General features: G+C 44.8%; 1 long non-coding RNA gene across 1 annotated transcript; it reads right to left on the reverse strand.

Moving 5' to 3' along the window:
- Nucleotides 1-3,062: 3,062 nt before the first annotated feature.
- On the reverse strand, nucleotides 3,063-119,348 carry LOC144785159 (uncharacterized). The gene is made up of 5 exons (XR_013601789.1): nucleotides 119,197-119,348; nucleotides 96,574-96,652; nucleotides 96,431-96,484; nucleotides 96,277-96,328; nucleotides 3,063-3,181 (listed from the first exon to the last, which is right to left on the reverse strand). It is a non-coding gene; the product is annotated as an uncharacterized LOC144785159 (long non-coding RNA).
- Nucleotides 119,349-144,179: the final 24,831 nt, after the last annotated feature.

Genomic DNA, 144,179 nt, shown 5'->3' on the forward strand with positions numbered 1-144,179 from the left:
AATATTAATTTGAGGGTGAATTGCAACCTGATTGTGGCAAGCTGACTATCCCTCGCTTCAAAAAGTATAAAACGGCTTGAAGCACATCATAAGGCACTGCTCTGCGACCAGCCTCTCAGTGCATCAGACCAGGAGTCTTTTTATCTTCTGCTCAAGCTCATTGTGAAGCCCGATAGCTCCAAACAGTTCTGTTGTATTCCTTGACTTGGGTTTAGGCTCAGAGTCGCTCAAAGCGATTGGTCAACAAAAAAATGTGTCGAAAAAAATATTAATACCCGAATTCAGAAATGTAAATGTGTTTCTTCTGCCATTTCTGTTTAGTTGGGAAAAACACACAAAACCAATCGTTTTCTTGATTATTTGAACTTGTACAAGGAGACAATACCGGATTTCTTAACATTTTTACTATCATATATAAAAGGGGAAACGTGCACCAGCAAAGAAACAAACAAAACGATCAGCTGCTTAAAATAGTGCAGAAACTTGCTAGCGCTTAGAATTTGAGGAAATTGGTCAAGTGCCTAAAATAACCATGCTTGTCTTAAAACACAACTATCTGCCAAGAAGAAAAAAATAAGTAAATGTCAACATCTTTACCAATTGCTTCACACAGTTTGTGCCACCGAGTCAATGTATATCATTTCTAAAAGTAAGGGGGGAATGCGTTTTGCAGAGTGCATAGCCAAGCACTTTTGTTTTGCATTTGAGATTTCTTAAGTACATACATATCACTCAGAATTTCCCTGAGTTAATGCATGATATGTAGACACCCGAAATTACAAAAAGTGTGCAACGATTGGCTTTCGCTTTTTCCCACTTCAGCTCCCCATAGTTCATGCACTAACTTGGAGACATTTTGAGTTATATGATAAACTTAGGGGCCTGATGCATTGAGCAACAATTTACAAGAATTGACTTCAAATTATGCATAAACGTTTTGTGACCTTTATCTGATGTTGTGATCTGACCAATGTATGTGCTGTGCGGAAGAATCTTCATTCACAGGGAGTCACAGAATGACCCACTTAGTGATTATTGTGATAGGCTACAAACACAGAGATGGTGACCTGCTGGCAGTAGCAGACCACAAACCCTGTGTCTGAATTACCAAAATGGGAACCTCTGTTTTTTTTTTTAAAGTAGCTCATGTTCCTTAAAGGAACAGGTGCAGGTTAAAAAACAAAGCTTTATTTTGCCGCATGGCAGTGCCTCAAGCCTTCCTGCTGTGCTTCCATGGGTCAAAAAAAGAGCAGGAATGCACTGCATCTACAAGATACAGCACATTCATGTCCTTCTCCACTGTGCCAGTTCACAAACAATAGTTGTGCGCCAACGCACACACCCCTACACCATGTTGCAAGGGTGCCTGCATTGCCGGGATGATTGTTGTAGTGCAAGAAGGGTCACCTTGCTGCACATAAACAATCATTATTGTTTTTTTGCTCCTATGTGTGCTACAGAATGCAGTACACATAGAAAGAGCAAAAAACAAGGAGAAATACAAGTATTCCTTCTCGTGGTGCCAGTCCTACTCCTCCCCTGGAGAGGAAAAGGATTCTGATGCATTCCCAGGTTTACAACACTGTAAATCTGGGCATGTGTCAGGTTCCATGGATGTTGTGTGGGAACACCCACAGCAACACCCATGGAATGCCCCTTTCACTCAGAGTAATGCGTGAAAGGGGCCCATATTTACAGGGCCATGAAAGTTATGCATGGAGACTTTACGTAGCCTTGCAAATATGGGCAGGCACATTGCGCTGCGTCTCAAAAAGTGACAAACCGACAGCGCAATGGGCTTGCAAATGAGGCCCAAAATGATTCTCATTTTAGAATCCAGTAAGAGGAACAGGAAGTAGTCCCTATTATTACAGCCTGCTTCCCTGTGGTCGATTGAAAGGATTCACAAAGGAGAAGGATTCTCTATGGATCAATAGTCTGTCACAGGAGTTGCAGTCATAAACTATTGATACATACCATTGCCACTGCAGTTAGAATAGGAAACACTCTCATGCTCCCTCATAACTGACAATCAGAACGGATTGGAAAAACCATTTTGCTAGTCAGAAAGGTTTTTATGACTCACAAAATTGCTTTAATACTGAGAAAAATGCCATTATGCTGTTGCAAACCATATGATTTTGGAAGTTGCAAAATGGATTTGTAGATAAGGCCCTTACACACCTCAAATGCAAAAACACAGGCAGTCAGCTTTGTGCTGAGGGCACATGGTCATGATATAGCCCCAGTGAGTAAATCCACTTATGCATGCAACACTAACGTTTGAATTAGAAAATGTGTTTTGCAGCTATAACTGATGCATTTCGTGCATATAGTTTTGAGCTAACATTAAGTAGTGTAACTGATGGGAGGTGTGCCAGCTGCACACAAGCCCCAGGCAGCAGCGGCCTGTGCTGGTAAGAACGGTGGGACGTTGGGGGCCGAATTGGAGGGATTTATTTAATTTAACCTCATGGTCATCTGTCGAATCCCCCCCACAAGGTGGCCCCACCTCTCTTACCTGCATGGGCTGGTCCTGGCCCCAGGTAAAGTGCACAAGGTCTGTGTTGCAAGAAGTAGCTCAATGGCTTAAAAAGCAGCTTACTTCCTTGACATTTTTGTTGAACTGTAGCCAGAAATGCTTCCAAATTACATAGAAGTTAAAAAGCACAGCATCATGGAAGCAACTTTCAGTTTCATGCTGCCACTCCAGGGCCGGACTCATAATGTTTTGATTCTGCCATTTCCCCTGTGGGCTGCAAGCTAAGGGACTACTTTCAGAATCCCATGGGCAGCGGAAATCCAGTCATGCCCAAATGACATAACTCTAATCGAAGTTCACAGCAGTGTGAGGCTGGTTTGAGCATTTTTCCCTGGGCTGATTTTGGTTTCCAGTCTGACACAGCTGTTCTCTTTTTTGAACTTGCAGCCATATTCCCTGTGTGTGCTGGCAAAGCATGACATCTGAAGAAAATACTGAATCGAAACTTTGGAATGTGATTTTGTTGAAATGATCTATATAGCAATCTTCCCCTTGATGTGTCCAGGCATCTGAACCTGAACTTCATTACACCAACTGACCTGGTCTTGATAAGTGCCTGGTTTTAGTGTCTTTCTGGCTCTGTCAGGGGATGTTCAATTGGGGTTATGACCCATGGCTGCAGACCATATCCTTGGTCAGCTAAAGGTAGAGAAAAAACCAACTGTTAAAGTAAATATACCAACACATTCATGTCCATGTGTACTGACTGACTCATGCACATTTATTACAGTATTTGAGAATATGTGTGATATATCTATAGTTGATCATTGGTTTAGACAAGTTTCTTCCAATTATCTGTGTCAGAGCAAATGTTGACCATGCCTTGCTACTTTGGACACTTCTACATGCAAACGTTCATGTTTAGGCAGTAGATTACTGTGGTGTTGGGTTCAAATCAGGCCTACATACTCTGCTAAACTCTCGAACACCTTAGTATAGAAGTTGGCACGGACACTGGAAAAGGCAAAAGACAAGTTTATTAAGACCCCATGGGGTGGTGATACATTCCTACAGCACCCTTCGACAATGTAAGAAGTAGCACACCGAACATCGGTGCGCGACCTCTTTTATACAGTTTAATAGCAATAAAAAGATAGGCGGTTACAAGTTACACATTTTCGGTACATATAAGGTCATTTTTGGAACACAGCCAGCATGTGGGAGGGGTTCAATAGCACTGGTCAGTTAGTGCTAACATTCTTAAAGAGTGACCAGTTGATGCATAGTGCGCATGTGCGTTTGACCAGTACTAAAAATAGCCTGTTACCGAGCAGAATAGGTGACCATGGGTATCGAGGAAGGACGAAAGGGCACACTGACCACGAGGCAGTGTGTTCATAGAAAATGGAAGCCAGAAGGATTCAAAATGGCCCCCGTTCGTTTTGGTCAAGTTAACGAGAAGACCGTGTAGCTGTGCTAAACGCTAACTTAGGAGCTGCCAAAACACGACAGACGGCCCTTTTAGCGTTTAGCAAAAGCTACCTCATAGTGAACGTAATCAGAATGTTCATCATCAATGTTAATAGCCATTATTTTCAATACTTCATCATTGATTAGTTTCTCTTGCTTGACAATAGCTCGTTTAGACGGAATACAGGCTGTGATACATACAGAACATAATGTAGGGCCACATTGAATACATAGACAAAGGAAAAATAGTACTCCAATAAAAACACAGAGAATTGTTAATAATTTCCAACCCCAAGTACTAAGCAGGGTCCAGAACCAACCAGAAAAGGTCCATGTTCCATTTTCTGGGTGGATCTCAGCAGCTATCTTATGTAATTTCGTAATCGAATCATACACGGAAGGTGAGTTATCTGGTACGTATACGCAACAACTACTTCCGATGACGTGGCATGCTCCGCCCCTATCAGCTAGTATCACATCTAGAACCATTCGATTCTGGAGCGCTACAATTCTGGTAATTTGTAATTCCTCAGTAATATTCCCTAAAGCAGAGGCAGTTTCATTAGCGACAGCTTCCACTACACGTGTAAGCCGCCTTATCTTTCTGCTATTCAGTGCAGCTCCTACAAATGAAAATAACCCCAAGTTGAAATCTACATATTGTTGTAAAGTGGTATCAGTCTGGTCAATTTCATCAAGATCTAATGTTCGTTTAACTCTGTTCAGTATGAAATCATGGTACAGAACGTAATCATTGTGGTACATGGGAGGAGCAATAAATACAGGTGGTAATACAAAAGCTATGTAACATGTTCCTAACCATCCCAATGGTAGACGATGGTATCCCTTATTTCCACAAATGAAATATGTGTTACGTGAAGCTACGAATGCAATTCCAGTTGGTGTATCAAAGGTAAGTGTAATATTACATTCACTGCGGCCTACAGGGATTGTACCTTTATTTCTAATACACAACTCTGCTTTTGTATCAATGACTGTTACCATATACAAGCTCGTCACATTTATAAGTCTTTGATTCGTATATACACGAGGTGTAGAGACATTGTCCGGACGATACTCTTCCCATTCAAATTTAGTTCCTTCAGCGTGTGGATAACCATCTTTGTCGTTATAGCATATTTTATTCAATCGAAAAAGTAGTCCACCTTTCGTTGGCCATCGCAGGGTGAAAAGAAGAGTGTACCAAGCATGACAAGAACCATTATGAGAAAACGGGAGAGGAATGAGTGGAGTTCCTCCCCTCTTCTGATGTCCGGGCAACATTCCACATACCCAACAATTGGACGTGTTGGTCATGTTATGAGTATGATGCAAAATCTGAATAAAGCTGTTATTCAAATAAGTCTGCCTATGTCTTTCCTCGTGAAAAGGCAAAGTAAAATGAAAATGTTCAGATGGACTCGGAGTGGTGGGCAGCAAATGTTCTCGTACAGGAAACAATAGTTCTATAGTCCAAGCTAATACTGCGATCACCACTACGGTCAAGACAAACAAAACAGCACCAAGAATTCTCCCTTTTCGTGTTGAAGGAGATGCCATAGTTCACAAAACAATACTCTTCAAAAGCAACACTAAGCGAAAAAAATAAATAAACGATGGTTCTGGACCGAGGCTGCCGTTGATTTGTTCTCCGGGATTCAAGACGGGTGTCGCTACACTGGGCAGAACTGATCCCCCCCCTTGATATTCCCGGCTTCCGTTTCACAAACCTCAGAGCGGTTACCAACCAGTTCAAAAATACAAAAAGGAATCTTATTTCCTGGGACGTAGATTGTACTTCACTTTATCAGAAACAACGTGGTCCGGGAAGGCTCCCTCCAATTCATCAGGCGTGACAGCTGGGCTCTTTTCTGTATCCAAAATCTTTCTGTAGTCGGATAGCACCACAGGGCTCACCAGTTCCGGAGAGACACGTCGGCAGTGCGTTGAATGTATCCACCGCTTCTTGTTGGTGACTCTCACAGCAGTCCGCGTCGCTAGCAGCACTTGCTCAGGGCCATGCCACCTCGGTTCCAAGCTGCTGGAGCGCTCAAACACCCGGATCATAAAATAGTCACCAGGACGAAGATCGTGAGCCTCACCAGTGGAGTTATCAGGGAGCGCCTCTCGAACCTGTTGATGAATAGAAAGTAAATCATTTGTTAATCGTGCCAAATAATCGTTCATCATTATACAAGGCACATCATGTATTAAACGAGGTTTTGGAACTCCCCAAATATTCATCGGCCTTCCAAATACCACTACATAGGGTGTGAGGCCAGATCGAGAATGTGGCACCGATCGAATGGACAGCAATGCCAGAGGCAAAGCATCCGGCCATTTCAGAGATGTGGATGCCACTATCTTTGCTAGCTTTAGCTTCAGAGTTGCATTGTATCTTTCTACCAAACCTGCTGATTGCGGATGAAAAACAGCGTGGAATCGTTGCTTGATTCCCAATCCTTTCAGGACGTACTCCACTACTTTCCCAATGAAATGAGGACCATTATCACTCCACATAATTTTACAAACACCATAGCGCGGGAAGTACTCTTTCAGTAACACCTTAGCTGTTGTCAATGCTGTATTGTCTTTCGTAGGGTAAGCCTCAATCCATTTACTGAAGGCACACACCACCACTAGGACATACTTGAGATTATTACAGCGCTCCAGCTGGATGTAATCCATTTGTAGTACTTCAGACGGTGTAGTAGGTGGAACAAACCCTCCTTTAGGAGTATGAGTCCCTTGTCCAGGATTGTGCTGTAAACATATCAGACAGGTCTGCACTACTCTCTTAGCCGTGCTAGCAATGTCAGCATTTTCCCAAACTCGTGTAAGCAATTTAGTAATTGCGAAAGCTCCAATGTGTGCCAGCCCGTGTGTCATTTGCACCATTGTTTGTAAATAGGCCATGGGTAGTTTCCATCTCTCCATATCTTTACTACGCCAGCAACCCTCATCATCCAATACTCCTTCAGTGGCCCATTTCGTAAGTTCTGCCTCTGATGCTGACTTCTGTATATCTAGTATTTCTTCTCTAGCATCATGCCACCGCTCGGCTTGTGATTTCACCACGTACATGGGGGAATTATTTTGTAGCATAGCGGTCTCTCTCGCAATGCGATCTGCGAAAGCATTGCCTTGTCCTATTTTGTCCGTCACCTTTTTGTGTGCACTTCATTTCACTATTGCTACTTTCTTTGGACATAATAGTGCATTCAGGAGATCGCGTACCAATTCTCCATGCATGATGTGTACTCCGTGTGAAGTCAAGAATCCTCGTTCCTTCCAGAGTAGGCCAAAATCATGCACTACTCCAAAAGCGTAACGACTATCCGTGTAAATGTTCACACATAATCCAGCACTTAACTCACATGCTTTCGTTAAGGCTATCAATTCAGCTGCTTGAGCCGATTTCTGGGGTATTCGTGCTGCTTCTACCACTGTCTTAAGTGTCGTGATCGCGTAGGCTGCGGAAGTCGTACCATCTGGTAACCTCACTCACGATCCATCAACCCACAGTTCCCCATCTACATCTGGAAATGGTGTATCCTGTAAATCGATACGACCCTTTGTCTGTTCCTCAGTCAGAAAAACACAATCATGTTGTTCTTCCTTCTGGGTCTCAGCAACAGGATCCGGCAGTAAAGTAGCAGGATTCAGTGTCGCACATCGTTTTAGTGTGATGTGCGGCGCCAACAACGTTAGCTCATATCCTGTCAGACGGGCACTGGTTAGATGCTGTGTTTTCGTTTGATTCAATAACGCATCTACCGCATGGGGAACTAACACCAACAATTTGTGTGACAAAACTAGTCCCTCACTTTGTCGTATCGCTACTGCTGTTGCTGCGACTGCTCGAAAACATCCAGGTAATCCTCGAGCCACAGGGTTGAGTACCGCCGAGAAGTATGCACAAGGCCTCTGTTTGTCTCCGTGTGTCTGCACTAACACTGACAATGCGCACCCATCCTTCTCGTGTACATACAATGTGAAAATCTTCGTGTAATCAGGTGTACCTAACACTGGTGCAGAACAAAGAGCTTGTCTCAATTGTTCAAAAGCATTCTGACATTCATCCGTCCATTCAATGGGGATCGGTGTATCTTTAGACAACAATGCCAACAATGGTTTAACAATGTGTGAAAAACCCAATATCCATTGCCTACAAAAAGACGTCAACCCTATAAAGGCACGAACATCCTTCTGAGTGCGAGGAACTGGTGTGTCTAAAACTGCTTGAATTCGATCCGGTGTCAATGCACGGCCCTCCTTAGACAAAAGATGACCGAGGTAGGTCACCTTGGGTCTACAATATTGCAGCTTTTTCTTCGAAACCTTATGATTATGTTTGGCTAGGAAGGAAAGCAAGGAAAAGGTACTCTTCTCACATTGTTCTGGTGTGTCTGCAGCAAGTAAGATATCATCTACATATTGAATAAGAGCCACTCCATCTTGTAATTCAAAGGAATCAAGCTGTCTTTTTAATGCCTGACTATAAATGCTAGGACTTTCGGTATAGCCTTGAGGAACTCGACAAAATCTGCACGATTTATTATTTAATGTAAAGCTGAATAGATATCGACTGTCAGGATGTACAGGGATCGAAAAGAAGGCATTCTTCAAATCGATGACTGTAAAAGTAGTGGCCGTCGATGGGACCAACGTAAGCAACGTGGTGATGTCAGACACCACCGGGTACTGAGGCACTACTATCTTGTTTATTTCCCTCAAATCAATAATGAAACGGTAGACCTTAGCATCTGTATCTCTTTTAAGGATCGGTAAAATTGGGCTATTGCAAACATTGTAGGGGACTTCCTCAACAACTCCTGCCAAAATCAAATCGTTCACAATGTGTATCAAAGCAAGTTCACCTTCTCTCGAAATCTTATATTGTGGGACACGTGGTAGAGATACTCCCTCCTTTACAGTGATACGTACTGGAGGAATTATCATCTGCCCTACATCCGTGTCTGAAGTGGCCCACAACGTTTTTGGTAAGGAGGCCAACACTTCAGATTCATGAAGAAAACACACTCGCTCAAATTCTGGGTAATTCTCATTCAACACAACTCGCACTCCTTCTGGGGCACAGCGAATAGTAGCTCGAAAGTGTTTTAACATATCGAGTCCCATAATATTATCTGGTGTATTTGGAGACAACAAAAAGGGACAAGGGGCAGCAAATTTATCAACATGAAATGCAACTGGTTGAGATAGTGGGCTAGAAGTAGGTGTTCCATCGAACCCTATAGCTGTAATTACCTCGCCAGACAGGGGAGCCCTTGGAACCAAGTATTTGGACAAAGCGCTACGAGTAGCTCCTGTATCGACCAGAAATTGATCAGTAGAACCCAAAACATGTGCTTCTATATATGGACCCCTTTGATCAACTGGTACCTCAACCGATTCCACACCCCATCCTACGCAATCCTATGCATAGTGCTCATCCCGTGGCTCAGCAGAACCACCCTCATTTATCTGATATTGATTGCGATTATCAAACGTATTATAATCTGTCTGACCACGACCCCTTGCTCCATATCCTCCACGATCATTCGTGCCATAACCTCCTCGATCATGCGTTCCCCATCCTCTTGGCCCTCCATAATTATTCCTAGACCTTCCACTTCCTCGTCCCCTCAAATTACACTGCTCTCGAAACACCGGACAGTCTGCAATCCAATGCCCAAACTGTTTGCAGTATGCACATTGATTCACAGAAATGTCAGAACGAGGGGGAGGAGCATTATTGTACGATCCTCGCCCTCCTCTGTTGCTTCCTCTCGTAGCCTGAACCTGAGCTAACATTACCTTCGTCTTCAAATCCTTCGCTTTCTTTTCACTACTTTCTTTTGCCTCCAATTCCTGTCGTTCATAATATTGAGCCATAGTCAATAAAGAAGCAGGGGTTGCTGTGGTCCATGAACTTTCACTCGCTTTTAATCGTTTCGCAATCTCCGGTAGGAGATTAGCCACATACTTATCAACGAATAAATGCCTGCCTGTATCTTCTGTCAATGATTGACCACTGTAATCATGGAACGCTTCCTCAAAGCGAGAGAAAAAATCGGAAACCGATTCATCCGTCTTCTGCTTACAAGAGGCTAATATAGTCCAATCAATCTTTTTAGCGGGAGCAAGAGTCTTTAATTTTGTTAGTATGGCCCCTGGAAGGTCTAATATTAATTGACACGGCTTACATGCTGGTTCCCTATCCAAATCAGCTTGGACAAGATCTTTCCAAGTGGCCCCGAGAGTCGTGTGGTCATCAAACTTACGAATCGCTCTCCACATATCAGGGGGCAATATCAACCCGAAAAACCGATCAATATCAACTAACGTCATAATACACGAAGAAATTGCACTTTCAACACTTTCATAAAAAGCCGCAGGATTTTTACGGGGATCAGGCAAAGCATTTTTAAGCGCCATAACATCTGCTCTATTCCAAGGCGTATAAACCCAGTTATATACAAAATACCCTTTCGCGTCTTTAGATCTTTTATCATCATCTGTGCCATCTCCTTTATGAGGGACATATAAAGGCGCAGCTTCTCGCATAGGTCTAACATTAATCGCAGCGATCTTATCTGTTCCAAAGATAGGGCATTCTTTGGATATCCCCGTCGCTCCAGACGCAGGCGGATTCTTCGACTTTTCCAACTCCCGTAGTCGTGTCGCCTCATTCCGTAGATGAATCAAACGTTTGAAGAATTCAACCGCATCTGAAAGAACAAAAAGACCTTTACGAAAATTCTCACGACCCTTGCATATATCCTTGGGTTCTAACTCTAGAGAATATTTTCTGAACCGGTCAACGACCTCGTCTCCAAAATGATCTAAGAAATACAGTCGCTCCTGATCAGACCACTGTTCCATTTGTGCAGTAATTTCAGAAACAGTAACAGTATTAATATTTAGCTTTCGTGCAAATGAACGTAATTCCGCAGTTCGTTCCGCATGTAACCTTGTACGCTGTGTACGATCACTATCCTCATCTGATTCCTCGTTCGGAGCCGTAGGTGCGACGTACGGAGGCGGACAGCGATCTAGTAATGAAAAATCATCTGTTTCATTAGTAAGGACCGGATAAAGAGGACGCCTGATAGGGAATTGACCATTAACCTGTAAATTATTTTCTCGCGTCTCTCTCTCTTTCTTTTCCTGTAATTCCTTCTCCTGTAGCTGTAAAGCTTTATCATGTGCAGCCTTCCGCTGCACCTTCTCCGCCAAGGCTTCCTCACGCTTCACTCGTTCACGCACCTCTTTCTCCCACATACGCACGCAATCAAACATATCTTGTCTAGACCTTCGCTGAAACAAACACTGCTCTACATATTGAACCTTTCGAAGGTCAAACGACCCATATAGTGGCCACTGTAATTCACGATCAGTTTTAGTTTACTTATGCCATAACGTGCTGTACATTATTGGTGGAATACCGAATTTGACATACATCTCACGATTTGGAGTCCCCTCTGGGGGAGCCGGCTGTGATTCATTTAATCGATAATTGGTACCATTTTCAAAACAGCACATCCTTCGGAGTGTGCTAAAAACAGGCATGTTCAAAAAGTACCACGAAAACGCGATACTACACAAAATGGCACCTAACACGGTGTATCGTTCAAATGAAATAAATCAGAGAAATATCCCTACATGCCTGCCTATGTGAGGTGCACTTCACATATTCAAATTCAAATTCAAAGATTCAAACGTTAGCTAACTTCAAACAAATTCAAATTCAAATTCAAAAAGCCACAGTAAGTGTCAGTAGACTACCTCACCAATCAAAAGCTTACCAACTATTTTCAAACGTCCAAGGTCCAACTGCCAAGTTCTGTGGTCGAATCAGCCAAAACGGCACATCACGACAATCCAAGATCAGAATCTCAGTCGAAGACCGGCGCCACCTGGAAGGTCAGATCGGAAGGAAGGAAAAACACACCGTGGGTGCCAAGACTCGGGTCACTCAGTGGCAGCGTACGCGTCCATGGCGAGTTTCCTGACCTTCGTCACGACCTCTCCTTCGGGCATCCGAGTCGCCGATGAGTCCCTTCGTGGTCGCCAATTGTGGTGTTGGGTTCAAATCAGGCCTACATACTCTGCTAAACTCTCGAACACCTTAGTATAGAAGTTGGCACGGACACTGGAAAAGGCAAAAGACAAGTTTATTAAGACCCCATGGGGTGGTGATACATTCCTACAGCACCCTTCGGCAATGTAAGAAGTAGCACACCGAACATCGGTGCGCGACCTCTTTTATACAGTTTAATAGCAATAAAAAGATAGGCGGTTACAAGTTACACATTTTCGGTACATATAAGGTCATTTTTGGAACACAGCCAGCATGTGGGAGGAGTTCAATAGCACTGGTCAGTTAGTGCTAACATTCTTAAAGAGTGACCAGTTGATGCATAGTGCGCATGTGCGCTTGACCAGTACTAAAAATAGCCTGTTACCGAGCAGAATAGGTGACCATGGGTATCGAGGAAGGACGAAAGGGCACACTGACCACGAGGCAGTGTGTTCATAGAAAATGGAAGCCAGAAGGATTCAAAATGGCCCCCGTTCATTTTGGTCAAGTTAACGAGAAGACCGTGTAGCTGTGCTAAACGCTAACTTAGGAGCTGCCAAAACACGACATTACTGTGATGAGTATTTTTAGATGTTCTTGAGCTGTCTATATGTTCTTGAGCTCTCTATATTATGTGCACTCACTACTTGTGCAAAGTGACAAATTAGTGATCTGATTTTCTGCCATATGTTCATCCCTATGTAGGTTGTGACAGTGCCAACATGTTTGACACTCACACATACATATGTCCTTGTGAAACCACTGATGTTGTTGCTTGCATACATGACATTGACACAGCCTTTGCATTGTTCACTTAATTTATCATGGCAATTTTCCCCGTAAATGTGGTGCATTTCCATCATGTAACTTGGATACGTATAACATTTTTATCACTCTTCAGCTTACGCTTTTTGGCAGACATGTAGTCATGGTGCACTTGGATTGACACATAGGTCTTGCTATGTGGGTCATCTTTATGTACGACATACTGATATTGCTTCAAGTAGGTTTCTACTACAGACCTGGATACAATACTTTAGGTGTTCACATGTATGTGTATGATTGTAACTTGTAGGGGATTCTGTACTTCTATACCTTGATTCTGTAAGCACTGATGTGGCAAGTGAGTATGAGATTGATATCCTGACTACACTTTGATACCTTGTCCTGGTTGCTTTTTTTTCGAATGTAATTACTGATGTATGCCATGTTTGACATTGCGAGTTAACGTTGATGGATTCATATGTAGGAAATGTGGCACTCTTACACCATAAAACTGGTGATCTATCACATTGGTTACCTAAGTCAATGTGGCTTGATACCTATATGTATGTGTGCACCTAGACTGTCAGTATGCCTGAGTCATATGTGTTTTTTGGACAGTTAGTATCACATTATTACCCAATATGAACATATGCACGTGAATGAGGCCTCCACTTACATTGCATACCACAATGGGACGTGCAACTACTTCTTCTAGTGTTGCTCCAGAAACTTTGGACAAAATACAAGTATTCTGCCATGTGTAACACAGGATCTGATCACACACCATTGATTTTGTGCAACTTCAACTGATCCCAAGACTAGGTACGCCATTGACTTATCTATTCTGTACCCTTTGTACTCATATTGACTCGTCTGGAGAGAGGATGTGGTGCAACAGCCAGCGATGCCGACTCAGGAACTGGGGAACTGGGTTATAGTCTTGGCACAACATTCTGCGATTCTGGGCAAATCATGCAATCTCCTGCCAAGTTTTGCTTCAGGGGATGAAGGTCCATTTATTTTAGGTGGAGGTTTCATAATGTAGTAGTTTTTGATAAGCCACACTATTCAAGTCTACAAACTTTAACATTAACTTTGTGAAGCACATGATTTGTGTCTTGATTTGTTAACCGGTGCAGATGATGTGGTTCCATCCATTCACACAGTGGGTGATGACACGGTACTGCACACAGATATTCTGTTGCTACTGCCATTGCAGGATTAGTGAGGTGCAGTACATTGTTCCCACTATGTGCACATAACACAAGGGGCCAGATATTTTGCTTAGTGGCACAGTGCAGTACAGCAAGTCACCTTGCTGTCAATCCATCAATCAGAGGAATTTATAAAGCACGCTACTCACCCGTAAGGGTCTCAAGGCGCTGAGGGGGGGGTCACTACTGCTCGAACAGCCAGGTCTTGAGTTGCTTCCTGAAGGAGAGATGGTCCAGGGTCAGCCGTAGGTGAGTGGGGAGGGAGTTCCATGTCTTGGCTGCCAGGTAGGAGAAGGACCTTCCTCCGATGGTGGATTTCCGAAAACGTGGGACGGAGGCGAGGGCGAGGCTGGCAGATCGGAGCTGGCGGGTGGGTGTGTAAAATGTGAGGCGGCTGTTGAGGTACTTCGGGCCCATGTCGTGGAGAGCCTTGTGTGTGTGGGTGAGGAGTCTGAACGTGATCCTCTTGTTGACGGGGAGCCAGTGCAGGTCTTTCGGGTGGGGTGAGATGTGGCTGCGGCGAGGGATGTCCAGGATGAGTCTTGCTGAGGCGTTCTGGATGCGCTGGAGCCTTTTCTGGAGTTTGGCTGTGGTTCCAGCGTAGAGGGTGTTCCCGTAGTCCAGACGGCTGGTGACGAGGGCCTGGGTGACCGTCTTCCTGGTTTCGGTGGGGATCCAGCGGAAGATCTTACGGAGCATGCGCAGGGTGTTGAAGCAGGAAGATAAGACGGCGTTCACTTGCTTGGTCATCGCAGGGGAGGAGTCCAGGATGAAGCCCAGGTTGCGTGCGTGGTCCGTTGGTTTGAGTGCGATGCCCAGGGCAGGGGCCACCAGGAGTTGTCCCAATGTGGAAAAGTAAATTTTGCCATGTTATATGTGCCTACGTGTTCCCCATCCTATGTTATATGTGCATGATTAATATGCATATGTATTCCCTTATGATCGATTAAAGACGCAATTATAGTTGTGTCCATCTCTAGTATGTCAGTTTCCAGTTCTCGTGAAAGCTACGAGTATTAGGCCTATGTAAACTTATGTTGCCACGTTTCACAGTGTGCACGTTAATTCAGAATAAAGTCCCCGTTTCTAGGCCTCAAAATGGCCCGGACACCAGATTCAGCTCCTGTCTCCTGAACCCTCGCTGAGGAGCGATACAGCCCCCACCTGCATCCCTGACCCTTCACTTACTTCCTGCCTCACAGTGCCCGGCTCGGCCTGGCTCTGCCTGCCAGTCTGCCAAGAGTATGTTATGATTCTAGTTATCAGTCCAGCTCTCCTTCTCTGCATTCCTAAGCTACTGAATCGCATCAATAGTTTCAGTCATAGTCTAGCCTTTATGTCTTCATGTAAGAGAAATACTGTATTAATGTTCATAGAATATTCCTCAACACGCACTACATGTAGAATAATGCATGCACCAGTCTTAGAGTCTGTTAGCCTTTACCCTGATAACTTTTGGATTCTATCAACATGTTCTCTAAACATCAGATACCAGATAGGTTTAGGTACATGTCGCTCTGACACTCCAGACTTTCGTCTCCTCTTTTAGTGCAGAAGTCATAGCCCCCAGTTCTCCCTAGTAACACGTCATTGCCAGCTTGCGCGCACCACTAGGTTAGAGGTCCCGGCTCCTTAGGTAGCCCCCTCCATGTTTCCGCCCCGTTCATGACATATTCTGTTACGTTTACATCACATGTCTATGTACACGCCTCTTGTTACACCCACTTTATGCCTTATCTTTCGCGACTGCTACAAACCCCGCCCACTGCTACGCCTACTGTATTGACTGTAATGCAATTGTTTTAGTATATATATGTTATGCACTGTTATTAAAGTTAGCGCGCTCATCCCAGATCCTGCCCCGGCAGCTGCCGGGCCCTGCCATCCCATTCCCATGCAGGCTGTCCTGTTCCTGCCCTTTATGCCTGATTAAAACCTGCAAACTCCAGCTACCTCGAATCTTGACTCTTATTTATTGAGCTATCTGTTATTTGTATATCTAGTCAAAAATAGAACAGGTATTTAATTATTTATTTACCACATAATGGCGCCCGAATAGGAACTTGCCCTTTCCCCACGCGCCGGAGAAGCCACGCAAGCCCCCTGACCCTCTGCAGCCGTGACGGAACCATACCGTGCACGTGCAGATATTTCTGCTTCAAGTATCCCTCAGGCCCACGGAGGAGACGGAGGTTGCGGTCCAGCATCCAGACGAGGCGGTGGAGGAACGCGGCGAGTCCCGACCAGAGCCCAAGCCGAGAGTCCAAGGTCCGAGGTATCCGGAGGCCCACCCGTAACTGAAGTCCGAAGTTCGTAGTCCGTCGTCGTAGCAGTCCAGTCCAGTCCGAGGCCTTCCGTTCTTGCTGCCCGGTGAGTACCGTTGCTGGGGTAGTATCTAGACAGGGTCAATTAATTTGTCTCTGGTCCGTGGGTTTGGGTACGCAAATCCAACACGAAGTGTCCACCTAGGTGGATGCGGGTCCTGACGTGTCTCTTTATGGGACCGGTATGTTTCGTACTGTTTCAGCAGTGCATCTAGTAACTCTAGTAAGTTCCGTTCTCGAGAAATTCATGTGTTCTGTTCTCAAGTATTCCAGGTAATGTTTCTGTCCGAACTGTTATTTTAATGTATTTCAATGTGTTTTCAATGTCGTGGTATGAATGATTTGTTTTCTCGTGTATTGTATTGTGTTCAGTATTCCAGTCTAAATCATGCCTCTGTTCTCCAAGTTACGTCAGTTAAAAACTAGGAAAGGTCTGCTCGAGGAAGCAGTTCCTGTCCCGCCTAGGGACAGTCCAGGTCATTTCATGTATCATAAGCATGGCATAAGTGCCATATTATATCTAGACTTATGGGTCGAGTATACTAAAGATCTAGAAGAGAAATATAGATGGCCTGTATCAGGTACATGGGATGCCGAGTGCATCATGCGAGTAGAAGAAGCATTATGGAAAAAGAAATCCAGACAGTCCCAGAAAGATGCCATCGAGTTATGGCGCAAAGAATCTCATAAAAGAACCGAAAAAGAATTCAGAAAAGCAGAATTAAGTAGAGAATCCTCAGAAAGAGCCCAAGAAAGGGAATTAATCGAAATAGGTGAACGAGTTAAAGCCGAACAGTCAGACAGACAGAGGAATGCCCTTATTAAGGGTATGTACCCTCTTCTTGCCGAGGGCTTGCCAAAAGCAACCCCGGAGGCATCCAGTAATTTTCCGCCGCCACTAGTTCCGACTAAGCTACGTCATAAACCGACCGCAGCTGACATTTTTCTCTCGTCCTACTTGGACGACACAGTCCCCGAATATGCAAATCCTGCTCCGCCAGCTCCTGTAAATAATGTAATTCCTGTTCCTCCAGCCACCGGGGCACCCGTTACAGCACCTGTTACGGTACCCCCGGTCCAGCCTACAGTATAAGTACCCGCTACATCGGTCACTCTGCCAGCACGAAGAGTATCAGTCGACGATTCCAGTTTAGGGGCCGCGGGGGGAGGTCCTCCTGGTACCCCGCCGCCACACAAACGTGTAACGTCAGTCGAGTTACATGAACGTGCGTTACAGCGTACGCCCAAACATCAGTCCGTTGCAGATATCAGGCGAGCTCTCACCGAATGCCGTTATGATTCAGTTCCAGGTGATGATAATATGGTTATATATTCATTGCGTGTAAGACGGGTGACCGAGTATTTGGACACCCTACCGAACATGAAAGAAGATCTAGACAGAATATATCGTTTCATCCGTACAGGAGAGGACCCAGAAAGTATTGGCGAAGCCATGTCTCAAAGGAAAGCTGAGACCCAGCTCATGCTTTTGAAGTTTCTAATTAATTGTTTAATAAGGGAACAAGATTATCCAGATAAAGATCCGACCGAAATGAGAGTTCTGACAAAATGGAGTGATTATATAGCCGAGGGAAGACACAGGACACTCAGTTGTATAGAGAGTATGTACAAGAAAATTCGTAAGGAAATAATAAGGTTACACGAGAAACGCAAAGCAGCACAAGTAAGCGGGAAAGAAGACGACTCTCCTACCGAAGAGGTAGACGACGAGAATCCTTCCAGAATAGCGTATGTAGGTAGAACTAGACTTTCCGACCGACATTCACGTCTAGAACACAAGAAAGTTATCTCTCTTCCAGCACCAGAACAGTGTTCTCTAGAACAAGTATTTCAAGCTACCGATCACATTCTGAAATCACGAATCGGTTATAGCGAACTTAGTACCATGCATGAACAAGAACTAGCCCGATCAGCAGTCCGATGGGCTACTGATTCTACCACTTTTCCAGATGAAATAGTGGCACAAATGTTTCTGAAACTGCCCCCAGCCGAGCAGCGACTGGTGGGTATGTATATGATCCAGCACCTCATTACACTGTATGAGGGTCAGCATTCCGATCCAGGTCCGTTACATGATGTTCTAAACGAGCTACTCCAGTATAGATGGAAAGGTCTAGGTACCGATTTAATTAGTATCATTCTAGAACAGCGCCACAAATATAGAACGTTCCTGAATCCGCATTTTGTTCATGTCTCACCCCCAGAAAGTAAACCGTTTTACATAGATAGACAACATCCGTTACGAGAAGTACATCCAGTTAGGACAGAGGGTGGTGAAATGCAACGAGTATTTGTTTACACCCCGATTACAAAGATGGAACTCTTAGAGATGAAAAAGTTAATTCCCTGTCACGATAAAGATCCAGCAGGGTTCCACCGAGAATTAAAAGACATGCTCCGTATGGGAGAATACACATATCCAGATATAATTAAAATGTTAAAGGTCCTGTTGCCCGCAGGGGTATATGAAAAACTCAAGGAAAAAGAATGGGAGGTGGGGAGAAAAAGATTGATTGGACAGCTCTAGAAGCTGAAGATAAAACACGTGTACCAGGTACCGGTCTAGGAGAGAAATGTAAAGAATTACCTGAACTATTAATACAAGTTTTGCCAAGATTACTAGCCACGAAAAAGGAAGACTGGGATGCAATCTCAGCCTGTAAACAGAAACCAGACGAAGACACTAGTGATTTTTATTCTAGATTTGAAAAATGTTTTATTATCAACAGTGGTTTGAAGACAGGTAGCGAGTCATACCCTCATCTTTTTGTTACTAAACTAGTCGAAAATTCAAGTCCACAAGTTAAAAACCGAGTTCTGAAAGTCAAAAGTACCTGGCAAGCTAATACCCCGTCCCAAATGCTCCAGATGCTCCAGTACCACCAGAATAGAATCAGAGAAGAGCAAGAACACGAAAGGAAACGTATTAAAGACACGAAAATGAAAGTATTAGTTGCACAAACTGTTCCACAAGACAGTCAGAAGAGGGGTCCGAACCAAGCCAGTCATCCTGAAGTTCCTGTTAAAGGGACCTGCAATTATTGTAAACAGCCAGGTCATTTTATAAATGAGTGTGCAGTTCTGAAACACAACATAGCTACCGGTAAGACTAAAGAAAGACCACGTCCGCCTAGACAAGAACAAGTTTCACAGACTTCTCAGACACCACAGAATGCACCACAGACAGTTACAGCCCCGCAGCCTATAGCTGCAACACAGCATGTTACACAGCAGATGTATCAGTATGCACAGTCCGAGTATCCAGAGTACCAGCAGTATTCATGAAACAGCCTAGAGAGGGAGGTAGGCTTGCCTCTCATCGAGATACCTGTAGATCAAGAGGGTCCCTATGTTCACAGTCAAGTATTAGGGAAAGACAGAAAGTTTCTGATTGATACAGGGGCAAGTAGGACTACTATCAGTCATAACGAGGTTCAAGGGGCTCCGCTCTCAGGCTCAAGAAATGTTTCCCTTGGATTTTCAGGAAAACCCATTGTTAACGAGATTTCAAAACCAGTTAGTCTAGAAGTAGGTCCATTGTCCCGAACTACTGATTTGTTACTCACGAAGTCATGTCCAGAAAATTTGTTAGGCATTAAGACATTAAAGGAATTAGGTGCAGTTATTTGCTGCTCCCCAGAAGGAATACGTTTGTTTTTAAGAGACTTTAAAGGTCACTATGTATTACGAGATTTTGATCCAAGATTACTGAATGTCCCGCAGCATCTATGGGCACAAGGTCCAACTGATGTTGGTTGTATGCAAATCACACCCCATCGTGTGACTCTCAAGCAAGGTATAGTTTTACCACGAATCAGACAGTACAGATTGCCACCTGAGGCTGTAGCAGCCTTATCCAAAATTATTGATGAGCTTATTGTTCAAGGAGTGGTTGTAGAAACCGACTCCAATGTATGTAATTCTCCTATCATTCCAGTCATGAAACGTACTGATCCAAATGCACCTCCAGTATATCGATTAGTGATTGACCTTCGAGAACTTAATAAATGTATCATTCCCCAGTACCCAGTTGTTCCAGATATTTCTTCCCTATTGACAGCCATTGATTCCGAAGCCACGTTTTTCACTGTCATAGACCTCAAAAATGCATTTTTCAGTGTCCCGATTCATCCAGACAGCCAGTTCCTTTTCGGATTCTGTTTAAATGGAAGGAGCTATAAATTTACACGAGCTCCTCAAGGTTTCACAGAAAGTCCTAGTATTTACAGTCAAGCACTTAAGAGACAACTAGACGATATTCACATGCCAACTGACACTGCCCTGCTCCAGTATGTCGATGATCTACTGATCACAGCCCGTTCTGAACGTGACTGCGAGCGGGCGTCACTTACAGTTCTGTATTTCCTAGCCGAAATGGGGCACAAGGTGTCCCCTTCGAAGCTCCAATTCTGTGTCCAGCAAGTGGTATACTTAGGACACTTACTGTCCAAGAGGGGTAGGCAGTTGACACCTGACCGTATCCAGTTAATAGCGAGTCTTCCTCAGCCCAAGACCCAGAAAGAGGTACGAGCTTTTATCGGCCTCACTTCTTATTGCAGACAATGGATTCCTCAGTATGCATTTCTAGCCAAGCCACTGATACAGTTAACGACACAGGAGGCAGCCGTATCGACTGTCCTCCCTTGGACATCTGAACATACACTTGCTTTTAATGAATTAAGGAAAGCCTTATGCCAAGCACCTGTTCTAGCTACACCGAACTACAGTAAGCCTTTTACACTTTTTGTCACAGAACGTGATGGTACAGCATTATCTGTTCTCACACAAGATCAAGCCGGACAATACAAGCCTTGTGCTTATTTTTCAAGCACATTAGATCCAGTAGCCCAGGCTCTGCCTGCGTGCCTCAAGTCAGTTGCAGCCACAGCACTAGCTATCAGACAAAGTGATTCCATAGTGTTAGGACATTCCCTGACAGTACAAGTTCCACACTCCGTGGAAGTTCTTTTAAACCGAACCCAGACTCAGCACTTGACAATCGCACGTTTAACAGGTTATGAACTGACACTGTTCCAGCCACACATAGAAATCAGACGCTGCAACGTTCTAAATCCTGCTACACTGTTACCGTCAGTTACTTTAAATCCTGCCACACATGACTGTGTGGAAGTTGTTAACACTATGACAAAGCCAAGACAAGACTTGACAGACATTCCATTACCAGATCCCGACCTGACACTTTATGTGGATGGTTCATGTATGAGAACAAGTACAGGAGAACTAGTAGCCGCGTATGCAGTGACTACTGACACTGAAGTTATAGAGACACACCGTATTGACACCCTGTCCGCTCAAGCAGCAGAGCTAGTCGCTCTGACCCAAGCCTGCATACGTGCCAAGAACCTGAAAGTTAATGTATACACAGATTCACGTTATGCATTCGGAGTCGTACATGACTTTGGAGTGCTCTGGCAAGAAAGAGGTTTTATGACTTCTCATGGAACCAAGATTCAGCATGGTCTCCTCATTCAAGCTCTGTTAGATGCAATACATTTACCGACAGCTATCGCTATCATGAAGTGCAAAGCACATACGAAAGTCACTGACATCATCTCCCAGGGTAATGATCTAGCAGATCGAACAGCCAAGCTTACAGCTCAGACTCCAGACATTCCAGTTAACACGACACTGACACACACTCCAGATCCGACTACATGTATGACAGTTAAGGACCCTACACAAGATGTCATAGATATACAGTTACATGCTACTCCCGATGAAATGAAGAAATGGTCCGAACAAGGAGGGGTCCAGACAGATCAGGGATGGTTGACGAAGGGAAAAGCCACATGGTTTCTCCCCGACTCTATGGTTCAAGTCATTATCAATACCGCACATAGTCCTGCACATTTAGGAGAAAAAGCTATGTTAGACAGTATTCAGAACATTTGGTTCAACAAGCATTTACGAGCTGCAGCCAAGCAGAAAGTCCGTACCTGTATGATATGTTGCCAGTTCAATCCAGGTAAAAGTGTCCCGGTGGAACAAGGGGGATTCCAACCTCCTGACCACCCTTTTGAGGTCCTCCAGATGGATTATATTCAGATGGAGCGATGTCGAGGTTTCAAGTATGTCCTTGTAGTTGTATGCGCTTTGTCCAGATGGACAGAGGCATATCCAGTCCCAGATTACACAGCCGCGACCACTGCCAAGCAGTTGGTTCGTGAATTCTTTCCCCGCTATGGACTCCCTAGGGTCGTGTATTCAGACAACGGCCAGCCATTCTCATCTGAACTAATGAAGCATGTGTCCCTTCTGTTAGGGTACCAGTGGAAGTTTCATTGTGTACGCCATCCTGAAGCAGCAGGTCTCGTAGAGAGACATAACCAGACTCTGAAAATCCGCATTGCCAAAGTCTGTAAAGAGAAAGGTGTAGATTGGCTGGTAGCTCTGCCAGTCGCTTTATTTTATATGCGCATGGTTGCACATTCCAGATCAGGTCTGTCCCCTTATGAGGTCGTATTCGGCCGCCCCCCAAATATGTGGGGTACACCTAGACCCCACAGTATTACAGATGTTTCCAGTAATATGTTGACAGATTACCTAGCTTCCTTGATGTCTGCCCTACACTCTTGTCGTTCACAGGTTGCCGCCGCATTTCCAGACAATACTGAAGTAAAACCGCACGAGGTCATTCCAGGAGATCTAGTACTCGTCAGGAACTTTGATCGTTCAAGTCCGCTGGAGCCTCGTTGGAAGGAACCGAGACTAGTCCTCCTGACCACCCGTACGGCCGTGAAGTTGGAAGGCCGCAAGGGTTGGGTCCACCTGTCGCATATCAAGAAATTTCATGGAATCCGGGAAAAGACTTTTAATGACAATTCCAAAGACTGTTCCATTTCTAAAGACTGCCTAAAACAAGACATTAATCTAAATCCAGATTTGAAAGTTCCTCTGTTAGAGAAAACTCCACAGCAGGAGTATAAGTTAAAACTCCGGTCTAGTAAAATAAGTCAGCCAGTTTAATTGTCTAAGTCCCCCTCGGGTGAAACGGTTAGACAGGTTTCTGACATGTATGAGATAGACCCCCATAGTGAGAGAGTTAGTCAAAACTCTATCAGATGTATCGTTTTTCTAAGTTTTATATTGTTTCTAAGTCTCATGGTTACCTGCACAAGTTATGCATTACATTTATGTTTTCCAATTTCTCATGTAAATAAGTTTTCTAATGCTACAGTAGAGCACACATTTAGTGATCTGCCTCCTCACGAGCTATCCTATCGTCTTGCTATGAGAAATAATACATTCATCAGAATGTTACACTATTCACACCAGACCAGCAATGCTACTAATTGTTGGGTGTGTGGTCGACTCCCCCCTTTCCAGACACCAAAGGGAGTTCTGCCACTCTTTCCTTATCCGTTTTCACATAATGGTTCGTGTGGAGCATGGTCCACGTTAACGTCATCCACAACTGATATGTCCCTTCTGAATAGTACATGTTATCCAGACAAGCAAGGTCTCACCCATAGAACAGGGTTAGATCTAGAAAATGAAGTATATGATTTAGGTAATTATTCTTCGAATTTTATGGTCCTGAATGTTCAGTCCGATACTACTCCAGATTTACCTGCTATTTCAGTACTACCAGTCAAGGGCGAATTATGTGTCCGAAAGAATGGTTCCGCACATGTAGGACATAGTGATTGTACTACTATTGTCAAGTATAGTGACAGTGGGAAATCTATTTTCAAAGCCTCACGTCATTCTTATTTTGTTTGTGGTCAGACCGCATATGTTCGTCTGCCCCTCGATTGGGATGGAACATGTTACATTGCCTTCCTACTGCCACCAGTTTTTCTAGCCCCATCTGATTATCACAGAAACACACATCTAGTACACGTCAGACATAGAAGGGAGATCGAGGCCCCGATTGTCGATCAAACTGAAACTGCTCTAGAACAGTATACAGACTTCAATAAAGGCTTCTTCTTCTTTATAGGACCTATCCAGAATAGTAAGTTAATACGTAGGTTAACCAGAACCCTTGAAGCAGTAGTGAATGAGACTACTTCTGCTCTAGGTAACTTAACCGAAGAGCAATCTGCTATGAGATTTGTCGTGCTCCAAAATTGTCTCGTTCTTGACGTCATACTGGCCGATAGAGGAGGAGCATGTAGAGTCATCGGATCTAGTTGCTGCATTTTCATTCCTAATAACGCGCCGTCTGTTTATTCAGCTATAACCAGACTTCATAAAATTGCCCATCAGTTACACCAGAATCCAGGCACCTGGACATGGTCCGGTTGGCTCTGGAGTATAATTTCTGCCTGGGGATGGAAAGTATTGTCATTCCTAGGTATAGCAGTAAAGATCATTTTCAGTTGCTTCCTCTGTTTACAATGTGGCCCTGCGATTTGCGGCATTTGTGCTACCTCTTGTATTCCTAGTCCTAAGTCCCGTTCCAAGCCAATTCGAGACGAGCAAATGATGCTATATGAAATGATAGATGGTATCATGAATATTGATGTTTCCTGATGGAAACGTAGGGCACAAGGAGGGAATGTGGAAAAGTAAATTTTGCCATGTTATATGTGCCTACGTGTTCCCCATCCTATGTTATATGTGCATGATTAATATGCATATGTATTCCCTTATGATCGATTAAAGACGCAATTATAGTTGTGTCCATCTCTAGTATGTCAGTTTCCAGTTCTCGTGAAAGCTACGAGTATTAGGCCTATGTAAACTTATGTTGCCACGTTTCACAGTGTGCACGTTAATTCAGAATAAAGTCCCCGTTTCTAGGCCTCAAAAGGGCCCGGACACCAGATTCAGCTCCTGTCTCCTGAACCCTCGCTGAGGAGCGATACAGCCCCCACCTGCATCCCTGACCCTTCACTTACTTCCTGCCTCACAGTGCCCGGCTCGGCCTGGCTCTGCCTGCCAGTCTGCCAAGAGTATGTTATGATTCTAGTTATCAGTCCAGCTCTCCTTCTCTGCATTCCTAAGCTACTGAATCGCATCAATAGTTTCAGTCATAGTCTAGCCTTTATGTCTTCATGTAAGAGAAATACTGTATTAATGTTCATAGAATATTCCTCAACACGCACTACATGTAGAATAATGCATGCACCAGTCTTAGAGTCTGTTAGCCTTTACCCTGATAACTTTTGGATTCTATCAACATGTTCTCTAAACATCAGATACCAGATAGGTTTAGGTACATGTCGCTCTGACACTCCAGACTTTCGTCTCCTCTTTTAGTGCAGAAGTCATAGCCCCCAGTTCTCCCTAGTAACACGTCATTGCCAGCTTGCGCGCACCACTAGGTTAGAGGTCCCGGCTCCTTAGGTAGCCCCCTCCATGTTTCCGCCCCGTTCATGACATATTCTGTTACGTTTACATCACATGTCTATGTACACGCCTCTTGTTACACCCACTTTATGCCTTATCTTTCGCGACTGCTACAAACCCCGCCCACTGCTACGCCTACTGTATTGACTGTAATGCAATTGTTTTAGTATATATATGTTATGCACTGTTATTAAAGTTAGCGCGCTCATCCCAGATCCTGCCCCGGCAGCTGCCGGGCCCTGCCATCCCATTCCCATGCAGGCTGTCCTGTTCCTGCCCTTTATGCCTGATTAAAACCTGCAAACTCCAGCTACCTCGAATCTTGACTCTTATTTATTGAGCTATCTGTTATTTGTATATCTAGTCAAAAATAGAGCAGGTATTTAATTATTTATTTACCACACCAGGCAGAGGGAGATGGTCCGAGGATGAGGACTTCCGTCTTGTCTGAGTTCAGTTTCAGGCGGCTGATCTTCATCCATTCTGCGACGTCTCTCATTCCTTCCTGGAGGTTGGCTTTGGCGGTGGCGGGGTCGTTGGTGAGGGAGAGGATCAGCTGGGTGTCGTCGGCGTAGGAGATGATGTTGAGGTTGTGTTGGCGGGCGATGGCTGCGAGGGGGCTCATGTAGACGTTGAAGAGGGTGGGGCTGAGAGAGGATCCTTGCGGGACGCTGCAAATGACTTCTGTGGCCGCGGAGCGGAACGGGGGGAGGCGGACTCTCTGGGTTTCTTCCGTCGAGCAACAAGATGATCCACTTCAGGGCCGCTCCTTGGATTCCGGTGTTGCTGAGGCATTGTATCAGGGTGCGGTGGCATACGGTGTCGAAGGCTGCTGAGAGGTCTAGGAGGTTGAGGGCAGCTGTTTCCCCGTTGTCGAGCAGGGACCTGATGTCGTCGGTGGCTGCGATGAGGGCGGTCTCGGTGCTGTGGTTTGCCCGGAAGCCGGACTGTGAGGGGTCGAGGGAACCGTTGGTCTCGAGGAAGGCGGAGAGTTGTCTGTTGACGGTCTTCTCGATGACTTTGGCTGGAAACGGGAGGAGCGAGATGGGGCGGAAGTTCTAGAGGTCCGTGGGGTCCGCGGTGGGCTTCTTCAGGAGGGCGCTCATCTCGGCATGTTTCCAGCTCTCCGGGAAGGTGGCGCATGCAAAGGAGCTGTTGATGACGTTCCGGAGTTGGGGTGCGATGATGGCGTCGGCCTTGTTGAAGATGTGGTGTGGGCAGTGGTCAGTGGGGGAGCCGGAGTGGATGGTGTTCATCAGGCGGGTGGTGTCTTCGGTGCTGACCGGGGTCCAGGTGCGGAGGGTGGTGGTGGGGGGCGCTGGTTCGGTGTTTGGGTGCGTGGTTTGTGCGCCGAAGCTGTTGTGTATGTCGGCGATCTTGAGGTAGAAGAACGAGGCGAGAGAGTCGCAGAGGTGTTGCGAGGGAGTGATGTCAGTGTTGCAGGCGCTGGGGTTGGAGAGCTCTTTAACGATGCTGAAGAGCTCCTTGCTGTTGTGGGTGTTGCTGTCCAGTCGTTCTTTGAATGCTGTCAAAGTTCAAAGTTCAAAGTTCAAAAGATACTTTATTCGGTTTAAATCACAAAAACCATAAAAGTGTACAAGCATTAAAAAATCCACAAGCCACCAGGCTGGATGGTAAGTAATAAAATATAACATAGATACAAAACAGGGGGTAACCCCTGAAATATACAGTACATGGTGGCTAGAATTTAAAAGCAACAACATGAACAAAAATAACCTAATTGGGGGATACATACAGTAGTTGATATTTATAAAAAGTCCTCTAAGACCAAGCGATCTTTTTGCCAAGTCTCACTGCTATAGTTAAAAATGTTGCCACATTATAAATGACCCATATTTCTGTCAACAGTTGGAGGTACAACAAAGCTGGCTTCACTTGCCTAAAGCCTTTTCCTTTTAACAATGGTATAATAAATTTTAGTCTAATACCCTTGAAATGATCACAAAAGAACAGAAAGTGAGCCGTGTCCATAATTGAGCAGCCATCACATTTGCATAGAACTAAGTCCATGCTCCTGGTCCAAACAGGGCGGCCAGAAATTAAAAGATGAATTTTGTTCAGTCGGAACCTCGTTAGCAAATACCTATGGTTGGCATTATTCACAACTTTAAGATACAGTTCCGGTTCGGGGTCAGGTGAAACGATCAGCTGATGGGTCCTAACAGAGGGTTTAAGCAGCTCCCTGCCCTCTCTGTCCATTCCTCTGTTCAGCAAGAAAGTGTTTTTGACCCATTTCAAATCCCCTTTCACCAAGTTTAAGGGTTTATCGAACAATTCGGGCCGTCCCAGTTTTTCACACATTTGTTGCACGTACTTCAACCAGGGGAACTTTTCCCAGTGGTCCAGCAGTAAACAATCCTTTAAAATTTCATGGTTTACCTCAAGCTCTGGATTTAACCAGACTGCCAACCATTTTAGTAAGGGGGCCATGGCAATTTTATCCTCCAGGTAACCCATGCCACACTCCTGATGAACTATATAGTTTGCGGTGGATTTTGGGAGGGAAAGAAGCGTTTTAAAAAAATTGTCCTCTGTGACCTGAAGCGATGAGGCCTGCTTAAAGCCCCACAGGTCGGCCCCATACATGGCAATGGCAGTACATTTGGAAACGTATACTTTTAGAACTGTCTCAATGGGCTTCACCCCTAATTTGCGGGAGAAACTTAGCACTGCCGAAATTGAACGTGCCAAGGATGTTTTTTTCTCCACCAGTTGGGGATGCCACGTGGAGCCTTCATCGAAGACCACCCCCAGATAGGGAAATCTAGAAACTCGTGACAACTTGTGTTTGTTACAAAATAATGACATCACTTTGGACTTTGCTTTGTGACCTACTACCATAACATGGGACTTGCCAAAGTTAACGCTTAGATCAAGATTATCCATAAAAACATAAAAGGAGTTCAGCAGGCATTGGAGTCCTACTGCAGTTCTAGCTAGGAGGGCAGCGTCATCCGCGTACAGTAGGGCAGGCAGTAAATATTTCCCAGCCCTCGGGATATCCTTGCAAACTACACCCAAAGCTTTACCTAGGTCATTAATATATAGTGTGAAGAGTAGGGGAGCAAGGATGCACCCCTGTCTCACACCATTAATAATGCTAATTTCTTCCGTGCAGTTCCCCTTTCTATCGTAACGGACCGTTGCAGTGAGGTCCCTATGGAGGTCTGCTAGGAAATATACTATGTTAGGGTCTATTCCGATGTTAAGGAGCTGACCCCACAGTTTGGATCTGTTTACCCGGTCGAATGCCAAGGACAGATCCATAAAAGCAATAAACAGTGACCCTTGCTTAGCTAAGGTGTATTTCTCGATGAGCAACTGTAAATTTAAGCTTTGGTCGATAGTACTGCGTCCCTTTCGGAATCCATACTGTAGAGGGGAAAGTGTATTAGTTTCCTCTAACCAAGTAGTCAGTTTGCCTAAGACCACCCTCCCTAAAACCTTGACTGCAGAATCAATAAGGGATATAGGTCGGTAATTGCCAGGGTCCCCCCGATCCCCTTTTTTATAAATGGGAACAATTACCGACTGTGTCCACGACTCAGGAATGCCTGTCTTAGAAACTCTGTTAAAAACATTAGCTAAAACTTTGGACCAAAATAAAATATCAACTTTAAAAAGATCAGAGGGGACGCCGTCTGGCCCAGGAGCTTTATTGCTGGTCATCATACCGATGGCCACTGCCACCTCCTCCTCGTTCACAGTTAAAATATAAGGTGATTGGGGGAAGGCGGTCATACCTTCTACCACCAGGGTCTCTTCTTCGTAAACAGAACTAAAGTGCGTGTGCCATCGCTCTTCTTGGATTCCACAGTCCAGTTCACTATTACTGGAATCCGAGAAGTAAGGTTGGTTTACCACCGCCCAGAACTTGGCACTACTTTTTAACACATCTGTGGAAGTCAGATCAGCCCAAGCGTCCTCTCTAATTTCACGCCGCCTTTTTCAATTGCAGTCTTGTATTCTCTCCTGAGGATAGCTACAAGCCGTCTGTCAACTGGGTCGGAATTAAGGGCAGCCTTGAGTTTGCGGTTAGCCGCTGAACAATTTTTGTCGAACCAGCCTTCCTTCCCTTGTGTTCTGCCTTTACCATGACCAGTCAGGTTGGAGAAAATATCAAGGCAAACCTTTTTATACGCCTCCATTACTTCACCATCCCCAGCCCGATCATCCATGCACAACATCAACTCATCCCTGCTACTATGACACAGGTTACAGAAGAACTCTTCTGGGATTACCCTGCACCAATTGATTCTGCGTGCTTGGTCTGTCAACCGCATGTCATGCTTATCTACCATGTTTTTACAACTATCCTTAATAACAAATATATTCTTGGCTTTTAAAACCACAGGGTTGTGATCACTAAAATGGGACCTTAAAACTGAATAGCTGCTAATTTGGACTCCATTTGTACTGCTGAGGAATATATAGTCAATCACGGAGCCACTGCCGTGGCCTATGAAGGTAGGGATGTCCCCATCACACCCCTTTGGCAAGATAAACCCATGTTCAGCCAACATTATTTCCAAGAAAACACCCTGCTCCGAATGTTCGAAGTGGGTGTTTTCTTCATCCGGGGTACCAAATAACACATTGGGGGGGCATTTATCCTGACATCCGTGAATGTTAAAATCTCCCATCAACAAAATGGTGCAGTCATGCTCTGCAGACTCTTTAAAATTAGCCAGAAAAGCACTTAACATCATCAAATTACTAACTGGACTGTCCCTGTCAAATGAGTTATAAAAATTTATAACCAAGACATTGTGATAACTCCTATAGGAAATTAAAACAGCAACACAATAAGGGCAGCCAGTAGCTACCTACGTATATGTCCCGGGGATTTTAGCGGAGATCAGGGTTACCAAACCCCCTCTGGCGCGCCCCCTCGTTGATCCAACTGCTGGTATAGAAAATGTAGTAAACCCGTCCATGGTCAATAAGTTTTCAGTGTCCCAGGTCTCCTGCATAGCTATTAGGTCCATAGATCCTATTAAATCCCGCCAGATCGGATCATCCACTTTATTTTTGAGTCCCGCAATGTTCCAAGTTGCCATAGTAATGTCCTTACCCCTCCGAAACCCATCTGTTTTTGATTTCAGTAACACCCCACCTTCCGCACCCTTACCATGAATAGGAATTGGGTTTAACATCTGCCCGTCCAAAATACTCTTATCCATTTGCAAAGAGATGGTGGGGTTGTTTTTGGGCCTTTGTGTACCTGGAGAGACCTGTATTTGTCAGTCGACCCCATCCAAGGTTGACAGACAATCATAACGATTAGCAGTGGGGAAATTAAAAGGGTTATCATATCCATGAACAGGCTGTTGATAATAAGATGGGTGACTGTTATAGGGCCCTGCCGCAAATCCCCCATAAAGCGGTCTTCCTCTTCTTCTCTTAACCTGGTTCCAACCCTCATGACCACCTTCCTCCCAGCCTATGGGGTATACCTCCCATGGGGGGGTTTTGCCTCTGGGTTACTTTTGGCTCATGTGGTCCCCTTAACCAGCTCCATCTGTTATCTGTTTGGTTCCCAGGTAGGTAGAAATAAGAGAGGGGCCTGGCGGTAACAGTGCTAGCTTGATAACTGGGGGACCCTCTACATATAAAATCTACCACCTGTGTATTCTCAAAGGTGACCACCACACAGTCCCCTTGTAGGTTTTTTCTGTTCCCTCCCACCCATGGGGTTCTTTCCACCATTAAGATGTTACTTGGCATGTTAGGCGGTAAGGGATAATTTTTAGAAAGCCAATGGCACACTTTATTTTTTAAGGCCTGATGGGATTCAGTTTCAGAAGATGAAATTTCACTGACCCCAGTCAGGATCACTACGTAGGGACAGGCATCTGGGGGAAGGTGAATGTTTCTTCGGGCCGCTGCTTTAGCTCTGGGTATCAGGTCAGGGTTTGGGGTCGGTGGGGTAGGATCCTTTGATTTGACCTGGGGAGGTGGCTTGGATTTGGTTGGGTTCTCAGATTGTTTAGACTCAATGGCGTTAGCTTTAGTACCTCCCAAGTTGGGAGTATTACTAATGTTGTTAGAGACATTTTTATTGACCACAGTAACACTTTTACCAGCCGATGATGACTTAGTGGCTGTGTTGGTGGGGTGGGATGTTTTAGGATTCATAATAAGGCTAGGGGCACTGATATCCTTATGGATGTTCTTCAGGATAGTTTCTAAACAGCGCAGTCTAACCTCTATGGGTTCAAGTAAAGATTGTAATGTGTTCAAAATGTTGTTATTATTAGACGTACTTGACCCACACCCATCCTCACTGTGTTTAACTGAGTTAGTGACTTCTCCACTTAATTCCATGATTTCCTCCAGACTTTTATCTATGATGGTATCATCAGGAAGACTTAAGGGCGGGCCGGTATTTGTCAGGTGTACCCCCCCCCGGTATCAATTACACAAGCTGCCACGTTGTTATTTGCAATTTGTGGGTCTAGGGTGGAATTATGACGGTTATGGGCAGTTTGTGCTCTCTTCCCTTTAGCGGAGGTAGATTTTTTTACCTTTTGTTTGGGAATTGCCCCTTCTTTTAAACCCTTTTGATGTATATCACTAGCCCGGGAAGGATTAACTGACTCAGTCCTGTCTGGGTCACTTTCTATAGTAATGTTCAGGTTCGGAGTGGCTTCCAGATCCTGTTGTGAATTTGGGACATCAGATTCACCAGTGTCCCCCGGGTTATGTACCAGTGCAAGGGTATTAGAACGAGTCTCGGGGTTGGGCGTACGGGCCTGAGCAATTAGGCCTAAAGAAGATCTCTTGGCCATAGCCAGATCTTGCGACACCCTCCTGTCCATTAATATTATCCCCTCATCAATCAGTGCGTGGGTGTGAACAATAAAATCATCTAGAGTCCCAGTTAATTTTTTTGCACCTGCAACTGCCATGCTTCTGGTTTCACGACAATTCATGGCACTCCCCCACACTAATTTCTAGATGACCTCAATACTCAGAACAGTAAAAAAAAAGCCCATGCATGAAATGCTTAACAATTAATTTCAGCTAACAACTCAGTGTCTTGTAAATGGATATTTAGACGACTTACAGTTTATGTGTCCATTGATCTATTGGGCAAGGAAAAAACGGGCAGGAGTGGTGGCACAGGCCAGGCTCCTCAGGCCTCTGAGGGCCACAGAGGGCCCGCCCTTTGCCCAGGCTTAGCCCCGGGCGTCCCGCGTAGCGGGGGTCAGCCGTTCCTAATAAGGTGATGAGGTGGTTGGGGGCGGGGAAAGCAGGGAGAGCGTCCAGGTGCAGGTGATGGCAACACAGGGACTCCTGGGAAATGGAGTCCCTGTCCCTCACCTGGCGCTCGCAGCCCTGAAGGAGTGTTCGTCTCCCGCCCTCTGGTACAGCAAATATCTCCAGCGATGATCCTTTTCCTCTGTTGGACACCCAGCAAGACGGACGATGCGGTACCCGCGCAGCGGGTACCGCGAGGTGCAGCGTTGACAAAGGTGATTTCTACAGCAAGCACGTTGCAGGGATTACACGGTGAGCTCCCTGGTCAGCAGTTCACAGATTAGGCGTCTCCCAAATGTCCTGGGCTGGCAGCACCTTTAGGTCGGCGGTCGGGGGCGGGGCAAGCAGGGAGAGCGTCCAGGTGCAGGTGATGGCAACACAGGGACTCCTGGGAAATGGAGTCCCTGTCCCTCACCTGGCGCTCGCAGCCCTGAAGGAGTGTTCCTCTCCCGCCCTCTGGTACAGCAAATATCTCCAGCGATGATCCTTTTCCTCTGTTGGACACCCAGCAAGACGGGCGATGCGGGACCCGCGCAGCGGGTACCGCGAGGTGCAGCGTTGACAAAGGTGATTTCTACAGCAAGCACGTTGCAGGGATTACACGGTGAGCTCCCTGGTCAGCAGTTCACAGATTAGGCGTCTCCCAAATGTCCTGGGCTGGCAGCACCTTTAGCTCGGCGGTCGGGGGCGGGGCAAGCAGGGAGAGCGTCCAGGTGCAGGTGATGGCAACACAGGGACTCCTGGGAAATGGAGTCCCTGTCCCTCACCTGGCGCTCGCAGCCCTGAAGGAGTGTTCCTCTGGTACAGCGATGATCCTTTTCCTCTGTTGGACGCCCAGCAAGACGGGCGATGCGGGACCCGCGCAGCGTTGACAAAGGTGATTTCTACAGCAAGCACGTTGCAGGGATTACACGGTGAGCTCCCTGGTCAGCAGTTCACAGATTAGGCTGTCTTCTTGGTGGTGCGGATCAGCTGGTGGTGTTTGCGGGTGGCGTTCTTGAGGACGGTCATGTGTTCTGCGGTCAGGTCGTGGCGCCAGGCTTTCTCGAGGGTGCGGCAGGTTTTCTTGGAGTTTTTGAGGTCGTTGGTAAACCAAGAGGCTTTCCTGCTGCCGGGTCTGTTGGGAGGGTTCTTCAGTGGTGCGAGTTCGTCGGAGCAGTCGGTGAGCCACTGTGTGAGGTTGCGGGCTGCTTCGTCGGGGTCCGTCGTGTTGGTGGGCGGGTTTCGGCTGAGGGAGGAGGCGAGCTGGTCGGGGGTGATCTTGCTCCAGCTTCTGTGCTGCACTGAGTCAATGGGAAAGGGCAGGAGTGCACAGTATTTACACCTTACAGCACATTCCTGTCTTTTCACCCTGCGCTGGCACACAATGAGGTGCCTAGCACAAACACAGGCACACTTGTACCATGGTGCAAGTGAGTCTGCGTTGCATGTATGATTGTTTTAGTGCAGGGAGGAGCACCTTCCTGCACATATGCAATCCTTAGAGGCAAATATCTCTATCTCTGTGTGCAACGGAATGCAGCATACTTGGAACACTTAAATTTTCTATCCATGTTACATGACACCTGGGCAGGCATTTTTAATTTGAATCATTCCCAGGTTTAGCTGGTTTGGTATACTTGACATGCATCATAAACCATTGGAGTTGTGTGTATATACCCACACAATGTCCATGGAACACCTCCCTTGCACACAATAATACAACACATCAATTTGTGCTGTGCTGCATTACTCCTGATTTTAAACACCATTCATATCCACGCAAAGTAGCTCTGCTAGTCTTCATATAGCTGACTTAGGGGTTTCCATCACGTATGTACCACGAAGCATGGTGCAAGTATGAGCCACACCTCTCATACATATGCCCCTAGCTCCCTTGTCAGGCAGAGAGATGGCTACTATGTCATGCATTAAAAACTTTTAGTTGGTATTTTGTATACTTCAGATTGCTTTACCAACAAGTATACCATTCCCATATCGCCCATTCTGGAAGTGCTCATTGATTATACTGTGCTGGAAGATTTAAGCATCATGTGCACTTCCAAAGTATTTGGCCAGCATATTGTTGAACATCCCCAGAAGGTTCACGATGGTCTGGACATTGATGGATTAGGTTTGCTTCCGGTTGCGGTACCTGTGTGATGTTTCTGCAGGGAGAACCAATTGTACATGTGTGCAATCAGTGGTACCTAAGACATGGGGAAATTCCGCAATGACATTGGTGTCCATCTGTTGTTGTTGGGTCTTGAGGAAGAGGAGGTGCTGGGGTGTGAGCCTGATGATCGCATCCACGACATAGGATAGTTAGGCAGAAAATGATGGCTGCGATATTCCTGCTATTTTGGCATTTGTGACCTGGGAGAAACCAGAAGCCAGCATGTGGAGCACTGCCCTCAGTTTGAACTGTGGAGGGATGTTATTGTCCCTAGCAGCTGATGGCTGGAGACTTGGTCCAATCTTGTGGAGTAGCTGAATGATAATCAAAAACAAGCGAGGGTCCCTGGAATAAACAATACTAGGAGAAGGAGGCAGGGAATGACTATCAAAAAACACAGAAAAACCTCTCCTAGAACATTATAAATCTGAAGGTAATGTATCCATTAATTTATATGTATCATCATTGTCCCACACAAGCAAAATTATTTAGAAAAACATATAATTTTATTATTTGAAATCCATCAATGATAACTGTTTCATTAAAAAAAATATATATATATGCAATGCAGTTCAGTCAAATAAACACATCATTTAGCCCCCAATCATTCTCACACATCCAGACATCCTCTCAAGCAACCACAACGCCATACACAATAACACAAAAACAATACAAATATAACAAAACAAAATTACAAGGAAAAGGAACAAGATAATACAAGCAAAAAAGCGCCGACGTGGGTTTTGGAAAGGACAAATATCCACAGTTCCTTCGTCAGGGCGCAAGGAAAAACATATTATATGTACAATTTCTTCAAAAGCGTGGATTTCTTCAACTTTCAATTAATCTGTCCTTAATAGGAAATACCAAAATCACAAGGGCTATTTCTTGAGGCTGGTGATAGCGAGTATTTTAACTCTCCAGAGGTCTAGATCAAACCCACCTCTTATCAGTGTAGCCGATTGCTACCTGAAATCCAGGGGAAAGTGCCCTCAAAAAAACTCTCTCAAAAGGACACAGGGGATGCCAATTTCGATAAGGTGCTAGTCAATTAGGACTGGAAGGGGAGCTAGAAGAGACCGTGGTGCTGTTAGAAAAGATCACAGGTGGCCAGAAGGAATGCGTAAGCCCTCCGATGTACCCAGCAGGTCCCAAGCGATCAAGAAAAGGAGAGCTCCCTCCAGAAAAACGGGGGCTCTAATCAATGTGCAGAGTCCCGAAGCGGCAACACGTCTGTCCGCAATTCGCCGTCGCTGAATGATAGCCTACCTCCTGAGTCTTTAGAATTTGATGACCTCATCTTCCCTGAGTCAATGAGGGATATGCACTATTGGAACACACGCTCCCTTCTCCTTTGCTGCCTACGTGGTGTTCTCCTTCTGACTCCCAACTACAGAATGACCCCCTCCATGGTGTAGTGTTGTGTTGTTTGTCTTTTTCTACCACACCACTGCGTCATTTCCTATGCCTGAATTGCCAATGCGCAGGAATATTGATTTATTCCAGACTTTGAGTGCTGCTTGCTGAATGTTAGACGTGGCATCATTGGCATGGGTTTTCCCTGTATTTTAGCCTTTGCTTCCTGTTATTTTCCTGTGTGTTGGAGTTTGTTTTGCTGGTCTAGATGATTTGGGCACTTTGCCACTGCTGTTCAGCGCCAAAGTGCAAGTGCTCCCTTTGTAAATGATGGTTATGGATTCGTGATTCCATTATTGGCATATTTGATCTACTAGTCAGTCCCTTGTACAGTGCACTGTGTGCGCCCAGGGCCTGTAAATCAAATTATGCTAGTGGGCCTGCAGCACTGATTGTGCCACCCACATAAGCAGCCTGTAAATGTAACTCAGGCCTGCCACTGCAGAGCTTGTGCGCAGTCTAGTACTGCCATGTCGACCAAACCTTCCTTTTTCGTACATGTTAGTCACCCCTAAAGTAGGGCCAAGGAAGATCTGTGGGCAGGGTGCAGTGTATGTGAAAAGTAGGACATGCCTTGATTTGTGTGGCATGTCCTGATAGTGAAATACTGCCAATTTCGTTTTTCACTATTGTAAGGCTATCTGTTCCCATAAGATAGAATGGGGAGCTTGCTTATAACATCTTATAAACATAACTACCCCTGGGAACAAGGTAATACAGTAAAGGTTACTATGCCTGATCTCAGAATGTTAAAATGCATCTTTTAGTGAGGGTGATTTTTACACTCTGTGTTTGAAAACAACACTTTTGGAAAGTAGCTATTTTCTTGCTTAGCCATCCAGTGTGCCGCTGCTAGGATGTTTATTGACTGGCTGGCTTTGGAGTGAAAAGGGCTGGGGATTTGCCGTGGCTCCAGAAAGGCTGGGCTGAATAGACCTGGGCTGCATTTAGAGGTGGGGGAGGAGATTTCCTTGCAAAAGAATGGGCCTGGTCTGCCTTCCACAATGCTGTCTCCGCCTCCTGCCAGGAAGCTGCACCAGAGAGGACAGAACTGGCTTTGACTGAGTACAGGTTTTCTCTGCCACCAGCGAACAAAGGATTTTTGCTGTATAAATATTGCCTGGCTGATGAAGGGTGATGCCCTGAAACTGGTCGCAGGATGTTTATTTATGGTCAAGGGAGAACCTGGCTTGGCTGGTGTGGTGAGCAAAAGAATGATGGCTTAAACCCGGACCCTTGTGACTGGGGGGTGAATACTTGCATAGTCCAGCATTCCATCCATCAATTTTTTCTTTTGCATATGTTGCCCTGGGTGGGAAGGGAATGCCCAGATGTGGGTCCCGTGCTCACTACACCACTGGATTTAAGCTAGCTTGGCTGATGAATGGTGCTGCTCTGAAACAGGTCCCAGGATGCTTATTTCCAGTCCAGGGAGGACCTGGCTTGGCAGTTGGGCTGACTGATTTGCATATAGATGGGTCCAAACTGGGGTGGTGTGGTGAGCAAAAGAATGATGGATTAAACCCAGGTCCTTGTGAATGGGGGTGAATGCTTGTATTATCCAGCAACCCGTCCATCAATTGTTTATTTTGCATATGTTGCCCTAAGTGGGAAGGGTATGCTCAGATGCGGGTTCCGTGCTCACTACACCACTGGATGCAAGCTAGCCTGGCTGATGAAGGGTGATGCCCTGAAACCGGTCCCAGGATGCTTGTTTCCGGTCCGGTGAGGACCTTGCTTGGCAGTTCGGGCTGGAATTTTCACATAAGGAGCAGGGCCAAGACTGATTTTCATATGGCTGGGTCCAAACTGAGGTGGTGTGGTGAGCAAAAGAATGATGGATTAAACCCAGATACTTGTGACTGGGGGTAAATGTTTGCATTGTCCAGCATTCTGTCCATAAATTGTTTCTTTTGCATATGTCGCCCTAAATGGGAAGGGTAAGCCTAGACATGGTTCCTGTGCTCATTACACCACTGGATTCAAGCTTGCCTGGCTGACGAAGGGTGATGCCCTGAAACAGGTCCCAGGATGCTTGTTTCCGTTCCAGGGAGGACCTGGCTTGGCAGTTCGGGCTGGACTGTTCCCATAAGAAACAGGGTCCAGATTGATTTGTATATGGCTGGCTCCAAACTGGGGTGGTGAGATGAGCAAAAGAAAGATGGATTAAATCCAAATCCATGTGACTGGGGAAATTAGGTTCCATTGTATCAGGGCATGTGGAGTTTACAGATCTACGTATGTGGGGAAAGGGATAAGTGCACAGCTGTAAATTCTACAATTGTATTTATCCGTTTTGGGTGCTCCGTGGGTGGCGGCCAATGTCCCTGGGCGCCTTATTAGATCCACATTTTGTGTCTTTAATGGAACATTAAAGACATCCCTTTGGGCACACCTAGTTCTCCTCCATAGAAACAAGAGGATTCCACACTCTTTGTATCTTTGTTTCTGTGTATGTTTATTCTTATTTTTTATTGTGATTTTGTTGGTATTCTACGTATTCTTTGTAAACATTCTGATCATATTCAATCTTACGTCATGTTCACATCAGCGACAAAATTACATTTCTATCCAATGCATTTCGGGCGTGTCCATATCGCCCTTCATCAGGGAATCAACACTATAAACAAAAAAAATGATTACAATCATGAGTCGAAGTGTGTTGAATTGGTATCATGTGCAACTGTGCATCATGTTCGCTACACCAATGTGTATCTAGTTTACTTCACCTCATTCACCTTATTTGCCCGTGCTACCTAGTTCAATCCTGACTTAAGTAAAGCCACTTATGTGTCGCTGTAATCAACCTTGAAATGAATCACTGTAACCAAAAATCCAAGTAACAAAAAATCAGTAAGGTCTCTAAGGGGACCAGCTTGGATTAGCGCTGTGTTCAACCGAAAAACTATCATAACATTCTGGTTTTGAAACTGACCTGATCCGTGCTATCTCGGCGTTCTAACTCATTCTTCATCCCGTACAACACTCCTCCATTTCGACCGGATGTTATGGTTATGAACAATCCGCTCTCCTATAGGCTACAATTCCGGTCATGTGATCACGGAACTAGCCGATATACTTCGTTTAAACCAATATGTCAGGCAACATGTTAATCGTCTCTCACGGTTCATATCAACCTCTATAAATAGACAAAAACGTATTTGAGCCCTAAAAAATAGTCAATGTAACTAAATAAAACCACAGCTTTACACTACCAATATTTGAAAAAAATGCCTATGCCGTGTGGGCCGATAACAAACGAACCTAACCCCCTTTCTTCTCGGAACTACCAATGACTTCGGTTGACTCGGTGTGCTATAGTGTTAGTGAAGTGATACAAGTGAACAATAGTTACATAGCGAATGGTTGATAAACTCATGATTAAACATAATAATAAACAATAGTGTACATTTAAATTCGCAGGTTTCCCTTTCAGAACAAGGAAACAACAGCCCCCACTTTCAGTCTATTTATAAATAACATGATAGTTCACTTCGTTCATTGAGCCCGTTCGGGCTCTGTGTGCCCAGTTTGTGTATCCAAAAGTTCTCTCGCTGCAGCATGAATTTGGTATTGTCTCTTCCTTCTTTTATTTCAACAGTCTCCAATACCATATACTTTAATTGTGAGATGTTGAGCTGCACCTCCGTGAAATGGGTAGCTACTGAAGATTTAATGTTTTTCATCCGTATGTTGGACTTATGCTCTGTAAGTCTTATCTTTATACTTCTTTCTGTCTTCCCAATGTATAATTTACCGCATGGACATTTTAATGCGTATATTACATTTTTGGAGTTACAAGTCGCATTTACTCTCACTTTGATCTCTTTTCCTTTCATTGGGTGGTTTATTACATTACCTCTGATAATGCTGTTGCAGTTTCCACAACTTAGACATGGTTTTGTATCCTTATACTCTTTGGTAAGAGGTTGGTGATGTTTTAGTATTTCTCCCAAATTACGTGCTCTAGTGTGAGCAAAGATAGGAACTTGATCAAAACATTTTTGAAAATCCGGTTCCAGTTTGAGCATTTTCCAATGTTTGGTAATTATTCTCTTGAAATTATGACTTTGTGTTGAATACTTGGATACCGCTACTATTCGAGCTTCCTCATGTTTCTCTACAGGTTTCAAAAGTTCTTTCCTGTCTGTGGCGTCCACTCTCTTTTTGGCGTTTTCTATAATTTCTTTGGGCTAACCTCTATTCATAAATGTCATTGACATTTCTTCCAATGTGGTGGCTACTTTAGTGCTGTCCGATGTGATTCTTTTAGCCCTTGTCATCTGTGAGTTGGGTAAATGTTTCTTTAAACTTGGTTGGTGAAAACTAACAAAATGCAACATATTGTTTCTGTCTGTTTCTTTTCTATACATGCTTGTTTCAAATCCTTCATTTGTAATGGTTATCCTCACATCCAGAAAGGTTACTGTAGATTCAGAGATATCCCAAGTAAGTTGTATATGACTGTCTGTATTGTTGAACTCACTTAGAGCATGTTCCAATAGTTCCTTAGAGGATTTCCAAATGATAGAAATATCATCTATGCAGCGTACAATGAATTTTAGGTTTTCTTTCCAAATTGGTTTCGAGAACAAATTGGTTTCTTCATAGTCCTGCATAAAGATATTGGCGTATACCGGCGCCGCCGAATTTCCCATAGCTGTTCCTGTGAGTTGTTGATACCATAGGTCCCCGTATCTGAAGTAACTCTGATACAGAGTGAATGTAATGAGTTCCATTAAGAATACCTGCAGTTCAAGTTTCAAATTAGTGTTCAATAAGGCTTTCTCTATTGCTTCCATTCCTAGGTGATGTGGTATTGACGTGTACAGAGAACGTACGTCTGCTGTACACATGATGATTGGTTCATCCAGGTTTATGATGATTTTATCCAGTTTCAACAAGAAATCCGTGGTGTCTTTGACATATGTTCTCATGTTTTTCACTGTGGGTTGGAGATGTTTATCAATGAATTGCCCAATGGGTTCATGTAGACTTCCTCGGGTCGAAACAATCGGCCGAAGCGGTGGATCCGTCAGGTTCTTGTGAATCTTCGGTATCATATAGAATACCGGACTTTTTGGATTGGGTTTAGTTAGAAAGTTCTTGGTTTTCGTGTTGATGGTGCCCATTTCATGTGCTGTGTTGATAATGTTTCCTAGCATTCTTGAGAATTCTGCTGTGGGATTGCCATATAGTTGCAAATAGGTGTTTTCATCAGAGATGTGTTCTAAGACCTTCTTTTCATACTTAGAATTATTCATAATTACTAGGGCACCTCCCTTGTCTGCTTTGGTGAACCTTAAGTTTGTGTTGGTAGCCAATTTTCTCAAACAATCCAGATCCTTTTGGGTCATATTTCTTTTTATGCGTTTATCACACTTCAATTGAGATAGGTCTTGTTTTACCATTTTTTTCAAAAAGATCCAGAGTTTTGTGGCTCACTGGTGCTTGAAAGGTACTGGTTGTTCGTAATCCACACAGTTGGTCATCCGGCTCTTTATCTTGTTGAGGAAGAATATTATCAAAAAAATGACGAAGTCTTAGTTTCCGCATGAGCTTAAAAAAACTCACTTCTAATTCCAATGTGTCTGTGTTGGTTGTCGGTACAAATGATGTCCCTCTCTGTAATAGGTTGAGTTCATGTTTGCTCGGTTGGTAGTCACTAATGTTAATAACCAGTTGGTTTACGTTTGTGTCTTTTTCTTGTCCTTGTCTTTCTTCGGTATCGTTGTACTTCTCGTGTTCGGGTGTTCCTTCTCTTTGTCTTTTTCTTTTGTTTATTCCTCTCCGGGGTCGCCTTTTAGGGCTTGGCCTTGTTCTAAAAAAGGATTGACTACTGTTGGAATTCTAGTCGTTGGTTGTTCACTTTGTGTGTCATCTTGTGTCCTTCCTTCTGAATAAGATCTTGGCCCCGTCTTGGCTTGTTCTTGTTGTTTCGAACTTGGCTGTGGTCTTTGAGTTCTCTGTGAAGTGTCGCTTCCTGAAGATGATGTGTCTGTATTAGGTGAATATGGACGGTTTCTTCTTTTCTGGGCGTAAATGTCGGCCCATGTGTATACTTCCCCTATCTTATAGTCAAGGGTATCCCTTTTAAATTTTCTAATCTTTCTTTCATTAATGTCCTTTGTATGTTTTTCCATTTGATCTTTTATGTCTCTTAATGTTTGCGATAGTTCTTCCTCAGTTAGCATATTAGATAATTCCATTGAAACCTCAGCGATTTATTTTGTTAGATCCTCTAATATTCCTGATAGTTCCTCTATTATTAGTAAAATGAGGTCCAGAGAACATTTATTGAGAATTGCAAACCACTTGTCCTGGAATTGTTTAGAGTTTTTACAAAGCAACGGTTTTAGGGAGATTCTTAGGCCTCTCAGTATGCGCTGGGCTCGGTGATATTTGATAAGAGTGCTTGCATGAAGCTTTTGATTAATTTGTCTCTTGGTTAAATAGATTAGTTGTCTAACATTTTGTTCCTTGTTCCGGGTAGAGGATTCCTGCGATAGTTCTTCCCTTATTAAGGCGTATATACGATCTGCTTCTGTTTCTTTGAAGGCAAAAGTCTCCGCCCTAGCTTCAGTACTTTTTGTTATTTCTTCGTAGTTGCTCATTGTTCATTTGCGTGCTACTATTTCCCGGGGACTGAATCAGGATTACGTATGTGGGGAAAGGGATAAGTGCACAGCTGTAAATTCTACAATTGTATTTATCCGTTTTGGGTGCTCCGTGGGTGGCGGCCAACGTCCCTGGGCGCCTGATTAGATCCACATTTTGTGTCTTTTTTTTATTTCAAAATTTTTTATTGAATTGAATAAGTTTCACATGTACATTGCATACAGTTGTCTTTCTTGGGCTGCTTTTACATGTATACTCGGCCCAGTGGTACCAAAGAGAGAGAGAGGAAGAAGGAAGAAAAGAAAGGGGAAGAGAGGGGGGGGGGGGTTATTGCGTCAGATACTCGTCTAGGGCTGCCCACATGTCCTCTTTGGCTGTGTGGTTCGCCGCCTTGTGTTTGGCGGTGATGTTGTCTGCCCCTCGAAGGAATGTTACCCAGTTGAACCAGTGCTTGAAGGTAGCTTTGCTGGAGTTCTTCCAGTACCCTAGAATGGTTTTTACAGCCGCCGCCAGGAGCATGTCGACTAAATCACGTATTTCTTTGGATTGGAGTTGTGGCTCTAGGAATCCGGTGACTATCCCTGCTAGCCCTCGTTGTATCTGGCATCCCGTGATTGAGTCTATTATGTTGAATACTTTACTCCAGAACGCTTTGACTTTGGGGCAATCGTATATCATGTGGGCTAGGTCCCCCCTTGCTTTGTGGCAGTTCCAGCACACGCTGCTGTTGCTTGCCCCAACTCTTTCTAGTTTCGCCGGTGTCCAGTGTAGTCTGTGTAGTATCCAGTATTTTGTTTGTGCTAACTGTGGTGTGATCTTGTTTTTGGACGCTGATGTCCATAGTCTGGCCTTCTCTTCTTCATTTAGCGGTCTCTGGATGGTCTCTTCCCAGAAGGCTATTGTTTTGTCATTAAGAGTGGTGGTGCGTGGTGTGATTATTTTGTAGATCTGCGCTGTTTGATGACCTGTCGTGTTTAGGTTCTGTGCATACTGTATGATGGTTGGTTTGTGTTTGGAGAGGTTTGCTTTGGTGATGGCTGCTTTGATTCTTAGGAACTCGTAGAATTCCTTGTCTGGTAGGCTGGTTGTCTTTTGGAGCGTCTTGTAGGAGAGTGGGTTGTTCCCTGCCTCTAGTTGAGCCGGCGTTGTTATGCCCCTGCTGAGCCATTCTTTGCTGTCTATCGTTTTGCCTTTGTATGTGAATTTGGTGTTGTACCATAATGATTCCCATTTGGTGCCTCTGTTGCTTACTTCTAGCTCTTTATCTAATCTCAGTAGTGCTATTTTTGTGTTTCATAGTATTGAGTTTTTGGCCTCTGGGTGTCTATTTGCCGTGAGGGCCATGATCGGGTCTGCTCCTACTAGAATGCCCCTTTCTAGCTCCAGCCATACTGGCATGTATTCTGGTGTTGGTGCTACCCAGTGTAGCCCCTGCTTGACTAGGCATGCCGTTTGGAAGGCCTTATAGTTTGTGAGGTTCAGTCCCCCTTGCTCTTTTTTTAGCCTGAGCTTTGCTAGACTTATTCTAGGTTTTTTACCTCCCCATAGGAACAAGTTAATGGCTTTGTCAATTTGTTTATGGAAGTCTATCGTTAGTGATAGTGGCAGCATGGACAGCAAGTAATTTAGCATTGGGGTGATCATCATCTTGACCGTCTCTACTCTGTCCCACCAGCTGACGAATTTGGGTCCCCATGTGTCTAGCTTCGTCTTGATCTTTTTCAGCATTGCTTCCTCATTGTGCTCTAGTGTTGATCTGAGGTCCTTCCCAAAGAGGAGTCCCAGATATTTTAGGGGTTTTGTTTGCCACGCCAGGCCTGACTTGCCTAGTACTGCTCTGGTAGTGTGGCAGTTCATTGGTTTGCATTCTGATTTATCCCTGTTCAGTTTATACCCTGAGACGTTTGCATATTCCTCTATTGTTTGTACCAGTGCCTCTATTGACTCCCGTGGGTTGCTTGTGGTGATCAGGATATCGTCCGCATAGGCCGCGAGTTTGAAGGCTTGACCTTCTACTTGCACACCTGTGATCTGCGTGTTTGTTCTGATCATGTGGAGAAGGGTCTCTATCGCCAGCAGGAATAACCCTGGTGACAGGGGGCAGCCTTGTCTCGTCCCCCTACTTAGGGTGAGTGTTTCTGATGTTGCTGAGTTAACCACCACTCGAGCTCGGGGGTTCTTGTATAGGGACATTATCATTCCTCTGTATCTATCTCCAAATCCGAATTTGTGCATACATTCGTTTAGGAAAGGCCACGAGACTCTGTCAAAGGCTTTTTCTGCGTCTAGTGCGATCATTACAGCCATCTCTGTGCTGTTTGCCGTGCGACTTATTAGGTGGCAGAGCAGTCTCGTGTTATCCTGTGAGAGCCTGTTTTTCAGGTATCCCACTTGTGTTTTGTGTATGAGGGCGTATAGGTATGTGTTTATTCTTGCTACCATTACTTTAGCGTAGATTTTGCAGTCTACGTTTATTAAGGAGATTGGCCTGTAGTTTTGTGGGAATTGGGGGTCCTTCCCTTCTTTGGGGATGACAATAATGTTTGCCTCTGCCATTGAGTCTGTCATGCTTCCTTTCTCTGCACATGTCTGGAATACTCTCACTAGTATGTCTTTAAGCAGCGTTTGGAACTTTGTGTAAAAAGTCACTGTGGATCCGTCCGGCCCTGGGGCTTTGTTGGGTTTTAGTGCGTCTATGGCCATCCCTACCTCTGCTTTTGTTATGTTTTGGTCTAGCGCCTCACTTTGCTCGTTGCTTAGCTTGGGTAGGTCAAGTTTCTCGAGAAGGTTCGCCCCTCCGTCCGCCTTTAGTGCTTTGTCTGCGGTGTATAGGTCTTTGTAAAACCTCCTGAAGGTCTAGAGGATTTGTTTGTTCCCTGTGTGCGTTATGTTGTCTGTGTCGGTGATCGCTGCAACTGAGTGCTGTCTCTGTTTGGCTTTTAGGTACCCTGCGAGTGCCCTGCCTGCTTTGTTGGCTGAGCATAAGTTTATGGATTTGTATTTGTTTATCCATGTCGTGGCCCTCTCGCTTAATAATCTGTTGAGTTCGTACTTTTTCTTTGTTAGCGCTGTAAGTGTATTCCTATCTAGTATGTTTGCGATGTGGTTGTTCTCTAGTTCCTTTATCTGTTCTTCCAGTTCTCTAATATTTTTGTTCCTCTTTTTGTTCATTCTTGCCTTAATGCTTATGAGTTTCCCCCTTATTGTGGCTTTGAGTGCTTCCCACAGTGTCCCTTCCTCTGTGTCTTTTGTGTCATTAAATAGGAGATATTCTTTGATTGCCTCCTCTATCTCCACGGCGTTGGCGGGGTCTTCTAGTATGTCGCTATTGAGACGCCATCCCCTGCTCAGGTAGCTCATTGTGTTTCCCGCTTATGGAGAGGGAGATGTGGGCATGGTCCGAGACTGTTATCGGCCCTATCTCCGTTCTGTCCGTCAAGTGTGTGTGTGTGAGCTTGACATGAGGATATAGTCTATTCTACTGTACGAGTTGTGTGGTGCTGAATAGAATGAGTACTCCCTGGCACTGGGGTGTTGTAGTCTCCATGGGTCTGCTAGTGCAAGCTTGGTGCAAAGGTTTTTGAGTGTGTTCTGTTCTTGTGTGGCGTGGCTTGGCCTGTGCGGGTGCCTATCTATGGCATTATCCATCGCCTGGTTCATGTCCCCTGCCGTTATCAGTAGTTCTCCCAGTGGGATCTTGCTGAGCTCGCTTTCTACCTCCTCCCAGAACTTTTTTTTTGTGGCATTCGGCCCATAGATGTTTGCTATGTGCATTATTTCCTCTCCTCTTTTGATGCTAGTGACTAGTCTCCTGCCTTCCGTATCTGGTACACTTCCCAGAATCTTGAATTTCCCTTTCTTGCTTATAATGGTGATCACCCCTCCTTTTTTGTTGACTGCTGGTGAGCATGCTATCTCGCTTATCCAGTTTGCCTTAAGTTTGTTAGCATCCTCTGTGTTCACTCTAGTTTCTTGGAGTACGTATACATCGGCTTTGAGCCTATTCAGGTAGTCTAATGTTTTCCGTCGCTTGACGGGGTGGTTGAGGCCTTTGACGTTAAGTGACATGATCTTGATGTCAGATGTTATCTGTGCTAGGCCTTGAGTGTTATGAGTGGTCATGGTGTCCCTAATGGATAGCTGTTCTCTGGGTTGTGACCTCTGTTTGATCTCTGCAGTCGGTGTGGACCCGCCTCTCGCCACCCGTCTTTGGGCCCCCCCGGGGTCTGGTTTGGGATAGGGAAGTGTGTGTAAGTAGGAGATGAAGAAGTAAGAAAGAAAAAAAAGAGTTGGTAGCCCCACCAAGCTAAGATTGTCCGCGCTACATGGCCTCCCCCCTGCCCTCTCCCCCCTCCCCCTCCCCCCTGTCAAAGTACTGTAAACATGCGACAGCAGCGGTTCTCCGCCCTCCGCCCCCCAGGTACATTAGATCTTCCCCCGCACCCTTCCGTGCTATGCGTTGATAAAAGGATATCTTGCCGATCCCTGTTTCCAGGTCCGGCTCAAAGTTCTGAGGGTTCTTGTGTTCTTGGCTGGATCTCTTGCATCTCCCGTGTCCTATTCCCTGAGGTATCTATCTTTTTGTCATAGCTCTTTAGTTCTCATATCCCTTTATCATGAGGTAGGTGTGTCCTTCCAATTGAGGTAGCAATGTTCAATTTAGGTAAGTGTCTGATCGTCCCCGTCTCTTGACAGTGTCTTTCAGCCGTGACCTGCTGTGCCCTTTTCGCCTGTCTCCGAGCCATCTGATGAGGCTCTTCTTTTTGCCGTTCCTGGGCTTCTTTGTTCCATCTCTTCTTGGTCTGGCTCCTGAAGGTATCTGCGTAGCTCTGCTGGATCGTCGAACATTTGAGTGCCTTTCCTGTCTGTTATCTTCATTCTTGCTGGACCAACAAAGCTGCATGTTATCCTAGCCCTCTTCATTGCTTCTCTTAGTGCCAGGAACGCCTTCCTTGTCTCTACTGTGCTTTTAGAGAAGTCTTGGGTGATGATAATCTTCTTGCCCTTCCAGTTGAGGGGTTGACCTTTACGTGCAAAGGCAAAGATGGCGTCAGTGTGGTTAGCTCTCAGCGGTTTGCAGATGATTGTTCTCGGGCCTTTCATGTGCAGCTGTCTTGTTGCAGGCACTCTGTACGCTTTGTCAATTTCGAATGTTCTTTCGAAGTTTCGCCCAGTCAGCTTGGGTATCAAAGTTTCGAGTAGCGCTGCGCATGAGCCTGCTGCTTCCTCCTCTTCTTCCGGTACACCTAGGATTCTGATGTTCCCTTTCCTGTTTTTGTCTTCTTGTTCTGCTAGCGTTCTTTGCAAGTCGCTGGAAATCTTGGATATGTAGCGAACATCTTTTTCCATGGTGCCTGATTTGTCTTCTATTTCGCTGATTCTTCTCTCCGTTTCGCCTACTCTGCTCACTATTTTACTCTGGTCGGCACGTATGGCTGTGAGCTCTAGTTGGACATTGTCCATGGAGATCTTTGTGGCTTTTGCTAGGTCGTTGGCTTCGGTTATTTTTTTTAGGAGCAGGTCCATCGCTGTCTCCGTGTTCTGTAATGTCTTCAGTTTGATTGGTGAGTCTAGATCTTTTCTAATCTTTTTGATGTTGTTGGTCGTCATCCCGCCAAAACCTCTTATTTCTTGATGCGCGGACAGCCTTCCCTTCTTTTGCTGGCCTGCTTGTTGCGCGCCTTGTGTTGGGCTGGATTTAGCGTAGGTCGTGACTTTCTCTGTCTTTGCTGTGCTCCCAAACGTGAACCTGTTGGGCCACCTTATTGTCCTTGTTCTAGTTCGCCCTGACGCCAGGGCTACTGTCACGTTGTTGCTGCCGCCCTTTCTGCTACACTCCGGCTTCCCGCCGGCGTTTCTGCCTCACCCTGTTTCTTGTTCTTTCTTGTGGTGCTGGTGAACTCAGGTGTGTGTTGTTGGGCCTAGCTGCCCTTCCCAGGGCTTCCCTGTTGCTTGCCTTGTTCTTGCCGTTTGCACCTTCCGCCCACCACACTCTTGCTGTGCCTGACTGAAGCCGGGTTTCCTTTCCCTTTTTTTTCCCCCGTTGGTTATTGGTGGGGTCGTTGTCTGTCTCGGGTGGTGTGATTCTTCTGCGATCGCCTCCCGCTCTCCCACTTCAAGATGGCCGCCGTTGGTCTCCTATCGCGTGTGCCGCCCCCTAGCGTCGTGTCTCCCTGTGTGGCAGTCCGTTCTAGGGTGCCGGCTTCCGATGATTGCTGGCCTCTGCCGCACCACGCTCCAATCGATGCTTTTGTGGTTGTGTGTGGCTCGCCCCCTCCCAAGATGGCCGCCGTTGATTTATTGTCGTCTCCGCCGTGTTGCCTCGCTTAATTATCGCTAAGCTCGGCGACTTGTGATTTCTGTGCTGGGTGCTTGTTCTCCCTGGCTCCTCTTGGCTTGGTTCCTAGCACTCCGTTCTCGTGCGTTCTAGCGCGCGCGTTAGGAGCCCGCTCTAGCTTGGCTGCTGCCCCTCCTAAGATGGCCGCCGTTGTTTTCGGTAAGCTGTTTACGCTAAGGGCTGCGGATTTGTAAACGCGAGCGGCTTACTTGCTGAATCTACAGAATCTACAGTAACCTTTCTGGATGTGAGGATAACCATTACAAATGAAGGATTTGAAACAAGCATGTATAGAAAAGAAACAGACAGAAACAATATGTTGCATTTTGTTAGTTTTCACCAACCAAGTTTAAAGAAACATTTACCCTACTCACAGATGACAAGGGCTAAAAGAATCACATCGGACAGCACTAAAGTAGCCACCACATTGGAAGAAATGTCAATGAGATTTATGAATAGAGGTTATCCCAAAGAAATTATAGAAAACGCCAAAAAGAGAGTGGACGCCACAGACAGGAAAGAACTTTTGAAACCTGTAGAGAAACATGAGGAAGCTCGAATAGTAGCGGTATCCAAGTATTCAACACAAAGTCATAATTTCAAGAGAATAATTACCAAACATTGGAAAATGCTCAAACTGGAACCGGATTTTCAAAAATGTTTTGATCAAGTTCCTATCTTTGCTCACACTAGAGCACGTAATTTGGGAGAAATACTAAAACATCACCAACCTCTTACCAAAGAGTATAAGGGTACAAAACCATGTCTAAGTTGTGGAAACTGCAACAGCATTATCAGAGGTAATGTAATAAACCACCCAATGAAAGGAAAAGAGATCAAAGTGAGAGTAAATGCGACTTGTAACTCCAAAAATGTAATATACGCATTAAAATGTCCATGCGGTAAATTATACATTGGGAAGACAGAAAGAAGTATAAAGATAAGACTTACAGAGCATAAGTCCAACATACGGATGAAAAACATTAAGTCTTCAGTAGCTACCCATTTCTAGGAGGCGCAGCACAACATCTCACAATTAAAGTATATGGTATTGGAGACTGTTGAAATAAAAGAAGGAAGAGACAATACCAAATTCATGCTGCAGCGAGAGAACTTTTGGATACACAAACTGGGCACACAGAGCACGAACTGGCTCAATGAATGAAGTGAACTATCATGTTATTTATAAATAGACTGAAAGTGGGGGCTGTTGTTTCCTTGTTCTGAAAGGGAAACCTGCGAATTTAAATGTACACTATTGTTTATTATTATGTTTAATCATGAGTTTATCAACCATTCGCTATGTAACTATTGTTCACTTGTATCACTTCACTAACACTATAGCACACCGAGTCAACCGAAGTCATTGGTAGTTCAGAGAAGAAAGGGGTCAGTTCGTTTGTTATCGGCCCACACGGCATAGGCATTTTTTTCAAATATTGGTAGTGTAAAGCTGTGGTTTTATTTAGTTACATTGACTATTTTTTAGGGCTCGAATACGTTTTTGGCTATTTATAGAGGTTGGTATGAACCGTGAGAGACGATTAACATGTTGCCTGACATATTGGTTTAAACGAAGTATATCGGCGAGTTCCGTGATCACATGACCGGAATTGTAGCCTATAGGAGAGCGGATTGTTCATAACCATAACAACCGGTCGAAATGGAGGAGTGTTGTACGGGATGAAGAACGAGTTAGAACGCCGAGATAGCACGGATCAGGTCAGTTTCAAAACCAGAATGTTATGATAGTTTTTTTGGTTGAACACAGCGCTAATCCAAGCTGGTCCCCTTAGAGACCTTACTGATTTTTTGTTACTTGGATTTTTGGTTACAGTATTTCATTTCAAGGTTGATTACAGCGACACGTAAGTGGCTTTACTTAAGTCAGGATTGAACTAGGTAGCACGGGCAAATAAGGTGAATGAGGTGAAGTAAACTAGATACACATTGGTGTAGCGAACATGATGCACAGTTGCACATGATACCAATTCAACACACTTCGACTCATGATTGTAATCATTTTTTTTGTTTATAGTGTTGATTCCCTGATGAAGGGCGATATGGACACGCCCGAAATGCATTGGATAGAAATTTAATTTTGTCGCTGATGTGAACATGACGAAAGATTGAATATGATCAGAATATTTACAAAGAATATGTAGAATACCAACGAAATCACAATAAAAAATAAGAATAAACATACACAGAAACAAAGATACAAAGAGTGTGGAATCCTCTTTTTTCTTTGGAGGAGAACTAGGTGTGCCCAAAGGGATGTCTTTAATGTTCCATTAAAGACACAAAATGTGGATCTAATCAGGCGCCCAGGGACGTTGGCCGCCACCCATGGAGCACCCAAAACGGATAAATACAATTGTAGAATTTACAGCTGTGCACTTATCCCTTTCCCCACATACGTAATCCTGATTCAGTCCCCGGGAAATAGTAGCACGCAAATGAACAATGAGCAACTACGAAGAAATAACAAAAAGTACTGAAGCTAGGGCGGAGACTTTTGCCTTCAAAGAAACAGAAGCAGATCGTATATACGTCTTAATAAGGGAAGAACTATCGCAGGAATCCTCTACCCGGAACAAGGAACAAAATGTTAGACAACTAATCTATTTAACCAAGAGACAAATTAATCAAAAGCTTCATGCAAGCACTCTTAGCAAATATCACCGAGCCCAGCGCATACCGAGAGGCCTAAGAATCTCCCTAAAACCTTCGCTTTGTAAAAACTCTAAACAATTCCAGGACAAGTGGTTTGCAATTCTCAATAAATGTTCTCTGGACCTTATTTTACTAATAATAGAGGAACTATCAGGAATATTAGAGGATCTAACAAAAGAAATCGCTGAGGTTTCAATGGAATTATCTAATATGCTAACTGAGGAAGAACTATCGCAAACATTAAGAGACATAAAAGATCAAATGGAAAAACATACAAAGGACATTAATGAAAGAAAGATTAGAAAATTTAAAAGGGATACCCTTGACTATAAGTTAGGGGAAGTATGCACATGGGCCGACATTTACGCCCAGAAAAGAAGAAACCGTCCATATTCACCTAATACAGACACATCATCTTCAGGAAGCGACACTTCACAGAGAACTCAAAGACCACAGCCAAGTTCGAAACAACAAGAACAAGCCCAGACGGGGCCAAGATCTTATTCAGAAGGAAGGACACAAGATGACACACAAAGTGTACAACCAACGACTAGAATTCCAACAGTAGTCAATCCTTTTTTAGAACAAGGCCAAGCCCAAAAAGGCGACCCCGGAAAGGACAAAACAAAAGAAAAAGACAAAGAGAAGGAACACCCGAACACGAGAAGTACAACGATACCGAAGAAAGACAAGGACAAGAAAAAGACACAAACGTAAACCAACTGGTTATTAACATTAGTGACTACCAACCGAGCAAACATGAACTCAACCTATTACAGAGAGGGACATCATTTGTAGCGACAACCAACACAGACACATTGGAATTAGAAGTGAGTTTTTTTAAGCTCATGCGGAAACTAAGACTTCGTCATTTTTTTGATAATATTCTTCCTCAACAAGATAAAGAGCCGGATGACCAACTGTATGGATGACGAACAACCAGTACCTTTCAAGCACCAGTGAGCCACAAAACTCTGGATCTTTTTGAAAAAATGGTGAAACAAGACCTATCTCAATTGAAGCGTGATAAACGCATAAAAAGAAATATGACCCAAAAGGATCTGGATTGTTTGAGAAAATTGGCTACCAACACAAACTTAAGGTTCACCAAAGCAGACAAGGGAGGTGCCCTAGTAATTATGAATAATTCTATGTATGAAAAGAAGGTCTTAGAACACATCTCTGATGAAAACACATATTTGCAACTAAATGGCAATCCCACAGCAGAATTCTCAAGAATTCTAGGAAACATTATCAACACAGCACATGAAATGGGCACCATCAACACGAAAACCAAGAACTTTCTAACTAAACCCAATCCAAAAAGTCCGGTATTCTATATGATACCGAAGATTCACAAGAACCTGACGGATCCACCGCTTCGGCCGATTGTTTGGACCCGAGGAAGTCTACATGAACCCATTGGGCAACTCATTGATAAACATCTCCAACCCACAGTGAAAAACATGAGAACATATGTCAAAGACACCACGGATTTCTTGTTGAAACTGGATAAAATCATCATAAACCTGGATGAACCAATCATCATGTATACAGCAGACGTACGTTCTCTGTACACGTCAATACCACATCACCTAGGAATGGAAGCAATAGAGAAAGCCTTATTGAACACTAATTTGAAACTTGAACTACAGGTATTCTTAATGGAACTCATGACATTCACTCTGTATCAGAGTTACTTCAGATACGGGGACCTATGGTATCAACAACTCACAGGAACAGCTATGGGAAATTCGGCGGCGCCGGTATACGCCAATATCTTTATGCAGGACTATGAAGAAACCAATTTGTTCTCGAAACCAATTTGGAAAGAAAACCTAAAATTCATTGTACGCTACATAGATGATATTTTTATCATTTGGAAATCCTCTAAGGAACTATTGGAACATGCTCTAAGTAAGTTCAACAATACAGACAGTTGTATGCAACTTACTTGGGATATCTCAGAATCTACAGTAACCTTTCTGGATGTGAGGATAACCATTACAAATGAAGGATTTGAAACAAGCATGTATAGAAAAGAAACAGACAGAAACAATATGCTGCATTTTGTTAGTTTTCACCAACCAAGTTTAAAGAAACATTCACCCTACTCACAGATGACAAGGGCTAAAAGAATCACATCGGACAGCACTAAAGTAGCCACCACATTGGAAGAAATGTCAATGAGATTTATGAATAGAGGTTATCCCAAAGAAATTATAGAAAACGCCAAAAAGAGAGTGGACGCCACAGACCGGAAAGAACTTTTGAAACCTGTAGAGAAACATGAGGAAGCTCGAATAGTAGCGGTATCCAAGTATTCAACACAAAGTCATAATTTCAAGAGAATAATTACCAAACATTGGAAAATGCTCAAACTGGAACCGGATTTTCAAAAATGTTTTGATCAAGTTCCTATCTTTGCTCACACTAGAGCACGTAATTTGGGAGAAATACTAAAACATCACCAACCTCTTACCAAAGAGTATAAGGGTACAAAACCATGTCTAAGTTGTGGAAACTGCAACAGCATTATCAGAGGTAATGTAATAAACCACCCAATGAAAAGAAAAGAGATCAAAGTGAGAGTAAATGCGACTTGTAACTCCAAAAATTTAATATACGCATTAATATGTCCATGCAGTAAATTATACATTGGGAAGACAGAAAGAAGTATAAAGATAAGACTTACAGAGCATAAGTCCAACATACGGATGAAAACCATTAAATCTTCAGTAGCTACCCATTTCACGGAGGCGCAGCACAACATCTCACAATTAAAGTATATGGTATTGGAAACTGTTGAAATAAAAGAAGGAAGAGACAATACCAAATTCATGCTGCAGCGAGAGAACTTTTGGATACACACCTGGGCACACAGAGCCCGAACGGGCTCAATGAACGAAGTGAACTATCATGTTATTTATAAATAGACTGAAAGTGGGGGCTGTTGTTTCCTTGTTCTGAAAGGGAAACCTGCGAATTTAAATGTACACTATTGTTTATTATTATGTTTAATCATGAGTTTATCAACCATTCGCTATGTAACTATTGTTCACTTGTATCACTTCACTAACACTATAGCACACCGAGTCAACCGAAGTCATTGGTAGTTCAGAGAAGAAAGGGGTTCGGTTCGTTTGTTATCGGCCCACACGGCATAGGCATTTTTTTCAAATATTGGTAGTGTAAAGCTGTGGTTTTATTTAGTTACATTGACTATTTTTTAGGGCTCGAATACGTTTTTGGCTATTTATAGAGGTTGGTATGAACCGTGAGAGACGATTAACATGTTGCCTGACATATTGGTTTAAACGAAGTATATCGGCTAGTTCCGTGATCACATGACCGGAATTGTAGCCTATAGGAGAGCGGATTGTTCATAACCATAACAACCGGTCGAAATGGAGGAGTGTTGTACGGGATGGAGAATGAGTTAGAACGCCGAGATAGCACGGATCAGGTCAGTTTCAAAACCAGAATGTTATGATAGTTTTTTCGGTTGAACACAGCGCTAATCCAAGCTGGTCCCCTTAGAGACCTTACTGATTTTTTGTTACTTGGATTTTTGGTTACAGTGATTCATTTCAAGGTTGATTACAGCGACACGTAAGTGGCTTTACTTAAGTCAGGATTGAACTAGGTAGCACGGGCAAATAAGGTGAATGAGGTGAAGTAAACTAGATACACATTGGTGTAGCGAACATGATGCACAGTTGCACATGATACCAATTCAACACACTTCGACTCATGATTGTAATCATTTTTTTTGTTTATAGTGTTGATTCCCTGATGAAGGGCGATATGGACACGCCCGAAATGCATTGGATAGAAATGTAATTTTGTCGCTGATGTGAACATGACGAAAGATTGAATATGATCAGAATGTTTACAAAGAATACGTAGAATACCAACGAAATCACAATAAAAAATAAGAATAAACATACACAGAAACAAAGATACAAAGAGTGTGGAATCCTCTTTTTTCTATGGAGGAGAACTAGGTGTGCCCAAAGGGATGTCTTTAATGTTCCATTAAAGACACAAAATGTGGAGTTTACAGATCTCCCAGACTGGGCTCATATGGCCGGGATGCCCGCCACCCCCTCCCAACACACATCCCCAAGGATGGGAAGTCGGACAATCGTTGAACTTTTGGAAGACGGGAGGGAGTCACCCTCCCGGCCGTATTTATTAAAATATGAAACAAAATTTAAAACATTAAATTAAAAGTTTCATCATTATGCATTATGTACAATTTGACATTTATTACATTTCGATGCAGTCATGTACTTTTGGCTAACATCCTGAAAATGCATACACTCTAATTCAAATTGTACATCCTAGCATTAAGGGCCAACGGCAAGGTCTTAACCGGTGTCAGATCCCTACTACAAACTCCCGCCCTCACCGTGTGAGCGGCGCATGCGCAGAGGGCTCTACCCTCATTGCCAACTGTAACTTCCCTTGTCGTGGTGGGGGCCCCCTTTATACTCGACGCCATCTTAAGGGTCGTCCGAGTTCCCGTATGAGGTCTCTGTAGGAAGGACAGCGTGGACTCTCCCCCCCACCCCATACTCTCTATCCGCCGTCGCGGATATCCGGCCCCCGGGAAATTAGTCAGGAGGGGCATTTAACCGCCTCCCCCCCTGGGAGGGGCCCATGGCCATCTCCCCCTAGGCGCCCCATCCTTAGTGGGTGCCGCCTCCCCGTGGAAGGGGCCAATGGCCGTCTTCCCCCGGGCGCTCCCATCCATTGTGGGTGGCACCCCACTCTAGGGACCTTTAAATTCCTGCTCACCGATCATGACCTTACCGCCCGACAAATAAATACGACAGTTGTTTACCTACTAAAAAGAAAAAATTCCACATCATCTTACTGCTATTACTGATCATTCCTGCAAGAAGAAATTTCTCCAATGCAAACCATATTTACATTCTCAACATTCCTTTATTCACTCTACCAAGGAAAAGGAAAGGCCTATACTTTCATCACTCAGAAAACTTTATTTTCTCCAAACATTTGCTATCAGGGGCTGGTGGGTGGGTCAAAATTGCTGCTTGTTCCGTCGAGGGCTCATGAGCAACGAGTGGGTGCAGCCTACCGATCCGAGGAACAAGAGGACGATCTTCTGGGTTCCCGCTCCTTTATCCTTCTGCGGGACGGCGTGTACCCGTCCCTGATACGCCTACTGGGCGTGGTCTTCCTTCGAGGTGTCTAGGACAACCCCTCTCGGGCGGGGGAAGGCGCGCTCCGGCTACGCCGCTTTGGGCATACCAGCCGGGCCACGCCCACCCCGCCCAAAATGGCTTCCCGGGAGGTTCGGGCCCCCATCCATACGTTCGGGGGGACCGAGCGGTCGCCCCTTTCCATATGGCCGGGATGCCCGCCACCCCCTCCCAACACACATCCCCAAGGATGGGAAGTCGGACAATCGTTGAACTTTTGGAAGACGGGAGGGAGTCACCCTCCCGGCCGTATTTATTAAAATATGAAACAAAATTTAAAACATTAAATTAAAAGTTTCATCATTATGCATTATGTACAATTTGACATTTATTACATTTCGATGCAGTCATGTACTTTTGGCTAACATCCTGAAAATGCATACACTCTAATTCAAATTGTACATCCTAGCATTAAGGGCCAACGGCAAGGTCTTAACCGGTGTCAGATCCCTACTACAAACTCCCGCCCTCACCGTGTGAGCGGCGCATGCGCAGAGGGCTCTACCCTCATTGCCAACTGTAACTTCCCTTGTCGTGGTGGGGGCCCCCTTTCTACTCGACGCCATCTTAAGGGTCGTCCGAGTTCCCGTATGAGGTCTCTGTAGGAAGGACAGCGTGGACTCTCCCCCCCACCCCATACTCTCTATCCGCCGTCGCGGATATCCGGCCCCCGGGAAATTAGTCAGGAGGGGCATTTAACCGCCTCCCCCCCTGGGAGGGGCCTTTGGCCATCTCCCCCTAGGCGCCCCATCCTTAGTGGGTGCCGCCTCCCCGTGGAAGGGGACAATGGCCGTCTTCCCCCGGGCGCTCCCATCCATTGTGGGTGGCGCCCCACTCTAGGGACCTTTAAATTCCTGCTCACCGATCATGACCTTACCGCCACAGACCGGATAGTTGACCGACTATCCGGTCCCCCCAACTCCAACTCCTCCTATAGGTCATACTTCCTCAAACCTCTCAGCCATGCAACCAAATCTCCTATTAGTAGATCATTCGCCTCCCTGGACAGGTGAACCCCATCGTACAGATACATGTGGTCACCCCGGATACACCCATGAGGAATGACATGCAACTGTGCAGAACGGAACAGTCTATTAATCTTATTATTGACCCGTTTAACTGAATGGTTCAGAGCTGACACCGAAAGGCCCCCTTGCCACCTCCTTCTAGGAATCATGTGGGACCAGGCAATCGTGCACCCCGGGACTCTTTTAGCCAACCAGCTAACAACCGACAAGATTCGTTCAAGTAACACTCGTCTACCCAGTGTCACCAAATCGTTGCCACCCAGGTGTACTATGACTATAGATGGCGGTGACCTATGCCGCCCTAAAAGTCCCTCGAAAAATGACTCAAATTTGTCAAAAACGAGCCCACCTTTCCCATGGAAAGCCACTCTGAACCCGTATTCCCCAGGTGCGTGAATCGCGTCACCTTCCTTGAATACGTCACCGGCGCGCCTCACGTATGAGTGGCCCACGACCCATACCATCCTCTCCCCAGTCGGTGATCTCTGACCGCTGGTCTCTTGATGTAGGGTCGACCTCCAATTCCGCCCTGCATGGCAGGCCCGCGAAACTGCAAAGTAAACAAAAGACAGAAAACGTGAGTGCATGTCAATTGATCACTTACAACATGTGCAATCGCACATACCTCTTAAAGCAATTCGAGGACCAACGGCCCAATTGTTTCACTTCCTCGGCACTCTGACCCCTGGCTGTAGCCTCAGTAGCAGCCCCTATCCTAAAGGAGTGGGTCCCAAAATCGCACGGGTCCATGCCCGCGTCAGCGATTGCCAGTGCTAGCACCCTCTGAAACTGAAATCTCGTCAGTGGGGTGCCATCCTTGTGTCGGAGCAAGCTCCCCCCCCAAGCGGCCGCTCTCAGCGCCAAATAGTCTTCCACACACTTCAACGGGCAGACGGGGGACGACCACACTATCTCCCATAGCCCCCTGGTCGGTCTTGGACCTGGCTATCATGATTACCATCGAATCACCCCTTATCTGGATGTGATCCCTGCACAAACCTCCCTCCATATCTCTCTTGTTCCTTGCGACAAGCTCGCTCACCCTCATGGCCCCATGGAATGCCAATGTGAATGCTGCCCGGAACAGAACTGCTTCGTAATGGGAGGAACACGTCTCGTCCAGCTTTGCTAAAAGCAGAGACAGTCTGTCTAAGCCAATCGGGTGCCTCGTATCTCTCTTGCAACCCTCAAGGCGCTGCCAGCCGCGAAGGGCTTTCCTCACCAAAAAAGAACCTGTAGGGTCTTTTATGCCGTGTACCTGGGCCATGAATGAAATGGCCGCCCTATGCCTACCGGCCGTTGCCACTGATCGGCCCTCCCTGTGTAGTGCAACCAGGTACCCCAGGAAGGATTCCTCCTGCCCCAATGCAGACTCCCCACAGGACCCAAATATGTGCAATAAGAACGAAACGCTCCTTCGTATGCTTTCCTTGTCCTGGGGGCTAGACTCGCTGCCAGGAGGTCTTGTAATCCGAGGCACCGATTAGCCACATTGCTTCTGGTAATGGTGCTGCCTCTAAGTCTGCTGTGGGCAGATAACCCCTGAATGCCTGCATACGTGAACGAGAGAGTGCATCAGCCGCATGATTCAGTACACCTGGCACATGTTTCGCCCTGAACAGTACATTCAATCTCATGCGCAGCAGCACAATCTCTTTCAACAATCTCAACATCATTTTGCAGCGTGCTGCCTGTCGGTTAATGCAATCTACGACAGTCATATTGTCGGACCAAAACACCACTGAGCGGCCCCTGCAGTCATCGGCCCATGTCATCAGAGCAACCCAGATGGGGAATAACTCCAGGAACCCAATGTTACCTGTGAGGCCGTCGGAGTGCCACCATGTTGGCCATGTTTGTGCCGACCATCGATCACCCAAGATGGCGCCAAAACCCACGCTCCCTGCCGAGTCGGTCCATAGACCCAATTCCTCCGAAGACTCTGGCGGGGAGCTCCAGACGACTCGACCGTTGAAGTCCGCCAGAAATGCCAACCAAATACGCATATCCTGGCGAACCTCTCCAGACAGTCTCGTACGGTGGTGAGCCTCTTTGAGATCACCCATAGCCTGCGCGATAGAGCGCGAAAACGGGCGGGCCATAGGAATCACCCTTAAGGCAAAATTAAGCTGACCCACTGTTCGTTGTAACTGGTGCAGGGTCACTTTCTCCCCACCCAGGCATTGCCTCAAGGAAGCCCGGAACTTGGTCACTTTGTCTACTGGTAGTCGGAAACACCCCTCCACAGAATCGAGCTCAATACCCAGAAACTCCAGTGAAGTAGATGGTCCAACCGTCTTACCTGGTGCCAATGGGACACCGAATTCATTCATGAGGATGCAGAAATCATACAGCGCCTGTGCGCAATTCATATCATCGGCTGCCCCCAAAACAGAAAATCATCCAGATAATGCATAACATGTCTATGCCCTGTGGCCTCTGTAAATGCCCATTCCAAAAAACAGCTAAACATCTCAAAATATGCACATGAAATGGAACAACCCATGGGCATGCATTTGTCCATGTAATAATTTCCCTGAAATGCAAAACCTAGCAGGCGCTGATCCTGCGGGTGCACCGGAAGCAACCGGAATGCTGATTCGATATCATATTTCGCCATCAGCGCCCCAGGGCCTAGGTGGTTCAACATGGCCACGGCATCGTCGAACGATGCGTATCGTACCGAACAAACTTCTGGGTCTATGGCATCATTCACCGAGGATCCCCTGGGAGCAGAAAGGTTATGTATGAGTCTAAACTCCCCCGGATCTTTCTTCGGGGCAACCCCTAAAGGGGAACATATGAAATCGGCCAACGGCGGGCAGGAAAAGGGGCCAGCCACTCGTCCGAAACTGACTTCTTTTGCTATTTTCTTTTCTGCCACGCTTGGGTTGTGCTGTACCGATAACTGGTTTCTACAAAAGGAATTCCCCCGAACTTCCCCCACCGGGATGTGGAAGCCATGTAAGAATCCCTTCCTCAACACCCCAGCGGACCCATGATCAGGGTATTTGTTTAACCACGGAATCATAACCATTAGATCAACTGGTGTAGGCAATCGGTTACAAAGGTCCACCTCACTCCTGCTTAGGTCCTCCTTTTCCACCCGTCCCGCCATTCTTTGATCTACATGCACTTTCCGGGTGTGAGGAATTCCCACAGCCGGCACACACATGCTTAAACTTGCATGTCCCCTGTGGTCTGTTACAATTGCCTCGATTGAAGCCCCAACAGACCCCTCCTTGTCCGCCCTTCCCGCCAACTCTAGGCTGATAGCCCCCACCTGTGCCTGCTCGAAAGGGCACCCCGGGATTTTGGTGGACAACTCCGGACCCGCTCCCGCCTGGCGAGGACGTACCTGTCGCCCCTGGCAGGAGTTGCTTGTGCCATGACACCGAGTCCAAACAATCCCAAGACAGAGAAGCATCATATTCCTTTGCTTTACGGAACTTCATGTCATAGCCTTTCCATTCTTCCCCCTCATACATTGAATAAAAATCCATAATGCGATTCTGATAGCAAACCAACTCAGTCATAACATCAGGTTTACGTTCCCCCATAACTGCGGTAAATATAGAGAAGGCCTTAACCCAGTTCGTCACTGTCTCTTCCACCCTGAACTCGGCCATCTTGGCGCGCCATACACTAGGGTGCCACAAATCTTTCTGCGTTTTAGCATACTCCATCTCACGATGGTCCGTTAACAATGAAAACATGTTGACATACTTGTCTCCCCATATTAACTCTTTCGTGGCCAAGGGAACGTGCTGTGCAACCTTTTCCCGCCTAGAGGGTATTGAGCCCTCCCCCACCATTGGCAATGCGAGCTTACCCGGATCGGCTATTGTTGCCGCCACCTTCTCTTGACCAGCTGCTGGTACTCCTGGCGCCACCTGTGGGGGAACAAGAGGAACACTCGCTTTCGCGACATCTCTCGATTGCCGCAACTGCTTCATTAACACTCTGGCCTCTTCGGCCGGATCTCCCGGGGTCGCTGTGCCCCGCACCTTTGTTTTAAGCCATGCGGTCAACTGAGCGGCCAATTCTGGGGGCATTTCATCATCCTCGGTCGAGGTGATCACCACTGGGATAGGCTGGCCTAAAACTGGTTCCTGAACCGGGTTACCAGCCGGTACTAGGGGAGCGATGGGCGGCACCACTGGTGCCGGGACCCCCCCCCCCGAGACTGCCCTTTCTTTGACCCGCTTCCCTCTTAACCCGGGAACCACTCCCGGCAAGGCCGGGCCTATTACCTTTTTTGGCTGACCTGGGTCGTTCATTGTAGCCAATTGCTTCTTTACCTCCGCCAAACCTCTACCGAGCGATTGGACTTGACCGAGCTTTCGGTCCATACACGCCATCCGGTTCGACAACAGGCGTAACATCTTCTCCATCTCGGAACCCTTTCCTGCTTGCTTGCTAGGCATGGTTTCGAGTCCTCCGCCTTTGGTCGATCCACGAGGTCCTGAAATCTGTGTCGAAACTGAAAGATAAAAAACAGGATTACCACGTTCAAAATTGCTGCTTGTTCCGTCGAGGGCTCACGAGCAACGAGTGGGTGCAGCCTTCCGATCCGAGGAACAAGAGGACGATCTTCTGGGTTCCCGCTCCTTTATCCTTCTGCGGGAGGGCGTGTACCCGTCCCTGATACGCCTACTGGGCGTGGTCTTCCTTCGAGGTGTCTAGGACAACCCCTCTCGGGCGGGGGAAGGCGCGCTCCGGCTACGCCGCTTTGGACATACCAGCCGGGCCACGCCCACCCCGCCCAAAATGGCTTCCCGGGAGGTTCGGGCCCCCATCCATACGTTCGGGGGGACCGAGCGGTCGCCCCTTTCCAAATGCTTGACTAACAAAAAATGACTACTTATATTACTACTTATGTTGGTTGGATCTTTTCCACACCTCTGACTTTCTAATCTATATCGGAGTCTTCAAAGAAATGGCACAGTTCTGCTTTCCCTTTGCACTGGTGCACTATGTGCTCACTAGCCTCAATGCAGGTACCCTTGCTCCATAGTGAAAGGGTGCCCTTAAAATAGTAAAAATAGTTTTTTGTGCAGGAAGGGGTAACCTTTCTGCAGAATGCAGCACACACGCAAAGAGAAAATAACGATGAGAAATAAAAGAATATATCTCTTTTTTATGCCAGCCTAAGTTAGATGCACCTTTTTGACACAAACCGATGCCTACAAGACTTTGTAAATATGGGATTGGGTCCAAATCCATGGATTGATACATGGAATGACCATGCACCACAGAGTAGGGTGACCAACCGTCCGTAAATTTCACGGATAGTCCGTAATTTGGGCCTCACGTCCGTTGTCCGTGAGGAAACCTTTTACGGACGCCTTTTGTCCGTAATTTGGGCCATCACAGGGAGCAGCACTGCTCCCCTGTGAGAGGCCTCACCTTCCTGATGGGGCGCCTCGCGCTCCTCCTTGAGCAAAAGAGCAGCCCCTCCCCGCCCATTGTCATTCTGTATGGGGCTGATGATTGCCACATACAGAATGCCACATACAGAATGTCAATGGGGCAGTCTGGGCTGGTAAATCATGTGGCGGCCTCCTCCTGCCTCAGTGTACAGCAGGGTATTCTGTAAAATAAAAGGCAAAACGCTAATGCTGCAACTAGGCATGGGCGTAAAATCCGCTCCGCTCGCGGATTTTTCGGATTTTCGGCAAATCCGCAATCCGCGAACGCTCGCGAATTTGTCGAAAATCCGTGAATCCGCTCGCGGCGGATTTTTTGCTTGGTTGCGGCGCGCGGCGTGGTGCACGGCGTTCACTTTCCGTCATTTTAGCGTTTGCCGAGTTGTTTTTCTTTGCGAGTGACGCGCCATTTTAGATCTTGCTGCGTGTTCCCGCGGGAGTTTGTCGCCCGCGAATACGTACTCGCGGCTTGCCACCTTGCACAGCACACCTCGCGAGAGTTCGCAATTGCGAACACGTAGTTGCGGCGGAAAGGAACAATCTCGCACTTGCGAAATAGAGATTTTGCAATTTCGCACAAGAAAATCACCAGCAAACAGGATAAACCTTCAGAAAATTATGATTTTTATCAGAATCACTCCTCAGGTTGACATTTGCATGGCCTTTTTTTTTTGCAAGGAGTCCATTTTGGGGGGGGGGGAGGAAGGAAGTGCCCCACAGTCTCCAACTTCCTGTTCCTGTCCAGCAGGCTCCTCCCAGTGCTTTGTCCATCTCCTGGTCACTTTCATTTGGATCTGGAGCTGGAAGGATTACTTTTTGTGGGTGCTGCTGGATATTTGGATTTGAGGCCTTTTTGACTGTCTTTGGATCACTTTTGGATTAGAAATCAACTTTCACAAGTAAGTTTGTTTGGGGCATTACAGTTGCTGCAAGTAAAATTTTGGAACTTTTTCAGAACATTAAATAAATTATATTGTGGGTAGCCACAGTATCCAGTAGGACCAGGGTTGGTTAGGGGTGCATGATACAACTGTTTTGTTGAATTTAAACACCATTTAGGCCATGGATGGGCTGGGATTGTGCTGATTTTTGTCTTTTTTTTGGGACTGCTGGTGGGGCCCTTTGCCCAGGGGTGGTGAGTGTTGCATGGGCCTAGTCTTTCTGTGGGGTGTCTTCTTAAATTTAAACATAATTGAGGCCATGGATGGGCTGGGATTGTGCTTATTTTATTGTTTTTTGTCGTTTTTGGGGGGCTGCTGGTGTGGCCTTTTGCCCAGGGGTGGTGGGTGGTGCATGGACTGAGTGTGCCTGTGGTGTGGTCTCACTCTCTTTAATGTAAACATCATGGATGGCATTGGATTGTGGTGATTTCTGGCTGTTTTTCTGTTTTTTGGGGGTGTACTGTTGATGTGGACTGGCCATGTGGGTGGTGGTGGTGGCCATCTTGAGTGCTGGCTGCTACAGGCAACATGTGCTTGGGGTGTAAGGGGCCATTTTGAGGAGAGGCAGTGTCTGAGGCCTGCACTTATTTTGCCTACTTTTCATCCATTATGCCCAGGGGTAGTGAGTGTTGCATGGGCCTAGTGTGTTTTTGAGGGGTGTCTTCTTGAATTTAAACACCATTGAGGCCATGGATGGGCTGGGATTGTGCTGATTTTATTGTTTTTTGTCGTTTTTTTGGGCCTGCTGGTGGGGCCCTTTGCCCAGGGGTGGTGAGTGTTGCATGGGCCTAGTCTTTCTGTGGGGTGTCTTCTTGAATTTAAACATAATAGAGGCCATGGATGGGCTGGGATTGTGCTTATTTTATTGTTTTTTGTCGTTTTTGGGGGGCTGCTGGTGTGGCCTTTTGCCCAGGGGTGGTGGTGCATGGACTGAGTGTGCCTGTGGTGTGGTCTCACTCTCTTTAATGTAAACATCATGGATGGCATTGGATTGTGGTGATTTCTGGCTGTTTTTCTGTTTTTTGGGGGTGTACTGTTGATGTGGACTGGTCATGTGGGTGGTGGTGGTGGCCATCTTGAGTGCTGGCTGGTACAGGCAACATGTGCCTGGGGTGTAAGGGGCCATTTTGAGGAGAGGCAGTGTCTGAGGCCTGCACTTATTTTGCCTACTTTTCATCCATTATGCCCAGGGGTAGTGAGTGTTGCATGGGCCTAGTGTTTCTGAGGGGTGTCTTCTTGAATTTAAACACCATTGAGGCCATGGATGGGCTGGGATTGTGCTGATTTTATTGTTTTTGGTCGTTTTTTTGGGCCTGCTGGTGGGGCCCTTTGCCCAGGGGTGGTGAGTGTTGCATGGGCCTAGTCTTTCTGTGGGGTGTCTTCTTGAATTTAAACATAATTGAGGCCATGGATGGGCTGGGATTGGGCTTATTTTATTGTTTTTTGTCGTTTTTGGGGGGCTGCTGGTGGGGCCCTTTGCCCAGGGGTGGTGAGTGGTGCATGGACTGAGTGTGCCTGTTGTGTGGTCTCACTCTCTTTAATGTAAACATCATGGATGGCGTTGGATTGTGGTGATTTCTGGCTGTTTTTCTGTTTTTTGGGGGTGTACTGTTGATGTGGACTGGCCATGTGGGTGGTGGTGGTGGCCATCTTGAGTGCTGGCTGGTACAGGCAACATGTGCCTGGGGTGTAAGGGGCCATTTTGAGGAGAGGCAGTGTCTGAGGCCTGCACTTATTTTGCCTACTTTTCATCCATTATGCCCAGGGGTAGTGAGTGTTGCATACTTGCATGTCCGTAGTCTTTCTGTGGGGTGTCTTCAATGTAAACATCAAGGATGGCATGGGATTGTGCTCATTTTTCTGTGTTTTGTCGAATTTTTGGGGTGTATAACTGAACTGATGTTCCTCTGTCTTCCATTGCTTTTAGGTGCACAAGAAGACTCAAGAGAACCACCAGTGCCAGGAAGAAGTCCTGCAGCGGTGTGTGCAGCATAACGTCACGCGACGTCACGTCTGGACACAGAACCCTCTGCAACTCGTGCAACTGCTGCCTGCTGACCTGCTCTGAAGAGGATGGCCCCAAAAAAAGTAACCCGTAGCTCCTCTAGCAAGAAAGGTGCCAGTAAGGAGCAGAAGAAGCAAGTTACCAAGGAGACTGGTGTGCCGCCCGCCTCTTTTTTTGGGAGTAAAAAAAAAAGTATGCCTGCAGCAGCAGCAGCGGGATCTGCTGGGGACCAAGCTGGCAGCACCCCCCCCGCTCCATTGGGCTCAGTGCCACCACCACCACCACGCCAACTTAAGTCCAAGCCCTTGAGTGCTGCAGAGGCAGCCAGTATAGTTCTTCAATCACCATCGACCAGTGATGTTGGCTCATCGCAAGAAAGCAGCAGCAATGTCCCTCAATCAACACAGGTTGTTGTAGCTCATCTGACGAGTGTTGAACAACCACAGCCGCAACAACAATCACATGTGCAAGTACAAGCCCAAGTACATGTGGAAGGAGAGGCAGCGCAAGGAGATGCGCAAGCAGAGGTGCATGGAGGGTCACAAGTGCCCACAATAGTTGTTCCTCCCGAAGTAGGGGCACATCAGGAAATCGACAATCAAGGCGAGGTATCATTTGAGGAAGCCACTCCTCCTGCTGATCCTTCATTGTCTTCCACAACCCTAGCAAGGAAGAGATCAAGGGTGGTGTCTACATCCTCTTCAAGCACACCTCCTTCTGATGATACGGATCAAACTTGGGAACCAGCACCACAGCAGTCTGAGAGTGAGGCACACCATGATCCAACAAAGGTACTTAAGCGTAAAAGGAAGCTCGTCCAAAGTCTCAGACTTATGGAGTGTGATGAGGCTCAACAAGAAGTGGCGGATACTGCTGCTGATGAAGACTCTGCCAACGACGACCCAGTCATCATAAAGGTCACTGCAGCCCCAGCAGGCATGCAGCAAACAGACATTTTGACCCTAGCCCGAAGAGCTGCTGCGCGTGATGATGATGATGATGATGTTGTCGATGAGGAGGCAGTGGAAACACCACAATCATTGGAGTTAAGTAGTACACCAACTCGTCCCGCTTCCATATTTCTTTCTGGCAAGAAGAGACCTGCGTCAACCTCGACCTTAATTAGTGGCGGTGAAAGTGGAAAACGTACAAAAGTTGGGCAATCCAGATCCTCCACTTCATCTGGCATTAGCTTCATGACCACCACCACCAGTATCGCCGCCTCCTCCAGGTCCCACAGACACTTCAAGTCCCCAGTTTGGGACTTCTTTACTGTTTGTCCCAAAAATCCAAAGTTTGCCATTTGTACCCTTTGTAAGCTTGCAGTTAGTCGTGGTAAGTCAGGTACCAACTATGGTACCGGCGGCCAGAGTGGTCATCTTGAGAGAAAGCACGCTGTCAAATGGTTTGCGCACCTAGCTGCGATCAAGAAAGGCCAAAATCAAGGAAACGTTGATGTTTCATCTGATGTTGACGAGCAGGAAGAAGACGTGTCAAACACTTCCCTTACACCCAGTACCCCTGTCAGCAGCACACCCAATGTGAGGCACACTAAGAGTGTTGGAGCGAGTGAGACACCAACGCACAAAAGTTCACCAGCGAGCAAAATTGGGTCAACGTAGTCATTATCAGCCCGTAAATGCTTGGTCCAGGCCAACATTAGAACAATGCTTACTTCAGACGTGCCATATGAACGCAACCACCCACTGACGCGTCTGTATAACACTAAGCTGGCTAAAATGCTAGCTGTGGACCTTCTACCTTTTTCTTTTGTAGAAGCGGTAGGTTTTCTTGAATTAGTTGCAACGCTCTGCCCTAAATGGAAGGTTCCGAGACGGTTCTATTTTGCCAGAGTTGCGGTTCCAGCACTACATGAAGATGTGCTGCAGGCGATTGGGGCAGCTTTGCAGAAGAGTGCTGTTCACACAATACATCTGACAACAGACATGTGGACCAGTGGCCCAGGCGATGATTACATGTGCATCACTGCACACTGGGTCTCTTTTTCAGGTGTTATAGCAAAGCTAAACGCAGGTGTTGACCCGGACCAAGTTTTCAAAGCTGCTCGGAAACATGCAACACTAGCCATGTTTGGCTTGGAGAAAAGTCACACAGCAGAAAACCTTTTGGAAGAGTTTGACAAAAAGGTCTTGACAATGCTATCCCCCCTAAAACGCAAGATTGGTTATGTTTCCATGGATAATGGCGCCAATGTAGTTAAGGCCATGTTCCTTGGTGACCATGTTAGAGTGCCGTGTTTGGCGCACTGTATCAACCTGGTAGTTCAAAAATTCTTGAGTGATAAAGAGAGTCCAGCGTTCGAGGTAATGGCCACCTGCCGCAAAATGTGCAACCATTTCAGCCATTCTTTTAAGGCCCGGAAGCATCTGCGGAGACTGCTACTTCAACGTGGAATGCCAGTGAAAGCACTCATCCAGGAGGTGGCAACACGTTGGAACTCAACCTTCTACATGCTTGAGCGTCTGTATGAGCAGTATACGGTACTCGATCACTATTTCTTGACAGAGGCTACATCTCAGAAGGAGGACCTGCGGATGAGTAAGGCGCAATGGGACATAGTTAAAAGCCTGACAGACATGCTTCGTCCTTTTGAGTTCTTCACGCGTGCAGTCAGCCAGGAGGACTGTAATTTGGGAAAAGCTATCCCATTGTTGTGCATACTGGAGCACCAACTGATGGCGGTTTCTTCTGAGTTTGAAAAAGATGAAAAAAAAAAAAAACATTTCATTTTGTCTGAGAAATTATTACATCGCCTACGTGGTGATGAACGTCTTCAAAACATCAACTCAGATCAGCATTACATTTGTGCTACTATTCTGGATCCACGCTACAAAAAGGCGCTGGCAGACAACGCATTCTTTCCTTTCGCTGATGCAGATGTTCAAAAGTACAAACATTGGTTAGCCTGGTCAGCCAAGAGGTTTGAAAAAGAACGGCAGGTTATTGAAGGAGAAGCCAGTACATCAGCATCAGCATCAGCAGGCCATCCGCAGTCACAAGAATCCACTTCTGCACCTGTGGCTGGGGCACAAGTGACCTCTCAGCCGTTAAAGACACCGGCAACTGGATCATCTGCACCACACACAATGACAACACTAACAGTGGCTGGGGAGGAGGATTGGCTAAGTTTGATGGGGTATGGTTCTCGAAAAAATGTCACAGGCACAGCAAAAAGTAAGCAAAGTGGAGGAACAGTTGATGACCTTGAGTCGATGGTGCAGGACTATCTGAATGACTCAACAGAGGTCTTCCTTAATGATGAGCCATTGCAGTATTGGCATGGCAAAAAACAATTGTGGCCACAGCTCTTCAACCTGGCTATAAACTATTTGTCTTGCCCACTCGCAAGTGTGTCTTCTGAACGTGTTTTCAGTGCTGCTGGTGGCATTGTAACTCCCAAACGGAGCCGCCTCTCGCCCAAAAATGTGGAGCGGCTGACAATGATCAAGATGAATCAGCACCTCATACCACCAGATTACAAAGTACGAGAAAGCACGCCGCATGAAGACGAGGAGGACAGCAACGTAGATGAGGGGATTTTTTCTCTGTTCGGTGCCACTGACCTCATCCAGCCTGAATTCGCAGAGTATGATGACAAAATCTTGTTCTTATTCCCTGACACCGAGCCCTGAAAATGAGACAATCAATCAAGAACTTTCTTTTTCGTCCTTATTCACTTTTATTCCTGTGTGCTTTGTGTCTCTCTTTCTTTGTTTTGCACAGTTAATTTAATTCAAACTTTAATCACCTAATCCCAAAAACAAGACCATCATCAGAACTGTCTTCACTTGTTTGCTTATTGATTTGAAGGTGCCGCAGTCTACATTCCTCAGGTTCACAAGTTCTGAAGAACATGCTCCTCTATCCTCCTCCTCCAGACTGCGATTTCCCTCCAAGCAGAGTGCTGGATTACGCACAATGAAGAAAGACTCAGCACTTGTGGGGGTGTTGTACTTCTTTGCGGGTGAGTTGACGGTTTTGGGCCCATTGCTGTGAAGCTCTAATAATGGACAAAAGTGTTTTGGACCAAATATGAGGTGGAAATTTCTTGCCGTTTTTGCTGACTTGCTTGCCTTTGAGGTGCTCTTTGGCGGGGTTCTGGGGGTTTGTGTGTAATTTTTGGTGTCTGTCGAAGCACTGCTGCGACAGTCTAATCTTGATTGCATTTGCTTTTCAGGAAATCCGTGGTGGAAAACAGGAGTTATGATGATTGATGATGATGACCTAGCTGAACAGCGCCGCATTTGGAACGAAGGCCGAGAGATATTGTAAGTATGAGATTTAGCTTTTTCGCTGTTTGGGGGTGTTGTCGGGTGTTTTTTTGCGGGTGGGTTGGCGCCGGCGGGTCTTGCCTGGGGCATTCCTGGGAAGGTCTAATACCGGATAGAAGTGTTTTGGACAAAATCCATAAGGAACAGCCTTTTTTTTGCCATTTCTTCAGACATCTTGCTCAATGTAGCGTTTTGGGGGGCTTCCTGCTGTTCGTGGGTGGGTTGCGGCCGGGGTCTCTGTCGAAGCACTGCTGCGACAGTCTAATCTTGATTGCATTTGCTTTTCAGGAAATCCGTGGTGGAAAACAGGAGTTATGATGATTGATGATGATGACGACCTAGCTGCACAGCGCCGCGTTTGGACCGAAGGCCGAGAGACATTGTAAGTATGAGATTTAGCTTTTTCGCTGTTTGGGGGTGTTGTGTCGGGTGTTTTTTTGCGGGTGGGTTGGCGGGTCTTGCCTGGGGCATTCCTGGGAAGGTCTAATACCGGATACAAGTGTTTTGGACAAAATCCATAAGGAACAGCCTTTTTTTTGCCATTTCTTCAGACATCTTGCTCAATGTAGCGTTTTGGGGGGCTTCCTGCTGTTCGTGGGTGGGTTGCGGCCGGGGTCTCTGTCGAAGCACTTCTGCGACAGTCTAATCTTGATTGCATTTGCTTTTCAGGAAATCCGTGGTGGAAAACAGGAGTTATGATGATTGATGATGACCTAGCTGCACAGCGCGTTACTTTGGACCGAAGGCCGAGAGATATTGTAAGTATGAGATTTAGCTTTTTCGCTGTTTGGGGGTGTTGTCGCGTGTTTTTTTGCGGGTGGGTTGGCGGGTCTTGGCTGGGGCATTCCTGGGAAGGTCTAATGCCGGATAGAAGTGTTTTGGACAAAATCCTTAAGGAAAAGCCTTTTTTTTGCCATTTCTTCAGACATCTTGCTCAATGTAGCGTTTTGGGGGGCTTCCTGCTGTTCGTGGGTGGGTTGCGGCCGGGGTCTCTGTCGAAGCACTGCTGCGACAGTCTAATCTTGATTGCATTTGCTTTTCAGGAAATCCGTGGTGGAAAACAGGAGTTATGATGATTGATGATGATGACGACCTAGCTGCACAGCGCCGCGTTTGGACCGAAGGCCGAGAGACATTGTAAGTATGAGATTTAGCTTTTTCGCTGTTTGGTGGTGTTGTGTCGGGTGTTTTTTTGCGGGTGGGTTGGCGGGTCTTGCCTGGGGCATTCCTGGGAAGGTCTAATACCGGCTAGAAGTTTGTTGGACAAAATCCATAAGGAAACACCAGTTTTGGCACTTTTTGTAAGTTAGGGTTCGTTAGGGTTAGCCCTAGCAGCAGGATTGCATGTGTTTAGGGGGGTTCTATTGCAACGCGGTTCTGTTGTTGTAGAGCACTGTTGGAGCGATGCTGGCTATGGATACTTTTGCTTGCAGGCAAGTGGTTTGAATACAATCCACGGTCTGTATTTGGGCCTACTGTTACTTTCAAAGTACGTTTTGTAACCATTTTTCTGCTAGGCATCGTTTTTGGAGATATGATTGGGTTCTTCTACATTTTTGCGACTGGCTTTAGTAAGGGTCTTGGTGGGAGCATTGCTGGGAAGGTCAAATTTTGTTCTAAAACACAGTAGTACACCCACCTTGAGGGGAAAGATCCGCTATAATATTTTGGCCATACTTATTGATCCTTAAAAAGGTGACTCAGACAGAGCACGCAATTTCAAAAATATTGTACTGTCTATTAGGGAAATCAAAGTGTCACTTTTTGAACCACACAGCGTACATACCTTTTATTTATTTATCAGTGGTATTGTAATAGCACTTCCTGTTTTCCGTTCAATAATTACAGGCCGGGTTTCAGTCAACATCCGCCAGGCAGGCAGTGGACAGGGTGTCTCTTCTGTCAGTGGTCACCACCACATTGATGGACGAAGCGTCAGCTGGAATGGAGGAGTGCCGCCAATAAGAGGAATTGTTTGCTGCATGTAACTTACTTACCAATTTCAACAGGACAACTCCAACAACATACGCAATACAGATACAGTATCCATTGTTGTCTTTTATTCTATGAGTGTGACTGCATGTGCTTACCTTTAGTTTGTAACCAAAGATTGTCTGTAAACTCTGTATCTTCAATTATTGTTTGTCCATGCTCTGCTTTTTTTTTCTTCTCTCAACAAAACCTACCCAAAAAGAAACCCCCATTCCCATCCATTTTACAAACCCTAACCCTCTTCCCCCGGGCTGTGTTGTTTTGCTTGATGTCTGACTAAAATGACATCAATAATTCCACACACTTGCTGGGGAGGATAAGGTGATAGCAGCAACAGGCTGGTGAAGGAATACGAGGATATCTTCTAGACTTACTCAGCTTCAGTACTATATCTTCTAGTAGTAGTAGCCAATGTCAAATAAATTCAACGCAAGTACTAGTTATACTTGCAAGCAAATACTTTACCATTTGTTAGGCTACATTATGGCACTGTTCTAGTGTACTGTCACCTGCTATTTTCTCGATCGTACCGTAACCGTTGTAATGCTACAGTAAGGAGGACAAACAAGGTTTCGTTTTCTTTTTTTCCATAGGCATGCAACTGCCACTGTGTCACACCACTAGTACCACCGCAATGAGGAAATGTCACCCGCCCAGGATTGACAACGTTAATCCCCATTTCACCTGGAGCCAGCCCTGGGCCTAGCCCTAATTTCTAACACAAATTACAGGTAAGATAAGCGTTTGGTGGGAGGTAGTATAATGGAGTATTATTTCGGAGTAGACAAGAGATTGACGGTTGTACTACTAAAGTCCTACGACTGTTCAGGAAAACAAAGTTACTGTTACACCCCCGCCCCCCACCCACCAGACTGAAAAGCAGTAAAAAACAGGTATGGTCAGATAAAGTTGAAAAATATATTTATTTAGCCCTAACAAAATAATCTCCCTCACCCACCCAAACCCCAACGATTGTCTCTGAAACGTCCCAAAACGATCCCAACTCCCAAATCCCACCCCCCAAAAGTCTATAAAAAAAGGGCAAGGGACACTCCACTACTGGAGGGTGCTGGTGCTGGTGCATGATGCGGCATGGGCATCATACTCCTTGCGGAGGGTGGCAAGCTCGGAGCGGAGGCCCTTAACCAAGTTCTTATACCTCAGGACCTCCTGCTCCAGGTTGGACATGCGGACTCGTAGGCGGCGTTGGCGTTCCTTGCAGCTCCTGTGGGGGGCAGCTGGTATTTCGGTTGCTTGGCGGTGGCGGTCGGCTTTCTTAGCCCGGCTCGGTCCCGCTGGCTTAGTCACGGAGGAGGATGCAGTGGTCACAGTCGAAGATGTTGCCCCGCTCGACTGCGTGTCCTCCTCCTCCTCCAGGGCCACCAGCCGCCGATACTCGGCGACTGTGGCCTCCAGCCTCCGTTGCCGGGCCAATCTAGCCTGCTCCCTCCTTGTTGTTGATTTGGAAGGAGCAACTATATGAAGAAAGAAAGACATAGTCTGTAACCAATGCTCCTTATTAATAACACAAAGTGATTGAGCCGAAAGTTGGGTCACAGAGTACAAGTAGCAAATTGAAAGCACAGTACATAACTATTGAGGACAGTATCTATGTAACCTCCCACTTCTGCATCCTTGCTCTAACAGTAGTGGTAGTTTAATGAACTAATTCTACGACCACTATGGACTTCCATTACAGTCGACTATGACAGTACACCAGTCTTATTCTTCTTCTTCTCTCTTGTTTAGGGAAATGGGTACGTTATCTTATGCAAGCCGGCAGAATGACATGGACACAGCACAGTGAAGTTGCACCCGAGAAAAAAAGTTGCACACCATGATGATGGAGACAGACTTGCGTTACTGTACCGGTCCAGTACATGCAGGTGGTGAAGCTATTACTTTTCTATTACGGGTGGCACTGAGAATACTCTGTTACAAGGGCTACTGCTTAATTAATTTACCTTTCACCCTACAGTGCAAATGAGTACTAGAAAAGGAAACTGAAGAAGCTAACTAATTTGATTATCTATCACTTCACATGGGACGTATTTAATGACAGATGAGATGACTTTAGGTGCTTTGCTTAATATTGAGTGAACAGTGATACACCCACACATGAATGACGTACTACAAGTAAACTAAAGTTATTAAGAGAGGTACGGAGTGTCCACCGTAATAACCAGATATATGCTGTGAATGCAAACGCAATACAAAGTACTGCTACTATTCATGGTAGTATTGGACACATTTACAATTTCTTTTCCTTGCCTTCCCTGCACTGGGACGGACGTGCGGGTGCGGTGGTACATGCTCTTCAAGGTAACACTTACTTCACCTGGCGACCATCTACTCTCTCTAGATACACATGTGCTATGTAAGAGTCAGAGAATACCATGCTCCAGGCATCCATTCAGTCAAAGTATACGCACACATACAGTTTCTGTTTCACCCACCCAGGCTGCTGTCCTTCCACCCATCCTTGCTTCATCATTGACCCAGCCATGCACCATACCATATTCTTTCCTTCCCAGCCACCTCTGGGTCCAAGCAAACACATATCGTTCTTCTTTGCCAGCCATCATACAAGTTCGCGTCCCACTTACTTACACCCTTCTTTCGCTTTTCGTTCATCCCATCCATCACGTTCGTCTAAGAACTTATTGGGATTCTTCTCACCAAAAACTTCACAGCTAAGTCGAAGTACATTTCGAGGAGGCTACTACCTGGTTGATTTGTAATTGTAATACACCCGTGCAGAAAGCACACTATGCAGTCTTCAATCTCAATAAGTAAGGAATATATAGCTTACCTGTTTCTGCCACCACCGTTTGATCCCCCACAGGAACGGCCACCAGCTCTTCTACCGCCGCCTCCTCCCCAGAGGCCTCCGAGTCCAAGTCCAACACAGCCACCTCCGCGCTGGCCCCGTCACCAGATGTTACACCTACAAAGTACATTTAAGAATGTTAGAATACACCACTCACTACTATATAATATTTGGTCTAGGAGAAATGTTAAAAAAACAGAATACAATGTAATAATTTGTGACTGTCTACTCCATAGTAAAAATGTCCCATTTTCCAGGGAAGGCTGTTGTCTTGCTGCACTTTTATGCACAACTGATGAATGCTTGCTTTTGATTTTTGAGAAGAGGGACTACGCAGCCCCATATCCAAATGCACAGCTCTGTGCCGCTAGATTAGCGTGCACTTAATATTCACACTCCTTAGTTCATTTTAATTTTTTAACCATTTTCATCCATATCTTGACTCTTTTCCATGACATTTTGATTCATTGTTTCAATCCACCTATCGGGTAAGGTACAAAATTTTCAATCTTTGAACATTCAAACTGTGCCATTCCAGGCCTCCATGAAAGAATGCGATGGATGCAAGAAGTCCTTCACAAGTGGTCGTTTATTATGCAGTTAAAAAACCCAATGCATTTCGGGCCTCCAGGTGCCCTTCTTCGGGGGTCACTACAAATCAATAATAATACAGACAAATTAATCACATACTGTATCTACAATGCTCCATGTTACAACGCACTTTTAACACTGCGCTCAACTCACGATAATTGTAACATTTCTCCCTTATGCGCTGCGGTCATATGTTTACCCATATTTTACCTTAATCAACATATACTTCATCATCAATGTGCGGGGTATGAGACCACATGTTCACCGTAATAGTTCTCTTGCTAGTTATACCAATTCTTTTCTCTCCCATCTGACGTGCGCACAAACAGAAACCCTCCTGTGCCTCTCCGTTTACAAAAGAGATGCCTCCGTTAAAAAAAGTTTACGCGCTGCTTTGTGCCAAGATTTTCACTGTTCAACGAGAGCTATGCTTCACTAACAACAACATGCTGCTGATTGTAAAGTCGATTTTTCTGTTACTTATTGCTCAGATTAACAAGTAAAAAATACTCTTTCTCTCTGACACTTACTCATTTCTACGGACTGCAAACGTCTCCCGTCCTCATCCTGATTACTCGAACCGGTATAGCAGATAGTTTCCCGCCCACGTTATTTAAAATCCTCCACCCCTGTGTTTTCCCTCCCATCCCCCATGGTCCTAACGCCTGCCATTGCATGAAAAGTAATTCCTCTAGGTAAACCATATATCCCAAAATGCAACATTTTTGAAAAAAGGTTAACGTTGTACATAAACATACAAGATTAAAAAGTCACTTAGGTGTATCAGCTTATTTCTCAGATCTTGCTAAGTCGAAATGTGTGATTGATTCTCTTGCGAGGGACTTCGGTGTAAACTCCGATTATGTGTTTCATCAAATTGTATTTCACCATACGTCATAAGTTCCTCTGTGCGGGTGCAATCCCTTTTTCTTGGGCTTTAGTTAAGACAATTCATCACAGTGGGGGATGCACACCAATTTTAACCAACATTGTTAATTCATCCTGTTAATCCATCCTTCGTTTGAATTGCGTGCAAATGAGATTAATAGGCATGCCCTGTTGCCATCAGTTAAGAAACAAATGAGAAGAGGGACTACGCAGCCCCATATCCAAATGCACAGCTCTGTGCCGCTAGATTAGCGTGCACTTAATATTCACACTCCTTAGTTCATTTTAATTTTTTAACCATTTTCATCCATATCTTGACTCTTTTCCATGACATTTTGATTCATTGTTTCAATCCACCTATCGGGTAAGGTACAAAATTTTCAATCTTTGAACATTCAAACTGTGCCATTCCAGGCCTCCATGAAAGAATGCGATGGATGCAAGAAGTCCTTCACAAGTGGTCGTTTATTATGCAGTTAAAAAACCCAATGCATTTCGGGCCTCCAGGTGCCCTTCTTCGGGGGTCACTACAAATCAATAATAATACAGACAAATTAATCACATACTGTATCTACAATGCTCCATGTTACAACGCACTTTTAACACTGCGCTCAACTCACGATAATTGTAACATTTCTCCCTTATGCGCTGCGGTCATATGTTTACCCATATTTTACCTTAATCAACATATACTTCATCATCAATGTGCGGGGTATGAGACCACATGTTCACCGTAATAGTTCTCTTGCTAGTTATACCAATTCTTTTCTCTCCCATCTGACGTGCGCACAAACAGAAACCCTCCTGTGCCTCTCCGTTTACAAAAGAGATGCCTCCGTTAAAAAAAGTTTACGCGCTGCTTTGTGCCAAGATTTTCACTGTTCAACGAGAGCTATGCTTCACTAACTCTCATTGAACAGTGAAAATCTTGGCACAAAGCAGCGCGTAAACTTTTTTTAACGGAGGCATCTCTTTTGTAAACGGAGAGGCACAGGAGGGTTTCTGTTTGTGCGCACGTCAGATGGGAGAGAAAAGAATTGGTATAACTAGCAAGAGAACTATTACGGTGAACATGTGGTCTCATACCCCGCACATTGATGATGAAGTATATGTTGATTAAGGTAAAATATGGGTAAACATATGACCGCAGCGCATAAGGGAGAAATGTTACAATTATCGTGAGTTGAGCGCAGTGTTAAAAGTGCGTTGTAACATGGAGCATTGTAGATACAGTATGTGATTAATTTGTCTGTATTATTATTGATTTGTAGTGACCCCCGAAGAAGGGCACCTGGAGGCCCGAAATGCATTGGGTTTTTTAACTGCATAATAAACGACCACTTGTGAAGGACTTCTTGCATCCATCGCATTCTTTCATGGAGGCCTGGAATGGCACAGTTTGAATGTTCAAAGATTGAAAATTTTGTACCTTACCCGATAGGTGGATTGAAACAATGAATCAAAATGTCATGGAAAAGAGTCAAGATATGGATGAAAATGGTTAAAAAATTAAAATGAACTAAGGAGTGTGAATATTAAGTGCACGCTAATCTAGCGGCACAGAGCTGTGCATTTGGATATGGGGCTGCGTAGTCCCTCTTCTCATTTGTTTCTTAACTGATGGCAACAGGGCATGCCTATTAATCTCATTTGCACGCAATTCAAACGAAGGATGGATTAACAGGATGAATTAACAATGTTGGTTAAAATTGGTGTGCATCCCCCACTGTGATGAATTGTCTTAACTAAAGCCCAAGAAAAAGGGATTGCACCCGCACAGAGGAACTTATGACGTATGGTGAAATACAATTTGATGAAACACATAATCGGAGTTTACACCGAAGTCCCTCGCAAGAGAATCAATCACACATTTCGACTTAGCAAGATCTGAGAAATAAGCTGATACACCTAAGTGACTTTTTAATCTTGTATGTTTATGTACAACGTTAACCTTTTTTCAAAAATGTTGCATTTTGGGATATATGGTTTACCTAGAGGAATTACTTTTCATGCAATGGCAGGCGTTAGGACCATGGGGGATGGGAGGGAAAACACAGGGGTGGAGGATTTTAAATAACGTGGGCGGGAAACTATCTGCTATACCGGTTCGAGTAATCAGGATGAGGACGGGAGACATTTGCAGTCCGTAGAAATGAGTAAGTGTCAGAGAGAAAGAGTATTTTTTACTTGTTAATCTGAGCAATAAGTAACAGAAAAATCGACTTTACAATCAGCAGCATGTTGTTGTTAGTGAAGCATAGCTCTCGTTGAACAGTGAAAATCTTGGCACAAAGCAGCGCGTAAACTTTTTTTAACGGAGGCATCTCTTTTGTAAACGGAGAGGCACAGGAGGGTTTCTGTTTGTGCGCACGTCAGATGGGAGAGAAAAGAATTGGTATAACTAGCAAGAGAACTATTACGGTGAACATGTGGTCTCATACCCCGCACATTGATGATGAAGTATATGTTGATTAAGGTAAAATATGGGTAAACATATGACCGCAGCGCATAAGGGAGAAATGTTACAATTATCGTGAGTTGAGCGCAGTGTTAAAAGTGCGTTGTAACATGGAGCATTGTAGATACAGTATGTGATTAATTTGTCTGTATTATTATTGATTTGTAGTGACCCCCGAAGAAGGGCACCTGGAGGCCCGAAATGCATTGGGTTTTTTAACTGCATAATAAACGACCACTTGTGAAGGACTTCTTGCATCCATCGCATTCTTTCATGGAGGCCTGGAATGGCACAGTTTGAATGTTCAAAGATTGAAAATTTTGTACCTTACCCGATAGGTGGATTGAAACAATGAATCAAAATGTCATGGAAAAGAGTCAAGATATGGATGAAAATGGTTAAAAAATTAAAATGAACTAAGGAGTGTGAATATTAAGTGCACGCTAATCTAGCGGCACAGAGCTGTGCATTTGGATATGGGGCTGCGTAGTCCCTCTTCTCATTTGTTTCTTAACTGATGGCAACAGGGCATGCCTATTAATCTCATTTGCACGCAATTCAAACGAAGGATGGATTAACAGGATGAATTAACAATGTTGGTTAAAATTGGTGTGCATCCCCCACTGTGATGAATTGCTTTTGATTTTTAACACGCACCACTTTTTCTCCTAACAGACAGAAGCTTGACTCCTGAGTCCTAAGAACACGACCAGGATCAAGTTCAAACTAGGTGAGAGTTCGGCTCGACCACAAGAAATGTGTCCAATTAATCGTCAGCACTAACCACTTTTCCGTTTACAGTTAAATAGTTTCATGACAAAGTAGATTTTAATAAATGTGTTTACTTTTAATAAAGCTTTTACACTTAAATAGACTCTGTGGTTTTTGTTCCTCTAGACTAGAGTGGATGAGCTAAAGGTTTTGGAATTTTTGCAAGCATGAGTGCCTCTGACACTTCTTGACTGTGCTGTGACTCCGTACTACTCTCTTGTCCTGCGTACGATAATCTAGAGATCATTGGGGATCTATAATCGGTGACTTCGGGAGCTGAATGACTCTGCCACACTATCTAGTCAGTAAGGAGACAGTGCATAGAGGTATTGCTGAATATAATGGGAGTCCAATGGAATTGCCAAATGTCCAATCTTAGTTAGCTACACAGACAGACTAATAAGAATAGTCTAGTAATACCACAGGGAGTCATATTCGAGGCAGGATAAGAATTTATATCCAGTCTACAAGAAGATCAAAGACGATTTAGAAAAAATCGAATGAGGAACGCTAGGAAAAAATAGGTACTGTTTATTAAAATGTAAACTTACTGGGGCCAGCAAAGGAGCCCTCGCCTGCCCGATCCTGGCCTGCATCCTCAGCACCCTCCTCCTGTGTCCTCTTGCCCTTGGGGGGAGCTGATGTACAACATGAAAGAAAGAAAAACCAGAAAACATGGATGAGATTTTTCAACCAAATCAAACATTTGAAAAGAACAATAACAACATATTTTGGAAAAATAGCAAATAGATAGACAACTATTCCACGGGATCTATCTCATGTGGTATACTACGTTATTCGTATTGCCTGATTTGCGGAACGTTGACTTAGAAAGTTCCTATGTAACTCAATAAACAGACTACTAAAGAGGTTTGCCTAGGCCTGGCACTGCAGGCAGCAGTGCGCAACACGTGACAGACAAAGTCCATCCTGCTTGCAGATCAGTGAATACTCAAACTATCAATCCACCCGCCACCACCACCACTATTTCTTCTGATAGCCATGTGACTGTCTAAAGGAAGGACTGGACTTCAGTCTGTTGGGGCTGATTTATAAGTCCCTTGCGGAAGTTGCGGCTGATTTTCCTCCATTGTTGCGTGCCTTTTCTGACGCAGCGGCAGAACAAAAGACTCGCCATGGTGTTGGTGCGGCGTATATATTAAAAAAAAAAACACATATGGGCATATGGGCGATGCATCACGTTGTAAAGCCCTGCGCCATCAGGGGGCGTTCCGGCGCAAGGGAGGGCGTACCTGCGCAGGAACGAATCCTAAAAGTGGCTGAGGGAAATCTACAAGATGTCAATCAGTCACTTTTAGGACAATGATGCATGACTCAAACCCTGCGCGCTTGAAGCCGACGTACGGCTTGATGCAGCATTGGGGAGATAGGGTACCCCAGAGCATTGCTGGAGCTGCGCCATCGTTGGCACGCAACTCCAGCAATGCGCTGCCTTTACGGCACAGATGCGTAAGGCTTCTGTGACGTTTTGGGCCAATGGGTGGTGGTGGCATGGCACACAATTACTGCCGCATCCCTGCTACTTTGCAGGGATGCGCCGGTAATTGAAAATATGACCCTTACTGTCTAGCATTACGCAGTTCTTTTCTTTACAGTACACTCATACATAATTTCTCAGGCCAATGAAATGCTTCTGAACACAACATACAAAACAAAGAAGCATAGTAGCAAGCAAGGCTACTGAGAAGGAGAGCAGTGCACCTGAAAATGAAATGCATAGAAGATTTTGAAATATAATTTACCTCAATGTAATCGGCAGCATTATTGCTCTTGGTAAAGAACAAAGATTTGCAAATAACAGAGCAGGATAAAACAGAGTAGTAAATGTACTACTACTACTACTCACCAAGCCCGGGGACCTCTACGCCGAGCGCGTCCAGCAAGTCCCGCTCCCGGTCCATGACATCGGTCCAGCGGTGGGTGGCCTGGTTATATGTGCGCCGGACCCCAGAGATCTTGTACATGGCCCGGCACACCTTCTCCCACCGCTTGCGACGCTCCCGGATGCCCGGATGCCGCGATCTTGCCGCCTCCCAGGATCGTCTTGGGGAGGCGGCGCTGGACGTGGAAGATCAGTGCCGCCACTTCCTCCGCGCTGAAGATCTCCCTCGGGACCACTTGCTCCCCCCTTAAACGCCCGCACGGGAGCCGGGCACGGGGTGCGGGACCCTTCCCCTTCTCAGGGTGCTTCCCGGCTCCCTTTACCATGGTCTGGGCAGAAATAAACTTAAATGATAAAGAAGAAATAGAATAGTGAAGAAGAAAAGAAAAGAGTTTAAAAAAGTAGTTTAAAAGTAACTAAAAGCTGCAGAAAACACAAAAATATAGAGCTAGAAAAATAGAGGGTTAGATAATAAGTAAAATTAGATCAAAAAAACTTCAAACAAGCAAAGGATGGCAGAGATTGAGAGAGGATAGAGAAAGCATGCCCAGAACCATAGCAATGAATGAGAAACAAGATGGCCGCGCCCGTTCACGACCGCGTGGGTAAGTTCGCGCAAGATTTTCCTTGCGAGTACGCGCGAAATTGTACTAGCGAGCAGCACACTTTGCGAGATTACACATAGCGGGCGGAAACGGAATTACGTCACGCCAACAAGATGGCCGCGCCCGTGTACGACCGATAGGGTAACTTGGCAAACGTAAAGCTAGAAGCGCCTCGCGAACACGCGCAAGATCACGCGAACATACACGTCGCAACAAAAACAATTTTGTATTCGCACGTATTCGCGGCTTCCGAAATCGATCTCGCACGGATTCGCGCCCCAAAAAACGCGCGAAATTGCAGAAAAAACGATTTTAGCTAAACTGAAAGCAATGAGCAGGTGCAAAAGTTCAAACTTAACATTAGTAACATTCAAGGTAGTGCTTCCTGATGGGCCCCTCCAGAGTTTGCAACTATTCTATGACCCTGCTATGACCCAAACAGCAGGCTCATAGAATAGCACCATAAAGGTCCTGTGAAAAAAAAATTTCACTGCAACAAAAAGCAAATTACAGATAAGGAAGGAAGCAGGTGCCAGCCAGACTGGAACTTTCAAAATTACTGACACATTAATGAAACACAAATTAATTGATGGCAGTTGAAGAAGGGCAGGTGTGCTTGCTTTTTTCAACCACCATAATCTACAGTGATAAATAAACCTAATAGGTGCCAGTGAGGATGTACTAGAGGGTGGCATGGGTGTCCCAGAGGGTGGCAGTGGTGAAACAGAGGGTGCTGTGAACCTGTGATGATAAACCAGACGTAGAAACAACATAGTCGCGGCCGTTGCAAGCCGAAAAGTAAGTTCGCAATTGCGAACTTGTCCCAAAATCGGCGCGAACACGCGCCAACACAAAAAACGGAAAAATCCGCAAATCCGCTAGAGTTCGCGGATCTTCGCGGATTGCGAATCCGTAAATACGCAAATTCGCGGATTGCCAATCCGCAAAATCCGCCCATGCTTAGCTGCAACTTTAGCAACGTGAGAAAACAGTGTATATAAAGAAGCCTGTAAAATAAGTTAAAAAGAACGGGTTATCGTTCTTTCACTGTCTCATCATTTTTTATTAACTGAAGCATTTTCAATATTATATCCAACAAAGCCATGGTTGCTGCTTTTTTTAATTATTTTAAGCAACTAACACCCATTGACAAAGCCAATTGTCCTGGTTTTTGTTGGTGTAATGATACTTGCTGTAATATATATATATATATATCTGGATGCAAAGACATAAACAACATAATACCATTCGGGAGGAACACTACACTAGCGCTGATTTTTAGCCTAGGTGTTTTAAACTACGCCCTTAATTACATCGAACACCCCCTTTGAAGATACCCCCCAGGTTTTTTACACCACTTAAAGCCCTGGAAAAAACACCATGTCACAGTCACCTCACATCCTGGCACTGTGCATCATGCATGACTCGTGACTTCTACGTTTTCAGACTGCCTATGTGCAGGGGCATAGTGAACTTTCCCCCACCCCACCCCTTGCTTTAGGAACTACAGCAAGGTGAAGTTCTTGATGGGCCTCTTCTGTCTGCCACTCTGTAGACAAAGGCTCAGCTCATAATGTGAAAAGGTGGTGAGTAAATAAGTGAAGGAATGTGTGAATGGCTGGATGGATGACTGAAAGGATGAATGGATGAATGAAAGGGTGAAGGGATAGATAAAAGAAAGGATGGATGGATGAGTGGAAGTATGGATGAGGGAAAAGGTAAATAGATGGATGTATGGGTGGAAGGGTAGATGGATGGGTAAAAGGGTGGATGGGTGTATGAAAGGATGGATGGATGAGTGAAAGATTAGATGATGGGCGAGTGAATGGGTGGATAGATGAGCGAAAGGATGGATGGATTGAATTGATAAGTGAAAGGGTGAATGTATGGATGGATGAGTGAAAGGTTTAGATGGACAAAAGGATGAATATATGAGTGAAGAAGTGAAAAGGTGGATGGATAAGAGAACGGATGGATGGATGAGTGAAAGGATGGATGAGTAATAGGATCAATGGATGGAATAAATGAATGGATGAGTAGATGGATGGGTGGATGATGGATGGATGGATAAGTGAAAGGGGGATGGAGAGAGAAAGGGAGGATGAATGACTGAAAGGGTGAATGGGTGGAAGGATAAGTGACTGGGTGGATGGATGAGTAAGTGAATGAATGAATGGCTGGATGGGTGAAAGGGTAAATGGCTGGATGGATGAGTGAATAGATGGATGGGTGAAAGAGTGGATGGATGACTGTACGGATGGATGGGGTGAAAGGGTGGGTAGACGAATAATGGATGGATGACTGAAAGGGTGGATGGAGGGATGGATGAGTAATGATGGATGGAAGGATATATGGTGGATTGGTTTGAAAATGGTTGAATATGTTTGGATATAAATGGGCACATAGATGAAAGGACAGAATGAATGGTGAGAGACTGAATAATAGTTAAAATAATGATTACACCTTGTAGCACCCATTATCTTAAGTAGCATTTCCTATACATTGACTTTCACGTTAATATGAGTCATTGTCTCTATATAATGTGTGTGATGTAACGCACTCCGACACCCTGCCCTACATAATTGGGATGAGTAACACTATAAGAGAAATTAAATGCACATGAGAGACGGTCTAAGTGAAGATGAGGGGCACCATTGAAGGGTGATAGCAAGGCAGGACTGGCCGGACTGGGCATCGGGTGTTTCCCTGGGAGGCTGGAAAGGGGGGAGGGGGGCGGTTTTGTTACAGGGGGCTGGCACTCCAAAGTTCCTTATATATCCAGTAGTTTTCAATCAACAATAAAAGCGGCTTCACTTAAATTCAGGTGTGGTTCACCATTGTCAATCAATCAATCAATCAACAAAATTTGTATAGCGCGTTACTCACCAGTTAGGGTCTCAATGGTGATTAAGGTGATTAATGTACCTGCTGGAGTGAGATGCGAATTTTGAATTGTCTAAGGCAGCAAGCTGCAGCCATACTGAAAAACCGTGAAGTGCACAATTGTCTCAACCTAATATAAACCTATTTTGACTTATACTTAGATGGTTGTCTGTTTACTTACATATATACTATTGCGCGACCACCTCTGACGTATCTGTAAAACTTACCTTTTGTCCCGAAGTTTTGTCCTGAATTTTGATCTTTTGTCCTGAATTTTTGTCCTGAATTTTGACCCTTTGTCCTGAATTTTTACACTCACCGTCCTGAATTTGCACCTATGCCAGTTGGTCACCCTACCACAAAGGGAATACCTCGCTGCCGCAAGGTAATATAAGGCATTGCAAAGTGCTGTGTAACTTTTTTTGCCAAAGCATTTGCGTGGCTTTGAAAATTTGAAAAATGATTTTGCCTTGGGACTGCATCAATAAAATGACGCTTCCTGACGCATAATCTTTACACATCTCCTTCATTTATTTTCCATGCATACAACGGTATGTGCTGAAATAAAAAAAAAACGCCTTTCTTCATGATGACACTTGTATTTAACAGTTGCATTTAACATGTATTCCATTTAACTTGTGTTTCATAGCTGCTTTCATTTGTGATGTCATTGGCTATCGTCGCGAATACATATTCTGCAGAGTGCAACTTCTGAGCATGGTTCCATGTTCTGTGCTCTTGCTCATTATTCCAAGATTTCCAGTTTATTATTCGGCCAGCAGTGTTTGCTGCGGATCGCTGCATTGTCATCATTTCAAGCCCTGGCGCGGAGGACAGTCCTTTCGGCAAAGCATTGTCTGGCTTTCGTGCCAAAGATGGCCGATACTGAAGTTGGGGGTGTTAGAGGGCTGGGGGAACCACTCCACCAATCACAGTCAAGCAATATTTTAGAAGTCTGTCAACATGAAGTAATGTGACATTCAGGAAAGCATGTTCGCTTGCTGATGCGATTGCCTGGACGATGTGTGTTACACATCAGAATGCACACATTGTGTGTGCCACCATATTGTTTCTGTCAGCTGATTTGTCTCCTACGTAGGAAATGGGACTACGCAGCCGTTATTCTAATGGTTGCACCGCATAATAGGATTTACCACGATATGTCAATTATTTATGGCCATATTATAATTATTGTGAGCTTTCTCCTGTGGTCCAAATAAAAAATAAAATTAACAATATTTTCTTTAGGGAATTGCTAGAGGCTGCCATGTTGGGAATGGGGAAACGTACAGCAACCTCCACATTTGTTAGACATTCCTGGTAAACCCAAATTGTAATGGGGGCCTTGGGCACGTGTGTTTAAGAACGATTTAGTGGCTACCGATGGCAGTGGGTACAGTCCTGCCAGGAGATTAATCATCCTATACAATTGCCTAGGTACTGAAGGGCAGAAGTTATTTGATAACTTACCAGACATCCTAACCCCTGGAGAGGATTCTGGGGATGCTGTAAACTGGGGTGTTTGTTTGGAGGTGGAAAAAAAGACTAGCCTCGCAGTTTTCCGAGGAACCTAGTATTGATTCGGAAAGATTATATTTTTACTTTAAGAAGCAATCTGCAGAAGAGAATATTGATCAGGATTTTGCTGCCCTCAGAATTTTAGCAAGTACTTGCAACTTTGAAAATGCAATATTTGCGTGGTCAATTTGTTCTGAATTGCTTTTCCAAAAAAGTCAAAGAGCATTTGCTTTGCTGCACTAATCCCACATTGGAAGAGACTGCAACAATTGCTAAAGGCATTGAACGTTCTGCTTTGTCTGTAAAAATGCTAGTGGCTGCATCTGGCAGCGTGCCAAGTGATACAGACTGTGTGAATATCAGTGTGGAGAATAAGTGCAAGAAAATTTAAAAAGTGTCAGAATCACTAAATCTAATGCTTGTTGTAGTTGCTGATCATACAGGCACAAGGGTAATAGCTCCAATTGCTCTGCCTAAGGAAAATAAAATAATAAATGCAGGGAAGTTGGGCACTTTATGAGTGTGTGCAGAAATGCTCAGACTGTTAAGATTAGTTGTGTACCTGATATTGATCAGAGATAATACTGTAACAATATTAGCTGTTGATTTAGATCAATGGGGTAATTGTGTGCAAACTGGAAACCAGGGTATGAGTTTAATTGCTAAGGAAAATGGTCCCTTTTGCAAAGTTAAAATTGGGGATGTAGACCTCAAGATAATGGTACACATGCTTTCTGATGTGTCTTTTAAGTTGCACTGGGACGCAGACCTTCTTGAGAAACCCGATATCAAAGACACAGGGGTCCATTAGGATGACGGGCGGACCTTCCAGTGCTTGGGACCACCCGCCATAAGGGCGGGGGTCCCGTCCTACAGATTAGGATGTGTCTGCCACAGTGGCGGGCGCTTCCCGCATTTTTAGCATTGCGGCAGGCAGTGCTGAAAGCACCGCCCACCGTAATGCTAAAAATGCACGTTGTGCATTTCAATGCACACATGACAGGCCATGTGCACCCCCCACTCCCCCGGAGTCCCTGGGGGCCCGCAACGGGCCCCCGCAGGGGACGCCGCATGCCTTTCCGTGGTGGCATTGCCGCCACGGAAAGGCATTAAAAAAAGGCCCATCATAATATGGCCGGCGGTGTCTGATAGACACCGCCACCATATTATTCCTTTTCCGCCCCGGCCGCAAGGTGACCGGGGCGGAAAAGCGGCGGACGGTCTTTCCGTCCGCCGAGGTCCCTCTCGCCATACTAATATGGCAGAGGGGGAAACGAGTGTGGATGTCGGGCTGATTGCCCCCGCCAGGCTGGCGGTGGCTACCGCCAGCCTGGCGGGGCAATACGCTCGACATCATAATGGGCCCCATAGTGTATGGAGAGTCAGAAATCGTCTGAAATCAAGACCATGGGATTCTTTCAAGAGTTTTTACATTATTTAGGGAGAGTAATCCTTACTAAGATATATGTGGCTGTCAATGGACGGGGCATCATGGGTTGGGTGGATCAGGGTAAATTAGGCATAATACTAAGACCAGGTACCACTGTTACCCGAGATATTACTGGATTACACAACCAACGGTGTTGACCACACATTTGCGAAGTACCCCACAGTGTTCCCTAATAAAATTGGCCCGTCAAGGGTTTTGAACATTAAATATTTTTAAAACCTGGTGCTGATCCCGTAAAACATAAAGTTAGGGATGTCTCTTATCTGTGAGGGATAACTTAAGGAAACACCTGGAACAGCTTTGCCTTAGCAAGGTTATTTAGTCCATTAATGCAGCTGTGTGGGTCAGTGCAGTGCAGTTGTCATAGAAAAAAAAAGAATGGTCAAATCCGTCTGTATGCAGATTAGCATTTGCTCAACAAAAATATTGTTGTGGACTGCTTTAGTCCGCCTTGGAAGGAGCTAAAGTGTTTAGTAATATAGATCTCAAAGTGGCTTACTACCAAGTGCCGCTGAAGACAGAGTCCGAAGCCCTTCGCCCCATTATTACTCAATTTGGGGTTTTTAAGTATTTAAGCCTACTGTTCGGTCTAGTGATTAGCGGCAAGCACATTTCAAAAAGTTGATATTTACACTATTTAATGATGTACCGGGTGTGCTAGCTTTCCAGGATGATATCCTCATATTTGCTAAAACTGTGGCAAGGAGACATGATTTTTTGGATAAAGTACTTGAGATTTTGTGTAATCATGATATGGCTGTGCGTACAGACAGATTTATGTTTTTAACTGATTAACGTTGAATACCTGGGACATTGTATTACTTCTCAGGGTATTAGGCCTAAAAAATGATCTGGTTAAAGTTCTGAGAGATGTACCCGACCCCTGTAACAAAGAGGAGTTAATATCATTCTTGGGGTTAAGCGAATACTATTCCAGGTTTGTCCGTTGCTATGCTACTCTTATGGAGCCATTGAAGAAAATTCGAAGGAAAAAAGTCCAATTTTGCAGGGGCTCTGAGGAACAAAAAGTGTTCTTAGATATTAAAGACATTCTAACTAAAGTTCACCCACTAAAAACTAGTGGTCATAAGTGCATTATAGCTGTGGATGCAAGTGCTGTTGGCCGGAGTGCCATTGTATGTCAATGAGTGGACAACACCGATGATACTATAGCTTTTGCATCCAAGGTTTTATATGAAACTGAAAGGAAATACCGCACAATCGAAAGGGAAAGTCTAGCATGTGCTATAGAGACATGTCTGGGGTACACAGTTCACATTGTACTCTGACTACAAACATTTGATGTACTTGTTGGGTGACAAAGGCACTGCGTCAGCTTTTTCTAGAATCTAGATTCATTAGGAGCACCTCAAAATTACAGGAATATTATTTTGATATGAGATACATTCCTGGCACTACTAACAATAGAGCAGATTACTTGTCTAGCCTTCTATTTGAGGAACAGGAAGCGAGCCAGTAGGACGCATTATTTGAGAACGAATGTGTTGTGGCTAGTGTGGATGTGCTTAATGGATGTCACAGCACAGTTTCTGGAATGGAATGGAACAAAGCATTCGGAGAGGATGAGATTTTAAACAAAGTCAAGCAGTTTATGCAGTAAGGTTAACCTCTGGTGAAACATTTCAGGGGGGAGTTCTACTGTGTCTGCGAATTGGCTGATCAGCTCACGATGAGTCTGGCATTCTGTTGAGAGTGAGAAAATATGTTGTTCCTAAGGGGGTAAGGAGTAATATATGGGACTTTGTTCATAGGGGCACCTGGTGTCCACGGTCCCTAAGAAATCCCTTAGGTGTAAATTTTTGATGTACATATATGGATAAGGAGGTTGATGATTTTGTTAATTTTTGCCAAGAGTGCATTATGTTCAATAAGCATTGCAGGACACTCCTTTAATTTCTACACCCTTCCCTCATGGACCATAATGCAAATTAGCACCATATTTTGAAGGGCCCATTTCGCTTTTACATGAGAAATCAAAGTACTTAATCGTTATGACTGACTTTTTTTCTAAATAGATATATTATGATTTCGTGCCTGAGATATCCACACAAGTAGTTATCAACATCTTAGACTAAAGTTTTACTTTGGAGGGGTGTCCTGAGGAATTAGTCACCAATAATGGTGTTCAGTTTGTATTAGAGAGAATGGAATCGTTTTGGAAGAACAAAGGCATTAAGTACTATAAATGTAGTGTTAAATACGCATCAGGCCAATGTTGTTGTGGAGAGGGCCAACCGTCTTCTTACGGAGGGGATACTAATAACTTTGATGTGTGGTACGTATGTAGACAAATTTCTTCAGAATAAGGGCTTATCTTAATACTCCTCACACTGTCATTGGTGTATCACCTTTTACTTTATCAGGGGAAAGGCACTCTCACACAGGCTTGTGTCCCAGTTGGTCGAAGCAGAAGTGGTCGAGTGCCTTGGAAGAAAAGGTGGATTTCACAGAAATCAGCTCTAGAGTGAGGAGGGCTCAGGATAAGAGGAAGATATACTATGATACTGGCAAGAAAGTGAATGCGTGTGTAATTTGTGTGGGAGATTGGGGGAGGTTAAAGGACATGGGGGCATATTACCAACAACTAGCGATAATTATCGCTATGTTGGCATAGCGGCAATATTTTTATCGCCGTGCTGCGGCGATTTTTATCGCTTAGGAACCTTGCTATTATCAAGGTTTATCTCCTAAGCGATAAAAATCAGCTGAAATGCATGAATATCGCTGAAAAGTCAGCGATATTCATGCATTACCAAGCTAATGCTCTTAGCCATGTTATCCACCTACCATTGGATAACATGGCTAAGAACTGCTCAGGGGCAGGTGTTAGCTTTTGGAGATATTCGCGCTTAGCGCGAATATCTCCAAAAGTTGGTAATAGGAGATAGCGATGTTAGCGACTGTTTCCAGTCGCTAACATCTTTGCACGCCCACTTTGCATGTCATTAGTGATACATTTCACTGACATGCAAAGCGGGGCCCAAGATGGTCGCTATCTCCTACTAGCTGTCGCTAACTGGTGTTAGCGACAGCTAGGTAATAGGGAGATAATTTTATCTCCGCTTTCTTGGCTTTTAAAGCCAAAAAAGCGGAGATAAACCCCCTTGATAATATGCCCCATGAAACCTAAGAAATCTAAAGTGCATTTTCACTTTAATGGACCAGTTAAGGTATCCTGAGTGGCATGTTCCTCTGTCAGATTAGAGGATGGTGGTTGGTGGGCAATAAGGAATTTAGGGGCATATTATCAAGGGGGTTTATCTCCGCTTTTTTGGCTTAAAAAGCCAAGAAAGCGGAGATAAAATTATCTCCCTATTACCTAGCTGTCGCTAACACCAGTTAGCGACAGCTAGTAGGAGATAGCGACCATCTTGGGCCCCACTTTGCATGTCAGTGATATTTATCACTAATGACATGCAAAGTGGGCGTGCCAAGATGTTAGCGACTGGAAACAGTCGCTAACATCGCTATCTCCTATTACCAACTTTTGGAGATATTCGCTCTAAGCGCGAATATCTCCAAAAACTAACACCTGCCCTGAGCAGTTCTTAGCCATGTTATCCAATGGGAGGTGGATAACATGGCTAAGAGCATTAGCTCGGTAATGCATGAATATCGCTGACTTTTCAGCGATATTCATGCATTGCGGCCGTTTTTTATCGCATTTGCGATAAACCTTGATAATAGCAAGGTTTATCTGCGATAATTTCTGACGATGCTTAGCGTTAAAAAATTTGTTGCTAAGCATCGTTAGCGATAAATATCGCTTAACGTTGGTAATATGCCCCTTAATTCTCTTAAATCATTTCCAATGTGATGTTATGAGTAAACTGCATAATCTTGGAGAGCCATTGTTACCTCCCATTGATTCTGTTTTTGAAAGTGATGGTGTTCAGCACTCGCAGCCTAATGTTACAAGTGTTCCAAATCAAATGGCAATGCCATGGAGTCAGGAAATGAAGGTAACAATTTTTGCATTGATAAAAACTGATTATCAGGGGTTTATTACCACCAGATGTGGTAGGATGTCTAGGGGACAAAGTTACTTGCAAGATTTCTTGGTCTAAGTTTTCTTAGTTTCCTTTTGTTTTACCTTCATAATATGTTGTTGTTCATTATTGAGGGAGATGGATTGTATTTAACAGTTGTATTTAACATGTATTTCATTTAACTTGTGTTTCATTGCTGCTTTTATTTGTGATGTCATTGCCTATCGTCGTGAGTACACATTCTGCTAGATGCCTCTTCTGAGCATAGTTCCATGTTCTGTGCTCCTGCCCAGTATTGCTAGATTGCTGGTTCATGAGTAACTGCTGGCTCACAGGCCTGGAAGGCTGCTAGTGGATGGGCTCCATCATTCATCTTTATATTTTAAAACTGCTGCATCTTACTCACCGGCATCGTGTGGATTTTGTACGTGGCTACTTCTCCACTACAGACTTGTGAATAACATAGGAGTCAAAATTCCCTTAATTACTTCGAATATCAAGACATTAAGAGGTTGATTATGATGGCGTACGGCCCCCGAGGTGGAGGGACCATCCGCAGGGGCAGCGGCGTTCCCTCCGTAGGAATTAGGATGTGACCGCCACCCTGGCGATCACATCTCATATATTTAACATTGCGGCAGGTGCTGCTTTAAGCAGCACCCGCCGTAAAGTAAAAAATGCTTTCTGTGCATTTGCATGCACAAAGCGGCAGGCACCGTGTGGTGCCTGCCGCATTGTGCATGCAACTTCAGGGGGGTACCCTAGGTTCCCCCCATGTGCACCCCCACCCCCCTTCACCCTGGGGGCCCACAACGGGACCCCTTAGAAAAGACTGTATGCCTTTCCACGGCAGCAATGCCGCCGTGGAAAGGCATTGGACCGCCAGCATCTTAATATGGTTGGCGGTGTCGCGTCCGTCCGCCATCATAATCGACCCCTAAGTTCTAGTTTGCTAAGCATGCTTAAGAAATGGTGTATATTGTTTTCCCTCATATTAACTAATTGTACTCTCTTGTTTCCCAGGGGTCTACAGGCCAGTTCCCATTGTTTACATACATTTAGAAAAGAGGCAGCCTCCAAATGGGATAGAAAGGCCATATCTGAGTCTGGAGGGGTATTCATGGTATGAAGATACTGTTGGTACTTGTACTATTTCCAATCTATGTATATACCTCTTAAAAATGCTGCAATGATTTAGGAATGCTTCGATGCTTCACATTTAGTTGTATTTGTTACTTGTTTAGCTATGCTTGACTATTATTCAGTTATGTTTTACATTCTGATCTTGGCAGCTGACAGTTGCTTTTCTCTTACTTCTGAATGTCAGCACATGGGCTCTTCCAATTAAGTTTATTTCTACAATGAATAAATTACTTCTGGATCATTATAAGAGGCTTCTTTTACCAGCTAAAATGGTTAAATAGTATTGTGGTTTAAAGAATGCACCTGTCTTCAGCGCTTAATTTGTGAAAGACTGACTGCCAGTGACCAAAGCTCTTCTCAGAAGCCTGTGCAGTTAAATGTTAGTGCGCCAAATACCAAGTCTGAGTAGTCTTGAATCCACACTATGGCTCTTCAAGCCACTATCAGATACACCCTGCCCCCCCATCTGACTATTGCAGGTTCCTACTTTCTCCCTTTGTGACGTGATTTCTTTCTAAGCTTTCCCTCGTCTTACTGCTTTATTTCTCATACAGTGCCTGCCCCCAAAAATGAGTGCCGGTGGCACGCAATGGCAGCCACCGGCTTAAGTTAAGAACTGCTTCTCTTTAGTTCCCAACATGCCACTAAAATGACTAAGCACTGAAGACAGAAAACGAATCTAATAGAACTCAATTGTAAGAAATTTAGCAAATTCTTATCTGTGTATATATTGTTTGGTATACAAAATGCAACAACCCATTGTGAGGAACATCTTCTCCAGCTCTTCAGAAGAGAGGGTGTTCTTTTCTGCCCTTGCACTAATGTGCACCAAGAGCTACTATTCAGACCCTCATAATGAGAAGGCATATTTATTAGGTTGATATTTTTTACACCTCATGAAATCAAAATCCGCCAAGTGGGATTTGATTGGGTCTGATAAATACCACCCAATTAAATGTTGTTGTGGAATAACATACATTCTTTGGTGCTTTCTGCACCAAAACCGCATGTTCCGCTAAATGCAGTGCATTTTTTACCCAATAAATATCTGCAGGTTTGATCTACTGATATTCACCACTAAGTTCATAATTGCGAAAGGAGTGGTAGCAAGAGCTACCAGACATATTGCACTTAACCGGACCAATTAATTGCGGACGAGGGACTAAGAAGGAATTTAGATGAAAACCATGAGTCTGAGTAACAGAAGCCTTTAGTCTATTTTTTTGGCATATCAACCTCCATCATGGGGCCAAAGCACAAGAAAATACTTGCCAAAAGATTAAAGTATTTTGCCCTTCAAGAGCATGCTGAGTATGGGATGAATATAGACACCATATGGTCACCAAGGTACCATCAAAACAGATAAAACAATTCTGCGATATTGGAACTTGATTTACGTAAGATGCTCCAAACAACCATGAAGGATCAATAAAGGGCCTTGAGTCTACTCAGTAAGGCTGAGTCAATATATATAAAAAAAAAAAAACAGATGCCAGTACTGAAACTCATTTATGAAAAATTCCATCACCGGTACCAAAGCTGATTTGTCAAAGGTGCCATGAAACATTACTTTCTCAAGAATTTTTATTTTTCAAGCTTTTGCTTATTTTTCAATAGATATATGAAAGTACAAACAGATAATACATAACATAGATATCACACAAACAAAATGAAGTTCCATTCTTCATCCCTAGCACAACTTCTCAAAAAAGTCACCACAAACATACCAACTTTTCGTTCATCCAATCATTCATTCCTGAAACATACCCAGCTCAACACACTCACAAATGTCATCAGTGGGCCACTATTAACCAATGGTTTGACCCACCAAAGAGCAATACGCGTGTAGCCTCTAGACAGAGTATTCTATAAACAGTTAAACTGACAAAATCTCCAGAAGAAAATTAACATAATTATATCAGTGCGGAAAGCATTTTGGACAGCAACTTAATTATACACTAATCACATTGGCTACACATTGCATAAGGTCGATGCGTTCGAACCCTATTAGTTAGCACGGTTCTCCTCAGGACCAACTAAATGTAAAAGAGAAAGAAAAAGACATACTCTCACTATTCTGATCTTCACACCACCAAATATAAAGCAGCATGACAACACCTCACCGGTGCACCAGCTTCCTACCTTGCTCCAATTCGAGATAGACTGTTCTATTCCTTGTCTATCCTAAGTGTCTCTAAAAAATCAAATCAAAAGAGAAAAAATCATAAGCAACCTATACCACATCAGAGCTAAGTAACACATTACAAACCCTACATAGGTAGTTAGATGGGCTTACATTGTGTGTTCCTCAAGCCTTGTGAATGATCTCCAAGTATTCGTAGTCATGGCTCTATAGGGAAGAAATAAGGTGACTCTGTTACCTCAGCAGCCTTATGAGACTTCCACACCAAACAATGCTTAACTTGTGCTCCAGCATACCTTCATAAAATGACAGTGTGGGGCAGCCAAAACATGAATGTATGCAGCCCTCGTGTCCATTCCCCGTTGTGGTGAAACCCTGCAATGAGAGAGGTTCGAAGTGAATAAATGGCGCTCCTTTGGAAGCTTGACTTCAAAAAGTCACCATCACATTGTATCAAAAAACACTTGTATGACTTGCTGTCCCATTAGTACATATTGCGTAATGTGGTAAATATGCAAGTACCTAAACACGTCCTCTCTTATGGCCCAAGTTGCAGTTTAAAATATTTAACTAATCGCGGAGTTCACTGAGGCAATCCCGATACCATAGCGTCATTCGCTCAATCCCTACTCTGCCGCTCATATCTCCGGCCCTACAAATGACCACGGAGGCATCATATAAACTAACCTTGTCCACTGTAGAAATTCGGTTCATCAAAAGTCTCGACTGGTGTATTTTGCTTCTCTGTCCGGTATCGCTCAGAGCGAGAGTCCCGCAAAAGGATTGTGGGTAATGGGAAGCCCGGACTTATGGTTTAAGAACTCACAATGCGGCCAACTTTATTGTATAACACACAAACAATTGCTAAATCCGAGTGAGTGTCCCGCAGAGATTTACGGGTAGTGGAATGCCGGGTATTGTAGTTTTAGAGTAACTCGTTACTGTCAACTTTATTATTTCTTGTAAGTACAGACTTTGAGAGCCCGCCTTAAACTTCCATTACATTCAAGACGCTGCTAGAGGGTCCATAAATGCACCGAGGCACACCCACACCGTGTGAATGTCCATAACACTTTATGCCTGTTAACGCCTTAATGTGCCATATAGTCTGTGAGCTAAGAATTGATATTGTGTTTCGCTTATTGCAGCCAATATGGATGTACCATGGTGAAAAAACTTTGGTTGATGGTGCTAGCAACATCCAATGTCGTGTTGGCCAGCCTGACAACCGCCATCCTATACTGCCTCATGGAGGCAGTGCAATGCTGGTGCGCTATAGTAAAAAACAAATAAAGGTTGCGGTCCTGCCTCTCCTGGGCTTGAGTGGAGGAACTACATGGGAATATCCCACAACCTCTTGTACCCACAGTGTCACAAAGCACAACCCTTAATTGCCATAGATGAATGTCCTCATCACTACTGCTTTTGCATGTTATAGAAGGGGAAGCAGAAAATTGAATCTGGGTCATGGGTGAAATTGAAAAGCACCTGCGTCCTTATCATTAATGCAAATATATGTTGTGGGATGGGGAGTAGAACGCTGAGAACTTAGTCTGGGTCCTGGATGAATGGGAGGGCACCTACGTGCAATCAACATGGTTCCCTTAGGGACACCGATGAACGTCCGGTTAATGGTTTAATAGCTCTAAAGACACATCCTCTTACATGCGTGTCAGCATGAACCCCGGCAAACTGTCGCCAGGATGCCGGTTCAACACTTCACCCATACAGTCCAGGAGCGGACACAACCTCAATAAGTGGCTGAAATTAATCATCCCCTATGAAATGTACAGGTCTATCAGTTACAGAACCAGGCAGTGAAACATCACCTAGTTGGTGTCACAGTTTCAAGATTTCAGAAATCTCATTAAGTCCATTCACTGCCGTATTAAATTTCAAGATTAGCATCGCCTCACGTTGGGATAGACGTAGTTCATTATCCCTTTCTCGCGGATCCACTTCAATATTGGAAATCACAGTCCACTTAAGATCACCTACCACATGTTCTTTTGCCTTCCAGTGGTTGACTAAAGGGGCATTTTCTACATTCCTTTTAATCCTTGATTTATGTTGTGTCACTCTCTGATGGATCTCTTGGCTCGTTTTTCCCATGTACAATTTGGGGCATGGGCACAATATCCCGTACACCACATCTTTTGATTTACATACAGTTAGTAAATGTATCATGCTTCCAATGAATTCCCTCATATGAGAAAACTGATCCTTCCAATGTTTGGTCGCAACAGGTACAGGACCCATATTTGTGGTGTCCGACCACTGATGACAATCTGACATAGCCTCTTAAAGTGGATTTAAGTAATTTTGGGATTTCCGCCCTGACGATATGATTCGCGATACTTTTCTCCTTTTTTAAGTACGGGATATTGTGGGGCCGTGCCCCAAATTGTACATGAGAAAAACGAGCCAAGAGATCCGTCAGAGAGTGACATCAGCCACTCTAGCTTTATTCCATGGAATGGAGAGCATGGGACCCACGTCTGGGCATACCCTTTCCACTCAGGGTGACAAATGCAAAACGAACAATTAATGGAAAGAATGTTGAAGAATGTCAAACATTCACCCCAGTACAGAGATCTGGGCCTAAATCCATTCTTTTTTGCTCCCCATGCCATTGAAGTTTAAACCCAGCAATATGCAAATCAGCATTGACCCTGCTCCCAATGGGAACAGTCCATCCTGAAATGCCAGGACAGGTCCGCCACCAGATCTCTACTAGACAGACTTCCGATAAACATATGCACAATCCTGCCCAACCTGCTGGGGGCAGGCCACACTCCTGCCAGAGGACTGGCCATGAAATTGCTTTGAAAGTGAAGTGCTGGCTCAGGTCTGCAAATGGATGTTGCTTTTCACCCAAAGGATAATGTCAAGTTGTGCACTTAAACAGAACAACAAAAACCAAAGGGAACCACACCCGAACAATGAGTAAAAACTCTATTCTTGAATAAAGAGTTAGAGAGTTTAACATGAATCAACATACATATCCATGGAGGCACTGTAAGCCGAGACAGTTCTGCCTAATGGTCCCATGCTATGGTCTAATTAAACAGCACCGTTCCTTACAGCTACGGCCCATTGTACGGAGGTCACAGCCCCACAGAGCTATTTAGTTACGGATGAGATGAATTGCCCAGAATCAATCAGCAGCGTGCCCAGTACTCCTGTACCGGTATGCTATGTGACAGCTCTTGCGTCCACTGTTGTCAATGGTGCCGCGGGCAGCCAGTAACCCGCATGTGAACCAGGGCCGGACTGGGCACGCCGGGCACGCAGGGCACCGGACAATCCCCCGGTAGGCTGGCAGGGATGGGGCCGGCTTTGTGACCGGAGGCTGGTTCTGTTGTTGGGGCCAATATGGACTGTCGGTCCAAATGGGCCCCAACAACAGAACACAGACATTAGCACAATCAGGCCGCTGGAGAGGGAGCACGATTCCTGATCAAAATGAAATAATGTATTTGAAATCGGCGCAGCACTGCTGGCAGTGCCGATTTCAAATACATTATTTCAGTTTGATCTGGCGGCCGCCGCGGCGCCGCCCCGCCCTATAATGTATTACACAGACAGTACACACCTACATCACGTCACCACCTGACCTGCTGTGATGCTGTGTCCCCTGACCACCGATGTTGCTTGTTGTGTAGAAGACTGGGCGCGCAGCGCGCATAGGTCACCACCTCCGCGTCTGCGCGCTGCTGTTTTTTAAAGGGCGGGGTGGGGTCTGTTGCTGATGCTCATGTGCGTTGGGAAAACGCGCGTGACTCTCTGAGGCTGGGTAGGCAGCATTCAGAGCGATGCCAGAGAGGAGGACAGCCTGGAAAGAGCACACCCCGTGATTTAATTTCCCCATGTCTGGACTGCCGCCCGCAGGTGTATGCTTTGCATCGGTGGCCAGATCTGATTGGTTTATGTGTGGTGGTGGTGCCTGTATTTAGGCCAGACTATCCCTTCATTCAGGAAAACTTGCATTGGTGATACATTTCACTCTGTACTGATGGTGGTTGAGATCTGGAACTCACTCGTCCAGGACACTCCATAACCACAAAACCACCTATAATTCTAGAAAGGTGCAAAGACCAGGCTGATCCCAACTCAATCTGTCATTGCATGGTTGTTTTTTTTATTTTTATTTTTATTTATGGTATTTGCATATATACATACAGTGAACAGGGTGGCTTCAATGTGAGAACCCGCCTGTTAGCATCTTTACATCCTATATGTTTGGTCAATGACGGGCCCCTCGTTCGGATGAGTAATATAGGGAGAAGGAAGGGGGAAAAAGTAAATAAGTAAAGAGAGAAGAGAGAGAGATTACATGGGTCTGATAGTAGCAAGATTTCATACATTTATTGTTGGCTAGTTGTCGAGCTTGGGTTGTTTGTCGCTCAAGGAGGGTCAAAAGTTGGTAGGGCGGCGTCGAGTGAATTCCATAAGTCTCTGGAGGTGGATCTCCAGGGTGAGTATCTTCTCGCTAAAGTGTCAGCTCCCCTTAGGTAGGTTATCCAGGAGAGCCACCCGGCATATGACACTTTAGAGGTGTCTTTCCAGTTTGTGAGTATTAGCTTTGTTGCTGCGATTAGGAGAAGGTCCAAGAGTTCTCTCTCTTCCTTTGTAGGGAGGTTGGTTCGGATAGAGGCTGTGATGATCGAGTGGAATCCCCTTGACATTTTGCATTGGAACATCTTGTCTATGAAATCAAAGACCCTCCCCCAGAATGCCGTGAGAGTCGGGCACAGGAAGATCAGGTGTTCTAGTTCCCCTTTGGCTCCGTTGCAGTTCCAGCATGCATCGCTATCTCTTAGTCCCAGTTTGTGCAGACGCTCTGCAGTCCAGAATGTTTTGTGTAGGAGCCACATTTGGTCTGCGCAAGTACAGGGGTGATCTTGGCCTGTGTGGCTGATGCCCATAGTTTGTCCCATTCTTGATTATCTAGTGGTGGGTGTATGTGAGAGTTCCAGTATTTCTCTGTCTTTTCATTGGTGTTGTTTTTTTGCACGGTGAGAGTTTTGTATATGCGGAAGACCTGGTGTCCTAGCTTATTTATATTTGTGACGTATTGGAATATAGATTGCTTCGAGTTTGCTATTTTGGACTTTGTTAGGGCGGTTTTGATCTTTAGGAACTTATATAGGTCTGAGTCTTCTAGTTGAAGGAAGATTTTAGGTTGGCGAAGGTTAGTGGTGTGGCGTTCACTTTGAGCTGGTATGGGTGTGAAATGCCCTTCATTATTCAGTTGTCGAAATAGAGTTTTTTGCCCCTGTATTTTACAGCGCTATTCGACCATAAGGATTCAGCCTTGGAACCCTTGATGCTCACCTCTAGTTTACTATCTAGTTTCAGCAGTGCTATCCTGGTGTTTTTTAGTATTGGGTTGTTTGCAAGTGGGTGTGTGGTGGGGGTGAGAAGGGCAAGTGGGTTGAGGTTTTTTAGTATTGCTCTTTCCATCTGTACCCAGGCAGGTGTGTAGTCTTTCGCTTGTTCTACCCAGTGTGTGCCCTGCTTAGTTAGGAAATCTGCAAAGTTCACACCCCCTTGGGTTTTGGGTCTTCTTAGTTTCTTCATGCTTATTCTGGCCTTTTTATCCCGCCACAGGAATTTGGAACACATTTTATCTATTCTTTGGTGGAAGTCTTCTGAGAGAAATATTGGGAGCATGCTTGAGAGGTAGTTCACCAATGGGGTGATCATCATTTTTATTGTCTCGATTCGTCCCCACCAGGACATGAATTTGGAGGACCATGCTTCAAGTTGCTTCTTTATTTTGTCTGTTTAAAGAAAAATGGTGAACCCAATGTACCCTTGTAGGCTTGGGCAATAAAATCAATCAAAGTAACAATGTCTACAAGGGATTTCACTTGAAATCTAAAAAAATGTTTACAAATTCAAAATTATTTCTGAGTCAGTTGAAAACAATGAGACTCACAGGTGTCCCACTAGACAACCAAGAACAATCTAATTTGTAAGGCACAAAGAAAAAGAAAAAGAAACAGAAAAAGAAACTTAAGGCACACAGAAAATCCTAGTTGTAGAAAATGGATTTATCTGATTTTGACATATATTTTTTTTAAAGAATTTGAGAAGGGTACAATTGAACAAAGTAAATATCAGCAGGTAAAGTTATGATAGAGATGTACAAGTAAATTTGGGCATACAGTTCATAACCAAACATCAGCTCCAGAAAATGACAAAGCAAATATTATCATAAAATCAATAAATATTGCTTGAAAAAAAAAATTTCTTGGAGTTGACGGGACTGTCAACGTTTTGGTCTAGGGGGTTCAGTCCATAAGACCATCCTCAGGAAAAAACAGTTACACCGATTCTTGTACTCCCATAGCTCCTGATGCCCCGAAGCCCCCCCTGAGACGGTCTTGGTTGTATTACCTACTCACCCTTATCGTGGAACTCCCGCCAAAAGATCCCCCTTGGGTAAGCCCTCTCTGTTTAGGATTGCACCCCCATTGTTCACAATTCCACATGTTGCGCCTAAGATTGAGTGTCACAAGAGCACTTCACTCACGTTTGGAAGGTCTTCACCTTTCTTATAGTACAGATTCTTGTCTATAATTTGCATCCCAATGGTTGAATGCTATAAATTAAAGACCAATGTTGCTTAAATAGTTGTTTATCAGTGGCATCCTGTCGTTCGGCTGTCATTTGGACAGGCATCTTCTAAATTTGGGTCCTTATGATACATGTTTCCTTGTGTCTTTCAACATGATCTTGGTGTGATTTTAAGATTTATTTGATTCCAAGCATGTTTAGAGTCACTTCTAATTAGTGCGTGCACTGACAAGTTGTACATATTCCAGAGCTCCTTGATATGCTTTGTGCTTCTTGGTATGGTTATTGCTTTGCACTAGCAGTGTTTTCCCTGGGAATTATGCACATTAATTGCTGTATCCAGATTTACACAACTTTACCCAGGATCACAGATATTAATTTCTTCAATAGGATAGAAATCTTGTCCTTAAGTCCTAGATTTTGCATATTTAGGTGTGTCATAAAGCAAACACTTGATGTGTTATCTTTATGTCTAGATTATCTTGACATGACTCCCAGTTTATAGCAATCAGAATGATTATATTTCTGTTCAACTGAGTCTTCTACATGAACAGCCTTGATTAAAGCTTCAGCTATATGAACGGTTTATGACATGCTTTTATCACATACTTCTATAGATATCGAAGTGTCCCCCACCTTCGAAGAACATAGGAAGACCCGCTGCTGGCTTCACTATCACCATTCTTGCTTGCCCAATACAATATTATCAAATACATGTTTGATCGGTTGAGTAATGAGTACTCTCTTGACTTATGTTGACAGTGATCTTCATGCTGTTTTCACAATCGACACTCTGAGTTAAGGTCAACTTGTTTTTCCTTGTGTCCAATATAGAAGTAAGTCCAAGCTACCGATGGCTTCGCTATGATTCACCTTCATTATGCACATAGGGTTTAAGGTTCCCTTTGATTCATTGGCACTCTTTGGACCATGCACAATGTGATCTTTAGACACAGATTCCTTTCTCTTTTCCCTCTCTATTCTCTGGTCAAAAACTCTCTTCATGAGTGGTGTGAGTTGGGTTAGGAAGGACTTGAAGAAGTCTCCCCTAAAGCCACCCGGGCCAGGGGCTTTGTTCTTTTTTAGGGACTTGACTGACCTTTCTATCTCTGTTACAGTGAAATCTGCCCCTAGTTTCATGCTATCTGCATCATCTAGCTTTGGTAGACCAAGTTTTTCTAGGTATTTTTTGCACTCGTCTTTATCTAGTTGTTTGCCGTTTCTGTAGAGGTCTGAATAGAATTGCCTAGAAATTCTGAGAATGTTTTTGTGTTTGGTGTATGTTTTGCCGTCCGTGTCAGTGATCGAAGGACTGCCCTCTGATTGCTTTTGTATTTCAGATATGAGGCGAGGAGTTTACCTGCTTTGTTGGTTTTGCATAGGTTAAGTTCCTTGCCTCTGTTGAACCAGAGGCCGGCTCTTTCGCTAACGATTTTGTTGTATTCGTATCTGGCGGTCGTTAGCTTGTGAAGAGTGAGGTCCGCCCGATTGTCTTTTATGAATTCGAGTTCTAGCCTTTTAATTTCTGCCTCTAACTCAGTCAGTCTCAGATTTGCCTTCTTTCTGATTCTAGCCGAAATGTCGAATAGTTTCCCTCTAATTGTGGCCTTCGGGGCGTCCCACAGAGTATCTATGCTTACCTCGTCATTATCATTTGTGGCTATGTATTCGGTGAGGGCATCTGTGACCTCTTTCTTATGGTCGGGATCTGTGATAATGCTGTTTCTGTACGTCCATCTGCGCGTTTTTACCTCATTGTGTTGGCCCGCTAGTTTCAGGCTGATTGCTGAGTGGTATGAGACTAGCCTTGGTTCTATTAGGGCTTCTTCTATCATGTGCGTGTGTGTTCCTGACATCAGGATGTAATCTATTCTTGTGTGTGATTTGTGTGGGTTCGAGTAAAATATATAGTCTCTCGTGGTTGGGTGTGTGAGTCGCCATGTGTATCTGAGGTTGAATCTTGCGCATATGTTGAGGAGTGCTTTGTGGGAACTGTTTGGGTGGTAGTGGCAGTGGGATTGTCTGTCTAAAAGTGGGTCTAATGGCATGTTGATATCTCCTGCAACTATCAGTAGTTCATTATGCTGGATTTTGTCAAGGGAGATGGCGACTTCCTCCCAGAATTCGAGGTCGTCTGAGTTGGGGCCATATATATTCGCTAAATGTATCTGATCACTTCCTCTTGAGATGTTGGTTATCAGTAACCTGCCATCGATGTCTAGCGTGTGTGAGTTAATTGTGAGTTTGGAATTCTTAGAGATAAGTGTCATGACTCCCCCTCTCTTCCGAGTAGCTGGGGAGCAGGTCGAGTGGGCAAACCACTTTGCTTTAACTAGTTTACAGCTTTGCTCATCTAGTTTAGTTTCTTGTAATAGGACTATGTCACTCTTGGATTTGGCCAGGTATTCTAGTATTTTCCTGCGCTTAATGGGGTGGTTCAGGCCGTTGACGTTTAGTGAGGTTATTTTGAGGTCGATCGCCAGCGCGACAGGGGTGCTGTTAGCCATTATCTAGGTGGTGTGGATGCCACTCTCTGTGACCGACTCTCATTGGCAGATTCGTTACAATCAAAGACTGGATCTTGCAGTAGTGTAGATTGAATAAGTAAAGTCTAGAAGGTGCGAAAGTAAGAGTAGAAAAGAGTACTGTCCCTTCATTTCCCTCCCCTCTTCCTGGCCCCCCCCTCCTTTGTTCCCCCTACCACCCTCCCCTCTCCTTCCCTCCACCCCGCGTCCAGGATCTGGAAAGTGCAAAGCCAGGATCGCCATTGTGCCTTCCAGAGCCAAGTCTAATTAGAAAACAATTCGAACTGTAAGTTTTTTCAAGACGGTAGAGTTTTTTCAAAACAGTAGAGTCATTGCGCCTCAAATATCGAGGATCGTAGTCTAGAGATGTATTTGGACTAGAAGTCTAAAAGACTAGGTTAAAAAAAAGGATACTGTGTGCTGCGGCATGCCGGGATGTAGTGGTTGTCGGAGTCTATTTTCCTTGAGGTAGATAGGGTAGATAAGGTTCGAGACGTGCGTCTACGTTCCGTGAGGTAGGTCCGGTCAATTGAGAGTGATCTTCTCAAGGTAGCAAAAAGTTTGCGATTTTTTTTTAGAGGTTTATCTGTTTTCCTTGTGTTTTTTAATCACTCGTAGGATCAGGAGAGGGCCCTCTCTTGGCAGTACCGTGAGTTGACACTTCCATTTGTGAGGTCGAGGGCCCCCTCAGGTATTGGTGCAGGTCCTGTGGGTCGGTGAAGACAAGGCTTTTCCCTCTATCTGTTATTTTGAACTTTGTTGGTGCTACGAAGGTGAATAGTATTTGTCTGCTCTTGAGCGCTTGACGTTGGGCGAGAAAGCCTTTCCTGATGTCTACTGTTGTTTTGGAGTAGTCTTGCGTCAGTATGATTTTTTGGCCTTTCTAAATGATCTGGTTATTTTTCCTGGCATAATTAAAGATCTCCTCCGTGTGCTGAGCTCTCAGTGGCTTGCAGATGATTGGTCTGGTGAATTTTGTCGCTTGCTCTTTTGAGGCTGGAATTCTGAAAGCCTTGTCTAGTTCGAATTGGCATTCAAATTTTAGGTTTGTAATCTTCGGGATGAGATCTTCTAGGAATTTGGTGCATGATCCCGCCTCCCCTTCCGCGCCCTACGGGATTCCTAGTATTCGGATGTTTCCCCTACGGCTTTTGTCTTCCAATTCGGCTGTTTGCCTTTGCAGGGAGTCTGTTTTTATGCTCAGACCACTCCATTCCCTCTTGGCGCTTTGAGCGGTGTCTTCTGTATCGATGATGCGCTGCTCTGCCGCTGCTAGCCTGGTATTTACTGTGTTCAGGTCAGCCCTGAAGGCAGCTAGTTTGAGTTGAATGGACTCGGTGGTGAGTTTAGTTGACTTCGCTAAATCGTGCACCTCGGCCAGTTTCTTCAGGATGGTTTCCAGCGTGGTGTTTATGTCTGGTTTCTGTTTTATAGGAGAATCTGATGTTAGGGGCTCACCCTTGTTTTTCTTTTGCAGTTGCGCCTGTAGTCTGGATTCTCTATCTGCCATGCTTCCCGCTGTCTTCCGCTGTTGTTGCGGATAGGTGTCTGTTACCTCGTCTCTTTTCTGTATGCCTTTCCCTTCTTCTTCCAGGGTGTCCGAGCTTGCTGTTTCTGGTGACTGCCTTAGTTCCCGCCCTGGTGGCAGTATCCCCTGGTTTTGCTCTCCTACTCTTCCCTCCTTGGAGGTGCCGTATTTGATGGAGCTGCTAGACCTCACCGCTCATCAGGTCTTGGTGCTTATTTGATCTTGTTGACTTCACTGCGCTTTGTTGTTCTTTCCTGATAGCGATGTGGCGCGGTGATATTGGGCGGTGATGGTGGTGTTCGCGGTGGGGGTGCTTTTCTGCTGTGTTAGCGTCACAATCTTGGCTTCAAATTCCGGTAACGATATGGCGCAGTGATGCTGGGCGGTGGTGGTGGTATTAGCATTGTTGGCGCAATGATGCTGGGTGGTGATGGCGGTATTAGCATAAATGGCGCTGTGGGACAGGCAGTGTAGGCGATGTCGATGCTTCCGCTGTGTTGGCGTGTCAATCCTGTCACCTCTACCTCCCTTGTTCGCTGTCTTATTGCTGTCTTTTTGTCGCTGGCATGGGGGCGGGTTCGGGGGGGGGTGCAGGGTGCCTGGGTGCCCAGTTGCTCTTTTCTTTTTTCCCCTCTGCGTCCTTCTGTTTCCTTGTGCCCGGTTATTCTTTTGTTTCCTCTTTTCTACGTCCTTTGGTAACTTTCAGTGTCCCGTTAAAAAGACTAAGGATTACTGCGCTCAGTTTTCACGCGCAATTTTGAATTTTATTTCGGTTTCGTTTCTCCACTCTTGTTTACTCATGAGCGCGGTTGTTTGTTGATCCACTGCGTTCAGTTGCAGGCGGGGTGTCTCGGAAAGCTCTTTTGCTCGTTCTACCCCTTTCTCCCCCTCATGCCCCTCAGTCTCTTCGTTTGAGGAGAGTTGGAGCCGATAGCTGATTACCGATTCAGGCAAGCGCCATTTTGGAATTGGTTTCAGTTTCCTTTCTCGTTCATTTTCCAATATGTTCCTGTGATTCTCTATTTGGTGGCCGGTTGTTGCAGATTTCGCCGGCGAGTGGGCTCGGTAGATTTGCACTGCGTCCCGGGGTTATGGAGGTGGGTTGGTGGTTCCGCGGCTCCTGGGCTGTGTATTCCCCCCTCTTAGTTTTGATCTCTCCTGTGCCCCGCCCCTCCTCTCCTTGGTTTATTACTGGGTGCAGCGGCGAGGTACCTGGGGGAATCGCAGAGCCCGCAGAGCCCACTTCTGTACTTGTTGTTGGGATCTCCCGCAAACCTCCTTCCCTTTGTTCGTTGGGGCTAGTAGCGCTCGGTACCTTGATTGCGGCGGAGTTGTTTTCAGGCGTGCGCCATTTTGGATCCGCTTCCCCGTCCTCCTTTCTCCTCTGTGTAGACATGTTGATCTCCACTCTTCGTGCGTCTTGAATCCTCATTTTAGTCTCTTCTGGTGGGCGAACTATTTCAATCACTTTAGCTGTATTTCTGATAATTCGAAGACGTGTTCTTCGCTTATAAAATCCAGTCGCTGGCTCCGATCTGGCGGGACGGCTCGATCAGGCAGCCATTAGCTTATGCCGTCCAAGCCCGCCCCTCATTGCAGGGTTGTAACACAAATATTGTATATAGCGGAAGGCGCAGCTTTCTATCCGACATGTTTCTGCAATCCCTTCATGCCTACGTGCAACTGCAAGCTCGTCTGAAAAGATTGGCCCACATGCACCAGGTCAAACACTTCACATACTCTGAAGATGTGTTATGTTAATCTAGTCTTAAGGTTCTGTCAGGGTGAATGCATTTCGTAACTTTGACTGGGGTGGGCTCAGCACTGCACTGTCTGGCCTGGGGGGCCAGGGGGCAGCGTCACGTCATATGGGAGGAGGCCCAGATATTGATGCCCTTACTGTCTGGTGTGGTGGGCAACAGGCCTGGTGGGCGAGCTTCCTGCTGGAGGCTGAGTGAGGAGGGAGGACTATCCCAAGTTCCAGTTGGCAACACTGGCCTTTACGCCACATATAAGTTTAGCATTTCTAAGTACTCTTTGTTGGGAGTTGCATTCTCCGTCTTTTGTTGTTGCAGGAGCGTCATAGATCCACGGGTGTTCTTTTGTTTGGGAGAGAACATCAGCACCCATGCCTGCTGCCTTTCACACCTGTCATGCAGACATTTTTAGGAGCCTCAACCATTATCATGCAAGTGAGGCGATTTAACAGAGTTTAGCAGACACCATGGAAACATATTAAAAAACACAAATGGACCTTCTTTGCTTGAGAATAGCTCTAGGGAGGGCCAAGGGTTACCTTGGGACGGCCTGCCCCACTTGGCGATCCCTTTAGATCCCGGCTTATCATACAAAATGACATTTTGTATGGTAAATTGTCCACTGATCGTAGTCCCTGAGGAGATGTGACCTTGTTGGAATTTTTAGGGTGATCTGACGGATATTGAATGCACATTAAAGATTCATTCAGATTTCTGCTCTACTATGTCTGGTCTCTAAAATTTCCTGGTTGGCCTCAGTGGGTGCTCAGTGGGGTACCAGCATGGGCTGAGTAATAGTGGCACAAATCTTGGGGTTATAGCTCTGCAGAAATAAACTACTCTTTAGGTAACTACCCCTCCCCTGGCGTCCCACCAAATGGTGGAATCCCAGCTGGGACGCCCCCTTGTCCTGCCTGTATTAACCACCTCACCTGTCCTCTGTACTCCGACCTTCACCCCCACTTTTCTACAGAGCTCCATTGCTTTGTAGGTAGTTCTAAATAAATACCCACTGCCATAGAATTAAAAGGATGGGGGTGTGTATAAGAGCAAAAGAATGACACAGAATAAAAAGAACAAAAAAGACATAAGCAGCAACATACAGTAGGGAACTGAGGTGACCTTTGTCAATATGACTGTAAGAGAGGGACAATCAAGTACAAGGCAGGACAAGAAGGAAAATTCATGGCATGAAGAAATGACAGAAAAATTAATATAATTTGCATGTTTGGGTTTAAGAAGAGATACTTTATGAGGTTAATTTATCCACTGCGGAGATCTCAGATAAAGAAAGTGCAGTTCACCGAGTTCCATTGTTAGTGGTCTGTGTGGTACCTGCAGCTCACTTGTTTCAGGCCGAGTCAGTGGTATGTCTTGCTTGGTGGCCATACCTACCATCGAGCACCATGTGTAACCTGCCAAGCTATCTAATCTAAGCAGGGAGGCTCCAGAGGTAAAGGTAAATATTCTTGCTGCAGAGAAAGTTCTGGGAGTTACCGCAAACATCTGAATGTAACTAGAATGTAACAGATTCCAATCCTACAGAGAGAGATCAGCAGGTTAATGCACTCACTGCAAATATAGATAAGAGCTTTCAATCCTACTGATAAAGTTCAGTGGGTTATAGCACATATAGCTATTGATATTTTTGTTTAACTTTGAGGTCAGATTTTTGATCTCTAGTGTGAAAACTTGATGGTTGATTGCGCCTATTCCAGAGATATGTCTGAGCCTGCAGGTAAGTGGTTCCAATGTAGTGAGATAGCCCCCACCAAGTACTACGACAGACTGCGTCCTGGGACTGTTCACACGTTGCCCACTTACCTTACATAAAGTTGTACGGTGGTTGATCAGTGTGGTGCAATGAACTCTATGGATAGATTGGACCCTTCTGTGTGTATATTTATTGCTGCAATACAGGACAGCTGATCACTGAGCTCACGTGCATACAGTGCACAACATGACAACTTCCTAGGGGCAACATTACCCTGAACGCAGCCAGTACAGACTGCAGTCTACCTGCACGACAGGAGCCCGGTAAGAGGGAACGGGCCACTCTCCCACAGGTGGCACCCCAGGCAATGGTCTAGATTGGTCTTAAGCGGGGGATCTGTATAGAAGAATTTAGTTATTTATATTACCTAAAACAATTACAAACGTACAATAAAATGATAAACATACCCAGGTCGTAGTCAAACAGAATATCTAAATAACTTAGGGCTAGATATAATTCTTGGTGGTAAGGATATTCCCTTGCAATAGCAACAGAGTATCCTTACCGCCAAGAATGCGGTTTGCCGGGCAAATTTAAATGCGTATGGACCTTAGGACTAATAATGGCAGAGACTACTCTGTCTCCTACATGATGAACCCCCTCCAATGGCCTTGCGGAGTAAGGGCCGTCGGAGACTGAGCTGTCATTCCACCCACCTAATTTAGATGAGTTGAATTACGGGTCAGTTTTTCACTGCCCGCCACCTGCAGGAAACCCTGGTGGTAAGGGGCAGTGAAACTAAATTGTATTTTCCAGTTTGGGGATTTTCTTTTTGAAAATAAAAAAAGAAAATTGTTTGGTACAGAGCTGTGTCTTGCTGACGGAGCCCTGCGCCAAATAGGAAAATGTATTGACAGTAACTGCTATAATAGCGGTTCCCGCCAATGTTTTATACATTACCTTCGCTTGGTAGTCATTTATAAGTTTGGCGGGCAGAGTAGTCTCAGCCTGGCAGGCGTAGAGTCCTAAATCAGACCAACGGAAATGACTCAATCCGCAAACATTGAAATCAGGACCTTAGCCACTGAGTTTGGAGTGATTAACGGGCTATTCTAACAGCAAGTGGCCAAAATAACACAAGTAACATTTCATAATAAAAAAATAACTACCCAAATTAAATTATTTGCCTGATAAGATACTACAAAGAGGGCTCAACAGGGCTACTTTTTGCAGCATATTTCATCTGCATTAACTTGTTTTTCACATTGTTCCATCACGCTAAGGTAATAACATTTCAGGAATAGTTTATTCACTTCTTTATAGTTTCTTATTCCGCTTTCTAACCAGAAAGTTTACCCTTAAGGTTTCAAGTCTATTTAAAGAAACTGGCAAAGCATAACATATGTATCAATGTTTCCTCTATAAACCCAAGGGAACTACAAGATATATAACTCTCTTAATGGGAGGGATATAAAATGCCAACGAATGAGCTTTTGCCTAAATCTTGAAGGTAGGGCTTATCTCAAATAATGATGGGGAGACGTATGATTTCAAGATCTATAACATTATTTAGTTTAGAATAGACCTCAAAGTTCTTATTAGAGCTAACTTCAGAAAAATAATATTTTTGATCTGGGCTTTAAAAATCACGCATGCCTATCCTGCATCCCATAGACCAGTTAGTACTGTCTGCAGATGGTCACCCCGTGATTTTTATATTGCACCCAAACCATCTATAGTGGAGTTTGGGTCTGCAGACTTCCTCCTGTCACAGGCTTGGAAGACTGAGCTTCCAAGGAAAGATCTCTGAAGATTGAACTTCAGTATAATGTGAGCTCAGCTGAATGAATTAGGCCTCGCAAAGAGTACCCAAAAAAGTCTACACTGGGCTCTGTTTGACAATCTGCACAATTTTACTCTGAACCTTTGCACAATTGTTCGAAGTTAAGTGCGTATTTAAATGTTTTTATGCTATTTTATATGAAGAATAAATTGGTTATATTTTAAATTCATGTTTCATGCTTGACATTTCAATTTTTAGTGTTCTCTGTAGGAATGTCTGTGATTTGTGACTGGTATCTTGGTGCTCTAAGATAACCATTTTTGCTTTTAAAGTTAATACAATCTAATATGTAATGAAAAATGTGTTGAAAAATGCTTTGTTTTGACCTTTCTGTCTCCCAAATTTTCTTGGGGGAGAGAAGTTCAACCGCCCAAACTCCCCCTAGTAGTGGTTGCTCACTGCACTTGCTTGCTACACACCATGTGGGGCTGGTCTCACTTTTACTTTGTTCTCTCTGATTCACTACTATTTTTGAAGCTCTTTGAAAGAATGTCTATGGGTACATATGACTGAGTGGGTAACCTGATGTCCTTTAAGGTGATCATCTACTATTTACTGTGCTTTGAAACGTGATACAATTTGAATATGTAATGAAAAATGTGCTGTAAAATGTACTATTTTGGTCTGTCGTTTTCCAAAATTTTCTTATGGGGGAGAACCATCCTAAACCGGTAGCGATCGGGCACACGCGCTCTGTGCACTCGCTACGCGCAGGACAGGGGCTGGTCTGGCAACATTTTCCAGGGCTGCTTTCAGTTCCCAGTCTAGCCCTGATGTGAACATTTCCACCGCCCGGACTCTGACCCCCGGCTGCAGGTCAGACTTTGGTAAAGTGTAAACAGCCCCCTGCTCTGAGGCAGCCCCTTTAAGCATACTTACAATTTTTGTATCTTAGCTGAGACCCATGCTATGGGAGGGCACTACACCGTCATGTGCAAATTGCCGCATCCGCAAACCGGTGAGACTTACCAGCTCCAGAATGTTACGAAGTGGAACCCAAGCGAATAGCAGCGCATGCAACGCCAAATGACAATAAGACACAAGCAATGGACGAATGACTCACAATCCAAATAAAAACTTGCTGCACCTGGCGAAATGCACCAGCTCCCGGTTGTGCACTTGGCAAACTTAACTCAGTTGAAACGATGAAAAAAAGCACGCACACAATTTTACAAAAACCTACAACTAAGAATGGCTTCGCAATGGTGGTCCCCTCTGTCTCGTCCCACACCCCTCCTCTGCTGAACTCTCTCTTCAAAAACATGGAGTACGACTACGAAGCCAGTGATGACCAGTTCGGGTGTCTCCAGGATACAGTGCAGGGGAAAGTGGTCGCTCCCGGTGCATGCCCCCCCATAAATGCACTTTGACCAGCGTTGCCCTTCTACCCTTCAATGACGTCATGCCCCTCCAGCACCAAAACCAACAATGGACTCCCAGGGAAGGCTCCAGTTTGAGTTGCGACTAGAGGTGCCCTGACCTCTAGTTGTGAGGAGGACATGCACAGTGCACACATTATACTGTCTGCCCCCCCTCCACACCAGCTACATTTAATCACTATGCAACTGCCTGGAAATATCCCAGGGAAACATTATGAACAAGCATTTACAATGCAATGGTCTCGGCATTATTAAAGGTAGAGCTATTGGCATTGCTCATGAAATTTTTTTTCATTTTCTTTTTAAAAACATAAATAAATGGTTTTGTCATTTACAATGGCAATAGGTGAGCATTAGAGAGTAGTAGAGTATTCGCGGACACAGAGCCATACACAGAGCCCCACACACACACACACAGAGCTCCACACACACACACACACACACACAGCCCCACACACACAAACACACAGAGCCCCACACACACACAGAGCCCCACACACACACAGAGCCCCCACACACACAGAGCCCCACACACACACACAGAGCCCCCCCCCACACACACATACACACACACACGGAGCCCCCCACACACACACACAGAGCGGTCGCGACTAGGACAACGCAGGCGCCTGTCACAGATCAGAACCAGATAACAGAAAGCAAATGGCATTGGTTGGTTAGAACCACAAGTTCAAAGTCAAATTCAAAGGTCGGAGCCTAAAGGGTAAAACCATAGGTCAAAGGTCAGGACAAATGAACATAAACTTATACCACAGATAAAATAGAACGTGGGAGGCCCAAACCGAAAGAATCAAAATCCAAAAATGTTCCCAAACAAAGGTGACTGCTGAAACATTGGTAAAGGCAGCGAGTGTGGTGGGAGAGACATGGGAGGGGCGCGTCTGGGAGCCCGGGAGGGGCTGGCACAGCGCTGATGTCATTGTCATCTTGGAGATGCGCGGGCAGCCGATGCTGCCACCTCAGACCCCAGGAAGATGCGGAGAGGGCATTATTGGCAACTGGGAGCGGCACCATTAAAGGGAGACCATGGCTGTCCTGGCTGGTAACAGGCTCTACCAACACACACCCTCCGCTCAGGGGGCAAGGTCCGCCCAAGACGTGCAGCGGCGCCGCTCCTTGCTGCAGCAGTGCCATGTGTCCCGATGCACCCGGGCACCGAGACATGCAGACAGGAGACGCTAGATGCACACATGGTGGGTGGGGGGGCAGGTGACACATGGGGGGCTGGTTAACAAGTGACAGCAGTGACATCAGGCGTGAGTGTCCACACATGAGGCTTCAAGGATGAGAGAAGAGACAGGAGGCATGAGGGCACAGACAGGAGGAATGAAGTCAACAAGAGGCATGAGGGCACAGACAGGAGGCATGAGGGCAGAGATAGGATACTGAATACTGGCGGGCATACTTGTTCAAAGAACTAGGGGCCAGATGTAGGTAAATCTCATTTACCGATTCATAAATACCGAATTTTACCGATTCGGTATTTATGAATCTGTAAATGAGATGTAGGTAAAAATTCTGTATTTTTTACCAAATCGGTAAGATTCGGTATTTACCGATTCGGTAAATACCGAATTGGTATTTGCTATTGAATCCTATGGGCCTTGAAGCCCATAGGATTCAATAGCAAATACCGATTCGGTATTTACCGAATCGGTAAAAATACCGAATTGCTAAGGGGGACAGGGAGTCACTTTGACACCCTGTTGCACCCCTGTAACTGGCGTTTGCGCCATATGGCACACATACATGCCCTTAGGGCATGTCTGTGTGCCACATGGCACAGGTGTACATGCACAGATGTGCATGTACACAAGAATTTGTAATTTACCACGCAATTGTATTGCATGGTAAATACCGAATTCTAAAGGCCCTGTAGCACTGTTAGGAGTGCTACCTACATCCCAAAATATATTTTCGGTATTTTTACCGAATGGTAAATTTACCGAATCTGTAAAATTTACAGAATCGGTAAATTTACTGATTCTGTAATTTTACCGATTCGGTAAAATTACCGATTCGGTAAAATTACCGAATATGTACGTTTTTTTGGCCCCTACATCTCCATAGCCCTTTACCGGTCGGAAACGGCCGAAAATCGGTATTTTCGGCCGTTTCTGACCGGTAAAGGGCTACCTACATCTGGCCCTAGCTGTTTACAAACTCCAAAGTGTGATACCTTTTACTGGACTACCCAAATACGTATGTCCCAGAAACCTAAAAAAGCCGACTGTTATATTATTTATCACACAGTAGCAGTACTTTATACATTTGGTCGGACTCGGTGGGAGTGATTAGTTTACAGAAGAAAATAAATCGAAAGCGGAAAAAAGAAAACACAAACACGTCACATGTTTACATTTTTATTTGCTAAAAAGGTAAAAAAGGACATAAAAAACAAAAGAAAAAATCGTTTCTGGAACCTTACCGATTTAAACAAAAAAGTAATAGAAAATACAGCTGCATTGAAGTAAGAAAATCAGTATAATCAGTACTCACTCTAGCAGTTATTTGATAGTGCAATGCTCGCTTTAGGTTTGTGTACTTATGCTCGGTTCAAAGACATTTACTTCAAGATGTCATTTGAACCAAATATTAGTTTTGACGGTTCCAAAAATGGAACACAAAAGCAGATACAATCAGTAACATTTTAAGGATTATTTTACAAGAAAAGGAAAAGTGCTGGAAAGCTAGTGGCCACTAAAGTTCAGAATAAGTACATCAAGAATCACGGACAACTGTCATATCACAAATGACTGCATCTTTTCGCGTCTTTAAGGCGCTTAAGCAACACTGCTTGAGCTCTAACAGCGAGGGTTGTTATACACAATAAAGGTGTTCTAAACTTTGACATGATAGTGTTAAATACAAGTTTATCCTTGAACTGCGGCACCAACAATAATATAACTACATAGTTTATTAGGGGAAACATCATTTACCACGAAGGCATTACAACTACTAACGTTTACCACGTGACACTTACCACGCAGGGTGCCTTCCACGCAGGGTGCCTTCCACAACGTCTTTACCACGGGCTGGGGGGGAGACGTGGTATTCCTTCAAGTCGTTCTGCGTGGGCTTGGGGGGCAGGGGGGGGGGGGGCTCGGGGGGGGGGCTCGGAGGGGGGCTGGGGGGGGTCCCCCCCCCAAAAATAACAAGCAGGTTACTTTAAATAAAAAACGAACATAAATTTAAAAGAAAAAGGAAAGAGCCTCCCCCAAAGACGTGCCGTGTACGTCAAAAAAGCAGTCCTTTTTTTATTTTGGTATACGTGTTTTGACGCTTGTTTTAATGGAGGATGGAAGTAAGGGCTCGTAGAGAAAGACGTGCAGGTAAGACGTTTCTAGGCGTAGTAAAATCCTACGTTGTAAATACCAGCGTGGTAAAGCCACTTGCGATGTAAAATTCGCGTGGTAAAGCCATGCGTGGTAATTGAAATCGTGGTATAATCATATATTCGTTTATTAGAGGTTATGGATGTCTATTCAAACTTCGTGTACACTGAAAATAAAGTGGTACATTTCCAGCTGTCGTTCTATCAAGTTCGTGATGGCGCAAAGATGCTAGGACATAACACATTGGCGCTGTTAAGTGCAAACATTTTATGCAAAGGCACATCTTGAATTACATGATTTTACTGGTGATACTGTGATTTGCTAAAAGAAAGTAAATATTCGTTCATTCCGAAAGGAAGGAAAATGTGGATGTTAGTGAACAGACTGCGCACTAAAAGTGTTTTCACTAAACAATAAAATAGCCTGCACTGGAGAGCATGTAGGCGCTGTGGCGTTTATAACCACCACCTTATGTAGGGTATGCAGCGGGTGGGTGTATTTACATAATAAACGGGCGTTTCTGTTCTGCGGGGTTTGGTAGCAAAAATATAGCTTTTAATTTTAATTGATTTCTTCTCGCTGAATGAAGTTAGACATGGTGTTGTGGGTAACGCATTCCAGTCCGTGAGCCAGCCAGCACTCGGTTGGTTGGTAAGTTCGCCTTCCTCCTAACATCTCCCCGTCACTTTCTGCTTTGTAACGTCATTAACAGGAGTGCGGGCAAGGCTGGTGCCCTCAGAGAATGTACTGCAGCAGTATATGGAGATGTGAGATGTATAGACAGGCACCCCTATGGCACGGAAGACAGTTAACAGGAACAATTTCCAGTTGGAGGGTCTTGGGATATAGGTTTTTCGGAGGTCGGGCACTTTGAAATTAAGAGAAAAAAAAGTTTTGCGCATTAGGATGGCAAATTTGCTGGTACGACGATCCTTTTAACACAAAATAAGATACACCTTTTACATGGGTCGTTCCGACTGGTTTGGGATCAGGGCGTGGAGTCAAAAGAGCTTTTTGGGGAGTTGCATTTATATAGCGCTTACTACCCTGACGAGTAGTTGATGCGCTTTTGTCAATGCATTATGCAAAAGGTCGGTTCCGATTTTCCAAGCGGGAGATCGCAACAGATGGGAACTGTTTTAGGAGGATGGTTCAAGTTCCTCGTCAGAGTGAGCAGAGAGGGCATCACTTGGAAAACCGTGTCTGGAAGGTAGCAATGCCAAGGCCGGAGGGAATAAAGTGCTGCAGCGGGAACTTGCACAGGGCGCAGGAGCATAAGCCCGCTCCTCCATGCAGGTGGAAGGGCGAGCACAGCTGCTCCTCCAGGGATACCGAGAAGTACTTGTTGGGGCGCAGGGACTCTGCGCAGCTCACGCCTCCTGGGGCCAGGAACACGGACCTGGCGCCTGCGAAGAGGGGCAGCCCGGCCAGCAGCAGCCTGGGCCCGCTGAGCTCGCCCAGGACCCGCCGCATCTCCTGCAGGGAACCGCCCAGCAGCAGGATGTAGTTGCGGGTCAGCAGCAGCGATAATTATAGTAATTTCCCTTGTTCTTCTGCCAGATGACCCTACTGAGGCAGACGCTAATTGGCTCTCACCCTACAAGAGGGCTGGCTGCTCAAGGATGTAGGATTACTACCAACTAAATACCGCTTTTATGGCCCAACAAATGTCGAGCAATATAAGGACTGCTTTTGCTGAACTCGGAATGACTTTGGATTCACCAGGACACACTTGCGACTTGTCCGTGGTGAGTGGTCCTTGCCGGCATGCTTCTGGCGCCTGCAAACCACCTCCCATGCAAACCAGCTTCCCTCGGAGATCTTAGTCACAGGAAATGTGACCTGCGGGTGTTGAACGGGAGATTATGTAACGCTCCCCACACTTCCCTTTCATTCCTCACCGCAAGCGTTACGCACTTACGAAACACAACCAGCACATATTTCCTGACCATTTTGGATTCGCTGATAAGGCATTTTTTTCGGATTACACACACTTCGTAGGTTTTGTGGAAGCCAGGATAGAAAGAGAAGCAATCTGAAAGAATGAGACTGGCAACTCCAGCGTGGGATGGCAGAACTACATTAACACGGCAGGCTCTGTAAAACATTAACGCAGGCATCTACATTAACACGGCAGTACTGTAAAAGTTGGCAACGTGAAACGATTGTGGCAGGAAAATCGGGACGGGCAGGGGCACGAAGAACTGCACAAACAGGGGGGCAGAGGCTTACCTCATGTCCTCGGTAGACGCTGCTACACGCTGAAATGGCGGCGCTGCAGGCTAGTGCTTCTTGCCGTGCATGCTCTCGGGAGGGAAGACACACTCGAGCCGCAGAGGTAAGGGCAGCAGAAGGAAACTTGGAAGGGGGATCGCAGAGATGCAGACTCCTCAACAGGGGAACCAAAATGGCGGCCACAAAGCTTACGAAAATGTCGGATTCGGGGGCGTGTTTTGCTGTCCTGAGTGACGGCCGACATCACGAGCTAAAGAACAGCAAAACTTACGCCCCCGAATCCGAAAGGGACGGGGCTTGTTCGGAGTGACTCCCTTCTCTTCCAATGGCTGGCCTCCGTTTAGGAAGCCAGCCAATGGAAGCGAACGGAGCAGAGAGGCGGGTTTAAACTGCCCTACTCCAAAACATAAGATCTCCGGACCGGAAGCAGCTTATAGGTCCCTCGACCTAAAAAGAACAGGCAGTGAATGCACCTGTGGTGATGGGAGGTGGCGGGGACTTGTACTCTGATTAATGAAATTAATGCGAGATGTATAAGAGAACTAAAAGAATACAGAAGACACTTGGACGCTGGAAAGTTATTAATAGACTCGATGGGTTCCTCTTTGAAAGTCAGACGAGTCAGGAATGTTTCCGTTCACAGTGAGCATCACTGATAAGCTTTACTTCCTCAGGATGAACTGCAGTCTACTTTTGAAGACCGCTGCAACATGAGTTTCACCATTGTGACCTGACCGATAATATAACAAGGCAACTGGATTTACATAGTTTTTTACTGTGGCAATTATCCACGTAAGCATCTATTTACTGTCCTTGCCACATAATCCACTATCTGCTACATAATTTGCACATTTCAACATGAAAGTGATTCTAGCTCAAAAGGATCAAAAGCTACTTTAAAAAGTGCCAAACGTGGTGCTGCACTATGGCACTCACTTTGCAAAGGTTAACTGGTCACCTTTAGTTGCTGATTTCTGTATGCAGGTGATAAACTAATATTAGTGAGGTGAAGCCTTTTACCAAACAGTTTTAATGCTGGTCCACGATGATTGTTCAAGTGTTCGAGAATAAAACAGAGAAATAAATCGTTCCCTCTGTAATGTGCAGCCGAAAAAAATCCCAGCCTCGATGGGTAGAGGTGGCCAAGCTACCAAATTTAGAAGGAGAGCCAAACGATGACTGAGACTTCGAAAGACCTATATTGTTTACTAGTCTATTGCATTTACTTTTTCTACATTTAATTAATCTCCATGCACTGAATAGTTAGAAGGAAGACATTTTTTAATGTTATTCATGCTTGTAGTGTGTTAAAGCACCTCCCCTCTATTATGCGGGACTACTGTTTTTCATTTAATAAGCTTCAAAGTAGAAGGGAAGAGGGCAGAGCCCTAGCTCGGCCATGGCCCCCCTTTAATTGTACCCAGAACTGAACCAGAACCACACCTTTATACAGGGATTCTCTATTTGCCCACCTAACTTGAGAGGCACACTAACATCTTTCTAGCACTCTTTAGTTATTTATTAGTATTTTGCAGCACTTTACACATAATAGCAGATATTACATCAGACCATGGGTGCTCACAAACTATCTGTCGGGGCCAAAATTACAGTGTGGTTTGTGGCCGAGGGCAGCACCGGTATGGGTGGGGCTAGAGTAAAAAAAAATCAAACTGTTTCAAAACATTAGACAATGCAACAATGCTGTATTTCAAAAGCAGATGTAACTACAAAGAGCACATTTTGATAATACATTGTTATTAGCAGACAATAGCAATCTTAAGAGGCATTGCATAGCTTCATACACACTTTGACCCCAATTCCATCACATTCTCTCTGGGCCCGATTCACAGAACTAACTTAAGACAAAATCCTAAACTTACTACCATTTTTGTATTCACAGAAGGCACTTACTCATTTTGGTATTCACAGAAGGCACTTACTCATTTCAGTATTCACAGAAGTTAGGAGTCCTAACTTTAGGACTCCTAAATGCCTTCTGTGAATCCCGAAAGTCTTAAAGTTAGGATTTTTCTCAGTTTAGGAGTAGTAAAGTTAGGACTCTTAACTTTAGGACTCCTAAACTGAGAAAAATCCTAACTTTAACTCTTTCCATGCTGATGACGGAAACGCTCCGTCATCAGCCGCGGTGTCGCTGTGCTGATGACGGATTGGTTCCGTCATGGCCCGCTCGCCACGCCTGTGTGGCACAGATTCCGCGCCTCCGCTGGGCGTTCCATTGAGCGGGCGGGGCCATGACGGAACCGCTCCGTCATGAGCACAGCTCAACCGCGGCTGGTGACGGAGCGGTTCCGTCACCAGCATGGGCCCGCCGAGCGACCCCCCGCCCCTTAGCGCTGCGGCGGAATAGCCGCCGCAGCGATGTGGTTAAGACTTTTGGTATTCACAGAAGGCATTTAGGAGCCCCAAAGTTAGGAGTCCTAACTTTACTACTCCTAAACTGAGAAAAATCTTAACTTTAAGACTTTCGATATTCACAGAAGGCATTTATGAGTCCTAAAGTTAGGAATCCTAACTTTACTACTCCTAAACTAAGAAAAATCCTAACTTTAAGACTTTTGGTATTCACAGAAGGCATTTAGGAGTCCTAAAGTTAGGACTACTAACATATGTGAATACCGAAATGGTAGTAAGTTTAGGATTTTGTCTTAAGTTAGTTCTGTGAATCGGGTCCTCTATCTCTTAGTCAGTCAGTCTCTCTCTCTCTCAGTCAGTCAGTCTCTCTCTCTCTCTGTCAGTCAGTCTCTCTCTTTCTCTCTCTCTCTCTCTCTGTCAGCCAGTCTCTCTCAGTCGGTCAGTCTCTCTCTCAGTCAGTCAGTCAGTCTCTTAGTCAGTATAAGTCAGTCTCTCTCTCTCTCTCTGTCACTTTCTCTCAGTCAGTCACTCAGACTCTCTCTCAGTCAGTCTCTCTCTCTCAGTCAGTTTCTCTGTCAGTCAGTCTCTCTTAGTCAGTCTGTCAGTCTCTCTAAGTCAGTCTCTCTCTGTCGGTCAGTCAGTCTCTCTCAGTCAGTCTCTCTCTCTCTCTCTGTCTCTGTCAGTCACTCTCTCTGTCAGTCTCTCTCTGTCAGTCTCTCTCTCTGTTAGTCTCTCTCCCTGCCAGTCTCTCTCTGCCAGTCTCTCTCTCTCTGTCAGTTTCCCTCTCTTTGTCAGACAGTTTCTCTCTCTGTCAGTTTCTCTCTCTCTGTCAGTCTCTCTCTCTGTCAGTCTCTCTCTCTCTGTCAGTCTCTCACTCTCTCTGTCAGTCAGTCTCTCTCTCTGTCAGTCAGTGTCTCTCTCAGTCAGTCTCTCTCTCTCAGTCTCTCTCTCTCTCTGCCTCAGTCAGTCTCTCCTACTCAGTTTTGCTGTCAGTCAGTCTCTCTGTCAGTCAGCCAGTCTCTCTCTCAGTCAGTCTCTCTCTCTCAGTCAGTCAGTAGTCAGTCTCTCTCAGTCAGTCTCTTTCAGTCAGTCGCTCTCAGTCAGTCAGTCTCTCTCTCTCCCACTCTCTCTCTCTCTGTCAGTCAGTCTCTCTCAGTCAGTCTCTATGTCAGTCAGTCAATCTCTCTCTCAGTCAGTCAGTCTCGCTCTCAGTTAGTCTCCCTCTCTCTCAGTCAGTCAGTAGTCAGTCTCTCTGTCAGTCTCTCTTAGTCAATCTCTCTCAGTCAGTCTCTCGCTCTGTCAGTCAGTCTCTCTCTCTCTCTCTCTCTGTCAGTCTCTATTTCTGTCAGTCAGTCTCTCTCTCTCTCTCTGTCAGTCAGTCTCTCTCTGTCAGTCAGTCTCTCTCTCTCAGTCAGTCAGTCTCTCTCAGTCTCTCTCTCTCTCAGTTGGTGAGTCAGTCTCTCTCAGTCAGTCAGTCTCTCTGTCAGTCTCTTTCCCTGCCAGTCTCTCTCTGTCAGTCTCTCTCTCTCTGTCAGTTTCCCTCTCTCTGTCAGACAGTTTATCTCTCTCTGTCAGTTTCTCTCTCTGTCAGTCTCTCTCTGTCAGTCTCTCTCTCTGTCAGTCTCTTTCCCTGCCAGTCTCTCTCTGTCAGTCTCTCTCTCTCTGTCAGTTTCCCTCTCTCTGTCAGACAGTTTATCTCTCTCTGTCAGTTTCTCTCTCTCTGTCAGTCTCGCTCTCTCTGTCAGTCTCTCACTCTCTCTGTCAGTCAGGCTCTCTCTCTGTCAGTCAGTCGCTCTCTCTCAGTCAGTCTCTCTCTCTCAGTCTTTCTCTCTCTGTGTCAGTCAGTCTGTATCGCTCTCTCTGTCATTCAGTCTCGCTCTGTCCGTCCGTCTCTCTCTCTCTCTTTCTACGCTCCCAAACGCCAGCTTCGATCGACCGGCCACGCCCTCGCCGCCGCCCCCCGCATCCGAAGAGCCACCACAGGGGGAAGGTCCTTCTCCTACCTCGCCGCCAAGACCTGGAACTCCCTCCTGACCCACCTCCGCCTGACCCAGGACCACCTCGCCTTCAGGAAGCAGCTCAAGACCTGGCTGTTCGAGCAGTAGCGGACCCCCCCTCCCCTAGCGCCTTGAGACCTTCCGGGTGAGTAGCACGCTATACAAATGCTTTGATTGATTGATTGATCAGTCAGTCAGTCTCTCCCTCTCTCTCAGTCAGTCAGTCTCTCTCTGTCGGTCAGTCTCTCTCTCTCTGTCAGTCTCTCTCTCCCGCAGTCAGTCTCTCTCTCAGTCAGTCTCACCCAGTCTCCCTCTCTCTGTCAGTCTCTCACTGTCAGTCTCTCTCTCAGTCAGTATCTCAGTCTCTCAGTCAGTGACTCTCTCTCTCCACTATCTCTATCTCTCTCCACTGTCTCTCTCTCTCTCTCCACTGTCTCTCTATCACTCTCTCTCCACTCTCTTTCTTTCCACTCTCTCTCCAATCTCTCTCTCTCCTCTCTCTCTCTCTCCACTTTCTTTCTCTCTTTCTCTCTGGGGGGCAATGGGTACATTACCTGCAAGGTCCGGTCCGCAGGCCGTACTATGAGTACCACGGCATCAGATACAGAATAAGCGATGGGAGATTTGTGGGGAAATTATCATAGCTAAACAGGCTTCAGTGTCAGCTCAAATAGAAACAAAGGAGATGGGCCCATTATAGCTTTCTGGAGGAGAGTTAAGAGCCCACAGATGTTTGCAAAGGATACTTACATAGCCAAAACTTCAGAAATCATTGGTTCAAGGGTGAAAAAATGTGCCCACTTATAATTATTTTTAGGTCTTGTCTGCAACAGCACATGCGCTGCATGCACTCTCGCTTGTGAGAGATATTATAAAAAACAATGGCTTGCAGCTTTCCCATTGCTTACTATTCTTTGGCTTCATTGTCAAACTTATTTGCTGCCTTCTAATTGGCCAGCACGTGCTGGCTTCACTTCCTCTACTTTGAGCTGGAGCATGGACCAAGTACTGATTGCTTCAGCTTGATTGCTGTCCTTCCGCTGACCACGCTGTGATTGAGGACTAATTTTACGCTTTCTTCTTCCCTGCAGCCCTTGTTGAACCTCTTGCCATTAGTAGCTATGTTTTACTATGCCACAAATACTTCAAAGAAGCTCTCTTCTTCTTTGAAATGGATGTTTATTGTGACAACAGAGATAATCTGCTTCTAAATATATTTTCACTAAGACATGGACGTTGGCACAATTTCTTTCCTTATGTTATACTTTTTTTGCCAAATGTCGTATTTATTTTCTTTTTCATGCTTGGGGAGAGTAACTAATTCGCCCAGAACCACAGGGGTGTTGTTCGGCCTTTGAGACTATTGGCTCTGCCAATGTCTTCCGTTCAAGCAGTACAGCATGGCTAAATATAATAATAAACAAATAACTATGATGCCTCCAGTAATAATGCACTTACAAAAAGCACATTATCCCTTGCTGCATCATAGCTCTTTTACAAATTATTTTTAATCACATTGCAACGCATCCACTTCGCTGTACAGAATGGCTACAAAATAGTGCCAATAGCTAACACAGGCAAGATGGTTTGACTTTGCCAATGCTTGTGAGAATTTATTGACATTAATGCCCAGCTGCTAAGCATTCACAATAGTTGATCTACCAACTGGTAATCCATTTATTTCAGCATAATTGTACACCATTAATGTGTATAATTACTCAGTAGTGCATGCTAGGAAAATGGTGGAAAGTGAGAGAATGTGGGCTTGGTTTGCCTCGTGAGTTTGGCATTGGAAAAATAGCAATCGCAAGAAAAATATCACATTCTGAGTAGCATGCCAGGATAGCTGTAATGGTAGGAGGTGTACTTCTCTGAATCATTCGGAATTGGGAAAAATTGTAAGTCTGCACCAGTGAGCAGGAGTACTCCTTGTGAATCAGGCCCAATCTTTTTATATTCTGCTAACTCCTATAATCACAGGACATAGGCTCATATAAACCAGCAGTACTTAAGAGCCCTCATAAACCATGCCCTTTGGCACTTTCTTCCACAATAACACAATGGACCTTCAATGTAGTTTCCAAACAAACGAACCATTGTTTACTTAGTACATGTGTTCATTGTCTGCCTCAAGGCTGACTGCTTTCCAGACAGTATCTCATTGTAGATGAACCTGAAAAAGGACATAGGTAATACAACATATGTAAAAGACTCTTATGCACTTGTCTTAAAGAAATGTAAACATTATTGAGACTTAGTATTAGGCTATTAGAATACTAAACTTTTCTTGCCACAGGGTCCACAAGCATCCTCATAACATTTACTAAAGGATATTAATGTTGATATTTACAAATGTATCCTTATCAAAGGCAGGACTAAAACGCACAACCATGAATCACTCTTCCACAAGAGTTAAAATGATTCACTTCTTTACTCTCCACAGACACAAGGTAACTGGAAGTCACCAACTGTTGGTGACCTCTTGCTCACAACCCACATTAGGATGAAACTTAAGCAGACTGACTCAAACTATTGTTTCTGAGAAAAATGAATCCACACCTCCTCAAATCGGACTGGAGAATCACTGTCCATACCCTTGTCTTTTCTAAATGTTGATGATGATCTGTTCAAAGCCATTCTCAGTTTTTCCACCTCTCCACCTCTGAGTGTCCTGCAGGCTATCAAACAACTCATCAAATGACTAAAGATGCACAACCATAATGGACTCAACATTTGTACCACCAAACTTGGTGGGGAAACTCAGGGGCATATTTATCATTGGATTTGCTTCACACTTGGCCACGCAAGGGGACGCAGGACAATGCAAAATCTAAAATAATATTTACCAGGCCACGCAATACCACCTCGAAGACCCTTGCATGACTTGATAAATATGGAGTAACTCAAGGTCCTGCCTTGCGATACTCTGTCCCAGGGAGGCATTCTGTGGGTGGAGCTTGGGTGTTCCCACACATCCACCCATGGATTCTGGTGCATTCCCAGATTTACCATGAGTGATTGACCTGGGATTGCATCAAAATGCTACACTTTCCCAGGGGAGGCATAATGAGGAGAAATAACGTTATTTCTCCATGTTTAGTCTTCTTTCTACATTTGTTGCATACTGCAGCACACATAGAAAGACAAAAAAGCCTCAAAGGATTGTTCTTGTGTCCCTTCCTGCACAAAAACTATCCTGCGTGTCAAGCAGGCACCCTTGCACTAGGGTACAAGGGTGCCTTGCATTGGCGCTAGACAGCACATAGTGCATCAGCGCAAAGAGAAGACAGGAATGCCCCATATAATGTGAAATATGGAGCTATCCTGCCCTCTCCCTGTCATTCAACACAGTGCAGCAATGTGTCTTGCTGCATTGTGTAGCATGGCATTTTGATGAATCTGTCCCTTAGAGCTCACTCAGGATATCAACTCAGTATACGCAATAAAATACCAAAAGACAAGACTTCTTAAGCCGTGCATCTGGAATTTACCGCAACATCTTACCATTGACCAGGTTTATCCAACACTTCTCAACTTCAGAAAGCAGCAGAAACCCATCGCTTCAAGGCACACCTAGTCTACTAGTGATAAGAAAACTCAATGGCCGATCGTTTACCGGGACCATACTACACACAGGACTTAACCTTCACCTTCCCCCTCTCTACTCAAGAGTATTTCATTCACATGTAGTGCAGTTTCACCTTAATACATCAGATTACATCACTGCACTGAGAAGTATTTTTTTAGAAATGATCATTTTCAAACATGAACTTAAAACATTTATGCCTCCCCCACCCTCACAACACTATTTGTGAAGCAAGAGTCAAGTCAGTTGTAATTCGCACCCTCTGGCTAGGTTGTTGTTATACATGGCAACGTTATAGTTTATGAAATCAAGCACAAAAAGGGGTTCTAAAGCGCAATTCCTGAACTCTTGTATTTCAAGGTGCTCTCATATGTGAGAATGAAGAAAAAGGAGGCAAGCAAAATAAAAGAGTTGCCTCAAATCATACAGTTTGGTTAAATGAAGAAGCTGGGGGTTAATACAAGTTTTTCTGTTTTCACATTATGCAATTAAGCGACTAGTGAGGATCCGTAAAAATTATTACGATGTTCTGGGCATTGCCGAATATGGACAAGTTTGGTATCTACGAACCGCAAATGACGAGTTCGGCAAGTGTGCGAAATTTCGCTACACTACCTGCCAGGGTTCGTCTAAATATTACGCGTTCTTCATCTGAACCCTCGGGTTCCATTTTAGATACAGCATCCATTTTGTTTCTTGCCCTCACGTAGTCAGCGAGCAGGTAACTGTTCGCCCCTTGACCCTCTAGTTCCCAAGCCTTGCGGAAGACGCATATTCCTTTCATGCGTCTTTATGGCCGGAGGAATGACACAGCAAAGGCAAATGGCTCAGCTTGAGGGTAATCTGGTCGTGCCGGCTTATTGTGACAGCCTTGCAGGCGATGGATCCAACTCTTTGATCCTACGATCATGCTTCCGATATTACCCCCACACTCTTTTCTCTACACGTGTCTGACTTCCTTGCAGCTGCTCTTGTCTCTTCTTCTTTGTCATTTACAACTCTAATGGGTGTGCCTAATGGTGGGAAGATGTACTTTTACAGTTGGGAACCGGCATGGCTATTGTAATTATGTTCCGGGATTCTGAACACATGAAAGCGACCCTTTTGAAGTTTACTGTGGGAACCGGATTGTAATCTTTTGTCCACATGTTATGCAATGGCAACATTCTGTATAAAAGAGAGCGACCAACGTATACAATTTGAAGCAGACTCTCAGAACCTACACACTGTTGTACTTCTTGTGACTTTTGCCTCCCTGCAGTAATAAACGCTGATCTTTGACGCCGAAGGAAGTGTCCCGTGTCTCTGTAGTTTGTGCGCCGAAACAGGTATCCCATGAAGGTTATAGGTGTTGTTCCCTGGCACCGCTGGTACTGTTAAAAGTCCAGTCCTTCAGTTGGCGCCCAACGTGGGGCGACTTCAGCTGTACCGGTCCAAAGCCTGATGATCGTGAGGAACTTCGTGTGAAATCTCCGAGGGAAGGTGCACCCCGCTTCATCGATCCTGTTGTCGAAATAAGTGGCCCGACGATTTTCCCTGCGAAGATTCCCGCCTCCTAACGGCTGCGACGGACCGATGCCCTGACTGTCGACCTGTCTTCGACGCCCGGCGTAGACCTTATGTACAAGCGAGACGACAGACGGGCCTTCCTGGTGACGCCATTGAAGTTCTGAGTTAAGTATTTGTGGGTCGCTCCCAGTCCTTAGTGGTTGTTCTAGCTTTTGAAAGCTTTGTTGTTAGCCTTTAAGGTTTTGTTGTAATAGCTCACTGAGCTTTGTAATAGCCTCCTCAGGCTTTGTGGTTAGCTCTCCGAGCTTTGTGATAGCCTTAAGGCTTTGTTGTATTGCATGGTTCCATTGCATTTGTGGTTCTTAGTATTGGTCCTTAGTATTATTTGACAGTTGCAATTGCCAAAAACCGAGGGTTTTGACTTACACGAGGTTTTAATTGCTTCGGTAATCCTTGAAGTTTGATACTAGGTTAGTGTGCACGATGCCTAGCCATAGTGGTTTGTTTAGTATTTTCAAATGTTGCGCAATGGATTCCCGGTTGGAGGACTCGTGTCCGATACCTCCAGTTGGAACTCCGATACATGATCTTTATAGTCGACATGGGGTGGGTCCTATAATATATAATGATTACTGGGTCCGTTATACAAAGAAAGACGGTGACCTTAGATGGCCACCACATGGAACTTTTGAACTTTCGATTTTAGATAATCTTGAGGCTAGATTATTTTTAAAGAAAGCGAGGCCAGCTATGTTTGATTCCTTTCGGATATGGCGTAAAGAGGCCAAGCAGAAAGAAATCAAACAACTTAAAAGGGATCAAAAACAAGAGTTCGTTCCTGTAATGCAAGCTATAAAAGAATGTAGACAAGACAAAGAAGAAAAAGACATGGAAATCTCTACTAGATTGCATCACATGAAAATAGATAAATGTTACCCAGTTTTACCGAATAAATTAGAAAAGAAAGAAGAAGATTTAAAGGAGGATTCCTTGCTGTCATATTTGATGAAATCACCCCCTCCTTATGTACAGGGTGCTACTGCTCCTGTAGCTCCTCCTGTAGCTCCCCCTGTTGTTCCTCTTGTTGCTCCAGCGGCTGCGGGTCAGCCCGCTGTTAACCCTACGTTTGTTCCACCACCTGTTCTTGTTCCCACTGCTCCTGTACCTGTACCTTCGCAGACTGTTGTTTCTGCCACTCCAACTACCTTGTCCGTTCCTATGCCTTCCTTCACCTCCAGTGTTGTTGCCCCTGTTTTTCTTTCCCCTTCTGTCCGTAAGCGTGTTCCTAACTCTGTTGCTACCCTTTATTCACCTCTTTCTGGTCCGTTATTTTCGTCTAATTTATCTGAAACTCCTCAGAGACGGAGTCAGATCCCTAGTGGTAGGGAGAAAGAGACGTTAATAACCATGGCTCATAGGTGGATGAAACATTCTGCTAATTACACTCCACGTGTAGTCTTTGATACGTTTTCTCAGTTTAATGAGCCTACGCAGAGATTCGTATTTGAGGAGATGTGTAACTTTTTGAGGGAAGAATGGTATAATGATGATGTAGATAATGTACCGTCCGACATAATTGAACTTCAAAGTCACTTTTCGAACGGTATGATTATAGGAGACGATGTACGACGTGCCGTGGAACGCTTATTAGCGTTCAGACCCACAGCACATTCTCGGGTGTCATCAGATGATACCACTGAGAACTGGAAAGCGGTTCCTGGTCAGTATCCCATGAGAGAGGTTCCGCCACTTTGGGTGCCTGGAGATCCGCAGGGTAACCCTGTGGTGCTACCGCATTTTCGAAGAGTGTGGATACATCTTCCATGGAAACGATCAGAAGTTTTGCAAGTGAAGCAATCCTTACCCGATCCGCGTAAAAATCCGGCTGGTTATTATAAGGAGTTATCACAACTGGTGGAAGCTACTATTATGAATATTGCCGACATCGACATGTTGTTTGGCAATGTTGTACCGCAACCAGTTTGGGCTAAAATTCGTCAAGCCAATCACGCAGTTGAATTAGGGGGTGATTGGGCTGCACTGCTAGCAGCTGATGCATTACAAGTCGGTGGGGCTAAACCTGAGCAGTTGATCTTGGATTTGCCTCAGAAAATAATTACGCTCATGAAAACTCTCATGCCAGCGATGAAGGTGAACTGGGATAAGTTATCAGCTTGTAAGCAAAAGAAAGACGAGAGTGTCTCAGATTTCTTTACAAGGTTTGAGGAAGCGTTTGTCGACCACAGCGGCCAGGACATGGGCGCTGAGGGAGGCCAGCGGTTATTCGTTGACAAATTCGTGTCGAATTTGTTGCCTGAACTAAGCAACAAATTGAAGAATTCAGAAAGTGCGTGGGCAGTTTCAACCCCTGCGCAAATACTAGCAACAGCCCAGTATTATGAGAATAGGGAAAAGGAAGAAAGTGATCGTGTAGAAAAGAAAACTAAGGAGCTCAAAACGAAGGTTTTGTTGCAGCAAGCATACCCTCCACGACCAAACCAAAATGATTCACAACAGCAGTATCGACCACGAGCACAGCCCGATAGGACACAGCCGCGCTCTGACAACTTTGATTACAGATCTTCACTTGGGTATAATCAGTGCGCATATTGTAGGAAAGAGGGACACCTAAAATATGATTGTCTTGCCTTACGGGACCGTCTGAATGGTGTGTCGACACGTGGAAACCGTGGTGGTGGTCCTCAACAGGCACCACGTGGTAGAGGTCGTGGTTCATTCCACAATCAGATTGATCATCATCAAAATCAATCGGATGCAAATAATTATTTTGACCAGCGAAATGCGGGGTCAGTTCGATCTGCACAGTATAATGTGGATGATTATTACATAGAGCATGAGACTGTTGTAAATGACAATTACTAGGACAGCCAACGACAAAGAGAGGGAGTAGTGTCAGTTCCGGTCGATCAGAGTGGGCCTTACGTTGCAGTGGCTACATCGGGTGTAGTTGAGCCTTTTCTGTTAGACACTGGTGCGACAAAAAGTTCCATCATGCATTCCAAACTCCCTGGCGCACCTTTGTCTGGCTTAACGAACGTTTCCGTTGGATTCTCTGGCGCCCCTGTTAGTAACCCAGTCTCTAACCCTTTGCCTCTTATGATTGGACCTCGTGAGCTAACGGCTCCACTGATTCTATCTACAGGTTGTGGTGAAAATCTTTTGGGCTTGGATTTGCTGAAACGATTATATGCAACATTGTATTGTTCCCCCGAAGGAGTGGAGCTTACATTGGGACGGAGAGTGATCTCTCCAATGTATTTATCGGTCGATAAATTCCCACCGGAATTGAGTTCCCTCCCTGCGTCCTTATGGGCCACAGGTCCTAATGATGTAGGCCTGTTAGATATTCCACCCTATGTGATTCAATTAAAACCAAATGCGCGATTACCGCGTTTACCTCAATATCGTATTTCTCTCGAGGGCGAACGAGCGCTGTTAGCAATCGTTCATGATCTCATTGGAAAGGGTGTTGTTGAAGAAACTCGTGGAAATGTGTGTAATAGCCCTGTATTGCCAATTCTGAAACGAACTGACCCAACTAAACCTCCTGTGTACCGTTTCGTTATAGATTTAAGAGAGGTGAACAAAATAGTGGTTCCACAATTTCCCGTGGTCCCTGACATTACGGCTTTACTAACAATGATCCCGGCATCTGCCTCCTGGTTCACAGTGATCGATCTAAAGAATGCTTTCTTTAGCATCCCGATTGCAGAGGAAAGCAGAGACCTATTCGGATTCTCATTAGGTGGTCGCAGTTTTAGGCTAAAACGCGCTCCACAGGGCTACTGTGAGAGTCCGTCAATCTACAGCCAAGCACTTAAAGGTCAGCTTGATGCCTTTGTATTACCTAAAGGTGCAGCTTTGATTCAATACGTTGACGATCTTTTAGTGGCAGCTGATACAGAAGCTATTTGCAAAACGGCTACAGTATCATTATTGCACTATCTACATAACTTACACCACAAGGTATCGCCTTCAAAGCTACAGTATTGTTGTCAAGAAGTTACCTATTTAGGTCACTTATTGTCAAAAGAAGGGAGAAGGTTGACCCCAGAGAGAATTGCAGCGATTTCCCGAATGACTGTGCCAAAAACTCAAAGAGATGTTCGTGCCTTTGTAGGTATTACGTCCTATTGCAGACAATGGATTCCAAATTTTTCATTGTTGGCGAAACCATTGATAGCCCTTACGTGCAAGGATGTCCCATCCCCAGTACCTTGGTCTGAAGAGTGTCAGAAAAGTTTTTCGGAATTGCGTGATGCGTTGTGTTCGGCTCCTGTGTTGGGCACTCCTGACTACAGTAAGCCGTTTACACTATACGTTCACGAGAGGGATGGTTGCGCGTTGAGTGTTCTGACACAACCTTTTGGTGGTAAGCAACGCCCATGTGCCTATTTTTCTTCGACTTTAGACCCAGTAGCTAGAGCCTTGCCGAGTTGTTTAAGGGCAACAGCGGCAGCTGCGGCGTCCATTCGACAGTCCGCAGGTTTAGTCATGGATAATATGCTCACGGTAATGGTTCCGCATGCAGTTGACACTCTATTGAATCGAACGAAAACTCAACATCTGACGAGCGCAAGATTGTCTGGATATGAGTTGACGTTATTGGCCAGTCACATACGGATAAAACGATGTAATGTGTTGAATCCAGCAACATTGCTGCCGATCGACGCAGAATCAAGTGGTGAAGCAGTACATGACTGCTATCTCAGAACTGAAGAGGAAACTAAGGGTCGTATTGACCTAAAAGATACTCCTTTGACAGATCCCGATGGTACTTTGTATGTGGATGGTTCCTGTTTTAAGTTACCGAATGGTAATGTGACAACTGCGTATGCAGTAGTAACATTGAGAACGATTGTGGAAAGCGAGAGACTAAGTCAGAATTCGGCTCAGGCTGCCGAGTTAATCGCTTTGACGAGAGCGTGTGTGTTGTCTAAAGATAAACGGGTGAATGTGTTTACAGATAGTCAATACGCGTTTGGTGTGGCACATAGTTTTGGACGACTGTGGAGAGAGAGAGGATTCCTTACGTCGCATGGCACGAAGATTCAACATGGTCAGCTTGTAAATGATCTTTTAGATGCACTCACATTGCCTAAACAGGTGGCCATAGTCAAATGTAGCGCACATCAGAAAGTAACGGACGATGTGGGTCGTGGTAATGCGTTTGCGGATGAAACGGCTAAAGAGACGGCTAAAGATTTGACGACCAGAATGTATGTTACGAGCTCAGTAAGATGGCCAACAGAGACTGGTATGTGTGAAGACACATTTGAAAGTGTGAAAGGAATACAGAATGAAGCCACTGAGACGGAAAGGACAAAATGGAGAGAGAGCACGGGAAGATTGGATGAGAATGGATGTTGGATTGATCAATCAGAGAAGCAGAGATGGATGTTACCGGATGCGTATGTGCTCCCTGTTGTTACAATGGCTCATGGTATGGCGCACATCAACACGAAAGGCATATGCAAGTTGTTGTCTCATGTATGGAAGAATGATGGGATTACTAAGTGCGCCGAGAGAGTGGTTAAGAATTGTATGGTGTGTTTGATGCACAATCCTGGTAAGGGCACTCCCACTCCACCTGGCCATTTTGCCCCTCCTACGTACCCTTTCGAAGTTATCCAGTTGGACTTTATCCACATGGAGAGATGTAATAACTTGAAGTATGTGCTGGTTGTGGTGTGTGCATTTTCTAGGTGGATTGAGGCCTACCCCCTTAAGGATAATACGGCTTTATCCACGGCAAAAATTTTGCTCAAAGAGTATTTTTCCCGCTACGGAATGCCTAGGGTTGTATGGTCGGACAACGGAAGTGAGTTTGTTGGGAGTGTGATGAAGAGTGTGTGTCGCGGGTTAGGGATTGTACAAAAATTTCATAGTGCAAATCATCCACAATCAGCAGGATTGGTGGAAGGATATAATGGCACTTTAAAACTGAAATTGGCTAAAATTCAGGCAACAACTGGTTTATCATGGCCCGACGCTTTGCCTCTGGCTCTCCTGTCGACCAGGGCAACCGTACACTCTCGAGTAGGGCTCAGCCCATATGAGATTGTGTTCGGCCGTCCTGCTAATGTATGGGGAGTTCCAAGACCAAAGGAATTTGACAGAATTGAATACCCTATGTTGATTGATTATCTCTATGATCTGACTGCTAAATTGAGTTTGATTCATCAACAGGTCTTTGAGTCTCTGCCGTCACAAACAGAGGGTCCTGGTCATCGACTTCAACCAGGGGACTGGGTCCTTGTTAGAAACTACGGACGAAAACGAAACCTTGAACCAAGATTTGTGGGCCCGTTTCAAGTGCAGCTGGCTACAAGGACGGCGGTTCGATTACACGGACGTCGGAACTGGGTACATGCTACCCACACGAAGCGAGTCCCGCTTCCTCTGCCGTCGGACATCTGGATGAGAAAAGGTCTCTCTTCTTCTGAGACCGACACTCCACCACATTTCGTTCCATTCAGCGAAGCTCGGCTTGTATCTGACACTGTTGCTGACTCCTCTCAAACAATTTCCTCCACGTCAACTTTGGAAAACTTGACTGTTGAACAATCGCCTGAACAATTGAACACTCCTTTGCCGTCCAATCCGTTATTTGAAGATCAGACTCGCCTTGGAAGTAGCCGATATTTTCTTCGTCCACGAACAAGCCACAAATAAAAAGATTTTTTTTTTTAGATTCTACATTGCTCTGAAAACAGTGGACGTTATATATTGTGTATCTTTTTCTTCTTTTCCGTACAGCCAAGAACATTATTTAGTTAGAACCTACCATCCAGGTTGACCGTAAGGCCGTGCGGGTACTTCCTTCTGTTTAGCAGCTATCAACACAAGGTTGGTTTCTATTATCAATTTCTGGGAACTCCTGGGAATTGATAACCGCTACTCAGAACGAAGTGCGTCAAGAACGTCGCGGACGGTCGTTAGGGGATGGAATCATCATTGAGTGAGCTGTCGAAAAGAGAAGAAATGTTGGCGCAAAGATCTACATTACAAAAAATATGTCATACAAAATGGTTTTTCTCACAAGTAATCATACTGTTTCTCACCATATCTATGCTATTAGTAGGAGGAATATATTATGGGTCTCAGTCCTTATTGTCTTCTGCTACACCTACTCTTCCATCTCATAATCAATATTTCGTTTCTACTGTTTCTCCACATTCCTTTTATCCTCTGCCTCAACATGAACAAGTCAGACGTGCGGAATTCAGAAACAACTCTTTTATTCAACTCCTGCATCAGCATCAGTTAGTGGTAAACACTACCAACTGTTGGGTGTGTGGATTAATGCCACATACCATGGATAAAGGTATTCCGTACTTAGTTCTGCCTTATAGTGCACAAGGGTCAGCTCGAGCATTACAAACTATGTTCCGTAGCGCACTAGATTCCTACCCCCATCGAGAACCGCGCTCAGCAAACTCTGGTCCTGGCCCGTACCACAAGACTCTGGCAAGAGCTATTGCAGACTTAGATAGAGATATTTTTGACGCATCGCTCATCCCAGAGGAAGAGGTGCGAGCATATAGGGAACTAAGTGAAGCTGAGTACAGCTTATCAGTAGGTGAGAGGCAGCTTAAAAGCTCGCCACCGATATGGATTGTACCTCACCTTGGTAATTTCTGCTTGAAAGGTCTTGGTCGAAATCCGAGAGCTCAGTTTGGGGAGAGTGCTTGTACTGAGACGTATGTCTTACCGACGCTCTCTTCCCCTGTCTTCCTGCCTGCCAAGGGTACCTACTTTGTATGTTATGATCGAGCCTATACGTGGTTACCTCATGACTTCTCGGGTATCTGCTATATTGCAAATCTTTTGCCTCCGACTTTCACTGTGGCCTCTGATTATCACAGGAATAGAATTGTAAGAGGTGTGGTTAGCAAAGAAGATACTTCCGGACAAGAAGCGGGAGACTTCTTTAAGGGTTTCCTACCGTTCTGGGGTCCGATGGTTAATAGCAGGAACCTGAGGCAGTTAACTCGTGTAGTAGAATCAACTGCCAACATAACTGCAAACGCCCTTGGTAATTTGACAGCCGCGCTCCAAGCGGATAGACTGATGACGTTGCAGAACCGTATGGTTCTAGATATCATTCTAGCAGATAGAGGTGGGGTTTGTACTGTCATCCATTCGAGCTGCTGCATATTCATACCTGATAACGCTCCAACAGTTTATCAAGCCATCTCTAAGTTGCACAAAATTTCGGAGTCCATACACGTGGACGAAGGAAATTGGATGCTTCTGGGATGGTTTTGGGGTCTGATATCGACTTGGGGTTGGAAGATTCTGATGATCATAGGGGTTGTTGTGACATTTCTGTTCTCATGTTGTCTTTGTGTGCAATGTGGTCCTGCCTTATGTGGCCTTTGTGCTACGACGTGTATAAGACAGCCTGTTGTCACCAAAGAGGCATTGAAGGATAGAATAATGTATCAACAACATCTGAGTGATCTGATGAGTATCGAAATCGATTATGATTCCGACTAGTGCTTGCCTACATGAGGGCAAAAGGACCGTCTGAGGTTCCGTAAAAATTATTACGATGTTCTGGGCATTGCCGAATATGGACAAGTTTGGTATCTACGAACCGCAAATGACGAGTTCGGCAAGTGTGCGAAATTTCGCTACACTACCTGCCAGGGTTCGTCTAAATATTACGCGTTCTTCATCTGAACCCTCGGGTTCCATTTTAGATACGGCATCCATTTTGTTTCTTGCCCTCACGTAGTCAGCGAGCAGGTAACTGTTCGCCCCTTGACCCTCTAGTTCCCAAGCCTTGCGGAAGACGCATATTCCTTTCATGCGTCTTTATGGCCGGAGGAATGACACAGCAAAGGCAAATGGCTCAGCTTGAGGGTAATCTGGTCGTGCCGGCTTATTGTGACAGCCTTGCAGGCGATGGATCCAACTCTTTGATCCTACGATCATGCTTCCGATATTACCCCCACACTCTTTTCTCTACACGTGTCTGACTTCCTTGCAGCTGCTCTTGTCTCTTCTTCTTTGTCATTTACAACTCTAATGGGTGTGCCTAATGGTGGGAAGATGTACTTTTACAGTTGGGAACCGGCATGGCTATTGTAATTATGTTCCGGGATTCTGAACACATGAAAGCGACCCTTTTGAAGTTTACTGTGGGAACCGGATTGTAATCTTTTGTCCACATGTTATGCAATGGCAACATTCTGTATAAAAGAGAGCGACCAACGTATACAATTTGAAGCAGACTCTCAGAACCTACACACTGTTGTACTTCTTGTGACTTTTGCCTCCCTGCAGTAATAAACGCTGATCTTTGACGCCGAAGGAAGTGTCCCGTGTCTCTGTAGTTTGTGCGCCGAAACAGGTATCCCATGAAGGTTATAGGTGTTGTTCCCTGGCACCGCTGGTACTGTTAAAAGTCCAGTCCTTCACTAGATTGCAAACTATTTTTCTCTCTTGTTTTGTATCATAAGTTAATAATTTGTCTTCTTTAATTTTTGGGTTATGAGGTTAGAGCAAGTGTGGCAGATGGAAGCTACATGAAGTCTCAGCTTGTTTTGGTCTAAAGGTTCACAAACTAGAGATGAACCACAGCCAGCTACTTGGCTAATGCTGGGCTCGAACCTTCATTGGCTCGCCCACCGCCATCACATGATCCTATTTAAGGGCGCAGAGGAAGGATATGATTTGACTATCATCAACAATTTGGAAAAGCAGGAGTACCAATACCACTGTCGAGAACTCCTTGTTTCAAGGTTCATAACCTTCCCACTAAGCTAACGGTTTCGGTGAGTAGACTATGAGGTGTGCTCTGTCCCACTGTTCAAATAAATTGATTGCTCGGTTAAAGTCCTCCTTTCACAACTTATGCTACCTACCAGTATTAAGCTTTAGTTACGTTTTTGGTATATCTGTTAAACAAGACTTTAAATACAGAGTTCACAACCAGCATATTTTAGCAAATTGGTAAAGCCAGATTAAATGTCAAGGCTTCCAGTGCCAAGGCAAAAACCTCCCACTGTCTCTGTCTAGCAGTGGAGCTTGGGTGTTTGTGTCAGCCCACCTCAGAAATTTGTACATCTTGTCCAGGGGGTTCTTTGGCTAGGATTTTTGATAACTCTTGCTATGTTAACTCAGCCTATTTGTAAACACTTCTGAAGTTTATATATAAGAAACTAAGAGCCAGATGTACAAAGCATTTTTGCTGTCACAAATGGCACAACTCCAAGAATCGGGAGTTTGGGACCACAAAAATGCTTTTTTAAATGTACAAAAGGCAAAAAGTGATTCCGTAACTTGTTAGTGAATTTCAATTTGCATCAGCGATTCAGTATTCATGAGGTAGCAAGAAGAGAAAGCTTAGTCCAGGCTGTGGTAGAATGATAGCAACTCAGATGCAGCATAACACAGTTTTGTCAAAACTATGACTCTTCTAGAGACTAGCGGCTTAATTTAGAGGGCAGAATGGATTAAAACCCTCAAAATACTTCAACAACTCACTGTCCAAACCTTGTACTTGCTTCACGTCCTCTATGCCCACCTAACACACACTTGACATGCACACTGCAGGCCTTAATGTGGCCCTTGGTGACGCCACAGACCATACTTTTGGGCCCCAGGGAAAATGTTTGTGAGTACCCTTGTAAAAGTTATTGACATTGAAACCTTTCTTACGCCATCTCCTTTGTACGTCACTTTATAGCATAGGATGTAGGTTCTCAGTAGAGATGTTCCAATCCATTCATTCATACTTAAATGCATGTATGTGTACACAAACATCGGCAAATCTGTCAATATGGAACTCCTATTGGGGCAAATATAGAGCTTTGAGTTTGCCATAGAACCTACATCTGAACCGAAAATCAAAATATTCAATTGATTTCCCACAAATGACGATCCTAAGATTGCTTCCACTTAAAATTAAGTATACTGCCATACTGTATCAAATGTATATCATTGAACTGTATCAGGTACAAATACGTAAAAACTAATGTTCCAAAACATATCCCCACCATTCACTATTTCCATTTAAATGCCCTATGTCAAGTGCCCGTGGATGGGCACATAAAATAAAACTTGCAAACAAATCACCTAATTCAATCCTTTTCACAATCTTCAAGTGCCAGACTTATTGGTTGGGTCAATATTTGTGAAATTATGCCATGACTCCAAGCAGATCAAACGATTGACTGTCTTCCAATTTGTAAATAATAATCAGAAGCCAAATTTCCTTCGAAACTTGAATTCGACCATCAATTACATTTGGTGATAAGGTCATGGATAATATGTAACATTGTTTTTTTTGGGCGGTGTATACTATTAGTTTTCATATTTACGAACAAGCACCTTCGCTCAAGGACAGTTTTCGATAATGTTCTTCACTGTGTTTTATATATAGCCTTACAAACACACAGAAAGCTGCAAGAAAATGCTGGCGGCAGCCCATGAAATTAGAACAAGACACACAATGCACATATTGTGGTTTGAGAGACGCGACAACACCATCCAAGCTTCTCAAGCCCTATTCCGGTCAAACAGGTTAGAGCACTATAGCTAGGGCACGAGGTGCGCATTTATATATTGATTTGCATGGTGTATAGACAGCAGTACAATAAACAGCGTTTCTCCAGGCACTGGTGTATGGTGGGTACCTGTCTCCTATGGTCACGCCACGTTGTTGGTGGCAGACATCCAGTCTCTTAAAGCCGCCTTATAACTGTTTTTATTTTCTTCAAGTTGGAAAAACAGTCCTAACACAGTCTTGAGTCACAGAATAAATATTTGTAAATCGGGACTCTCGATTTCTTATTCAACTATGTGCCATAGTAACGAAGGTCACTTGAGGGAGATTTAGTACGATTTTATGCTGTTTTGCGTCATAAAAATGACACAAATCGGCGCAAAATATTTTTTTCCCGATATTTTTTCCAGTGCTAAACTTGTTTAGCCCTGGAAATACCGGAAAAATAATACAAAGCATCGCAAAGCGCTACTTTGCATTACTTAGTGCCAAGGGGCGTACCATGTGTGGAGCATGGGCGTTCCCATGCAACCACTCAAGGTTCTCACACTCAACTCAACTCAATTTACTAAACAAAGTAAATAGGTTTTAGCGTGAGAAAACTGCGCCCTTTTAAAGTAGGCGCAAGGAAGAAAAAATGCTTTCATTTCTCCTTCCTTTTCCGACTTTCATTGTGTGCTGCATTGTACAGCACACATACAAAATGGGAAAAGGCTTCAAGTTAGTCTAAGCATAGTATTTTGTACTGGAAGGTTACTTTCCAGTACGAAACCTATGCTAGACCCCATTATCATAATCTTTATTCGAGTTTATGGATAAAATCACAAAAGACCAGTCATATGAAAACAGCATATAAAATATCTGTGTCATAGTCTATGCTAGACTCACGGAGACACCCTTACATTATGGCGCAAAGGTGTCTGCGTGGCACACAGCAGCTGATTTCAGCGCCGGTGCAAGGGAGAGGGAAGATTGGGCCAGATGTATCAAGATAACCTTTTGCGAATCTCAAATAGCGATTTTTAAGGAATCGCTATTTGAGAATTGCAAAATGGTATGTATGTAGAAATTCGCTATTTTTTTGCGATTTCTTAAAATTCCTTAATTGCGATTAGCAAATTGCTAATCGCAATTAGGGAATAATTTCCCATTCATTTTTATGGGACAGGAAGCCCATAGGAAGGAATGGGAAATTATTCTCAATTTGCGATTCGCAATTACCTAATCGCAAATTGAGAATAATTTCAAGGGTGCAAGGGTGTCTTAAGGACACCGTGCTGCACCCCCTGAAATTGACATGTGTGCGCATATGGCATATATACATGCCCTAAGGGCATGTATGAGCGTCACATGCCACCTTTAAAAATTGCAAAAAGTGCATTTGTAAAAGAATTCGCAAATTACCACCAACTACAAGTTGGTGGTAATTTGCGATTTCTTAGCGTGAATTCGCAAAACTTTCTTGTTTCTTACATACCATTTAAGGAATCACTTTTTGCGATTCCTTAAATGGTAGCGCAAAAGTAAGGAATTGCAAATTTTGCCATTCCTTAATTTTGCGATGTGATTTTTTTCATACATCGCATTTCCCGTTTTGTTGTCGCAAACGCTGCTATTTTGCCATTTGCAGCGTTTGCGACAAAAAAACGCTTGAAACATCTGCCCCAAAGTGCCTTATTTTAATAAATTGGGCGCTTTCCTCTTCTTTCCTTTTCACGCAGCTCAGCATTGCGGCTACGCAGTGCCCTACGTGAAAAGATTGTAAATCTCCCCCTTAGTTTGTTCCAGCAGTTGATGGCAGAGATCGCCGGCAATCATTTGCTAGTGGTGAGTGATTATGTTTTAGCTCAAACTTTGACTCAAAAGCAAAAGAGAGAGAAGCAGAACTGTGTGAAAGGAGGCGAAAGGGAAAGATAGGCAAACTGACAAAGAAAGAAACACATGAATGAGAAAGAAGCTGTTAAAGCGAGTTGAAAGACAGGAGGTGTAGAGTGTTGGAAGAAAAAGGCATAAGGTGGAATAAACCGCAGGCAGCCTTGGTGTTCCGCTTAAAAAATGCAATAATGTAATCCCAATGTTATCCTATGGGAGATAAAGGCCTTTCAGTAGTGAAACGAATGTAAGAGTTTGTCGCTACCAGGTCATGTAAAACCTACAAGTACATGTCCTGCTTTTTAAATGCATTGCACCCTGTCCTCTGGGCTGTCCAGGGCTTGCCCTAGGGGTGATTTATATGTATTAAAAAGGAAGGTGTGGCCCTGGCAAGAGGTATATCTTGCAAGGTCCACATGGCAGTTTTTAAACTGCACACACTGGCTCTGCAATGGCAGGCCTGGGGCATGCTTAAACCACACCAAGGATGCCAGGTCTAACAGTCCCCCTTCCCCATCTCCCACCACGCCAAGAATGCCAGGTCTAACAACCCCCTCTCAACCCCCATGCTAGGTGAAGTTTGCTCGAGGACATTGGGCCCTGTGAACCCAATATGAAGGAGTCGATCTGTTGCTCGTTTCCCCAACATGTTGAAGTCATTCAAATAAGTGACATGGAAAGGTGCTGTGAAGAGGCAGCAAAGTTGTACAGAAGCATGTAATGTTACAAATGCGGTGTCATGAGACACAAGGAAGGAACAAAGGGAAAGAGAGTAAAGCCTGAAACAACTAGTGACAGGATATGCTGCGCTGCAGGTTGCATAAAAAGTAGCGGAGAGCAGAAGATGTAAAGGTTGAAAGCCTCCTTGTGTAAACGAAGACTGTGGAGTCACTGTGATTCAGCATTGACAGATGCAAGGAAAGCAGGACATTGCCCAAGACTTTCATTCTGCCCAGGGTTTTTGTGCTGAGTTTTTACTTGACCGACACTCAAGATTTTGACCTCCGGCATGTTTTGAGGGCAGCTTAATAGGCTTTCACTACTACTAGTCTATGCAGCTGTATGGGAGAAATATTTTTCCCAAGTTTGTGCCTCTTTTTGTTAGTTACGCAAGTAGCTGACCAGTCCGAGAGTGTATGTACTCATCCAAAATGTTATTGTCACATTAATTATACATTACAGACTGGGGCCTGATAGAAATATAATATTGTAGTGATTTGTGGAATTTGAACCAAAAGTACCAAATCTGAAATTTGATTTGTATCAGCCATTTTAATAATAATAATAATAAAGAAATGTATAAAGCGCATGGTTACAACATCGCGGGGTGTCTCCGCGCTAAGTGAGAGGGAGGTAGCAGATACCGCAGCAGAGGGCCACACCGTGCTAAGCAGTGAACAGGTATGTTTTGAGCAGCTTCCTAAATTTAGCTTCCGAGCTTTCTAGCCTTAGTTTTAGAGGGAGTTTATTCCAGTACTGAGCAGCCACAAAGTTTAATGAAAGTTAAGGTCCTTTATCACTTGTGGAAACATACGATATGCGATGGAACAGCTGGGGCTATCTAGGTTTGCCTAGAATAATACGCAGCCTCTACAATAGGGATGAGGGTAAAATTTCCAGTGCTGTATCTTGGCGCTGGCAAAGGGGTAACTAACGTTCAATTCACATGCCCTCGTTATACGCAGTAAGTCCTCTGTTGTATTTAATAATGAAGTATTTTTCTGCGATCGCATGTGGTTATTTATCTATTCCTTTCAAACTGTATAAACAAGTGTATTATATTCCGCATGTGGTACAGTCTGTGTTCCCCCTTCCTTCTCCTCTTAGTTCTACCCTCCTAGAATGTTGAAGTATACATTACAGTTATGACAGTTGGTCGAATGAGTGGAGATTAGACATGTATGCTGTTGGCAATAAGGGGTTTGAAATACCTGAAGATGAGTGAACCTTCTTTATAACATCCCCATTAGCATTCTGTTGTCACTCTCATTGGGACGTTCTGCCTCGGTTTTTCCTGAAGTGATAAATGTCTTCATTGTACCATGAAATGCCATACCACCGAGGGATTTGTTTACTCGTCCAGATGAGCTTTGATCATGCAAAT

Source organism: Lissotriton helveticus, chromosome 10 (assembly GCF_964261635.1).
Source record: "Lissotriton helveticus chromosome 10, aLisHel1.1, whole genome shotgun sequence".
Lineage (NCBI taxonomy): Eukaryota > Metazoa > Chordata > Amphibia > Caudata > Salamandridae > Lissotriton > Lissotriton helveticus.